General features: G+C 46.6%; 1 protein-coding gene across 1 annotated transcript; it reads left to right on the forward strand.

Annotated features, from left to right (window-relative positions):
- Positions 1-56,961: 56,961 nt before the first annotated feature.
- On the forward strand, positions 56,962-109,602 carry BSG (basigin (Ok blood group)). The gene is made up of 8 exons (XM_073655088.1): positions 56,962-57,184; positions 91,465-91,621; positions 92,196-92,290; positions 98,118-98,257; positions 100,737-101,013; positions 101,260-101,284; positions 106,602-106,663; positions 109,067-109,602. Exons 1-7 carry the CDS (start codon positions 57,115-57,117, stop codon positions 106,654-106,656), a joined length of 819 nt encoding a protein of 272 aa, XP_073511189.1. The 5' UTR covers positions 56,962-57,114; the 3' UTR covers positions 106,657-106,663; positions 109,067-109,602.
- Positions 109,603-144,179: the final 34,577 nt, after the last annotated feature.

Genomic DNA, 144,179 nt, shown 5'->3' on the forward strand with positions numbered 1-144,179 from the left:
AAAATTCTCCTGCACTCAGCGCTTCAGCGTGAGAATTCTCCCACGCTGTCAGTGACGTACAGGAAGTGAGCTGAGTTCATTGGACATGAGCTCACCTCATGCACGTCACTGACAGCGTGCGGAAATTCTCACGCTGAAGCGCTGAGTGCAGGAGAATTTTCCCACGCTGTCAGTGACGTGCATGAGGTGAGGTCATGTCCAATGAACTCGGCTCACCTCATGCACGTCACTGACAGCGTGGGAAAATTCTCCTGCACTCAGCGCTTCAGCGTGAGAATTCTCCCACGCTGTCAGTGACGTGCATGAGGTGAGCCGAGTTCATTGTCGGCTCATCTGGATGCCGTCACAGCGAGACACTGAGGAGCGCAAGCATGCCTGCGCTTCTCAGTGTCTGCGGGATGACAGGCTGGATGGCAGCGTTCTGCTGCGGTCCAGCCTGTCATCTCAATGTAGCAGAGCTGGAGCCGTCGTGGGAACCATGGAAAGGTAAGGATGATGTTGGTTTATTATTTTTCTTTTATTGCAGGAGATTGTTGGTGTAACGGGTCTGGGAGGCGGAACCTCTGAGCTACTATACAAGGGGGCGGTCCTTGTAAGGGAGCGGGTGGCGACCAGGGAAGACGGGCAGGTAGTCACAGCAGGTGACCGGGACAGTCTCTGAGTGAACGGGCTGGAGGTCACGGCAAGTGACCGGGGCAGTCTCTGGATGAACGGGCAGGAGGTCACGGCAAGTGACCGGGGCAGTCTCTGGATGAACGGGCAGGAGGTCACGGCAAGTGACCGGGGCAGTCTCTGGGTAAAGGGTAGGTACGACCTGTGATGGCAGAGCCTCCAGGTAGGCTAGCAGGCAGATGGTAGATGTGTGCTCCCAGGTGAGCAAGCGAGAGTCTCTGGAATGGCAGGTGGTCACAGCACGTGACAGCGGAGCCTCCAGGTAGGCTAGCAGGCAGGTAACAGGTGTGCACTCCCAGGTGAGCGGGCAGGAGTCTCTGGAATGGCAGGTGGTCACAGCACGTGACGGCGGAGCCTCCAGGTAGGCTAGCAGGCAGGTAGCAGATGTGCGCTCCCAGGTGAGCGGGCAAGCTGGTCCATAGACAGACTGACAGGAGTTGGAGGGCAGACCGTCGGACCTCAGGCTAGCAGGCAGGTAGCAGAGGAGCGCTCCCAGGTGAGCGGGCAAGCTGGTCCTTAGACAGACTGACAGGAGTCGGTAGGCAGACCGTCGGACCTCAGGCTAGCAAGCAGGTAGGAGGAATGTCAGGCAGGAATCAGACAGCAAACTGGCAGGTAACTGGCAACGGGACCTGAGGGCTGAAGCAGAGTAGTGAACAGTGCAACAACATTGCTCGGGCACCTCCATTTTGGAGGAGGTGCCTTATATATGGTGAAGTCCTCCGGCCATTGGCCGGGGACTCCTTAGGACGGCGCGCGCGGCCCCTTTAAGAGGGAGGGAGCGCGCGCGCGCCCTAAGCACAGTGGCCGGGAAGGAGCGCGCGCTGCCAGCAGAGCGGGAGGAGGACGCCAGGCTCGGAGCAGAGGGGTGAGGGGAACAGCGTCCCTGCCTAGTAGAGGGCAGGGACTCCGGCGCTACAGTACCCCCCCTTTAGGCCCCCCCTTTTTTAGGCCAGAGAGAAATTTAGCTAGGATGAGAGGGGCATGGATGTTCTCCTGGGGCTCCCACTAGAAAAAAGGTCTTCCCTCTTACCCTTTTGGTGGCCAGAATGTTCTCTACCTCAAACTCGTTTTCAGCGGAAACCGGAGCAGGAGGCGTACCTGTAGACTTGGAAAAAGAGTTAAGTACCACAGGTTTGAGGAGAGATACATGGAAGGAGTTAGGGATCCGCAAGTTGGCCGGGAGTTTCAATTTATAGGCCACCGGGTTGATCTGACTGATGACCTCCAGAGGACCGATGAACCGAGGCCCTAACTTATAGGAAGGAATCTTGAGCCGGACATACTTGGACGAGAGCCAGACCTTATCCCCTGGACTGAATTGAGGAGGATCCAGACGTTTTTTGTCAGCATGTCTTTTCATACGCTCGGATGACAGAAGGAGTGCGGATGGGGTACTCTCCCATATGGAGGAAAATTTGTTAACAAGAGATTCCGCAGCCGGATTGTCCACCGAGGTGGAGACGGGAAATGGGATCCGAGGATGCTGACCGAAGACAACAAAAAACGGGGATTTGGAGGAAGATTCGCTCTCGTGATTGTTGTAAAAAAATTCGGCCCATGGCAGGAGATCCACCCAGTCTGAATGGTGGGCATTAACGAAGTGCCGGAGGTAACTGGTCAGGTTCTGATTGATCCGCTCCACTTGACCATTAGACTGTGGGTGGTAAGTGGAGGAGAAGTCCAGGGTGACATCTAGCAGTTTACAAGTGGCTCTCCAGAAGCGTGAGGTGAACTGTACCCCACGATCCGACACGATGTGGAGGGGCAGGCCATGAAGACGGAAGATGTGGCGGATAAAGTCTTTAGCCAGCTCGGGTGCAGACGGAAGGCCTGGCAGGGGAACGAAATGAGCCATCTTGGAAAAGCGGTCAGCGACCACCCAAATGACCGTACAACCGGCAGAGACGGGGAGATCAGTTATAAAGTCCATTGCTATATGCTGCCAGGGGGCAGCAGGTACTGGGAGCGGAAGGAGGCGACCGGCTGGCAGATGTCTCGGAACCTTGTTGCGGGCGCAGGACACACAGGTAGAAACAAAGTCTATTACGTCCTTGTGCAGGGTAGGCCACCAGTAGTGCCGGGTAATAAGCTGGAGGGTCTTTTTCTGACCGGCGTGGCCAGCTAGTTTAGACGAGTGACCCCAGTGTAGGATCTTCTCCCGATCAGGTACTGATACGAACGTCTTACCGGGAGGGAGACGATTTAGACTCACGGGAGCCACCTGCATTACTCTGGCGGGATCGATGATGTGTTTCGGTTCCTCCTCGAGATCAGACACCAGAAAGGATCGGGACAAGGCGTCCGCCTTGATGTTTTTGTCAGCCGGGCGAAAATGAAGAATAAAATCAAAGCGAGCAAAAAACAAGGACCACCGAGCTTGGCGCGGGTTAAGTCTCTGGGCATGCTGGAGGTAAGCCAAGTTCTTGTGGTCAGTGTAAATTATTACCGGGTGAAGAGCCCCTTCGAGCAGGTAACGCCACTCCTCCAATGCCAGCTTGATGGCCAATAACTCTCGATCTCCTATGGAATAGTTGCGCTCAGAAGAGGAGAAGAGTTTGGAGAAGAAGCCACAAGTTACCATTCTCCCGGAAGATGATTTTTGGGTAAGTACCGCTCCGGCTCCAGAGGAGGAGGCGTCAACCTCCAGGAAGAACTGCTTGTTGCCATCTGGGCGATGCAGCACCGGGGCGGAAGAGAAGGCCTGTTTTAAGGAAAGAAAGGCCTCCTCTGCTTCGGGCGGCCACTCTCTGGGATTAGTGCCCTTACGGGTGAGCGCGGAAATTGGGGCAGTCCGGGAAGAGAAGTGCGGTATGAAGAGGCGGTAGTAGTTGGCGAAGCCCAGGAACCGCTGGATGGCCTTCAACCCCTCCGGTCGGGGCCATTTCTCGATGGCAGACAGCTTCTCTGGATCCATTCGAAGGCCGGTCTGAGAAATAATGTAGCCCAAAAACGGAAGCGAGGTCTGCTCAAAGAGGCACTTCTCATATTTAGCGAAGAGGTGATCCTGCCTGAGCCTGAGCAGGACCTGACGAACGTCTCTCCGGTGAGTCTGGAGATCCGGAGAGAAGACCAAGATGTCGTCCAGGTACACCACTACGCAGGAGTAGAGAAGGTCCCGGAAGATGTCATTGACCAACTCTTGAAAGACGGCAGGAGCGTTACAGAGACCAAAGGGCATTACCAGATATTCATAGTGGCCGTCCCGGGTGTTGAATGCAGTCTTCCATTCATCCCCTTGACGGATACGGACCAGGTTGTACGCCCCACGGAGGTCCAGTTTGGTGAAGATTCTAGCCCCACTCAGACGATCAAATAATTCGGGAATGAGCGGAAGGGGGTACTTATTCTTCACCGTGATCTGGTTAAGGCCTCTATAGTCTATACAGGGACGGAGAGAGCCGTCCTTCTTTTTTACGAAAAAGAAGCCTGCTCCCGCCGGGGAGGTAGATTTCCGGATGAATCCCCTGGCCAAATTCTCCTCAATATATTCGGACATCGACCGGGTCTCAGCAGCGGACAATGGGTAAATACGCCCACAGGGAGGCGTAGTACCGGGTAACAGGTCGATAGGACAGTCGTATGGTCTATGAGGGGGTAATGTCTCTGCCTCCTTTTTATTAAAGACATCAGCAAATGACCAATAGGGAATCGGAAGTCCAGGTAGATTAGTTGGGGTAGGAGAAGGACGGGCGGGATGAACAGGAACCAAACAAGTCTTATGACAGTCCTGTCCCCAGCGAAGGACTTCTCCGGTCTGCCAGTCAAGCACGGGTGCATGTCTCTGGAGCCAAGGTAGACCTAGTAAGAGGGCGTGAGAGAGTCCAGGCAGAACATGAAAAGAGATGCTCTCAGAATGCAGCATTCCCACCTGCAGAGTTACGGATTCGGTGATTAGTTGGATGGGACGTGGTAAGAGGCCCCCATCCACAGCAGCGACAGATAATGGTATAGCCAGAGGTTTGGTGGGAATGCGGTATTTTTCTACCAGGGCCTGTGAAATAAGATTCCCGGCCGCTCCAGAGTCAAGTTGGGCTAGTTCGAAATAACGATTCTCCCCGCAGATAATTGAGACTGACAGCAGCAGAGATGGAGAGGATTTATTCTAGTCTAGGTCGACCTCTCTGAGCGAACCTAGACACAGGCGTTTCCCGACCTCTCCGGGCAGGTACGGATCCGGTGCTCCTTACTGCCACAGTAGAAGCAGCTCCCCTCGGCACGGCGTAAGTCCTGACGGGTTTTGACCATCTTGGTCTGGTCGACCTGCATAGGCTCAGGAGAGTGTACCTGGGGAGAAACGGAGGGAGTGACGGATTTCTGAAAAGTAGGAGCTAGACGTGGAAACCTCCTCTCACGGGTGACTTCTTTGGCACGCTCCTGGAACCGTAGGTCAATCCGGGTGGCAAGAGTTATTAGGTCATCGAGAGTGGTAGGAATGTCTCGACCGGCAAGTTCATCTTTAATACGGCCGGACAGACCCTCCCAGAAGACAGATACCAAAGCGTCGTTATCCCAGGCCAGCTCCGAGGCAAGGGTACGGAACCGTATGGCATATTGGCCCACGGTGAGACTTCCCTGACGGAGGCGTAGCAGAGATGATGCGGATGAGGTCTTCCGTCCAGGTTCGTCGAAGACTTTCCGGAAAGCCGTGAGAAAGGCTGACAGGTCGGACACCAGGGGGTCTCCTCTCTCCCATAGAGGATTTAGCCAGGCCAGGGCCTCCCCGGTGAGATGGGACATAATGAAGGCAATTTTGGCCCGGTCGGAGTTAAACTGGTGGGACAGGAGATCAAAGTGCAGGGTGCACTGATTTATAAAGCCCCGAGCCTGAGCGGAGTCGCCTCCGAAGCGAGGAGGTGCAGAAAGCCGGGGTCCGGGGTAGGATACCATAGTATTGGTGGGCAGTGGAGCTGCCGGATTGCGAGTCATGGCTCTGGCGGTGGTTGCTGGTGGAGCAGTCAGAGTGTCCAGGCGAGTATTGACATTCCGCAGGTGACCCAGGATGGACTCCTATTGGGACCTCTGACGGGACAGTTCATGACACAGGTCCGAGAGTGAGGGAGCTTGGGTGCCACCGGGTTCCATGGCCCGAGCAAACTGTAACGGGTCTGGGAGGCGGAACCTCTGAGCTACTATACAAGGGGGCGGTCCTTGTAAGGGAGCGGGTGGCGACCAGGGAAGACGGGCAGGTAGTCACAGCAGGTGACCGGGGCAGTCTCTGAGTGAACGGGCTGGAGGTCACGGCAAGTGACCGGGGCAGTCTCTGGATGAACGGGCAGGAGGTCACGGCAAGTGACCTGGGCAGTCTCTGGATGAACGGGCAGGAGGTCACGGCAAGTGACCGGGGCAGTCTCTGGATGAACGGGCAGGAGGTCACGGCAAGTGACCGGGGCAATCTCTGGATGAACGGGCAGGAGGTCACGGCAAGTGACCGGGGCAGTCTCTGGGTAAAGGGTAGGCACGACCTGTGATGGCAGAGCCTCCAGGTAGGCTAGCAGGCAGATGGTAGATGTGTGCTCCCAGGTGAGCAAGCGAGAGTCTCTGGAATAGCAGGTGGTCACAGCACGTGACAGCGGAGCCTCCAGGTAGGCTAGCAGGCAGGTAACAGATGTGCGCTCCCAGGTGAGCGGGCAGGAGTCTCTGGAATGGCAGGTGGTCACAGCACGTGACGGCGGAGCCTCCAGGTAGGCTAGCAGGCAGGTAGCAGATGTGCGCTCCCAGGTGAGCGGGCAAGCTGGTCCATAGACAGACTGACAGGAGTTGGAGGGCAGACCGTCGGACCTCAGGCTAGAAGGCAGGTAGCAGAGGAGCGCTCCCAGGTGAGCGGGCAAGCTGGTCCTTAGACAGACTGACAGGAGTCGGTAGGCAGACCGTCGGACCTCAGGCTAGCAAGCAGGTAGGAGGAATGTCAGGCAGGAATCAGACAGCAAACTGGCAGGTAACTGGCAACGGGACCTGAGGGCTGAAGCAGAGTAGTGAACAGTGCAACAACATTGCTCGGGCACCTCCATTTTGGAGGAGGTGCCTTATATATGGTGAAGTCCTCCGGCCATTGGCCGGGGACTCCTTAGGACGGCGCGCGCGGCCCCTTTAAGAGGGAGGGAGCGCGCGCCCTAAGCACAGTGGCCGGGAAGGAGCGCGCGCTGCCAGCAGAGCGGGAGGAGGACGCCGGGCTCGGAGCAGAGGGGTGAGGGGAACAGCGTCCCTGCCTAGCAGAGGGCAGGGACGCCGGCGCTACAGTTGGCTTCAGCTGGAATGGGCGTGATGGTAAGTATGGTTTAATTTAGAACAATAAAGAATTGTGTCTTTATTTCAATTAAAGGACTTTATTCTGGGTGTTTGTGTTTTCTTTTAACTTTGACTATGGGGTTAGTAATGGGGGTGTCTTATAGACGCCTCTCCATTACTAACCTGGGCTTGATGTCAGCTGGCATTATAAGCTGACATCAACCCCAGCCCTATTACCCCACTGCCACCGCTACAGGGCAGTGGGAAGAGCGAGGCTAAGTGCCAGAATTGGCGCATCCTATGGATGCGCCATTTCTGGGGCGGCTGACGGCTGGTGTTTCTAGCCTGGGAGGGGGCCAATATGCATGGCTCCCTTCCTGGGCTATTAATATCAGCCCCCAGCTGTCTGCCTAGCCTTTGCTAGCTATTAAAATAGGGGGGACCCCACGTCATTTTTTTGGGGGGGTCCCCCATTTTAATAGCTAGTAAGGGCTAGGTATTCAGCTGGGGGCTGATATTAGTAGCCTGGGTATTACCCCCTTCCCAGGCTTCAAACATCTGCCCCAGCCGTCTGCTTAACCTCCGCTAGAGACTAAAATTAAGGGGAACCCCACGCCAATTTTTTTTTAAATAAATCCTTTATTTTAACACTAAATGACAAGTACAGTAATCAACACTATCACTGTACTTCTTATAAATGTGACTGACATGTTTCTATCTATCTAATCTATGTGTGATGCTCTATTCTGTCTATTCTAAATTGTCGGGTACAGATGCTGAATTGCCGGCCGGCTTTCTTAAAGAGACGGTGCATGAAAACACTATTATTTTTTTAAATAAATCCTTTAACACTAAATGACAAGTACAGTAATCAACACTATCACTGTACTTCATATATATGTGACTGACATGTTTCTATCTATCTAATCTATGTGTGATGCTCTATTCTGTCTGTTATAAATTGTCGGGTACAGATGCTGAATTGCCGGCCGGCTTTCTTAAAGAGACGGTGCATGAAAACACTATTATTTTTTTAAATAAATCCTTTACACTAAATGACAAGTACAGTAACCAACACTGTCACTGTGCTTCTTATATGTGTGACTGACATGTTTCTATCTATCTAATCTATGTGTGAAGCTCTATTCTGTCTGTTATAAATTGTCAGGTACCGCTGATGAATTGCCGGCCGGCTTTTTTAAAGAGACGGTGCATGAAAACACTATTATTTTTTTAAATAAATCCTTTACACTAAATGACAAGTACAGTAACCAACACTGTCACTGTACTTCATATATATGTGACTGACATGTTTCTATCTATCTAATCTATGTGTGAAGCTCTATTCTTTCTGTTGTAAATTGTCGGGTACCGGTGTATGCGCTGATGAATTGCCGGCTTTTCGCATAATACATTCTACATTATTCTTAGTTGTTTTACTTCATGTAGAATTAACCTACAAGGAAAGAAAGGGTTTATTTTCATTCCGATATTAGTGTCCCATTGACTTGCATTGGTTTCCGGTATCGGAATCGGCGATATCCGATACTTTTTGAGTATCGGTCCGATCCAATCCGATACGATATTTCCTGATATCGGAAGGTATCGCTCAACACTAATATATATATATATGATATTTATGTATTGTATCTATCTATTCTGAGGGTTCTGGTTCTGAATTTACTGTACTTGGATGATGAAATTTCCTGGTTCCCTTAAGATGTGTGCGAGAAAAAAAACGGACGGCTTACGCATAGTTCATGTGCCATCTGTTTTTTTTCTTGCACCCATTGACCTGCAGTGGAGAGTCTCGTCCAATATATGTGGCCATACGCAGCATGCTGCGATTTTTTTCTTCAACCCGATTACAGCTGAGGAAAAACTCGTAGATGAACACTGCCTCATTGAATAACATTGGTGCGATTGCAGTGCGATTTTTTTTATCACATTGCACTCTGCGTATTTATACTCAGATGTGAGCAAACCCTAATAGGCAGTTCTCGCACCCATCCACTATATCAGGGATGTCAAACTCAAATTCAAAGAGTTCCAAAGTTACAAACTTGGACAAAGTTGTGGGCTAATCTGGGTATTTATCAAAAAAAAAGTCTACAATTGAGAAAGTTTTTCCTTATCAAATAGAACGAACCTTTTCACATGGAAACAAACTTAAATGGGTTGTACCTCAAACAAAGTACATTTTAATTAACACATCTTAGAATAAAATAAACACAATCATAAATGGGGCCTACTGGAATAATATAATATGTTATGTAAAAGCATATGACCCAATGGCCTAATTTAAACACGTAATAACAAAGTACTAATAATAATAATCTTTATTTATATAGCGCCAACAGTTAAAGATACTACAATAATTTAAGCAAAAATAACGACAACCCTGCTCGTAAGAGCTTACAATCTACAATGAGCTGGGAATGAAACAAAGTGCAAGTGTTATTTACAAGGATGGTCCAGCCATCTTGAGGGAATGGGGGATAGATAAAAGCTGGATGAGCGCGTCACCAGCCAGTATTTGTAGTGCTTTTGGGTGCAGTGGAGTGTGATGGAGAATTATGTTTGAAGAAATAGTGAATGGGCTATAAATATATAAAAGGACGTCAATTAGGGAATGTGATAGGCCGCCCTAAACAAATGTGTTTTTAGGGAGCGCCTAAAACTGTGTAAGTTGTGATTACTCCTAATTTCTTGGGGAAGAGCATTCCAAAGAATAGGTGCAGCTCGGGAGAAGTCTTGGAGCCGGGAGTGGGAGATATGGATTAGTGCGGATGTTAGTCGAAAATCGCATGAGGAGCGTAGAGAACGGGTAGGTCAATAAACAGAAATGAGGGAGATGTAGGAGGGGGCCGCACTGTGGAGAGCTTTGTGGGTGAAAACAAGCAGTTTAAAGGGAATCTGTCACCACTTTGGAGTTATTATACCTCTACTATGGGCATACAGGGTATAGAAAAGTAAATCTATGCATACATGTATGGTTCATAGTAGAGGTTTGATTGCAGAGAAAAGCGCTTTAATCAATTCTATTTTGTACAGGCTTGGCGTCCGGGAGACACCAAGCAATCCCCGCCTATGTGCTTGTAACGGGTCTGGGAGGCGGAACCTCTGAGCTACTATACAAGGGGGCGGTCCTTGTAAGGGAGCAGGTGGCGACCAGGGTAGACGGGCAGGCAGTCACAGCAGGTGACCGGGACAGTCTCTGAATGAACGGACAGGAGGTCACAGCAAGTGACCGGGGCAGTCTCTGGATGAACGGGCAGGAGGTCACGGCAAGTGACTGGGGCAGTCTCTGGATGAATGGGCAGGAGGTCACGGCAAGTGACCGGGGCAGTCTCTGGATGAGCGGGCAGGAGGTCACGGCAAGTGACCGGGGCAGTCTCTGGGTAAAGGATTGGTACGACCTGTGGCGGCAGATGATAGACTTGAGCTCCCAGGTGAGCAGGCGAGAGTCTCTGGATAAACGGGTGGTCACAGCATGTGACGGCGGAGCCTCCAGGAAGACCAACAGACAGGTAGCAGATGAGTGCTCCCAGGTGAGCGGGCAGGAGTCTCTGGACAGGTGGGTGGTCACAGCACGTGACGGCGGAGCCTCCAGGTAGGCTAGCAGGCAGGTAGCAGATGTGCGCTCCCAGGTGAGCGGGCAAGCTGTTCCTTAGACAGACTGACAGGAGTTGGAAGGCAGACCGTCGGACCTCAGGCAAGCAGGCAGGTAGAAGATGTGCGCTCCCAGGTGAGCGGGCAAGCTGGTCCTTAGACAGACTGACAGGAGTTGGAAGGCAGACCGTCGGACCTCAGGCAAGCAGGCAGGTAGAAGATGTGCGCTCCCAGGTGAGCGGGCAAGCTGGTCCTTAGACAGACTGACAGGAGTTGGAAGGCAGACCGTCGGACCTCAGGCTAGCAGGCAGGTAGCAGGATATCAGGCAGGAATTAGACAGCAGACTGGCAGGTATCTGGCAGGTAACTGGCAACGGGACCTGAGGGCTGAAGCAGAGTAGTGAACAGTGCTACAACATTGCTCGGGCACCTCCATTTTGGAGGAGGTGCCTTTTATATGGGAGGTCCTCCGGCAATTGGCCGGGGACTCCTTAGGACGGCGCGCGTGGTCCCTTTAAGAGAGGGGGAGCGCGCGCGCGCCCTAAGCACACTGCCGGGGAAGGAGCGCGTGCCGGAAGCAGCGGGGAGAGAAGCGCTGGAGGACGCCGCGCCAGGAGCGGGGAGGTGAGAGGGACGGCGTCTCTGCCTAGAACGGGGCAGAGACGCCGATGCTACAGTGCTTATCATTTCCCCAAATCCCCGCCTATATGCTTAATGATCATATCCCCCCTCCCCTGCATGTCACAGGGCACTGTGACGTGCACTGTGCTCCCTGACTTCCCGGGCATGCGCTTTGCTTCATCCCGGCCCGTTTCTCCGTGTACTTGGCCGCAGGGTTCTATTGTGCAGGCGCCGGGGAGTCACTGTCACTTCCCGGCGTCTGCGCAATAGAACCCTGAGGCGCAGTGCAAGGGCAGACGGGGCCGGGATGAAGCGAAGTGCGCTCTATGTTAGCGGCGCTTTGCGCATGCCCGGGAAGTCAGGTAGCACAGTGCACGTCACAGGGCCCAGTGACGTGCAGGGGAGGGGGGGGGGATAAGATAATTAAGCATATAGGTGGGGATTTGGGGGAATAATAAGCACATAGGCGGGGATTGCTAGGTGTCCCCTGGACGCCAAGCCTTTATTACATAGAATTGATTAAAGCGCTTTTCTCTGCAATCAAACCTCTACTATGGGCCATACAATTACGTATAGATTTACTTTTCTATACCCTGTATGGCCATAGTAGAGGTCTGATAACTCCAAAGTGTGACAGATTACCTTTAAATTGGATTCTACAATGTATGGGCACAAAGCGGAAGCGTCTGAGTAACGATTAGCCAGATAGATGACCCTAGCTGCTGCATTAAGGAAGGATGGTCAGGAAGGGGAAAGTCGAGTAAGGGGGAGGCCAATTAATAGAGAGTTACAGTAGTCAAGACGGGAATGGATGAGGGCGACAGTGAGGGTTTTTGTTGTTTCCATGGTGAGAAAGAGGTGGATTCCAGAGATGTTCTTCAGGTGCAAGCAACAAGAGCGGGCAAGAGATTGTATATGAGAGGTGAAGGAAAGATTGGTGTCAAACACAACACCCAGACAGCGAGCCTGCTGGCTAGGTGTTATTGTGGTGCCACACACGGAGAGGGAGATAAAGGATAAAAACCTTAAATAATAAAGATAAAATATGATGCCAACAAAAGTGCCCGCCAAACACAGTAAGATACCCCACACAGTCAATTGTTCCACAGTACCCTCCACACGTATGGTATGATGACCCTACTGTACCACCCCTTAACCGTGCCCCCGGCAAAGTATAATGACTCCATCACGGTATGATTCCTCAACTTTGATCCCAACACAGCATAATGGGCCCACTTAGTCCTCCATACAGTATTATGGCCCCCATTTCCTTCAATACAGTATAATGGGCCCTGTATTGCCTTCCATACAGTATAATGACCCCTCATAGTCCTCTATACAATTTAATTGGCCCTGCATTGCCTTCCATACAATATAATGGGCCCCTGCATTGCTTGCCATACAAGATAATGAGCCCTTCATTGCCTTCCATACAGTATAGTGGTCTCTGCAATGTCTTCCATACAGTATAATGGTCTCTGCAATGCCTTCCATACAGTATAATGGTCCCACGTAGTGCTTCTTTCAGTATAATGGCCCCACATAGTCCTCCATACAGTATATTGGGCCCCACATAGTCCTCCATACAGTATAATGGTCCCACGTAGTGCTTCTTTCAGTATAATGGCCCCACATAGTCCTCCATACAGTATATTGGGCCCCACATAGTCCTCCATACAGGATAATGGGCCCCACATAGTCCTCCATACAGGATAATGGGCCCCACATAGTCCTCCATACAGAATAATGGGCCCCACATAGTCCTCCATACAGAATAATGGGCCCCACATAGTCCTCCATATAGAATAATGGGCCCCACATAGTCCTCCATACAGAATAATGGGCCCAAGTAGTTCTCCATACAGGATAATGGGCCCCACATAGTCCTCCATACAGGATAATGGGCCCCACATAGTCCTCCATACAGAATAATGGGCTCACATTCAAAAAAGTAAATAAATACTAACTTGCTGCTCCAGTCTCGGCAGCGAGCACTCTGAACAAAGCAGTTGTAGTGATGTCATCGTGCCTGCTGCGCTGCGACGTGAGATGCAGAGGGAGAATGATGTCGGAGGAAGCATCAGCTGATGGTTCCCTCTTTCATCATTGTTTTCAACTGTATCAGCGTTCAGGATGCCGATACAATTGAAAGTGCGATTCCGGGAGGGGGGGGCGATGCCGGGCCCGCCAACCCGCCCTTTCTCTGCAGGCCAAATACACTCACCCTGGGGGCCAGATCTGGCCTGAGGGCCAGAGTTTGACGTATGTGCACAACGTGGACAATTACACAGAACCAGTCACATCCATAATTGATGGATATTAGTGGTCTAATAATATAAGTGCTTAGCTGAACAATATATGCTGAAAAATTCATACCTATCATTTAAAAAAAAACTTTTGACAAATATGTCAGCACCCATATCTACCATTTTAATCAGCTGTAGGTCTAGAATATGTAAATTAGTCCTACACATACCACTGATATCACAGCTTCTGCGTAGGGAGGAAGCAAAAGTGAAGTATACAGACATTATAGCAAAGGATCACAGTTGATTCTTTTTGTGAGGTAACACATTTCACTGCCTGTTTTTAAACAATGTTTTAAAAGAATAAGCTGCGATCCCCTGCTATTCTATCTGTATATCCTTTTTTGCGTCCTCACCTGGCCAGGAGCTGAGGTATGTGCAGACCATGTCCCTACACAGTGAGACACAGCCATTACACAGTACACTGCAAGGGCATATTTAGGCTAAGTGCCCACGATGCAGAAATGCTCCGGATTTTTCCTGAGCGTTTCTGCATCTCCCTGGCAGAAAAAACGCATGCGGATTGTACATGTGGATTGTACATGTGGATTGTCCATGCGGATTGTACATGTGGATTGTACATGTGGATTGTACATGTGGATTGTCCATGCGGATTTTACATGCCTTTTTCCTGCCAGGGACAAGAGGAAGTGAAGCGTTTTGCACACATGATTTCGCATGCGGGTTGTCAAGCGCTTTCCAAGCGATTTTAGCATCACTTGGAAAGTGCTTGTCAACTTGGTCACACTAAATAAATCCATGCAACTGGCATGGATTTATAGTAGTGTGACCAAGTTAGTTAAAAAAAATAGAACAAGAATGGTAAAAAATAAAGATTATACTTACCTTCTGATGGCCCCGGTCTCCTTATCCGATGCATCCGGTCTTCCTGGTGTCTCGCGGTTGTGTAAGAGGACCTGCCATGACGTCATTTAGTCATGTGACGGGTCACGCGACCGCCAAGTCAGGGAGGAGTCCTGAGGAGAGAGGGGAGGAGTCCTGAGGAGACAATTTGCATATTCTCACTGCATTTTTGGATAAGTGAAGAGTCTCTGCGACCTCAAAGAACACTGGATTTTGGCCGTTGGAGCTGAAAGGAGGACATCGGTGAACCAGGGGAGGAGTCCTGAGGAGACAATTTGCATATTCTCACTGCATTTTGGGATAAGTGAAGAGTCTCCGCGAGCTCAAAGAACACTGGATTTTGTCCGTTGGAGCGTTTTTCACTGTTTTCATAACATATCAACAATAAGAACATGGAAGAGTCCAGGAGCCATTTGGTGAGCTGCATATCCTGCTACATGTTCACAGACTTGCCAGTGGAAAAGCCAAACTTCACATGCCAGAAATGCAAGCTTGTGTCCCTGTTGGAGGAAAAGTTGAAATCTAGAAGAGAGGTTAACTACCTTGAAAATCATTAAGGAAGGTGAAGAGTTCTTAGACAGAGCAGAATTATCTCTTCATGATACAGAAAGAGAAGAAATTCGAACTGCACCTGACGAAACAGAGGAATGGAAGCATGTGACCCAGAGAGGCAGGAGGATCGAGAGACAGTCAGCACCCATACTGCTCAGGAACCAGTACCAGGCTCTCACGCAGGAGAACCATGAAGAAATACAGCAAGATAAGACTTTGCCCACAATGAATAACCTTGTAAGCCCTCAGAATCCTCCTGGATGGAGAAAAAAAAATGTTGTGAAGAAAAAACTGAGAGTGGTAGTCATGGGGGATTCCTTGTTGAAAGGAACAGAGGCCGCTATCTGCAGGCCAGACATAACCTCAAGAGAAATAGGCTGTCTTCCAGGAGCAAAAATCAAAGATGTGTCTGACAGGTTATCAAGACTCTTCAGACATACAGATCACTACCCATTCCTGCTAATACATGTGGGGACAAATGACCCCGCAAGAAAGAACCTGGAAACCATCTGCAGTGACTTTGAAGACTTAGGCAAGAAAGTGAAAGAATTGGGAGCGCAGGTGGTCTTCTCATCCATACTCCCAGTGGATGGCCATGGAACAATGAGGTGGAATAAGATTCAACAGGTGAACAACTGGCTAAGTCGATGGTGCCATCAACAAGGATTTGGATTTCTGGATCACGGGATGAATTACCTATACGATGGACTACTTGCTAGAGATGGGGTGCACCTTACGAAGACTGGAAAACGTGTATTTGGAAGTCGCCTTGCTACACTCATCAGGAGAGCTTTAAACTAGAACAATGTGGGAAGGGAAGCAAAAGGCCAGAAAAAGCCATACAGCTGACAAATACTATTGAGATCTCTGCTACTGGAGAACAAAGACAAAAAATTTTAATAATAAAAATATGGGAGGAAGAGAAACCAATCACAAACTAAAATGTTTTTATACAAATGCACAAAGCATGGGCAACAAACAAGGAGAGTTGGAACTAACGCAGGAAAAGGAATATGATGTCATTGGAATCACTGAAACTTGGTGGGACGATACACATGATTGGAATAAAAGGCTAAAAGGATACAACTTATTTGCAAGAAACAGACTTGATAAACGAGGAGGAGGTGTCGCATTGTATGTTAGAAAAGCGTATATCTGCACAGAGATTGAAGCTTCAGAGACTGGGAGTTCTGTGGAAACTGTTTGGGTAAGAATACAAGGAGAGAACAACGGAAAGGACACCATTGTAGGCATTTACTACAGACCACCTGGGCAAGCTGAAGATATGGATGAACTCTTTATGTATCAAATGACCAAGTTCTCCAAAAAATATGACGTAGTGGTCATGGGAGATTTCAACTATCCAGACATTTGTTGGGAATCTCTCTCAAGTAAAGCTAACAGGTCAAGCAAATTCTTATCCTCTCTTGCTGACAACTTTATCTTCCAAAAGGTAGGGGAGAAAACAAGGGGATCTGCTACTTTGGATCTAATCCTTATAAACAGGGAGGAAATGGTTGAGGAGGTAAAAGTGGCTGGAACCCTAGGAGGCAGCGATCATGCTATTATAGAATTTTGGATAACTAGAGGAGGAAGACATGTGAAGACTCAAACTTCAAGGTTAGATTTCAAAAAAGGCAGATTTTAAGCGACTCAGAAGGAGAATAGGAGGGATCCAATGGCTGGATGTCCTTAAGGACAAAAATGTCCAGGAAGGATGGGAAATTTTTAAAAATAAGATTCTCAAAGCACAATCGTTAACAATCCCGAAAAGTAGGAAGAATGGGAAGCATTTAAGGAAACCAAGATGGATGAACACAGAACTTAAACACATGCTAAAAAAGAAAGAAAGAAATGTTTATCAAATGGAAAGAGGGAGGCATATCTAAAGAAGATTATAATGCAGTCTGCAGATCCTGCAGGGCACGTATCAGGTTAGCTAAAGCTGACAATGAATTAAGGCTTGCAAGAGTACTGAAGGAGATCGTAGAAGAAATTTTAGAACCACTCTCCATAATCTTTGAAAATTCTTGGAGAACAAGAGAAGACTGGAGAAGAGCAAATGTTGTTCCTATCTTCAAAAAGGGGAAGAAGGTGGACCCAGGGAACTATAGGCCGGTGAGTCTGACTTCTACACCAGGAAAGATCTTTGAACAAATTATTAAACAACATGTATGTAAGTGACTCGCCCCCTGGGCCGTGGGGCACGCGGAACCGGGCGATAGGGAGACGCTGGGAGTAGTAGTGGCGGCCCGGTCCCGCGGCTCAGGGTGGTCAGACCGATGGTAGTCTGCTACGTACTGATGATAATGTCCGACTACGCCACCCGTGGATTGCGGTTATTAGGAATCGCCGCTGAGAGGCAGTCCGCTGGGGCCGATGGTGTATGCAGCTGGGATGGTGTGACTCCCCACGGGAAGAGTGCGGCCCCAGGGCAGTGTAGAGGATGGTGGGAATGATGGTGGTGAGAGTCCCAGTACCGGTAGTGCTGGAGGCGCGAAGGAGCACACAGACAAGTTACAGTCCAGGGTCTTTACTCACGGTTAATATCCAAGTCACTTCAGCTGGCAATGACTGCCCGAGCCATGCTGCGTCCACCAGGTGAGGGGCTCGGTCAACTCCCAGGCAGTTCAGGAATATGGCACAGGACCCCCTTCTGTCCTCTGGCCTGCCTCACCAGTGACCCACTTTTGTCCAGCTGACGCGGACCTGTGCGGTTAAACGTGGGCCCTGTCCTCCGCTGTCCTATATGGTGCCTTCCTAGCAGGTTTGATGAGGTGTCGCACCAATAAATGATCACGACGACCGGTCTTTGGCTGAGGGTAGTTTCTCCTCCACCAACTTGGGATCCGGTACCCTTAATCTGCCTGACCCTTCACCCGTTATTCTCGTGGGTTCTTAGGGTCCCTTCCACCTTCTTGTTCCTGGGCCCTTCTGTTTCTCTCTTCCTTTCTTGTTCCTTCTCCTCCTGTTCCCACTTCTCCTCCTTCCTCGGCCTCTTCTCTAGGCCCACTTCTCCTTCTCCTTTCAGGCTCCGGCCTCTTCTCTAGGCCTGCCTCTGGAGCAGCACTCAGCCTGAGCTGCTGCTCCCTGTCAGCTCTCCTCTCAACTTCTCCTCACAGACTGAACCTAGATCTAAGATGGCTCCTCCCTTTTATACTTCCCTCTAGCCATGAGCCCAGGTGACCAGCAACCAATGAGCTCCTATCTACGCTCAGGAACCAACCCCTATCTGCCCCTACAGCACTGGGTGTTCCACCCCCCTCCCCACTCCAGTCAGGGACATAGTCGGTCGTGCCTGCACTTCTGTCTAGTGGGAGCACCGTTGAGCTGTCCCTCGGAAATGGGGTGTGTGTGTTGTATGCAGCTAACTGAGCCCTGGTCCATACTCCATCCTTACCTGGGAGTGGAATATCACACCTCTGGCAGAGGTGCAATACCCCTGTAGCGGCCGAACCCTCGGGGCGCTACATTAGTACCTGGATGAGAATGAAGTGATTAACCAGAGTCAGCATGGGTTTGTAACTAACAAGTCATGTCAGACTAACTTAATTTCCTTCTATGACAGAATCACTGACTGGGTGGATCAGGGAAATGCTGTAGATATAGTATATCTTGAGTTCAGCATAGCATTTGACAAACTATCTCACACCATCCTTATTGAAAAAATTACTAAGTTTGGAATGGACAAGGCAACTGTTAGGTGGATTCATAACTGGCTTAGTGATCGGACTCAAAGAGTGGTCGTAAATGGCTTCACATCCAGTTGGATGAATGTCTCAAGTGGGGTACCACAGGGCTCAGTCCTGGGACCTGTATTGTTCAACATCTTTATCAATGATTTAGATGAAGGAATTGAGGGTAAACTGATTAAATTTGCTGATGACACAAAGCTAGGAGGGATAGCTAATACTAGAGAAGAGAGAGAGAGGATTCAAAAAGACCTAAATAAACTGGAGCAGTGGGCAGTAACTAACAGAATGGTTTTTAACTGGGAAAAATGCAAAGTACTACATCTGGGCAATAAAAATGAAAAAAGCATATACAAAATGGGAGGAATAGAGCTAAGCAACAGTACATGTGAAAAAAACTTAGGTATACTAATAGATCATAGACTGAACATGAGTCAACAGTGTGATGCAGCAGCAAAAAAGGCAAATACAATTCGTATTAACAGAAGCATACAGTCTAGATCACGTGAAGTCATTATCGCACTTTACTCCTCTTTGGTCAGACCTCATCTGGAATACTGTGTCCAGTTTTGAGCACCACATTTTAAAAAAGACATCGACAAACTGGAGCAATTTCAGAGAAGAGCGACCAGAATGGTGACCGGTCTGCAAACCATGTCCTATGAGGAACGGTTAGGCTGTGTGCCCACGTAGCGTTTTTCAAGCGTTTATGCTGCGGAATTTCCGCAGCGGAAACGCTTGTTAAACGCTAGGTAATCCGCACCCCATGGTCCCCAAGGGGATTCCGCATGTTCTATGGACATGCTGCGGATTTTTCCACAGCGTTTATGCTGCGTACAAAAATCCGCAGCATGTCATTTAATTTTGCGGAAGCGCAGCGGAACTCCCGCCATTGACTTGCATTGAGATGCATAGAAACCGCGACTGTACATTTGTACAAGCGGCTTCTATGCGTCTCTATGTGCAGATGGTACCCAGTTCTGGAGGAGAGGAGACTCTCATCCAGACCTGGGTACCATTGTACCTGTAAAAAAAGAATAAAATAACAAATAAAGTTTATACTCACCTTTCCGGAGGCTTCTCTCTGAATGCCGGCATCGCTTAAGGACCTGCGGTGTCGTCACAGTCATGTGACCGCAGGCCCTTCACCGCTCTGTCTCGCGAGATGCCGGCAGCCGGGAACCAGACAGTAACGAGCGCTGCAGCACACGCCGGGGCCTCGGGGGTGAGTATAGCTTTATTTGTTTTAATTTTTATGGTTCACACTGTATAAATCCATGCTGTTTGCATGGATTTATATAGTGTGACCTAGTTGTCAAGCACTTTCCAAGTGATGCTATCGCCTGGAAAGCGCTTGTCAATCTGCATGCAGAAACGCATGTGAATCCGCATGTGGATCCGCATGTATTCTGCAGGAAAAACGCACGCACAATCTGCATGCGTTTTTTTCTGCCAGGGAGATGCAGAAATGCTGCAGAAATTTTCTGCTTCATTTCTGCATCGTGGGAACATAGCCTTACAGGATTTGGGAATGTTTAGCTTGCAAAAAAGAAGACTTAATAGCTGTCTACAAAAATCTCAAGGGCTGTCACATTGTAGAAGGATCATCTTTATTCTCATTTGCACAAGGAAAGACTAGAAGCAATGGGATGAAACTAAATGGGAGGAGACACAGATTAGATATTAGAAAAAACGTTTTGACAGTTAGGGTGATTAATGAGTGGAACAGGCTGCCACGAGAGGTGGTGAGTTCCCCTTCAATGGACGTCTTCAAACAGAGGCTGGACAGACATCTGTCTGAGATGATTTAGTGAATCCTGCTTTGAGCAGGGGGCTGGACCAGATGACCCAGGAAGTCCCCTCCAACTCTACCATTCTATGATTCTCCAAACCCGGGTACCATCCGAACATTGAATCACTTAATATCCGCATGTGCGTAGTCATGTGGATATTAAGCGATTTAATGCAAGTCAATGGCAGCGAAAACGCCACGATTACGCAAAATAATTGGTAGTGCTGCGGATTTTCACACAATGATAATCCACAGCGGAAATTTCCGCAGCATGTGCACAGCACATACGGATTATCATTGGGGAACATGGCAGACCTTCTACCAAGCGTTTTTTAAGCGTTTCTGCAGCGGAATTGTCACGAAGGTTGCTATCTTCCGTGATGTGAAACCCAGAAGTTTCTCTCCAGTATGTTTTGTGCGTGTTTGGAGGCAAGGAAATCGCCAAACTGGAGCTCCAGTGGGAGCTGAAGTTTGTTGTATCCTGAGCGGGTAAATCCCGCAGGCATATTGACTGTGCTATAACTTATCTTTTGTTTTCCCGTTATGCCAGAAAGGCTGTGTTTATTTTGTTGAATCCTGCACTGGTTTAGGCTGTGTTTAAATAGACCAGCAGAAGAAAAGTTCCTGTGTCTACCTCTGAGAGCAGCCAAGTAAGCCAATCTACCACAGTTCCTGTATGTTGATTGATTTTCTTTCTCTCCATTAAACCCATAAAAAAAATCTAATAAAAACGTAATGCTGAGGCCATGTTCATATGTAGTGTAAATGCTGCTTTTTTTCTGCACGTTTTCTGCAGGTGTCTGCATCACAAGACGCCATAAACAGTCTTCTTTGATTATTGTATTTGCAGCATTTGTTTTATTTGGTTTCCCCCTTATTTGATGAATTTTTGGTGCAGAAGTGAAGCAGTGTTTTTAATGCTTTTTAGTACAGAAAAACTTAAATTCCACACTTAAAATGCAACAGCATTTTTTTTCCATACTTATTTTTTCAGGCTTCACATAGAAGCCTATAGAGAAAAAATGCATCAAAACTGCACAGATTTGGGCACAGTCTCAATTAAATAACATCCACTTGGGCATTTAGGTTGTGTTCACATGTAGCGTAAATGATGCGTTTTTTACTGCGGCCACAGGTACAGTATGTAAGATTATCTTTGTAGAGGCTGTACATTTTGACATTGGTATGACATCACCTGTGAACTAGCTCTTTCCTTATTCATTTATATGCTGCAGGGAATTTGCTAATCTGAAGGAGCACCAAGGCCCAAAGTGCAGTACAGATTCCTGAAGTATGACAATTTTTTACTACAATCACATAATTGTAAAGATATGTGCCTGCAATAGACTTTTCAGCTTTGTTCACAACTTAAAGGGAACTTTCCATATGAAAAAAACGCTATAACCTGCAGCTATGGGGTTAATCTTCAGGTTAATAGCATTTTGAAGCCGTGAGGCCCCCCGCACTGAGAGTCCTGCTGTTGATAGGAAATTAACTTTATTCCTTCAGCTTTCAGTCATAGAGTCGTGGCTTCAGTCACCGCTCAGTACATAGTGAGCGGCGGCTGTAACCAGGTCCTGGCACTGACTGACAGCCGGATCAGCACTGAGTGGTGACTGAAGCCGCGCCTCTATGTCTAAAAGCCCCAGGCTGTGGGGAGGAATAAAGTTCCTCTTCAGAACACTATTAACCTGCAGATTAACCCCATATAAGCAAGTTAATAGGATTTTTTCACATGAGAGATTTCCTTTAAGGACAAATCTGCATTATAAATTTTCCACCAGTGTGAACATATGTTTGAGGTACCCAATCACCACACTTTGTATCTGTCTTTTTCCACACGTTTATTATTTAAGAAAAATTAAAGTATTTGTCCAATACTTTTTTTTTTTTAATCAAACGCATATGCATGGCCAAAAACAATACCTCTCCAGACTGCTCCCAGTCTACCAGCTTTCTCTTCCGATTGGGGGATAATCTGTCACATGTCCGTACAACCAGAATTAGATGTATATATGGGGGTGGGAATCCGCAGGTGAATATGCTTAAAAAAAAAAAACAACAACCCTTTAAAAGGAATCTGTCAGCAGATTTTTGCTACCTCATCTGAGAGCAGCATAATGTAGAGACACTGATTCCAACAATGTGTCACTTACTTTACTGGGTGCAGCAGTTGTGACACAATCAGAGCTTTCTGTGTACATTGTATATTCACAGTAAGCTGCTAATTACTGCTGATGGCAGAGTTGGACCTGGATGTACATGAGCACTAGTGCGGCAGTGATAATCTCCTGCTGATAAAACACTCATTGTATCGAAACAACACACAGCCTAATAAGTGACGCATCCCAGAAATCTGTGTCTCAGCCCCTACATCATGCTGCCCTCAGATTACATAGCTAAAACCTGCTGACATAATCCCTTTAACACATCTTTGGTGTACGGCAGTGCTGGAAGTGTTCGATAAAACACACCTTCATGAAGAACTTTATGATTTTTCTTTTCAGCATACACCATGAGCTCCTGTCACTAAAATTGTGCTTGCAGGAAAGGTGAACAGCAGATTGGCAATTACAATTTTAGCAAATCATTTGGATTCCAGTCAGCACAATGTATAAACCTCCAGGAGGCATAAGCCATTATTCTTTGGAAGCTTGACATCAGGTGGACATGTAACTTCCTGTGCACTGATTAACCAGTGGGGAAGAAATATGTGCTTGGTGTAAGCCAGGGGTCTCAAACTCGGCTGGGTATATGGGCCGCACATGGAAAAAATTTGAATTTGGGGGGCCGCATTCTTTGTTCAATGTGACATTTTTAGTGATACCATTTTTTTTTGTATACACCTTTTGAACATTTTTTCCGTGTTTATTTTTTTATAGCTTGGGTCGTTATGGATGTGGCGATAATAAACATGCACTTTTTTGTGTTTACTTTAGTTTACATATAAAACAGCATTTTTAGTGCCCAATATTTTTTCAGGCTTTATTTTTATTTTTTTGATTTTTACAATTTTGTTTCCCCCAATTGGCCACATACAGTAATATTGTCTTACAATTAGCATCATATAGTAATAATGGCAAACATCTTGTAGTAATATTCCCCATCCTCGTCCCCATCTTGTACTAATGTGCCCCATCCAGGTCCCCATCCTGTGGCTATGTGCCTCATCCAGGTCCCCATCTTGTGGCTATGTGCCCCATCCAGGTCTCCATCTTGTGGCTATGTGCCCCATCCAGATCCCCATCTTGTGGCTATGTGCCCCATCCAGGTCCCCATCTTGTGGCTATGTGCCCCATCCAGGTCCCCATCTTGTGGCTATGTGCCCCATCCAGGTCCCCATCCTGTGGCTATGTGCCCCATCCAGGTCCCCATCTTGTGGCTATGTGCCCCATCCAGGTCCCCATCTTGTGGCTATGTGCCCCATCCAGATCCCCATCTTGTGGCTATGTGCCCCATCCAGGTCCCCATCTTGTGGCTATGTGCCCCATCCAGGTCCCCATCTTGTGGCTATGTGCCCCATCCAGGTCCCCTCTTGTGGCTATGTGCCCCATCCAGGTCCCCATCTTGTGGCTATGTGCCCCATCCAGGTCCCCATCTTGTGGCTATGTGCCCCATCCAGGTCCCCATCTTGTGGCTATGTGCCCCATCCAGGTCCCCATCCTGTGGCTATGTGCCCCATCCAGGTCCCCATCTTGTGGCTATGTGCCCCATCCAGGTCCCCATCTTGTGGCTATGTGCCCCATCCAGATCCCCATCTTGTGGCTATGTGCCCCATCCAGGTCCCCATCTTGTGGCTATGTGCCCCATCCAGGTCCCCATCCTGTGGCTATGTGCCCCATCCAGGTCCCCTCTTGTGGCTATGTGCCCCATCCAGATCCCCATCTTGTGGCTATGTGCCCCATCCAGGTCCCCATCTTGTGGCTATGTGCCCCATCCAGATCCCCATCTTGTGGCTATGTGCCCCATCCAGGTCCCCATCTTGTGGCTATGTGCCCCATCCAGGTCCCCATGCTGTGGCTATGTGCTCCATCCAGGTCCCATCTTGTGGCTATGTGCCCCATCCAGGTCCCATCTTGTGGCTATGTGCCCCATCCAGGTCCCCATCCTGTGGCAATGTTCCCGATCCAGGTCCCCATCTTGTGGCTATGTGCCCCATCCATGTCCCCATCTTGTGGCTATGTGCCCCATCCAGGTCCCCTCTTGTGGCAATGTTCCCGATCCAGGTCCCCATCTTGTGGCTATGTGCCCCATCCATGTCCCCATCTTGTGGCTATGTGCCCCATCCAGGTCCCCTCTTGTGGCTATGTGCCCCCTGTGCTGTTCTTCACACACATAAAAAAAAAAAAAAGATGATTCTCACCTGTCCTCTGTTCCCTCGGCGTCCTTCCTGCAGATGTGGCCCGCAGGCACCACAGAGTCCGACCCCTTGACGATCCCGACCTGGTCCAGGAGGAGCCGCCGACAGCAGCGCTGCATTGCCGCACAGAGACTGTCTCCCAGCACAGCATTTTCAATGTCAGCCGCCGGCCAATCAGAGGCCAGCAGCTGACATCTGCATATGGCAATAACGTCATACTCGCTGCGCCGACACGCAGATATCAGCTGCTGGCCTCTGATTGGCCGGCGGCTGGCATTGGAAATGCAGTGCTGGGAAACAGTCTCTGTGCGGCAATTCAGCGCTGCTGTCGGCGGCTCCTCCTGGACCAGGTCGGGATCATCAAGGGGTCTGTGCCTGCGGGCCGCATAAAGCAGCCTCAGGGGCCGCATGCGGCCCGCGGGCCGCGTGTTTGAGACCCCTGGTGTAAGCCCTTCATGCATACAGATATAGCTCGTTATGCACCAGTGCATTATATTGACCCCCACTGCATTATTGTCAAAACTGACATTTAAAGGTTCTTGTTACTGGTTCTGATGTGTTTGTGAAAAAAATTGCAGCCTGCGCTAGTTTGATCCATTTTTTGGATAATACAAGCCAATATATTTCAAAGGGTGCACAAATAACAGATGTCATGCAGATTCAATGTTATTATTATTATAGAGAATTGTATTTGGCCTTGTATAATTTTGTATTTATTGATGTAGAAAAACAGATGCCACATGGACGTGAAACGCTGGCATACGAGTGACAATACAGGTGAAAAATGATCTCCTATTTTCTGGATGAAAATCAGATTAATTTTTCATACCCTCTAGTGAACCCAGCCTTATTAAGCTGTCAAAATAACAAGTTCAATTTATTCTATCAATCATGACAAATTCATCAATAGCAAATAAGGAGAGTTTTTTCATGGGTTAACAATTTTTTAAATAAAAGTATGTTTTATGAAACAGTAATTTTGTGTATTGCCCCCTATTGAGACCCATAATGTTTTTTCTTGCCAGCTTGTCCGTATGGGTCTTTGTTTTCTTTCTTTGTGAGAAGGTTTGATGTTTCTATTGGAGTTTTTTGGTGTTCAGTGGTAAAAATAAGCAATCAAGATTGGAAAGGCATCAAATATATTATAAATACCTCACCAAAAAGAATTAAATTATATAACAATGAAATAGTATCCAAAATATATCAAAATTGTATTAATAAGCATTAATAGTACAAAAATAAAAAATAACATTAAGGCAAGTACAAATCCATCGGTACATCTGAATAATGAGGGTATAGGGAACTCATTAACAAACAAGAATTATAGAGACTTGTTAAAGCAATGCATAATCAGCCATATCAATGGATAAGTTAAATAAATCTCAAATGAGAAGTAAAACCCTGTAACGAAGCTGCATGCGAAACGTGCGTCGGGGTACTATGTAGTGTTGTTTTTATCTATTATGGCTCATGCTGGGTATAGACTTGGTCTGCATTTAATCTACTTAGTGTGTGTTTTACTGCAGGGGGTCTTTATAAACTCTAGGGCTCTATAAGTCATGTTTGTTAATGTAGAAAAAGGAATCAGAGCTTACCACGCTTTGTGAGTTGGAAATCTATGGGAAGAAAATAGGTGGGAGCCATGGTTCCAGCTGGTGTGGCTCAGCAACAATGGAAAAGTGAAAAGAGCGGCACTTCCACAGGTAACATAAAAGCACTATTTTATATCTTTACACCATAAAACCCGACATACAAAGATAAAAAACTGACCTGTTTCCGGCATCCTACACGCCCCTAAACATAGCATAGTAATGAAATGACAATGGTCCTGTTTTAAGCTAAACATAGCCAATCACAGAGAGGCTGAAAATAACATGTGTAGTTAGCAGGTGTGCATGTTTGTTAATGTAGCTCCCTATGCCCTCATTAGTCTGATGTACTGATTTGTACTTGCCTTAATGTTATTTATTTTTGATCACACTATTTATTCTTTTTATCTGGGTTTTATGGGTTATTTTCTGAATGCCTTTTGTAACGGGTCTGAGAGGCGGAACCTCTGGGCTACTATACAAGGGAGCGGTCCTTGTAAGGGAGCGGGTGGCGACCAGGCAGGCAGTCACAGCAGGTGACCGGGACAGTCTCTGGGTGTACGGGCAGGAGGTCACGGCAAGTGATCAGGGCAGTCTCTGGAAGAACGGGCTGGAGGTCACGGCAAGTGACCGGGGCAGTCTCTGGAAGAACAGGCTGGAGGTCACGGCAAGTGACCGGGGCAGTCTCTAGGTAAAGGGTAGGTACGACCTGTGATGGCTGAACCTCCAGGTAGGCTAGCAAGGCAGATGGAGGATGTGTGCTCCCAGGTGAGCAAGCGAGAGTCTCTGGAATAGCAGGTGGTCACAGCACGTGACGGAGGAGCCTCCAGGTAGGCAAGCAGGCAGGTAGCGGAGAAGCGCTCCCAGGTGAGCGGGCAAGCTGGTCCATAGACAGACTGACCGGAGTTGTAAGGCAGACCGTCGGACCTCAGGCAAGCAGGCAGGTAGCTGATGTGCGCTCCCAGGTGAGCGGGCAAGTTGGTCCTTAGACAGACTGACCGGAGTTGTAAGGCAGACCGTCGGACCTCAGGCAGGCAGGCAGGTAACAAGAAATCAGGCAGGATTAGGACAGCAAGCTGGCAGGAATCTGGCAGGTAACTGGCAGGTAACTGGCAACGGGACCTGAGGGCTGAAGCAGAGTAGAACGGTGCAACAACATTGCTCGGGCACCTCCATTTTGGAGGAGGTGCCTTATATATGGTAAAGTCCTCCGGCCATTGGCCGGGGACTCCTTAGGACGGCGCGCGCGGCCCCTTTAAGAGGGAGGGAGGGCGCGCGCGCGCACCCTAAGCACAGTGGCCGGGAAGGAGCGCGCGCTGCCAGCAGAGCGGGAGAGGGACGCCGGGCACGGAGCAGAGCGGTGAGGGGAACAGCGTCCCTGCCTAGCAGAGGGCAGGGACGCCGGCACTACAGTACCCCCCCCTTTAGGCCCCCCCTTTTTTAGGCCAGATAGAAATTTAGCTAGGATGAGAGGGGCATGGATGTTCTCCCGGGGCTCCCACGTTCTCTCCTCAGGACCAAACCCCTTCCAATCTACCAGAAAAAAGGTCTTTCCTCTTACCCTTTTGGTGGCAAGAATGTTCTCTACCTCAAACTCGTCCTCAGCAGAAACCGGAGCAGGAGGCGTACCTGTAGACTTGGAAAAAGAGTTAAGCACCACGGGTTTGAGGAGAGATACATGGAAGGAGTTAGGGATCCGTAAGTTGGCCGGGAGTCTCAATTTATAGGCCACCGGGTTGATCTGACTGATGACCTCCAGAGGACCGATGAACCGAGGCCCTAACTTGTAAGAAGGTATCTTGAGTCGAACATATTTAGATGAGAGCCAGACTTTATCTCCTGGACGAAATTGTGGAGGATCCAGGCGTTTTTTGTCAGCGTGTCTTTTCATACGCTCGGATGACAGAAGGAGTGCGGACCGGGTACTCTCCCATATGGAGGAAAATTTGCTAACGAGAGATTCCGCAGCCGGGTTGTCCACAGAGGTGGAGACAGGAAAAGGAATCCGAGGATGCTGACCAAAGACTACAAAAAACGGGGATTTGGAGGAGGATTCGCTCTCGTGATTATTATAAGAGAACTCGGCCCATGGTAGGAGATCCACCCAGTCAGAATGGTGGGCATTAACGAAGTGCCGGAGGTAACTGGTCAGGTTCTGATTGATCCGCTCCACTTGACCATTGGACTGTGGGTGGTAAGCGGAAGAGAAGTCCAGGGTGACGTCTAGTAGTTTACAAGTGGCTCTCCAGAAACGTGAGGTGAACTGTACCCCACGATCCGACACGATGTGGAGGGGCAGGCCATGAAGACGGAAGATGTGGCGGATAAAGTCTTTAGCCAGCTCGGGTGCAGACGGAAGGCCTGGCAGGGGAATAAAGTGAGCCATCTTGGAAAAGCGGTCAGCGACCACCCAAATGACCGTACAACCGGCAGAGACGGGGAGATCAGTTATAAAGTCCATTGCTATATGCTGCCAGGGGGCAGCAGGTACAGGAAGCGGAAGGAGGCGTCCGGCTGGCAGATGTCTCGGGACTTTGTTGCGGGCGCAGGACACACAGGCAGAAACAAAGTCTATTATGTCCTTGTGCAGGGTAGGCCACCAATGGTGCCGGGCAATAAGCTGGAGGGTCTTTTTCTGACCGGCGTGGCCAGCTAGTTTAGACGAATGGCCCCAGTGTAGGATCTTCTCCCGATCAGGTACTGAAACAAACGTCTTACCGGGAGGGAGACGATTTAGACTCACGGGAGCCACCTGCATTACTCTGGCGGGATCGATGATATATTTAGGTTCTTCCTCGAGATCGGACACCAGAAAGGATCGGGACAAGGCGTCTGCTTTGACGTTTTTGTCAGCCGGGCGAAAATGAAGAACAAAATCAAAGCGAGCAAAAAACAAGGACCACCGAGCTTGGCGCGGGTTAAGTCTCTGGGCATGCTGGAGGTAAGCCAAGTTCTTGTGGTCAGTGTAAATTATTACCGGATGAAGAGCCCCCTCGAGTAGGTAACGCCACTCCTCCAACGCCAGCTTGATGGCCAATAACTCTCGGTCTCCTATGGAATAGTTGCGCTCAGAAGAGGAGAAGAGTTTGGAGAAGAAGCCACAAGTTACCATTCTCCCGGAAGATGATTTTTGAGTAAGTACCGCTCCGGCTCCAGAGGAGGAGGCGTCAACTTCCAGGAAGAACTGCTTGTTGCCGTCCGGGCGATGCAGCACCGGGGCGGAAGAGAAGGCCTGTTTTAGGGAAAGAAAGGCCTCCTCTGCTTCGGGCGGCCACTCTTTGGGATTAGTACCCTTACGGGTGAGCGCGGAAATTGGGGCAGTCCGGGAAGAGAAGTGCGGGATGAAGAGGCGGTAATAGTTGGCGAAGCCCAGGAACCGTTGAATAGCCTTCAACCCCTCTGGTCGGGGCCATTTCTCAATGGCAGACAGTTTCTCAGGATTCATTTGTAGGCCGGTCTGAGAGATAATGTAGCCCAGAAACGGAAGCGAGGTCTGCTCAAAGAGGCACTTCTCATATTTAGCGTAGAGATGGTTCTGCCTGAGCCTGAGCAGGACCTGACGAACATCCCTCCGGTGAGTCTGGAGATCCGGAGAGAAGACCAAGATGTCGTCCAGGTACACCACTACGCAGGAGTAGAGAAGGTCCCGGAAGATGTCATTGACCAACTCTTGAAAGACGGCAGGAGCGTTACAGAGGCCAAAGGGCATTACCAGATATTCATAGTGGCCGTCCCGGGTATTGAATGCCGTCTTCCATTCATCCGCCTGACGGATACGAACCAGGTTGTACGCCCCACGGAGGTCCAGTTTGGTGAAGATTCTAGCCCCCCTCAGACGATCAAATAACTCCGGAATGAGCGGAAGGGGGTACTTATTCTTCACCGTGATCTGGTTAAGGCCTCTATAGTCTATACAGGGACGGAGAGAGCCGTCCTTCTTTTTGACGAAAAAGAAGCCTGCTCCCGCCGGGGAGGTAGATTTCCGGATGAATCCCCTGGCCAGATTCTCCTCAATATATTCGGACATCGACCGGGTCTCAGCAGCGGATAATGGATAAATACGCCCACGGGGAGGAGAAGTACCAGGTAACAGGTCGATAGGGCAGTCGTATGGTCTATGAGGGGGTAGTGTCTCTGCCTCCTTTTTATTAAAGACATCAGCATAAGACCAATAAGGAATCGGAAGTCCAGGTAGATTAGCTGGGGTAGGAGAAGGACGGACGGGATGAACGGGAACCAGACAGGTCTTATGGCAGCCCTGTCCCCAGCGAAGGACTTCTCCGGTCTGCCAGTCAAGAACGGGTGCATGTTTCTGGAGCCAAGGTAGGCCTAGCAAGAGGGCGTGAGAGAGTACAGGCAGAACATGGAAGGAGATACTTTCAGAATGCAGCATTCCCACCTGCAGAGTAATGGATTCGGTGATGAGTTGGATGGGGCGTGGTAAGAGCCCCCCATCCACGGCAGCAACAGACAAGGGTACAGCCAGAGGTTTGGTGGGGATGCGGTATTTCTCTACCAGGGACTGTGAAATAAGATTCCCGGCTGCTCCAGAGTCCAGTTGGGCTAGTTCGAAATAACGGTTCTCCCCGTAGACGATTGAAACTGACAACAGCAGGGATGGAGAGGATTTATTCTTGTCTAGGTGGACCTCTCTGAGCGAACCTAGACACAGGCGTTTCCTGACCTCTCCGGGCAGGCACGGATCTGGTGCTCCTTACTGCCACAGTAGAAGCAGGTCCCCTCGGCACGGCGTAAGTCCTGACGGGTCTTGACCATCTTGGTCTGGTCGACCTGCATAGGCTCAGGAGGGTGTACCTGGTTAGAGACAGAAGGAGTGACGGGTTTCTGAAAAGTAGGAGCTAGACGTGGTAACCTCCTCTCACGGGTGACCTCTCTGGCACGCTCCTGGAACCGTAGGTCAATCCGGGTGGCAAGAGTTATTAAGTCATCGAGAGTGGTAGGAATGTCCCGACCGGCAAGTTCATCTTTAATACGGCCGGACAGACCCTCCCAGAAGACGGAAACCAGAGCGTCGTTATCCCAGGCCAGCTCCGAGGCAAGAGTACGGAACCGTATGGCATATTGGCCCACGGTGAGACTTTCCTGACGGAGGCGTAGCAACGATGATGCGGATGAGGTCTTCCGTCCGGGTTCGTCGAAGACTTTCCGGAAAGCCGTGAGAAAAGCAGGCAAGTTGGACACCAGGGGGTCTCCTCTCTCCCATAGAGGATTTAGCCAGGCCAGGGCCTCCCCGGTGAGATGGGACATGATGAATGCAATTTTGGCTCGGTCGGAGTTAAACTGGTGGGACAATAGTTCAAAGTGCAGGGTGCACTGATTTATGAAGCCCCGAGCCTGGGCTGAGTCGCCTCCGAAGCGAGGAGGTGCAGAAAGCCGAGGTCCGGGGTAGGATATCATGGTGTTAGTGGACAGCGGAGCTGCCGGATTGTGAGACATGGCACTGGCGGAGGTTGTTGGTGGAGCAGTCAGAGTGTCCAGGCGAGTATTGACATTCCGCAGGTGACCCAGGATGGACTCCTGTTGGGACCTTTGACGGGACAGTTCATGACACAGGTCCGAGAGCGAGGGAGCTTGGGTGCCACCGGGTTCCATGGCCCGAGCAAACTGTAACGGGTCTGGGAGGCGGAACCTCTGGGCTACTATACAAGGGAGCGGTCCTTGTAAGGGAGCGGGTGGCGACCAGGCAGGCAGTCACAGCAGGTGACCGGGACAGTCTCTGGGTGTACGGGCAGGAGGTCACGGCAAGTGATCAGGGCAGTCTCTGGAAGAACGGGCTGGAGGTCACGGCAAGTGACCGGGGCAGTCTCTGGAAGAACAGGCTGGAGGTCACGGCAAGTGACCGGGGCAGTCTCTAGGTAAAGGGTAGGTACGACCTGTGATGGCTGAACCTCCAGGTAGGCTAGCAAGGCAGATGGAGGATGTGTGCTCCCAGGTGAGCAAGCGAGAGTCTCTGGAATAGCAGGTGGTCACAGCACGTGACGGAGGAGCCTCCAGGTAGGCAAGCAGGCAGGTAGCGGAGAAGCGCTCCCAGGTGAGCGGGCAAGCTGGTCCATAGACAGACTGACCGGAGTTGTAAGGCAGACCGTCGGACCTCAGGCAAGCAGGCAGGTAGCTGATGTGCGCTCCCAGGTGAGCGGGCAAGTTGGTCCTTAGACAGACTGACCGGAGTTGTAAGGCAGACCGTCGGACCTCAGGTAGGCAGGCAGGTAACAGGAAATCAGGCAGGATTAGGACAGCAAGCTGGCAGGAATCTGGCAGGTAACTGGCAACGGGACCTGAGGGCTGAAGCAGAGTAGAACGGTGCAACAACATTGCTCGGGCACCTCCATTTTGGAGGAGGTGCCTTATATATGGTAAAGTCCTCCGGCCATTGGCCGGGGACTCCTTAGGACAGCGCGCGCGGCCCCTTTAAGAGGGAGGGAGGGCGCGCGCGCGCGCCCTAAGCACAGTGGCCGGGAAGGAGCGCGCGCTGCCAGCAGAGCGGGAGAGGGACGCCGGGCACGGAGCAGAGCGGTGAGGGGAACAGCGTCCCTGCCTAGCAGAGGGCAGGGACGCCGGCACTACACCTTTTCTTTAGTATTTGTGTACTATTATTGCTAATTAATACAATTTTCACATATTTTGGATACCGTTTCCTTGGTATTTCATTCTTTTTGGTGACATATTTATAGGTTTATGCTATGGTTGTTTGGTACCCCCAAAATTAACCCCTTTACCCCCGAGGGTGGTTTGCACGTTAATGACCAGGCCAATTTTTACAATTCTGACCACTGTCACTTTATGAGGTAATTACTCTAGAACGCTTCAACGGATCCCCCTGATTCTGAGATTGTTTTTTTCGTGACATATTGTACTTCATGATTGTGGTAAAATTTTTCGATATCACTTGCGTTTATTTGTGAAAAAAATGGAAATTTGGCGAAAATGTTGGAAATTTTGCAATTTTCAAAATTTGAATTTTTATGCCCTTAAATCAGAGAGATATGTTACACAAAATAGTTAATAAATAACATTTCCCACATGTCTACTTTACATCAGCACAATTTTGGAACCAAAATTTTTTTTTTATTGGGGAGCTATAAGGGTTAAAAGTTGACCAGCGATTTCTAATTTTTCCCAAAAAAATTACAAAACCATTTTTTTAGAGACCACATCATATTTAAAGTCACTTTGAGGGGTCTTTATGACAGAAAATACCCAAAAGTGACACCATTCTAAAAACTGCACCCCTCAAGGTGCTCAAAACCACATTCAAGAACTTTATTAACCCTTCAGGTGCTTCACAGGAATTTTTGGAATGTGGAAGACAAAAAATTAACATTTAACTTTTTTCACACAAATGTTACTTTAGACCCAATTTTTTTTATTTTCGCAGGGGTAACAGGAAAAAATGGACCCCAAAATTTGTTGTGCAATTTCTCCTGAGTAAGCAGATACCCCAAATGTGGGGGAAAACCACTGTTTGGGCGCACGGCAAGGTTCGGAAGGGAAGGAGCGCCATTTGACTTTTGAATGTAAAATTTGCTTGAATAATTAGCGGACGCCATGTTGCATTTGGAGAGCCCCTGATGTGCCTAAACAGTGGAAACCCCCCACAAGCGACACCATTTTGGAAACTAGACCCCTCAGGGAACTTATCTAGATGTGTGTTAAGCACCTTGAACCCCCAGGTGCTTCACAGAAGTTTATAACATTGAGCTGTAAAAATAAAATTTTCACATTTTTCCCACAAAAATGTTTTTCAGCCCCCACTTTTGCATTTTCATAAGGGTAACAGGAGAAATTGCACCATGCAGTTTGTTGTTCAATTTCTCCTGAGTATGCAGATACCCCATATGTGGGGGAAAACCACTGTTTGGGCGCACGGCAGGGTTTGGAAGGGAAGGAGCGCCATTTGACTTTTTGAATGTAAAATTTGCTTGAATAATTAGCGGACGCCATGTTGCATTTGGGGAGCCCTTGATGTGCCTAAACAGTGGAAACCCCCCACAAGTGACACCATTTTGGAAACTAGACCCCTCAGGGAACTTATCTAGATGTGTGGTGAGCACATTGAACCCCCAGGTGCTTCACAGAAGTTTATAACATTGAGCTGTAAAAATAAAATTTTCACATTTTTCCCACAAAAATGATTTTCAGCCCCCACTTTTGCATTTTCATAAGGGTAACAGGAGAAATTCCACCATGCAGTTTGTTGTGCAATTTCTCCTGAGTAAGCAGATACCCCATATGTGGGGGAAAACCACTGTTTGGGCGCACGGCAGGGTTCGGAAGGGAAGGAGCGCCATTTGACTTTGTGAATGTAAAAATTGCTTGAATAATTAGCGGATGTGCCCCTGATGTGCCTAAACAATGGAAACCCCCCACAAGTGACACCATTTTGGAAACTAGACCCCTCAGGGAACTTATCTAGATGTGTGGTGAGCACCCTGAACCCCCAAGTCCTTTACAGAAGTTTATAACATGGAGCCGTGAAAATAAAAAAAATCAAACTTTTTCCACAACAATGATGTTTTAGCCCCAATTTTTTTATTTTCACAAGGGTAAGAGGAGAAAATTGACCCCAAAGATTTGGGAATTTCTCCTGAGTACGCCAATACCCCATATGTGGGGAAAACACAGTGTTTGGGCGCACGGCAGAGTTCAGAAGGGAAGGAGCACTGTGTGACTTTTTGAACGCAAAATTGGCTGGAATCGAGAGCGGTCACCATGTCACGTTTGAAGAGCCCCTGATGTGCCTAAATAGTTGAAACCCCCCACAAGTGACCCCATTTTGGAAACTACACCCCTCAAGGATTTTATCAAGGGTTATAGTGAACATTTTGAACCCAGAGGTACGACACAGAATTTGATGACATTAGGTCATCATATTGAATAAGTTGTCATTAGTCTTGAGCACAAGTGCTCGCTACTTGAGTTTGCATCGGGTATGCACCATGTATGATGGGTGCTCAAGTGAAATGCTCGAGTCCCCGCCCGCATGTTTCACGGTTATTAGACACCCCCAAAAAAAACATGCGGGGATCGCTCGAGCATGGCAGGCAATCCCGCGAGTTTTTTTTGGCCTCAAAGCATATGGGGTGGAGACTCGAGCACCCGCGATACTCAATGCATACCCGAGCACCCGATGCAAACTCAAGTAGCGAGCACTTTCGTTCAACACTAGTTGCCATATCGTCTTTTTTTTTTTTTTTTTTATAAAAAAAAAACAACCCTAACCCTACCCTAGCCCAACCCTGACCCCAACCCTAACATTAGCACAACCCTAACACCAACCCCAGCCCTAGCGTTTATTTTTTACGCCGTTCCTTGTGCGGTATAAGTGATGAGATTACTTTATTCTTCGGGTCGATGCGACTATAGAGATACCAGAATCATATCGGGTTTTTATGACTGACAGCTGTCACACACTAAAAGAGACATATTTTGTAAAATCTAGTTTTTGCATCGCCATATTTTGAGAGCTATAATTTTTCCATATTTTGGCCGATAGAGTCATGTGACGGCTTGTTTTTTTGCGGGACAAGTTGACGTTTTTATTGGTGCCATTTTCAGGCACGTGACATTTTTTGATCGCTTTCTATTCCAGCTTTTGGGAGGCAGAATAAACAAAAAACAACAATTCAGGAATTGTTTTTTTTTTTTTTTTTTAATTCTACTCCGCGTGTGGTAAAATTGATAAGGTAGCTTTATTCTTCGGGTCAGTACGTTTACAGCGGTACCACATTTATATTGTTTTTCTATGTTTTGGCGCTTTTACACAATAAAAGCCATTTTATAGAAAAAATTATTTTTTTGCATTGCTTTATTCTGAGAGCTATAACTTTTTGATTTTTCGGATGATGGAGCTGTATGGCGGCTTGTTTTTTGCGGGACAAGATGACGTTTTCAGAGGTACCATTTTTATATATTCGTCTTTTTGATCGCGTGTTATTGCATTTTTTGTTTGGCGGAATGATGATAAAGCATTGTTTTTTGCTGCGTTTTTTATTTTATTTTTTTACCGTGTTCACTGACGGGGTTAACTAGTGGGACAGTTTTATACCAAAAAAAATATATCATTCCCAATGGGATTTGAACCAAGCCATTGAAGTTTCAGAGGCTGATGCCTTACCATTCAGCTATCCAGTCAAGAGATACTGACTGGGAGCTTTTCTTGACTTATGAGACCAACCATGAAAATACTCAGGGTGACTAAAAGTCATTGTGATTCTGATGTTGGAATAAAGTCACACATCAGACTCACACATCAAAATCAAACATCATTTGAATTTGGCTTGGGGAAGGTATTTCTGAAAGTCCCAATCAGTTTCAGACAAGGTTTGCACTGAAAATCATATAACCAAATAGAACACTTAGCTTTTCTCATCTGAGTTTATAGCTCAGTGGTTAGTGCACTGGCTTCTAGACGTAGAGTTTTGGGTTCAAGTCCCATCAGCGAACAGTGAATATTTTTTTATTATTATTATTACAGTTGTAAAAGTCACTTGTCAGGATCACATGTCAGGATTAGTGATGAGCAAGCATACTTGCAAGTACTCGGTACTCGCCCGAGCATCTCAGTACTCGAGATACTCGGAGCTCGCCGAGTACTTGCGAGATGCTCGGGCGGATGTTTGGGTCCCCTCCCTGCATGTTTGGCGCTCTTTAGAGCGCCAATCAACATGCAGGGATTGCCTGCCACTCACTGTAATGCCGCAGCCATGTTGGTTGTGGCATTAGAGTGATTGACTGGCCGCACAGCGTCATCAGGTCTATATCAGACCTGGCGCCGCCATGCTCGTCAGTCTACTCCGCAATCAGGCAGTGTAGGGAGAGGTGCTGCTGAGCTAGGGAGAGATTTGGTTGTGTATTAAGTAGTGTAGGGAGAAAACAAGTACATTAGACATATCCATCTCAACAAACAGTCCTTCAGAGGACTAATCCATCTGCAGAGATATCAGGCAGGCATTGTATATAGGCAGGTAGGCAGTGTATATAGCAAACTACAATGCACATAGCACAAGAGACTCCATTCCAGTTCTGCCTTCTGCTGCTGTTAGACATTTCTAGACAAAGGCCCAGGTCTCAGAGAACACAGTTTTTCTGCGCCAGTTGCTTGTTGGCACTGCAGAATACAGCCAGGTCCTTTCCATATTAAAGCGCTAAAAATCCAGCTATTTAAAACTGTGGTTTGTCCGTCGCATGGATCACATATAATTGCGCTGAAAATACTGCCATTTCTGGCCTCCATTCTATTTTTTTTCAGTGTGTCAGCAAAGTTTTTGACACCGGTTTGCTGTTCAAAATAGTTACCTACAGGCCTGGTATTTAAAACTGTGGTTTCTCCGTCACACGGATCACATATACGTGTTTTGAAAATTCTGCCATTTCTGGCCTTCATTCAAATTTTTTTTCGGTGTGTCAGCAAAGTTTTTGACAACGGTTTGCTGTTCAAAATAGTTACCTACAGGCCAGGTATTTAATACTGTGGTTTCTCCGTCACACGGATTACATATAACTTCTCTCCAAATTCATCCATTTGTAGTGAGCGTGGAAGATATTGTCCTCCATTTAAAATGGGCAAGGCGTGTGGCAAGGGACGGGGAACTGGACATGATGGTGATGGTGCATGCAGAGGCCGAGGGCAAGCTGAAATTGTGCCACAACACCCACATCTTCTTGTCCGACCTTCCTGTCCCAATTCCTAGGGGACCGCATCACACCACTATTGAACCCAGAGCAGTGTCAAAGGTTGTTGGTTGGATAGCGGATAATGCTTCCAGTCACTTTACCACAACCCTGTCTTCCACACGGTCAAGTCTCAGTAGCCGTGAGTCTGGACTGCATATTCCTCACCCTGATCCTCCTTCCTCCCACCATGCCGAGTGCCTGGAGACAACTGATCCCTCACTTGGACACTCCGAAGAGCTGTTCACTTTTCCATTTATAGATTTGGGCCTCTCGCCCGGTGCACTTGAAGCGGGGCAAGAGGAAATCGCATCTAGCGATGCCCAAATATTTGAGCAGCCACGGTCACATGAAGGCGACAGTGGGAAAGTGTCACAAGAGGTGGATGATGATGAGACACAATTGCCAGAAAGTCAGGAGGAGGACCAGGGTGCAGAAGTGGAAGACGAGGTGGTGGATGATATAGTAACTGACCCAACCTGGTAGGAGGACATGCAGAGCGAGGACAGCAGCACACAGGGGGGGGCAGAGCACCCCAACAGGCAGGAAGAAGCAGTGTGGTGGCCGCAGACACAAGGCAGGCAACCATTCCCAATACCAACACGAAGGAAGTTGCCAGTACAACTGTTAGGTCTTCCCGAGTCTAGTTGTTTTTTAAAGACACTGCTGATAACCCCAAAATGGCCATTTGCATCTCCTGCCAGGCCAGCATCAGCAGGGGTGGCAAAACTACCAGCAGCCTGACCAACACCAGCATGATTAGGCACATGGCAGCAAAGCACCCGACTTTGTGGGCCGAACCCCAGGGTCCAGGAACAGTGTCTGTGGGTGGCACCTCTGCTTCTTCCGCTGTTGTGCACGCAAGCCAATCCCCTGCTCATGGTGCATGTGAAGATGCCTCCTGCCCTGCACCTGTCGTTGCACACTCTCAAGTAGCAGCATCAGGAAACAGGTCCACGTCCTTGTCCCAACCCAGCGTTCAGTTGTCCATACCCCAGTCCTTGTAATGCAAGTGCAAATACGCAGCCAACGTCCCACAGGCCTCACTACTAAATTCCCACATTTCACGACTGCTTGCGCTTGAAATGTTGCCTTTTTATCTCGTGGAGACAGAAGCATTCCGCAACCTGATGGCGGCGGCCGTCGCTCGGTACTCAGTCGCCATTATTTCTCCTGGTGTGCCGTTCCCGCATTACACAAGCACGTGTCCCAAAACATTAGCCGTGCCCTCAACAACGCAGTTACCAGGAAAGTCCACCTAACCACGGACACATGGACAAGTGCTTGTGGGCAAGGACGGTACATCTCGCTGACGGCACACTGGGTTAACTAAGCCGGACCTTGGGACGCAACACGTCCTCCCGAGGCCAAGGATTGCGGGCCCTAGGTCAATCAGGGTTGCCCCCACAGTCTACAGCTCCTGCAACTCATCCTCCCCTTCAGCCTCCATCTCCGAAATGACCACATCAATCACAAGCAGGAAGCACTGCAGCACTGCCTCGGTCAAGCAGAAACAGACTGTGCTGAAGCTAATATACTTAGGTGACAAACCGCACAATGGTAAAGAGTTGTGGACAGCTCTGAAAGAGCAGGCAGATCTGTGGCTCACACCGCTGAACCTACAGCCAGGAATGGTCGTGTGTGACAATGGCCGGAACCTGGTGGCGGCTCTGAGGCGAGCTCACACACGTACCATGCCTGGCCCATGTGCTTAACCTCATGGTTCAGCGGTTTCTCAAATCCTACCCGGAGCTGCCGGATCTGATTGTTAAAGTACGCTGCCCATTTTAGAAAGTCACCTACAGCTTCCGCCGCCCTTGCCATGTTTCAGCAGCGTTTGCAGCTTCCGGCTCACAGACTGGTGTGTGATGTCCCCACGCTTTGGAACTCTACAGTGCAGATGTTGGGAAGGATTTGTGAGCAGAAGAGGGAAGTTGTTGAGTACCAGCATCAACAAGGCCGTAGGTATTCAGCTCAGACTCCACACATAAGACCTCAGAAGTGGACATGGATGTCAGACATATGTACCATCCTCCAAAACTTTGAGGACTTCAAGATGGTGAGCGGCGATGATGCCATAATTAGCGTCACCATCCCGCTTCTCTGTCTTCTGAAAAGCTCTCTGCTCACAATCAAAGAGGATGCATTGAAGGCGGAGCACAATGAGATGGAGAAAGGAACGATACAGGGTGATTACACACAGCCCAGCCTCATTTCATCCCAACATGGATTGGGTGACAATGAGGAAGAGGAGGAGGAGGAGGGGAGGACAAACAGGAGCTAGTTTCATGCGCTATAGACGGTACTACCTGCACAACTGTCATACCGTCTGTTCAGCGTGGATGGCCTGAGGACAGAGAGGAGGAGGAGAGCATGGTCAGTCGTTCTCTTGGTGAGGACACGGAAGTCTTGCCTGTTAGCAGTCTGGCACGCATGGCTGAGTTTATGTTATGCTGCCTTTCCCATGACCCTCGCGTTCTCAAAATTTTGGGTGACAGTCATTACTGGTTGGTGACACTTCTAGACCCACGCTACATGGAGAACTTTATATCTCTTATTCCTGAGGCAGACAAGTCTACAAAAATGGGGCAGTACCAGAAGGCCCTTGTTGCGCAACTATTAAAAAAATTCCCATCTGAAAATGCTGGCGGCAGAGATCACATTTCATTGGACAACCAAGGAATATAGGCGAGAGAGACACAACTCCAATCCAGCAGAGGCAGGGGAACACTGTCAAAGTTCTGACAGAATTTTCTCAGCCCCTCCCATCGCACAGGCCCTGAGGCGCGGGGTACTCTCGCAAAGTTTTGGAAGTTGCTGAGGGAGTACCTTGCCGGCCGTACCAATATCCTCAGTGATTCCTCTGTGCCTTATAATTATTGGGTATCCAAGCTGGATATGTGGAATGAACTGGCTCTCTATGCCTTGGAGGTCCTGGCCTGCCTTGCCGCTAGCGTTTTATCAGAGAGAGTTTTTAGTGCCGCTGGTGGAACTATAACTGATAAGCGCATCCGCCTGTCAACTGAAAATGCTGACAGGCTGCCTCTTCTAAAAATGAACAAGGGCTGGATTGGGCCAGACTTCTCAACACCACCGAATGATAGCAGCATGACAAACTCAAATCCAGTGTCTTTTTTTGGGAGGTGTATTCCCATGCACCTCTTCACACCCACACATGGGTATAAGCTTCCTGATTTTGGCTATTTGCCCTTGTCTTCTTCCTTCTCCTCATCCTCATCCTCCACCACCATATCACCAGGGTAACCGTGGTCCGTGATGCAACACCCACATAATTTTTTTAAAGGGTGTTTATGATGCCCCTAAAAAAATTTTTTTAGACAGTATGCCCAGGGGTAAATGTTTGTCAGCCCATACACTTAGTGCATGGGCATTACAAGTATAGGAGACCTGCTCCTTTCTAATTGGAACATTTTTTATGAGGCCCTCCTCCGAGTCTATTCCAATAGGCATTGGAGTGCCTCCCAATTTTTGGCAGCCCTTGCATTCACTGCAAAGGCCAACACTATGGGAGACCCACATCCTAATAATGGGAACATTTTTTCATGAGGCCCTCTACGTGTCTTTCAAGGGGCATTGGAGTGCCTCCCAATTTTTGGCAGCCCTTGCATTCACTGCATAGGCCAACACTATGGGAGACCCACTTCCTAATAATGGGAACAATTTTTCATGAGGCCCTCTACGTCTCTTCCAAGGGACATTGGAGTGCCTCCCAATTTTTGGCAACCCTTGCATTCACTGCATAGTAAAACACAATGGGAGACCCACTTCCTAATAATGGGAATATTGTTTTCAGGAGGCCCTCTGACCTCCACGTTGTAGCATCGGCGTCTCTGCCCCCTGCTAGGCAGAGACGCCGTCCCTCTCACCTTCCTGTTCCGGGCGCAACGTCCTCCAGCGCTCCTTCCCTCGCTGCTGCCGGCGAGCGCTCCTTCCCGGGCACTGTGCTTAGGGCGCGCGCGCTCCCCCTTTCTTAAAGGGACCGCGCGCGCCGTTCTAAGGAGTCCCCGGCCAATAGCCGGAGGACCTCCCATATATAAGGCACCTCCTCCAAAATGGAGGTGCCCGAGCAAAGTTGTTGCAAAGCATACTCACCTCTGCTTCAGCCCTCAGGTCCCGTTGCCAGCCTGACTACTAGTCCAGTCTGCCTGCTTGTCTGCTCTTCAGCCCGACAGTCGGTCTCAAGCATCCACCAGTCTGTCTATGGGCAAGTCCACCTACGGACCAGGAAGCACCTGCCAGTTACCTGCCTGCTACCTGCCGTACTTGCTAGCCCGCTCACCTGGGAGCGCTCACCTGCTACCCACCTGCTAGCCTACCTGGAGGCTCTGCTGTCACTTGCCGTGACCACCTGCCTGCCAGCCAAGAGACTCTTACCCGTTCTGCCGTCACTTCCCGTGACCACCTGCCTGCCAGCCAAGAGACTCTTACCTGCTCTGCCGTCACTTGCCGTGACCACCTGCCTGCCAAGAGACTCTTACCTGCTCTGCCGTCACTAGCCGTGACCACCTGCCTGCCTGCCAAGAGACTCTTACCTGCTCTGCCGTCACTTGCCGTGACCACCTGCCTGCCTGCCAAGAGACTCTTATCCGTTCTGCCGCCACTTGCCGTGACCACCCGCCTGCTCACCCAGAGACTGCTACCCTCCTGTTGTGTCCACCCGCTACACTGGTCAGTCCCCGCTATCTGACTCGTGGGAGCCACCTGCTCAATTACAAGGTCGTCCCCAGGCTAACACCTGCCCCTCGGGGTCCCTCCTTGTTCCAAGGCACAGTGGTTCCACCACCCGGCCCCGTTACAGTTTGCTCAGGCCATGTAACCCGGTGGCACCCAAGCTCCCTCGCTCTCTGACCTGCTCCACGAAGTCTCCCGTCAGAGATCCCAACATGAATCCATCCTGAACCACCTGCGTAATGTCAACTCCCGCCTGGACACACTGACTGCTCCACCAGGACCTGCCTCCAGTCGTACGACTCACGCCCCGGCAGCGCCGCTGCCCATCAATACCATGGTACCCGGTTCGGGCCCCCGGATCTCTGCACCGCCTCGTTTTGGTGGAGACCCCGCCTTGGCTCGATGCTTCATTAACCAGTGCACTCTGCACTTTGAACTCTTGGCACATCACTTTACCACCGACCGGGCCAAAGTGGCCTTCATCATGTCCCATCTCACTGGGGAAGCACTGGCTTGGCTAAATCCCCTGTGGGAGAGAGGGGATCCCCTGGTATCCAACTTGTCAGCTTTCCTCACTGCTTTCCGGAAAGTCTTCGATGAACCGGGACGAAAGACCTCGTCAGCCTCCTCTCTGCTACGTCTCCGCCAAGGGAGTCTCACCGTGGGCCAATATGCCACAAGGTTCGGTACCCTCGCTTCTGAGCTTGCCTGGGATAATGAGGCCCTGGTGTCCGTCTTCTGGGAGGGCCTCTCCGGTCGGATTAAAGACGAACTTGCCGGTCGGAACCTTCCAACCACCCTAGATGACTTGGTGACACTAGCTACCCGGATTGACATCCGGTTCCAGGAACGTACCAAAGAGACCACCCGTGAGAGGAGGTTTCCCCGCCTTGCTCCTACTTTCCAGAGACCCGTCTCTTCATCTGTCACTCCCCGGGCGCACTCACCCGAGCCCATGCAGATCGACCAGACCAAGATGGTCAAATCTCGCCAAGAGTCACGCCGAGCCGAGGGGAGCTGTTTCTATTGTGGCAGTAAAAAGCACCTGATCCGTTCCTGCCCGGAGAAGCCGGAAAACTCCAGTGTCTAGGTCCGCTTGGAGAGGTCGTCCTAGACAAAAGTAAGCCCTCTCCACCTCTAACCTTGTCTGTCTCTATCTCCTGGGGAGAGAATCGCCACTTTGAAATCGCCAACCTGGACTCTGGAGCTGCTGGAAACCTCATCTCCCAGTCTTTGGTAGAGAGATACCGTATTCCCACTAAGCCCCTGGCTGAACCATTGTCAGTCGCCTCCGTGGATGGAAGACTTCTCCCGGTGACCATCCTGCTCGTCACTGACCCCATAACCCTGCAGGTAGGAATGCTGCACTCTGAGGAAATCTCATTCCATGTGCTGTCCGGACTCTCTCACTCCCTATTGCTTGGTCAACCCTGGCTACAGATACATGAACCCGTATTGAACTGGCGATCCGGTGAAGTACTCCGGTGGGGACCAGACTGCCATAAGACCTGCCTGGTTCCGGTCCGCCCAGCTCGCCCTCCGCCTACTCCAGCTAATCTACCCGGTCTCCGGACTCCATACTGGCCCTATGCGGACGTCTTCGGTAAAAAGGAAGCAGAGACGTTGCCACCCCATAGGCCATATGATTGCCCGATCGACCTGGTACCTGGTGCCACTCCGCCCCGTGGGCGTATCTACCCATTGTCTGCGGCCGAAACCCGGGCCATGTCTGAATACATTGAAGAGAATCTGGCTAGGTGATTTATTCGAAAATCTACCTCCGAGGCTGGAGCCGGATTCTTCTTTGTCAAAAAGAAAGACGGCTCGCTAAGTCCCTGTATTAACTATAGAGGACTCAATCAAATCACGGTAAAAAACAAATACCCCCTGCCGCTCATCTCCGAGTTGTTTGATCGCCTCAAAGGCACCAGGATCTTCTCCAAGCTGGATCTTCGGGGAGCATATAACCTGGTCCGTATCCGTCAAGGAGACGAGTGGAAGACAGCATTCAATACCCGGGACGGTCACTATGAGTACCGTGTGATGCCCTTCGGACTCTGTAATGCACCCGCTGTCTTTCAAGAACTGGTCAACGACATCTTCCGGGACCTCCTGTACTCCTGCGTGGTGGTGTACCTGGACGATATCTTGGTCTTCTCTCCGGATCTCCCCACACACCGGAGGGATGTTCGTCAGGTCCTGCTTAGGCTTCGGCAGAACCACCTCTATGCCAAATATGAGAAGTGCCTCTTCGACCAGACCTCCCTTCCATTCTTGGGCTATGTTATCTCCCAGACAGGCCTGCAAATGGATCAAGAGAAGCTCTCTGCTGTCCTAAAGTGGCCCCGTCCTGAGGGGTTGAAGGCGATATAGCGATTCCTGGGCTTCGCCAATTACTATCATCTTTTCATCCCACACTTCTCGTCCTGGACTTCTCCCATATCTGCGCTTACCCGTAAGGGGGCAAATCCCAAGGTATGGTCACCCGAAGCCGAGGAGGCTTTCCTTTCCTTAAAGAAAGCCTTCGTCTCTGCTCCCGTCCTGCACCGCCCAGACTGCAATAAACAATTCTACCTGGAGGTTGATGCCTCCTCCTCCGGAGCGGTACTCACCCAAAAATCTTCTACCGGGAGAATGGTAACCTGCGGCTTCTTCTCCAAAATCTTCTCCTCGTCTGAACACAACTACTCTATAGCAGATCGTGAATTGCTAGCTGTCAAATTAGCACTGGAGGAGTGGCGCTATCTGCTTGAAGGGGCTCTATACCCGGTGATCATCTACACGGATCACCAAAATCTGGCATATCTCCAAAATGCCCAGCGACTTAATCCTCGCCAGGCCCGGTGGTCTTTGTTTTTTGCCCGCTTCGACTTCATCCTTCATTTCCGTCCGGCGGATAAGAACGTCAAAGCTGATGCCTTGTCCCGGTCCTTCCTGTCCTCCAATCAAGAGGAGGAGCCTACGCACATCAATGACCCCTCCAAGGTAATGAAGGTGGCCCCCCTGTATCTGACTCGTCTCCCACCCGGTAAGACGTTTGTAGCAGTATCAGATCGGGAGAGGGTTCTTCGTTGGGGCCATTCTTCTAAACTAGCTGGCCAAAAGAAGACCTTCCAGCTCATTACCCAGCATTACTGGTGGCCTACCCTGCATAAGGACCTTGTAGACTTCGTCGCGGCCTGTTCATCTTGTGCCCGTAACAAACTGCCCAGACACCTACCAGCCGGCCATCTCTTGCCCCTTACTGTACCTGCTGCTCCATGGCAGCACATAGCTATGGATTTTATCACCGATCTTCCTGTTTCTGCCGGGTGTACAGTCATTTGGGTGGTCGCTGACCGCTTTTCGAAAATGGCCCACTTCATTCCCCTGCCTGGTCTCCCATCTGCACCCGAACTGGCTAAAGACTTTATCCGCCACATCTTCCCTCTTCATGGCCTACCCCTCCACATCGTGTCGAATCATGGGGTTCAGTTCACCTCATGCTTCTGGAGAGCCACAGGTAAGCTGCTAGACGTCACCCTGGATTTCTCCTCCGCTTACCACCCTCAGTCCAATGGTCAAGTGGAGCGGATCAATCAGATCCTTACCAGTTACCTCCGGCACTTCGTTAATGCCCACCATTCCGATTGGGTGGATCTCCTACCTTGGGCCGAATTCTCTTATAATAACCATGAGAGCGAATCCTCTACCAAATCCCCGTTCTTTATAGTCTGTGGCCAACATCCCCGGATTCCAGTTCCCGTCTCCGCTTCTGTGGACAACCCTGCCGCGGAGTCTCTTGTTAGCGAATTTTCTACCATTTGGGAGAGTACCAGGTCCGCTCTTCTTCTGTCCTCCGAGCGGATGAAGAGATATGCTGATAAGAGACGTCTGTATCTGCCTCAGTTCCGTCCTGGAGACAAGGTTTGGCTCTCCTCCAAACATGTGCGGCTCAAAGTACCCTCCTACAAGTTGGGCCCACGATTCATCGGACCCTTCGAAGTTCTCAGGCAAATTAACCCAGTGGCCTACAAATTAAAACTCCCGGCCACCCTACGCATTCCCAACTCCTTCCACGTATCCCTCCTCAAACTCGTTGCCCTTAACACTTTTTCCGATAATCCAGGTACTCCTCCTGCTCCGGTTTCTGCTGAGGACGTCTTTGAGGTGGAGAGTATCCTGGCCACCAAGAGGGTAAGGGGGAGAACCTTTTTTCTGGTGGATTGGAAGGGGTTTGGTCCTGAGGAAAGAACTTGGGAACCCAGGGAGAACATCAACGCCCCGCTTCTCCTTGAGAAATTTCTCTCTGGCCTAAAAAAGGGGGGGCTTAAAGGGGGGGTATTGTAGCATCGGCGTTCTCTGCCCCCTGCTAGGCAGAGACGCCGTCCCTCTCACCTTCCTGTTCCGGGCGCAGCGTCCTCCAGCGCTCCTTCCCTCGCTGCTGCCGGCGCGCGCTCCTTCCCGGGCACTGTGCTTAGGGCGCGCGCGCTCCCCCTCTCTTAAAGGGACCGCGCGCGCCGTTCTAAGTTGTCCCCGGCCAATAGCCGGAGGACCTCCCATATATAAGGCACCTCCTCCAAAATGGAGGTGCCCGAGCAAAGTTGTTGCAAAGCATACTCACCTCTGCTTCAGCCCTCAGGTCCCGTTGCCAGCCTGACTACTAGTCCAGTCTGCCTGCTTGTCTGCTCTTCAGCCCGACAGTCGGTCTCAAGCATCCACCAGTCTGTCTATGGGCAAGTCCACCTACGGACCAGGAAGCACCTGCCAGTTACCTGCCTGCTACCTGCCGTACTTGCTAGCCCGCTCACCTGGGAGCGCTCACCTGCTACCCGCCTGCTAGCCTACCTGGAGGCTCTGCTGTCACTTGCCGTGACCACCTGCTGGCCAGCCAAGAGACTCTTACCCGTTCTGCCGTCACTTCCCGTGACTACCTGCCTGCCAGCCAAGAGACTCTTACCTGCTCTGCCGTCACTTGCCGTGACCACCTGCCTGCCTGCCAAGAGACTCTTACCTGCTCTGCCGTCACTTGCCGTGACCACCTGCCTGCCTGCCAAGAGACTCTTACCTGCTCTGCCGTCACTTGCCGTGACCACCTGCCTGCCTGCCAAGAGACTCTTATCCGTTCTGCCGCCACTTGCCGTGACCACCCGCCTGCTCACCCAGAGACTGCTACCCTCCTGTTGTGTCCACCCGCTACACCGGTCAGTCCCCGCTATCTGACTCGTGGGAGCCACCTGCTCAATTACAAGGTCGTCCTCAGACTAACACCTGCCCCTCAGGGTCCCTCCTTGTTCCAAGGCACAGTTGTTCCACCACCCGGCCCCGTTACACACGTCTCTTCCAAGGGGCATTGGAGTGCATCCAATTTTTTGGCAACCCTTGCATTCACTGCATAGGCAAACACAATGGGAGACCCACTTCCTAATAAAGGGAACATTGTTTTCAGGAGGCCCTCCTCTAAGTCTCTTCAAAGGGGTATTGGGGTGCATCCAAATTTTCAAAGTGGTATTGGGGTGCGTCCAAATTTTGGCCAGCCCTGCCACTCACTGCATATGCAATAACAGTATAGGAGACCCACTCTTTAGTAATGGGAACAATAAAACATAGCTGGCTGATGGCTCTCTAAGAATAGTGAGGGCCGACTGCTGGCCCTTTAAGAATAGTAAATGCCGCCTGATGGCCCTATAAAAATAGGCTTTGTGACTTTCATAGTCCCTGCTTCATAAATGAAACACGATGTGTCTGATGATGTGTCACACACCACATGGTCAGATAAGGTTGTAAAATGTTAAAATGACATTTCCCCGTGAATGCATTTGTCACGGTTGAAAGCAATGCAAAGGTGCAAAAACGCATCAAAAACGCTACGTGTGAACATAGCCCAAGGTGTGGACGAGCATTTTTGTTTTTGGTTATTTATTTTGCTTTATATACAAGTCATTACCCTGGAAAGGATGTTCCTTAACATATTTCCCAGGAAAATCCATTTTGGTTTCATTTTTGTATGTTTTATTGTGAGTCCGAAAAAGTGGCGTAATTGTCACGGGTGTGTTGCCACGAAGATCGTCACGAGTACACAGCCTGACTTCTCGCAGCTGACTTGTTGGTGCTTTGTGTTTTCTCGGCAGTGAAGGAGTTAATTCTCTCTCTCTCTGGGCTAGCTGAGGTCCAGCCTCGCCCAGCTGCAATCAATGCTTCGTTAGTGAGACTCCTTTATATTCCTGCAGGTCTGTTTGTGAGGTGTCGGTGAAAGCTTTTCATTCAGACTTACAGAGCGGATCGTGGTGTTTGGAGTTGCTGAGATAAGTGTATTTGGAAGTTTTATTTCCCTTTCCTCGCTTTATCATTTATCTCCTTTCCCGTTGGTGTTCCCTCTGTTGTAGTTGTGTTGAAGTTGTATGCAAGGTGGTTTTGGTTTTTCCCTTGTACTGTCTCGTTCGTCTAAATACTGTGTGTGGGCATATTATTGCTGGTTCCCAATTGTTGTGATCGGGGTCCTTCTCAGGACTAGATTACTGTGGTGCAGGGATCCTCAGGAGGTAGGGGTTACGCTGGCGGCCTGGACCTCTGTACCTTTAACAGTACCTCCAGGTTGAGGGATTAGTCAGGGCCCCAGCTTAGGGTCAGCTTAGGCCCCCTACCTCCAGTATTCTGTGACAGTGTGACATTTTCACCGACCCACTTAGTTTTTCTCCAGCTACCATGGATCCAGTAGCCGGTCTAGCTCGGCAGTTGCAGAGTTTGTCCATGGGGCTGGCGGACGTTAGGTCCAAGGTTTTGCATCCTCTGGAGCAAGCCGGACCAGAACCTAAAGTAGCTCTCCCTGACAGGTTCACTGGGGGGCGGGACAAGTTTTTTGTTTTCCGGGAGGCATGCAAATTGTACTTTCGGCTGCGGCCTCGGTCATCGGGCAGTGAAGAACAAAGGGTGGGAATTGTCATCTCGCTCCTACAAGGGGACCCACAATCTTGGGCGTTCTCTCTTCCCCCAAGCTCCCCGGTTCTCCAGTCAGTGGATAGGTTTTTCGCTGCTTTGGGACTCGTATATGATGACCCAGATCGGATCTCCCTTGCTGAGTCTAAGTTACGTAGGATTCAGCAGGGAGATCGTCCGGCGGAGGAATTCTGTTCGGAGTTCCGTAGGTGGGCCACGGACACCCAGTGGAATGACCCGGCTCTTAGGAGCCAGTTTTGTCATGGTTTATCCGACAAATTACAGGATGTGTTGGCACAGTATGACTCTCCCGCGTCACTGGAAGCCGCTATGGCCCTTGCTATTCGCGTTGACAGACGGCTTCGGGAGAGGTGCGGGATAACTCTACCCCCTGTAATGTCTCCACCTCTTACAAGGTCCCCTCATATGGTGGTTCCCCTGGTCAGTCCGGAGGAGCCTATGCAATTAGGAGGGACATCATTTCGGGGAAGGGGACCGGTGGTGCGCCATAAGACAGGAAGGTGTTTCCTCTGCGGGAAAAAGGGACATTTTATTGGGGGGTGTCCATCCCGCCCGTTGCAGAGTAAAGAGTCGTCGAAAAAACTGTTGATCCCAGGTTGTGTGGTGGACGGCAATCTGGGAGTAGGTATTTCGTCCCTAGGTTCGTCTCAGTTTCTCGTACCGGCGGAGGTGGTGGTGGGTACGAGAACTGAGAGGATATCTGTTCTTCTGGATAGTGGGGCCGGGGCTAATCTGGTTGATGCTCGGTTTGCCCGGGTTCAAGGTATGCGATTGAGTGAGTTGGCTAAACCCATCCCCATATTCTCGATCGATGCCAGGCCTCTCGGTCAGGGAAGTTTTTTGCAAGCTGTGCATGGCGTAAAACTTCAAGTGGGGGCAATACATAAAGAACTGTTGTCTTGCTACGTGTTGGAGGGTCTTCCCACTCCTATAGTGTTGGGCCTTCCTTGGTTAGCTAAGCATAACCCTGTTATTAATTGGCAAACCAGAGAGATAAGCCAATGGAGTAAATTCTGTAATAAAAACTGCATGAACACGGTCATCGGTGCGGTTACTCCTTGGGTCTTACCTCCATTTCTGGCAGACTTTGAGGATGTATTCTCGGAGAATGGGTGTCAGGAACTACCTCCTCATCGCGAGTATGACTGTTCTGTAAAACTGCTCCCTGAGGCCAAGTTACCTAAAGCTAGGTTGTATAACCTTTCTGGTCCTGAGAGGCAGGCCATGAAGGATTATATTTCTGAAAGTCTGGCTAAGGGGCATATTAGACCTTCATCTTCACCGGTGGCCGCGGGGTTCTTCTTTGTTAAGAAGAAAGATGGAGGCCTACGCCCTTGCCTGGATTTCCGTGAACTTAATCGGATTACGGTCCGAGATCCGTATCCGCTCCCACTTATTCCTGATCTCTTTAATCAGATCGTGGGCGCCAAATGGTTCTCTAAGTTGGATCTCAGGGGGGCGTACAATCTGATTAGGATGAAGGAGGGGGATGAGTGGAAGACGGCTTTTAACACTCCGGAGGGGCATTATGAGAACCTTGTCATGCCATTCGGTCTGACTAATGCCCCGGCGGTGTTTCAACACTTTGTTAATGATATTTTTCGCCACCTGGTGGGACAGTTTGTTGTCATATATCTGGATGATATCTTAATTTACTCGCCGGATCTGGTGTCTCATCAGGAGCACGTTAGACAGGTGTTACAGATCTTGCGGGATAATAAACTGTATGCCAAGTGGGAAAAGTGTGTGTTCGCCGTACAGGAACTCCAGTTTTTAGGCTTCCTGGTTTCTGCGTCCGGTTTTCGTATGGACCCTGGGAAAGTGCGGGCAGTTCTTGAGTGGGATCGGCCGGAGAATCTTAAGGCACTACAACGTTTCCTGGGGTTTGCTAACTATTACCGGAAGTTCATTCGTAATTTCTCGTCCATGGTTAAGCCTCTCACAGACATGACTAAAAAGGGGACGGATTTTTCTAGGTGGTCTGACAAGGCTTGTCAAGCATTCTCCTCCTTGAAAAAATGTTTTGCCTCAGCACCCATACTCATTCAACCTGATGCGTCTCAGCCATTCTTTGTAGAGGTAGACGCTTCCGAGGTAGGGGTGGGAGCAGTATTGTCACAGGGTTCGTCCCCTGGTAAGTGGCATCCGTGCGCCTTTTTCTCTAAAAAATTGTCGTCCGCTGAGAGGAATTACGATGTCGGCAATAGGGAACTCCTGGCCATTAAGTTAGCTTTTGAGGAGTGGCGCCATTTTTTGGAGGGGGCAGTTCATCCGGTCACCGTCATCACCGATCACAAGAACCTGCTATATCTGGAGTCCGCTAAACGTCTGAATCCCAGACAAGCTAGGTGGTCATTGTTTTTTACCAGGTTTAATTTCGTCGTTACATATCGTCCTGGGTCTAAAAATGTAAAGGCGGATGCCTTATCTCGTAGTTTCCCTGGGGCCGGGAATACAGACGACCCGATTCCTATTCTTCAGGAGGGGGTGGTGGTTTCGGCAGTATGCTCTGAGCTGGAGGAGGAGATATTGGAGGCTCAGGGGGACGCCCCTGTTGGACCTCCGGGGAGACTGTTCGTTCCAGATCAGTTGCGACAAAAGGTGATCGAGGCACACCATAACTCAGTTTTTGCAGGACACCCGGGGAGTAAAGCAACTGTGGATCTCCTCTCGCGTCGGTTTTGGTGGCCTAACTTACATAAAGAGGTGGTAACTTTTGTCGCGTCCTGTGGGGTTTGTGCGCGCTCTAAGACCTCACATACCCGTCCGTCTGGGGCCCTCTTACCTTTGAAGATCCCGGAGCGTCCTTGGACTCATCTGTCTATGGACTTTATTACGGACCTCCCTCCGTCTTCGGGTAAAACGGTCATACTCGTTGTAGTGGACAGGTTCAGCAAGATGGCACATTTTATCGCTCTTCCGGCTCTCCCTAATGCTAAAACTCTTGCGCAGGTGTTCATTGGGGAGATTGTGAGGCTTCACGGGGTACCCTCCGAGGTGGTGTCTGATCGGGGGTCTCAGTTTGTGTCCAAGTTCTGGAAGGCGTTTTGTGCACGGCGGGGAATGCATTTGTCATTCTCGTCGGCTTTTCATCCTCAGACCAATGGTCAGACGGAACGTATGAACCAGAGCTTGGAGACATATCTTCGGTGTTTTGTGTCAGAGAACCAGGAGGACTGGGCTTCTTTCCTACCTCTGGCAGAGTTTGCTCTCAATAATAGGCGAAGCGAGTCCACTGGTAAGTCCCCGTTTTTTGGGGCATATGGTTTTCACCCCCAGTTTTGTACTTTCAGTAGGGGGGGCTCTTCGGGGGTTCCGGAGGAGGAACGATTTTCCTCATCTCTCGCTTCAGTATGGAGAGGGGTGCTGAAGAATCTGAATACTATGGGGAACCGATACAAACGTATGGCTGATAGGAGGAGAGTGTCTGGTCCGGACCTAAGTGTGAACGATCAGGTATGGTTGTCTACCAGGAATATTAAACTTAAGGTTCCCTCCTGGAAACTGGGTCCCAGGTTCATCGGGCCGTACAGAATCAGTTCTGTTATTAATCCGGTGGCATTCCGTCTTGACCTCCCCCCTACGTTTAAAATTCACGTGTTTCACAGATCATTGCTTAAGAGGTATGTGGCGCCGGTGGTACCGTCACCTTTACCTCCCCCTCCTGTGGTTGTCAATGGTAACTTGGAGTTCCAGGTATCGAGGGTCATTGATTCACGCTTTAATCGCCGGTCCCTTCAGTACTTGGTTCATTGGAAGGGGTATGGTCCTGAGGAGAGGATGTGGGTTCCTGCGTCGGATATTAACGCAGACCGATTAGTTCGGGCCTTCCACACGACTCACCCGGATAAACCTGGCCCTGAGGGTCCGGAGGCCCCTCGTAGAAGGGGGGGTACTGTCACGGGTGTGTTGCCACGAAGATCGTCACGAGTACACAGCCTGACTTCTCGCAGCTGACTTGTTGGTGCTTTGTGTTTTCTCGGCAGTGAAGGAGTTAATTCTCTCTCTCTCTGGGCTAGCTGAGGTCCAGCCTCGCCCAGCTGCAATCAATGCTTCGTTAGTGAGACTCCTTTATATTCCTGCAGGTCTGTTTGTGAGGTGTCGGTGAAAGCTTTTCATTCAGACTTACAGAGCGGATCGTGGTGTTTGGAGTTGCTGAGATAAGTGTATTTGGAAGTTTTATTTCCCTTTCCTCGCTTTATCATTTATCTCCTTTCCCGTTGGTGTTCCCTCTGTTGTAGTTGTGTTGAAGTTGTATGCAAGGTGGTTTTGGTTTTTCCCTTGTACTGTCTCGTTCGTCTAAATACTGTGTGTGGGCATATTATTGCTGGTTCCCAATTGTTGTGATCGGGGTCCTTCTCAGGACTAGATTACTGTGGTGCAGGGATCCTCAGGAGGTAGGGGTTACGCTGGCGGCCTGGACCTCTGTACCTTTAACAGTACCTCCAGGTTGAGGGATTAGTCAGGGCCCCAGCTTAGGGTCAGCTTAGGCCCCCTACCTCCAGTATTCTGTGACAGTGTGACAGTAATACCCCTGACAACGTTGTTGACAGCAGTGACCTGGGAGTCAGAAATGCTTCAAAGGGTCTTCCCCATGCTGTTCCCATGTCATTTGAGCACTGTTCCCATCGATTTGGGCAATTTTTAGGCCCTCTGCAGACCACCGGGGGGAGCCGCCTGAAAAATGCTCAAGTTTCCCATAGACTTACATTGGGTTCATTGATCGGATCGAGAGCCCAAGTATTCCAATATGCCTGACCCGAGTAACGAGCACAGGAGCATTTTAGTGCTCGCTCATCACTAGTCAGGATCACTTGTCAGAATCACTTGTCAGACAGGGTATTTAGCCTCAAACTGACATCATTCTGATGTTTGATTTTGATATCTGATCATGTCCTAAAATGAACACTGTACTGGTGCAAGCAATTACCTTCACAAGTCACATGCTTAGTGGAAGGAAGTGCACCTGTGTGCAATCTAAGTGTCACATGGTCTGTCAGTATATATATGCCTCTCCACCGGGCAAGGAGTGCATTAATCAGAGAGGCAGCACAGAGACAAAAGGTAACCCTCAAGGAACTGCAGAGTTCTCAAGCAGAGACTGGAGTATCTGTCCATATGACCACAATCAAGGTGGCTTTTATGGAAGAGTGGGCAGAAAAAAGCTTTTACTTACACACAAAAATTGTAGGGCTCATTTTGAGTTTGCCAAAAGACATATGGGAGACTCCCCAAATGTATGGAAGAAGGTGCTGTGGTGAGATGAGACCAAAATTGAACTTTTTGGCCACCAAGGTAAACGCTATGTCTGGCACCAAACCAACACAGCTCATCACTGGAACAACACTATCCCAACATAGGAACATGGTGGTGGCAGCATCATGCTGTGGGGATGTTTTTCGCCAGCAGGGACAGGGAAAATGGTCCGAGTTGGGGAGAAGGCGCATGGTGCGATATACAGGGATATTCTTGAGTAAAACCTGTTTCAGTCTCAGTGATTTGAGACTGGGATGGAGATTCACCTTCCAACAAGACAATGACCCAACGCATACTGCTAAAGCAACACTTAAGGGGAAACATGTAAATGTTTTGGAAATGCCTAGTCAAAGCCCAGACCTTAATCCAACTGAGAATCTGTGGTCAGGAATGAAGACTGATGTTCACGAGAGGAAACCATATAACTTGAAAGAGCTGGACCAGTTGCTTTGTAGAAAGCTCATAAAGACTTACCCAAAGCGACTTTCAGCTGTAATTGCTGCAAAAGGAGGCTCCACAAAGTACTGACTTTAGGGGGGTGAAGAGTTATACACACTGAAATTTTCAGTTATTTTGTCCTATTTGTTGCTTGCTTCACAATAAAAAGAAAACCACATTTTTAGTTGTAGGTATGTTCTTTACAAGAATTGATGCAAACCCTAAAAAAAACTGAAATTCCAGGTTGTGAGGTAGCAAAACACAACAAATGCCAAGGGGATGAATACTTTTGTTAGCCACTGTGTGTTGTATGAGCCCCCATATAGCCCTTCTATGTACAGTATGAGCCCCCACATAGGCCCTCTATATAGTTTGAGCACTCACATAATCCCTCTATATATAGTACGAGACCCCCCACAAAGTCCTCCATATACAGTATGAGCCCTGGCAGAACCCCTATATACATTATGAGCCTCAAATATCCCTCCTATATACAGTATGAGCCCCTACATAAGCCCCATATACAGAGACACATCCCACACATTTAAAAACCACATAGTCGGCTTACTCCCGTTTTCCCAAAGCTTTGGTCCGGTCTTTGCCCTGTGCACTGACATCGTCATGTCTGCTGTCTCAGATACATATGCTGAATGGTGGAAGGAGCGGTGGCTCCCGCCTTCACCATCATATTCACCGCTACGTGCACACCGAGGATGCAGATAGCAATGAAATCAGGACCTCGGACGGCCTGTGGGCCAGTGTTTTCAGTCCTTTGGCTGTCTTGGTCCATGGGTCAGACTGGAACAGCCAGGAGCCGGATGTGGCTGCACTTTGCCCAGGTCTCGTCTAAGATCATTGCCTGATGCCCAATCACCTTTGTAAAAAGGCAGTGCTTCAGAAGAAGCTGGTAAGGGCCTATTCATAGGGTATGCCATCAATATTAGATCTGCAGGAGTGGGATGATGGGCTGTTTGAAGTGCCCATGGATCGTAGGCCGGATCGTTCTTGCCTGTACCCAAATACAGGGGCAAAGCAAGGCATTAGGAATCAATGGAACAAGCCAGAAATCCCCTGCACTGCTGCGGAGACAGTGGGGTCCTGGGGCTCACAATCCCATCACACTGGTGTCAGGGGATGCTCTGGCGGGCTCAGGTTTAGAGGTATGCCATATATACAGGATTAGCAGACTTTCTGCACATTATCATGGTGCTGTGGAGCCTATGTTGTCGGCCACGCCATGCATTCTCTATGGGGCTGCTAGAAAGAGCCAAGTGCAGCCACTGGGAATGAATTGGCGGCAGTATGGGCACTGCAGCGCCACGGTGGTAACAGTTCCCCATGCTAAAGCTAGGTGCCGGTCCCAGCGATCAGACCCCCACATTCAGTAACTTATCACCTGACAACCCATCTAAACTGAGACTGGGCCTAAATAAACACAAGGTTATGGGGGAAATTGAACATGAGGCACAGACCCCACGCTGTTCTCAGCGCCTAGCACGTCTCCATTACCACACACAGCGCCATCTACCGGAGGCAGCAGCACACTGCTAGTCTGTAGGTGAAGGGCACATCATCTACACACACTGGAGGTCACGTGGCCGACGTGTGTCACGCGCTGAGGACGCTGGATACATGGATACATTACTCCTAACCAGTACGTGAGGACTTCGGCGAAGACCGGAAGTGCGTAGCTCAGCGCTCCGCCCACAGACATAAGGAAGCAGGTGACCTGCTCCTCGTCGTCTCTATTGACTGCTGTTCGGTGAGGAGAGAAGACGCCGGTGACCTGTGTGAGGCCGGTGCGCACCGCAACATGAAGGGGTCCGAGCTGTTAGTCGCTGCTGTGCTGCTCGTCCTGAGCGGGAGAGGGGCGGAGTGCTCAGGTAAATGGCCTCTGTTAGAGGGCAATGAGGTTATGGCCGCCCTGGCTCTCCTAGTGACAGCGCCGCCATTGCTGCTGTGCCCGGGGTAGTGGCGGGGCACGGTGCGGTGACCCCAGTGAGTCGCCGCAGGTACTGAGGTTTGAGCCTATGGAGGTGGTGAGCGGCTGTGCTCGGTGCTCTCTCTGCGTGCTGCCAGTGGCTGGAGGTGGTGAGCGGCTGTGCTCGGTGCTCTCTCTGCGTGCCGCCAGTGGCTGGAGGTGGTGGGCGGCTGTGCTCGGTGCTCTCTCTGCTTGCCGCCAGTGGCTGGAGGTGGTGAGCGGCTGTGCTCGGTGCTCTCTCTGCTTGCCGCCAGTGGCTGGAGGTGGTGGGCGGCTGTGCTCGGTGCTCTCTCTGCTTGCCGCCAGTGGCTGGAGGTGGTGAGCGGCTGTGCTCGGTGCTCTCTCTGCGTGCCGCCAGTGGCTGGAGGTGGTGGGCGGCTGTGCTCGGTGCTCTCTCTGCGTGCCGCCAGTGGCTGGAGGTGGTGAGCGGCTGTGCTCGGTGCTCTCTCTGCGTGCCGCCAGTGGCTGGAGGTGGTGGGCGGCTGTGCTCGGTGCTCTCTCTGCGTGCCGCCAGTGGCTGGAGGTGGTGGGCGGCTGTGCTCGGTGCTCTCTCTGCGTGCCGCCAGTGGCTGGAGGTGGTGGGCGGCTGTGCTCGGTGCTCTCTCTGCGTGCCGCCAGTGGCTGGAGGTGGTGAGCGGCTGTGCTCGGTGCCCTCTCTGCTTGCCGCCAGTGGCTGGAGGTGGTGGGCGGCTGTGCTCGGTGCCCTCTCTGCTTGCCGCCAGTGGCTGGAGGTGGTGGGCGGCTGTGCTCGGTGCCCTCTCTGCTTGCCGCCAGTGGCTGGAGGTGGTGGGCGGCTGTGCTCGGTGCCCTCTGCTTGCCGCCAGTGGCTGGAGGTGGTGGGCGGCTGTGCTCGGTGCCCTCTCTGCTTGCCGCCAGTGGCTGGAGGCCTTTGTTTCTGCGCTGCCCCCTTACCTGCACCAGGCTTGTGTGTGTGAGCGGCAGCTCGGCCGCACGTAGGCGATCAGCCTGCTGGTTGCTGGGACCGGCAGCAGTGGTCACACGGCATGTGAACCGGCAGCCAGAGAAGAATCTTCTCACTGAGAGCAGCTGTCTGATCTTTTACATCGGGATTAAGTATTATCTAGAGAAATGAGTCTATGGGGTCTGACTGCGAGACATGTAGGGACTCTATTTAGGTGGAGTCTAACTCGTTGATAGCTGCACATATAGCTTAGAGTAAGTGATTGGCTAGTTCGTTTTTGTGTGGCAGTCACGTTCCTTCAAGTCTGTCAGCTCGAGGGTTATAGCAGTCTGTACTCTGTAGAGCCACAGGCTCTCACCTGCTAGTCAAAGTGCCTATTCTAATAGAACCACGTGGGTTATTCCATTCTTCAAGAAATGGCACTTTCTAAGACTTGCTGAGGATCCAAACCAATCCTGAGAATAAAGGGGGCTGCTCTCTGTGCCCAGCGCCACCCTACTGTGCAGGCTTCTGCAGCCAGCACAAGTTATTGAATGGACTACAAGTGACCAGACATGTTGCTGCGCAGGGAAAAACCTTCATAAACCTGATCTGTGGCCTCTTCATTCTCAGGGTAAGGTGGAGGGCCTTGAGTTGGACCTCACTGATTGTGGAGTGTCATAATACGCCATAGCAGCAGCTTGGTGTGATCAGTGGTTAGCACTGTTGCTCTGCAGCACTGGAGTCCTGGGTTCAAATCCCACAAGAGACAACATCTTCAAAAGTCTGTATGGTCTCCCCGTGTTTGTGTGGGTTTCTTCCCAGACACCAAATTTACAGATCAGGAGTTTAGATTGAGTCCCAATGGGGACAGCAATGATGTATGTAAAGTGCTGCCGAATATAGTGCTATATAAGCAATGCAAAATAGGTCATTTTATTGTATGACCATATCCTTGTCTAGGAATTGTTATACTTGTGGATCCATATAGTTGCATAAATATTCACCTTTTTGTTTTACTTAATCTGAATGGATTGGTAAAGCTTTATTTACCATATTAACAAAATGATCTCCTGTGTGGCAGCGTTCATGGCTGCAGGGACTGCTTGTAGAGGCATAAACCGTAGACAGTCCCATATCCAAGGTTCTGGTTCTGCCTTTCAGACTGGTCAGTGTGCCCCTATCTCCCTACGTGTGTGTACAGTCCTCTAGCAGTACCTAAATGTTTTTATAGCTGTGAAGGGTTATCTTCTTCTGTATACATTAATCCATTAGGAATTCTACATTTTAGCAGAGGAATATTGTGACATTTTCTTGTTTAGTGGAGCAATCTCCTCCTAATTTGAGTGTACTGGATTTCTATAGTACAGTCAATCTAATTACATGTGAATTTCTCATGAAATGAAATTGAGTACAGTAAACCTATTGGCCTGTTAATAATCCTCTTTAAAATGTTTGGCCGCCCTGGGACATGGCATGTGATTCCAGCTGGCACACTCTTCAATGGCCTGCATTCTTCAGCACAGGCAGTACCATTTATTCACCCTGCTGCTAATTGTTCTCAGTACGTGCCTGCTCCAGACAGTATTTTGTTATACACTGGCCCTTTGTTTTAGGCTCTTTACAAATGAATGTGTTGCCACTACTGCGATGAAGTGTTTTTGGCTCTTTGCATGTTTGAGAGGAATGCATCTGAGGTGCTTAGGTGTTGGCAACTCTGTATGAGACTTGCTGTATAAGGGGGGGTCTAAAGATCTGTGAGGGTGCTCTTGACAGCCCTGTACTATTTATACTGTTGTTCCAGCACATGGAGGTTTTTCCTTAACCGTTTCATGTCTTATTTGGGCTCTTTGATTACACAGTGCTTCACAACATTAGCGTATAATACTATTGCAGTGCCTGTTGATTATTGTGAGGGTCTATGTTGGGGGTGCTTAAACATTCCAGGGTTAGTCAGGGGTGTGTGTGTCTAACTTTTCTATATCGCTCTCCTTGCTCAGTTTTCCTTAGTTACAGTGGCCTTATGTCTTGTAGCGCCAGCCTTGGCATTCTTTGATAATGTTTCTTTGGCTTTCAACGATGTTATAGCGGTGCTAAATCTGTACCCAAGTCCTCATGAACTACATGCACCTTTGCTCTAATTGCACATATAAACTAAGTAATAGCTATAGCTTTGGTAAGTTATATTTGGGGCAGAAAGCACGGTGGCAAAAGTATACATGCATGAAACCTGTGGACAGATATAAATGGGGAGGTCTTCATTCTGTATGCTACAGTTCGAGTTGTATTCGTTTAGACACTTTTTGTAATGAAGGTATATGCCTGCCATACATTATGGTGCTGAGGACACCCAAAAAGATTATGGTAGTGTGAACATGACTGAAATGTATTTCATTGATCTGAGGCATCCTGCTTATCAACACTTTGATTGTACATTCCATCTACTATGAGAGATGCACACAAATATTTGCATCTTTTGATTGTATCTGTGGAGACTCTTCATTGTGTGGAGTTTTTTTGTTTTATTTTGGGGTAGGGAAATGAGTGTTTGCTCACTTAGTCTCCAAAAAAATTGATACACTTGATATATCATATTCAAGCTTGCACTTAATGGAGTGTTCCCATCTCCAAGATCCTTTCCCAGTATGTAGTAGGTGTAAAAAAAAAAAAATTTTGTACTTGCCTTCTGATGGCCCCCGGTGTCTCTGTCCTGGCTTGCCGGCAGATCGGGGTGGACTCAAGGACCTTCTATGACGTTATTTAGTCATGTGACAGGTCACGCCGGTTGCATGGATTTATATAGTGTGACCAAGTTGTCAAGCACTTTCCAAGTGATGGTAAAATCGTTTGGAAGGCGCTTGACAACCCGCATGCGGAAATGCATGTGAAAAACGCTTCACTTCCGCTTGTCTCTGGCATGTACAATCCGCATGCGTTTTTTTCTGCCAGGGAGATGCAGAAACGATCAGGAAAAATCCGGAGCATTTCTGCATCGTGGGCGCATAGCCTAATAAAATACTATGCAGCGAGGTGTCCTGATTTGTAGCTGCTTTTAAGCATATTCACAAGTTGTAAGACTGGCACAAAAATGGGCATCAAAGTAGGTGCTGAAGGCCGTTATTGAAAGGATTTAATGCCTTTGGGCCACTGATCTCACACTACAGACACGTAGATCAGGGTGCCTCATATCAAATATATAATATAATACAATACGGTCACCTGGCCCAAATGAGTTCTGGGCATCAAAGCGGGAAAATGGCCACTTTTCACAGATTTGAATAAGTAACGAAGTGGTGTTTCTCAGGGGTTGAATGATGTTGGGCCACTGATGTAACACCACCGTTGCATACATGGCCCGCATCAAATTCGGGTCACTCTAGCCTGGCCCGAATGGGTTCTGGGCATGAGAATTGCCCACTTTGATGCCATTTCTGATGCCCATAACCCATTGGGGACCTGTATTTTATATGGGTCACCCTGATCTGTGTCTACAGTGTGAGATCAGTAGTCCAAAGTCAACTAACCCTTTCAATAATGCCCTCCAGTACCCACTTTGATGCCTTTTTTTTTTTTTGCCAGTTTTACAACTCTTGTAGCTGCTGTTAAGCATAGTCACATCTGGACACTTCACTGCATTGTAATTTTTTTAGCTTTGTTAAACCTGTAACAGGAAAAAAGAAACTGGCTAATAAACCTACGTCAGCATTGTGTGTTGTCTGCACTCGAGGTCCAGTTTGGGCATCATCGGGACTTCAGCTTAATGGCAGATGTAGTTTGGTGAAGTATTAACTGGATGCTGTTGATGCCAGTGGAAATGAGCTTAAAGGTCATTGCATCTTTAATACATAATACACGTTAAATGGTCTGTCAAATCTTGAGTAGTTAATCAGTAAAATGATTAAAGTGACCTGGGTTAGTGCCACATGTTGTGGGGTGTTTTTTTTGTTTTGCCCCCCCCCCTCCCTCTGGGCAAGATCTCAATTTTGCAGTCTGTAGTGGGTTTTATGGTTTCCTCCTGGCTTGTGTTTTAGCTCATATGCACCGGACTATAAAATGCATTCTTACTAGTCACACTTTCTACATGCAGGGAGAACAATATTTTTTTTTTTTTTGCCCCCTCCATTGTCAAAACTTTAGTTTAAGTGTCTATTGAAGATTATGATACTGCTGTTCACCGGCTGCATCACAAATATTTTGTTTGCTAAGCACTGGCCTGGATGTCTTCATCCTTGCTGATTACTTATGATGATGGAAACTCTCGTTTTACCTTAGACAAGAATATCTGACATTTTATTTCCTGAAAGCATTGGAACACATTCCTTATAGGCTCAACTATATGTAGTATTGACAAAATGCCTGCATATTGGTCTGTTTTTACTAAATCTACAGAAATTGTGACTTTTTTGGTTTGTGCTTAATAAATCCTAAAAGATTAATATTATGCCCTGTCATATTGATGATTTTTAATACTTTGATCTATATTTGAAGCACTAAATTCACTTCTGAGCATAACTGCCTTACTGATGTGGTGTTAAAGGCAGCAATATGCTTTCAGACTTCCTTGCAAGTAAACCGTACAGAATAGCACTTGGTCTTGTATTCATCGTCAATTTTTGCCAGATTTCTGTTGTAAAACTGTTTGTACAACTCATCTGTGCATAAATGTAGTAGAGAAAAATTAAAAATCCATAAAGACCTATCCAGGGAGGGAACAAATCACCCTCACATTGAACATATGAGATTAATTATAACTGGGGAAGTGAAAGCTGACACTTCAACCTCAATTCAAGTAGGGATCTCCTGCAGTAATCAGTTACCAGGACTGGGATTCGTTTATTCAGAAGTGGAAAAGGCAAGTGCTTCCGCTGTTCAAAAGGGCTGGTCTGTGACACTTTGGAGTCAGTAATGAATATTAAGGTTTGCATCGATCTGATATTTATGGGAGATACACTACCGTTCAAAAGTTTCCAGACAATTTTGTGTTTTCCATGAAAACTCATACTTTTATCAAATGAGTTGCAAAATGAATAGAAAATGCAGTCCAGACATTGACAAGGTTAGAAATTATTTTCCCCTTCTCCCATGACAGCACCACCTGAGAGGGTATCCGCCCACCAAGGACAGGAACCTACTGAATAAAAAGGCGGTACCTCTCCTCCGCATCAGTTTTGGTTCCTGTCCCTGATGGGAGCCTCACCAGGTGGTACCTCACGTACCTGGATTATGGACGGTGCGGCCTGGAGGCCGTGGAAGCAGCAGATGGTCCCTGTTCCCAGCCCGTCTGGCTGCTGCCCGGGTCTGCGTGTGGGGAGGAGGTGCTGTTTTTGGATTCCTCCCCGCGTGCGCCGGGGCCTGCGGCCGGGTCTGCGCCTCGCAAAGATGAACTGAGCGCGCCGGCCGGCAGGTCTTCCGGGCTGCGCACGTGGGGGTCGCGTCGCACCCTGTGGCGGAGCGCGCCGGAAGTCCGGGCTGCGCACGCGCGGGGTGCTGACGCGCCCTATCACGGAGTGCGCCGGAAACCGGGTCTGCGCATGCGCGGGTGGGAAGCTGTCATCCCGCTGCAAGCGCGCCGGGTGCCGCTGGGCTGCGCACGCGCAGAGGCAGGTGGATCTGCGGGTAGCGCGCCAGCTGGCTAAAATTAAAAAAAAAAAAAAGAGAGATGAGCACACTGCCGGAAAGGGAGGAGCCTAAAGGAGGTGGAGCCCTACTGCTTTTAAGGATGGGGAGCAATCAGGATGGCGGTGTCTGCATCCCCGCCATGATGGATGAGGAACCGCAGTCACCTGGGCAGCAGCTGTCACCGCCACAGGAAGTACAGCAGCAGCCACAGCCATCAAAGCAGCGCAAGCAGCTCAAACAAATGGAACGGGAATCTTCCCATCGACAAAGTCACAGCAGTGAGGGGCGTACGAGTTCCGACAAGACTGGTCAGAAAAGACTTCGTCAGTCCACCTCCGCCAGATGGGAGCCCTCATGTGAACGGCAACCACCGCCTCTGGTACCCTAGTCTGAACGGCAGTGTGGTGAGTGATCTTCGTGAAAGTCTCACCTTGAATAATGTGCTCTTCTCTCTCTCTCTCTCTCTCTCTCTCTCTTTTCCTCCTTCTTCTCCTTTTATTTCTTGGGGCGGAGGCGAAGAAGTGTAGTGCTAAAAGTAAAAACAGGGAGTGTGCTTTATGCAAAATCGGTCTTCCCACCTCCTATGCCAAAAACCTATGCTCGGACTGTATTCAGAAAACCATTGCAGAGGAGTCCCCCAGGTTTTCTTTAGAATTAAAGGATCTAATCCAGACAGAGGTCAGAGAGTCCTTAAGAGGCTTAACCTCACTCAAAAAGAAGAAGCGAAAACTAGTTTCTTCATAATCAGTGGAGTCCCGTTTTACGAGAGAACTGCCTTCCTCCTCTAATCACTCCTCATCGTCATCTGAGTCTTCGGATGATGATGGGGGGGGCAGACCTTGTTTTTCGGTTGAGAATACTGAGAGACTAGTTAAAGCCGTCAGAGGGACTATGGGTATTACCGATACCAAGGTGCCCAGAACAGTCCAGGATGTTATGTTCAGGGGCTTAGACCAAAGGAGGAGACGCTCATTCCCGGTCAATGACAGGATTAAATCTCTGATAGAAAGGGAATGGAAGAAACCGGAGAGGAAGGGTCAGCTGCCATCATCCTCCAAGCGGAGGTACCCCTTTGAGGATGAGGATGTGGCTAAATGGGACAAAACCCCTAAGATTGACGTGGCCATTTCAAAATCTTCAAAAAAAAAAAAAAAAATCCACTCTACCCTTTGAGGATTTAGGAGCCTTAAAAGACCCGCTGGATAAAAAAGCGGAGTCCTTCCTTAAGCAAACCTGGGAGTCGTCAGCAGGGGCCCTTAAACCGGCAGTAGCCGTGACCTGCACTGCTAGATCTATGATGATCTGGCTTCAACAATTGGAAGACCAGATCAGGGGGAATGTGTCCAGGGAGAAAATTCTATCAGACCTTCCTCTTGTGCAGGGAGCGGCTGCATTCCTGGCAGATGCATCGGCAGATTCAGTTAGGCTGGCTGCCCGGTCTGCAAACCTCTCTAATGCAGCCCGTAGGGCGCTATGGCTCAAGAGCTGGCCAGAAGATGTGCAGTCAAAGTCTAAACTGTGCTCAATCCCTTGTGAGGGGGACTTCTTGTTCGGCAAAGGTCTAGATGACATCCTAGATAAAGCCGCAGGCAAAAAACATGGATTTCCCACGGTGTCTGGTTCCCGATTTTAACAGTTTCTTTCGGAAGAGAAAATACAGCCGCAGTAAAGCTCCCAGAGACCAAGGTAGCTGGAAAGACCGAAAGCCGTATAGCAGAGGCTTCATGTTTGGGGGTCCCTCCTCCGAGAATAAGAAAGCCCCTAAGTGACAGTTCCCCCCGGGTGGGAGGAAGATTGTCCCACTTCCTGCCTGCCTGGAAGGAAATTTCATCCAATTCTTGGATCTTAGGGATAATCAGGAGGGGGCTCACATTAGAGTTCAAAAGCAGGCCCAAGAACACTGTCAAAATATCAGCCCCAGAGGTTTAGCGGAACAGATAGCCTTACAGCAGGAAGTTCTCTCTCTGCTCATGAAAGGAGTTCTGGTGAAAACACCTGCACCCGAGCAAGGAAGAGGATTCTATTCGACTCTCTTCCTAATAAAGAAGCCGGACGGCTCCTTCAGGACCATTGCGAACTTAGAGACTGAACGACCATTTAATCTACAGGCCTTTCAAGATGGAAACAATAAAATCAGCCATAAAGATGTTATTTCCGGACTGTTTTATGTGCGTCCTCGATCTGAAGGACGCCTACTACCACGTCCCGATTTTGCCAGATCATCAACAGTTTCTAAGAGTAGCTGTATAATTCGGCAGGCACGTAAGGCATTTTCAGTTCGCAGCTCTTCCCTTTGGCATTTCCATGGCGCCGAGAGTCTTCACAAAAATCATTCTGGAGGTCACAGCGCACTTGAGGGAAAGAGACATTTTGGTCATCCCTTATCTGGACGACTTCTTAGTAGTGGGCAGATCAAGTCAACTCTGTGCTCTAGCCCTGGCGGACGTCATGGCCAGTCTAAGACACCTAGGTTGGCTGTTAAATCTGGAGAAGTCAAGGCTGGAACCAAAGAGGGTTGTCTTTCCTGGGTCTCATTCTGGACTCAGAAAACCAAACCTGTCTTCTGCCAGAGGAAAAGAAACTGAAGATCAGATCCCTAACATCTCAGGTTGTCAGCAATCCGACCATGACCCTGACGAGTGCAATGTCTCTGTTGGGTACAATGACGTCTTGCATCCCGGCGGTTCAGTGGGCCCAGCACCATTCCAGATGTCTTCAACAGGAGATTCTGGCAGCGGACAGGCGGCTCAAAGGTCGCCTGAATGGGAAAATATCTCTTCCAGATGTTGTGATCAACTCCCTGGACTGGTGGACATCTCCGGTCAACCTATCTTTGGGGGTTCCTTGGACCTTCCAGGTGTCGGATACAATTACAACAGACGCAAGTGCGGAAGGTTGGGGAGCTCACCTAAGGGATCGTTCTGTACAAGGCCTCTGGTCGGACAGCGAGACAAGTCTCTCTTCCAACATGAAAGAGCTGTTGGCAGCCAGAAACGCGCTAAAAGAATTCAGTTCTGTTCTTCAGGGTCCTCACGTCAGGATAATGTCAGACAACAGATCAACAGTCGCCTACATCAATCATCAGGGGGGTACCAGATCTCTCCCTCTGATGTTAATAGCGGATCAGATCTTCAGGTTTGCCGAGAGTCGGCTGGTTACGCTCTCGGCACTGCATATAAAAGGGGAAGAGAACATAAAGGCCGATTTCTTGAGTCGTCACATCTTGAAACAAGGAGAGTGGGAGTTGAATCCAGCCGTTTTTCAGCAGATTGTGGATCGGTGGGGACAGCCCCAGATAGATCTGTTTGCAAACAGACACAATCGGAAGACCGAAACCTTTTGCTCCCTGAATCCAAAAGAGGGGGCGTTTGCGGTGGACGCGCTGCAGATTCAGTGGGATTTCACTCTAGCTTATGCCTTTCCCCCTTTAGTACTGATCCCTACTATCCTGAGGAAGATCCGAGAGGAACGGGCGAGGGTTATATTGATCGCCCCGTTCTGGCCCAAGAGACCATGGTTCACTTGGATGAAGAGAATGTCCCAAGCAGATCCATGGGTTCTTCCGGACATCCCGGATCTCCTCAGGCAGGGCCCAGTCTGTCATCCCCAAAGAGCGGGCCTGCATTTGACGGCTTGGATTTTGAGAGGTCGCTATTGACGCAAAGGGGGGCACTGTATAATTATGACTTGGCAGCAAATAGATGTATCATTAGATTTATTAAAGCCTGTCATAGATCCAGACCTATTCCTGTTCCAAGAATGCCTCCTTGGGACCTTAATTTAGTTCTGGAAGCATTAACCAAACCTCCCTTCGAGCCCTTAGAGAAGGTTTCAGAAAAAATCTTAACTTTAAAGACTGCGCTATTGGTGGTCCTGACATCAGCTCGTAGAGTCAGTGACTTACACGCACTATCCGTTAACCATCCATTCACTCAGGTATGTATGGATAGAGTAATCTTAAGACCAGACCCGGCCTATCTTCCAAAGGTAGCCTCCAAGTTCCATAGGACGCAAGTAATCACTCTCCCTTCTATCCTAATCCTAGGGATTCTGAGGAACATAAGCTTCACACCTTAGATGTTAAGAGGGTGTTAGTCCCGTATTTGGAAGTGACAAAAGCCTGGAGAAAGAGTGACGCTTTATTTATATCCTTTCAGGGGGCTAGGAAAGGACTTAAGGTTACATGGGGGACCATAGCTAGATGGGTCAGGGATACTATTACCTTAGCCTACTCTTCTAAGAAATCTGCCAGTTCCTGAGAACCTGAAGGCCCATTCAACCAGAGCGGTAGCTGCTTCCTGGGCTGAGAAGGCGGATGTGCCCATCGACATTATATGTAAGGCGGCAACTTGGTCATCCCCTGCTACATTTTACAAACATTACCGTCTTGACCTTTCCTCTTCTACTGATCTGTCCTTTGGTAGAAGGGTGTTGCAAGCGGTGATCCCTCCCTCTGGTATTTGATCTCTATAAATCTCTCAGGTGGTGCTGTCATGGGAGAAGGGGAAAAGATCCTAGTTACTTACCGGTAACGGGATTTTACAGAGCCCATGACAGCACCCTATTAATTCCCTCCCCTTTATCACTGTGGTGTGCACTTTTTTTAAGGTGTTTAGTACATATGTTGAGGTGGTGGTTATGTATTAACCTGTCTTCGGAGGCCCTCTCATGCTCTGAAACAAAACTGATGCGGAGGAGAGGTACCGCCTTTTTATTCAGTAGGTTCCTGTCCTTGGTGGGCGGATACCCTCTCTCAGGTGGTGCTGTCATGGGCTCTGTAAAATCCCGTTACCAGTAAGTAACTAGGATCTTTTTATTAGAAAGAATAATTTTCCCCTCCCCCATGACGGCACACCTTGAGAGGATCCGCCCCACCAAGGACAGGAAACCGTCTGAAATAAAAGGGCGGTACCTCTCCCTCGCTTCAGTTGGTTTCCTGTCCTTGATGGGGAACCTGTCTGGAAGAGGTCAGGTCCGACAACCGGACAGCAGTAGCCTATGTGAATCACCAAGGAGGGACAAGGTCACGCCCTCTGATGGTGGTGGCAGACAGGATCCTTGGTCTAGCAGAGCGAAACCTCCTATCCCTCAGCGCCCTTCACATAAAGGGGATAGAAAACGTGAAAGCAGATTTTCTAAGCCGCCATACCCTAAGACAGGGGGAGTGGGGGTTGAACCCAGAGGTCTTCCATCAGATTGTCCAGTTATGGGGGCAGCCAGACATAGACCTGTTCGCCACAAGGGCAAACAGAAAGGTGCAGAAATTTTGCTCCCTAAATCCAGCAGAAAATCCCCATGCCGTAGATGCCCTCCAGATTCCTTGGGGGTTCAGGAAGGCCTATGCCTTTCCGCCATTAGTGATGATTCCAGTAGTGGTGAGGAAGATCCGGGAGGAAGGCGCCAGGGTGATTTTGATAGCCCCTTTTTGGCCCAAGAGGCCTTGGTTCTCTCTGCTTCGGCTAATGTCTGTCAGATCCCTGGATTCTACCAGAGAGGCCGGACCTTCTCATGCAGGGACCAGTATTCCATGCCCAGGCCAGGGGGTTCCATCTTTCGGCATGGAATTTGAGAGGTCGCTATTGAGTAGCAAGGGGTTTTCACCAGGCTTAGTTTCTACTTTATTGGGGAGCAGAAAACCAATTACAACTAAGATTTATAGCAGGGTTTGGGGTAAATTCCTAGAGTTTATAGATATCCCGCTATCGAGCAAACCTCCGATCAGAGGGATCCTGGAATTTCTGCAAAAGGGGCAGGACCTGGGTCTAGCTACAGGGACCTTTAAGGTTCAAGTTTCAGCTTTGGGAGCACTCTACAATTGTAATCTGGCTGGGAATAGGTGGATCTCGAGGTTTATCAAGTCCTGTGCCAGAGCAGGACCGGTTAGATCCTTGGGTGTTCCTCCTTGGGACCTGAACTTAGTCTTGAACGCTCTTACTAGTGAACCATTTGAACCTCTACACAAGGTTTCTCCAAAAATTCTCACCCTTAAGACCATCCTCCTAGTGGCCTTAACGTCAGCCCGTAGGGTGGGTGATCTGCAGGCCCTTTCGGTTAATCCTCCTTACACACAAATCTTTGAGGATAGGGTCACCTTGCGGCCAGATCCAGCATACCTTCCCAAGGTGGTATCTAGATTTCACCGTAGTCAGGAGATTGTGCTACCCTCGTTTTGCAGCAATCCCAAGAACCCAGGGGAAGTCAGGTTCCATAGCCTAGATGTTAGGAGGTCCCTGCTACAGTACATTCACATGACTAGTCTGTGGAGGAAAGACTGTTCTCTGTTCCTGGCCTTTCAAGGGTGTAGGAAAGGTCACGGGGTGTCCAAGGGTACCATCTCTAGGTGGCTCAGGGAGGCCATTTGCTTAGCCTATACGTCCACAGGGGTTCCAGCCCCGGACAATGTGAGGGCTCATTCCACCAGAGCCGTTGCAACCTCCTGGGCAGAGAGAGCAGACGTCTCGATCGAGCAGATATGTAGGGCTGCTACTTGGTCTACACCATCCACCTTCTTTAAGCACTATCGGTTGGATCTATCCTCTTCTGATCTCACCTTTGGGAGAAGGGTACTTCAGGCAGTGGTCCCTCCCTAGGGTGCTCATAAATTCTCTCAAGGTGTGCTGTCATGGGGGAGGGGAAAACACCAAGGTTACTTACCGGTAGGCGGTTTTTCCTGAGCCCATGACAGCACCCGTAGTTTCCCCCCCTTATTTTTTCTGTTTCTCACACCCTGGTGTGCACTGTTTGGGGTGGTGTGTATATGTATATTGTGGTGTTGGTTATGTGCCTAACCTGTTTAGGGAGGTCCTCTCAATGCTCTGTAAACAACTGAAGCGAGGGAGAGGTACCGCCCTTTTATTTCAGACGGTTTCCTGTCCTTGGTGGGGCGGATCCTCTCAAGGTGTGCTGTCATGGGCTCAGGAAAAACCGGCTACCGGTAAGTAACCTTGGTGTTTTCTCCTTCAAACTTTGCTTTTGTCAAAGAATGCTCCCTTTGCAGCAATTACAGCATTGCAGACCTTTGGCATTCTAGCTGTTAATTTGCTGAGGTAATCTTGAGAAATTTCACCCCATGCTTCCTGAAGCCCCTTCCACAAGTTGGATTGGCTTGATGGGCACTTCTTGCGTACCATACGGTCAAGCTGTTTCCACAGCAGCTCAATGGGGTTGAGATCTGGTGACTGCACTGGCCACTCCATTACAGGTAGAATACCAGCTGCCTGCTTCTTCCCTAAATAGTTCATGCATAATTTGGGGGTGTGCTTTGGGTCATTGTCCTGTTGTAGGATGAAATTGGCTCCAATCAAGCGCTGTCCACAGGGTATGGCATGGCGTTGCAAAATGGAGTGATAGCCTTCCTTATTCAAAATCCCATTTACCTTGTAAAAAATATCCCACTTTACCAGCACCAAAGCAACCCCAGATCATCACATTACCTCCACCATGCTTGACAGATGGTGTCAGGCACTCTTCCAGCAACTTTTCAGTTGTTCTGCGTTTCACAAATGTTCTCCTGTGTGATCCGAACACCTCAAACTTAGATTCGTCTGTCCATAAACCTTTTTACAACCTTCCTGTCTAATGTCTGTGTTCTTTTGCCCATATTAATCTTCCTCTTATTAGCCAGTCTCGGATATGGCTTTTACTTTGCCCTGAAGGCCAGCATCCCGGAGTTTCCTCTTCACTGTAGACGTTGACACTGGCGTTTTGCATGTACTACTTAATGAAGCTGCCAGTTGAACTGTGAGGTGTCGATTTCTCAAACTAGAGACTCTAATGTACTTGTCTTATTGCTCAGTTGTGCAGCGGGGCCTCCCACTTCTTTCTACTCTGGTTAGAGCCTGTTTGTGCTCTCCTCTGAAGTGAGTAGTACAGACCATTGTAGGAAATCTTCAGTTTCTTGGCAATTTCTCGCATTGAATAGCCTTTGTTTCGAAGAACAAGAATACTGTAGAGTTTCACATGAAAGCTCTTTTTCTGGCCATTTTGAGTTTCATAGCACAAACAAATGTAATGCTCCAGATTCTCAACTAGCTCAAAGGAAGGTCAATTTATAGCTTCTCAAATCAGCCAAACTGTTTTCAGCTGGGCTAACATACTTGTGAATGGGTTTTCTAAACATCCATTAGTCTTCTTACACAGTTAGCAAACACAATGTGCCATTAAAACACTGGAGTGGTGGTTGTTGGAAATGTAGGTATTGCAATAAAAACAAGACGTTTGCAGCTAGAATAGTCATTTACCACATTAACAATGTATAGTGTATTTCTGATTTAATGTTGGCTTCATTAAATTTTTAATTTCTAAATGACCCCCAAACTTTTGAACAGTAGTGTATATTTTCAGTTCCTTAGCAAAGGGACTATCATAATGCATTCACTCACATCACCGTCGGCCTTTCTAACCCTTCCAATTTAATATCTGCCAGATGAATGATTCCATTCTTACCATGTTTTGTCTCCTATAGAAAGGTAAACTTGCAATGGGAAACAGGACCACAATATCTACCCCCTGGGAACTCCAGGGGCGAAGACATCTTGAAAGTTGTGAATCTCCTAAAATTCTAACAGACCTAGCACATCCCCAGAACTAGCCCCATATGAGCTCACCAAAGGAAGGCATGTCGGCGTTAACATTGATCTAAGTAGAATTTGGGTTTTTGTATCTGGTCAGCCCTGGAAGGTACAGCTTGCTATTCTGTCCATTTTCCTAAGGAGTTTCTCACTCCGCTAAGCTCTGAGCCATTTGTGTGATATCCAGGTTTTTTTTTCTTTTTGTTATCCCTTTTATTCTATTAAATTGTATATACGGAGTTGCTTTATTTCCCACTTTGTATATTATAAACACTTCCCTCCCGAAGTACGTTTCGCGGGGAATAAACCCAGCTTTCTCAAGGGAAGAGGCACTTGCCTTCCTCGCCACCTGTTCGGGCACAACTCCATTGCAGAGGTAAAATCATTTTGCAATGAAAAAAAATCCTTCTCTGGGGCCGCATTGGGATATTTTTCTGGGACACAAAATAGCCACTGTGCAGGAGGTCATTGATTGTGGCTGTGTAACCCCAATTTTTTGTGCTGTATCACTAGGATAAGGGGGCTTTTAGAGCCCCACAGCACTTTTTGACAATTTCCCTTGCGTACAAACCTCTTTGTCATTGTAACACTAATCTATTTTTTTGCCATTTGGGTTCTGGTGTCTTTGTGCCCTTGCTGCTATTCTCCTCCTTTCCATCTTCTTACGCATATCATTTGTTATTTTTATATTTGTAATATTTTATGTTTATATTTTTTATTAATAAATTTGTCATATCTTTATACTAACCTTTAAAACTTCATTTTTTTTTATTTATTTTTTTTTGTTCAGTTCTCATATTATAAACACTGCCTACCTTTCCATATTAAATATATAAAATTTAAGAGCTCTGTTCATCTTGCTCTGTAAACTGAAGGCATACGCTGCGTTGGAATTGGAGGTGTATATACCATACACTCATGGAGCTCCTTTATAACCAACCTAGTGGTGGAAGCAGCCTTGTCCATCACTTGTCATTCAGTTACGTACTTGCCCTGAGGATTGGAGGCAGCAGAGCTGCGTATCCCTGACCAAGTGCATTGTGTTACATTGAGGCCATAATTGTCCTTTCCTTTTAGAAGTTTCTTTAAATTTATAGCGGCCATCATACATCTTTTTTACTCTGCAGCAAACAAAATTAACATGCCGAAGAATCTCCTCATACTGGAACAAATGGTCAGACTGGTTAGAGGATAACTTAAGGGGGTTAAGGACAGAGCCACATTGTAGGTTAATGACCAGGCCAATTTTTACAATTCTGACCACTGTCACTTTTTGAGGTAATACCTCTGGAACGCTTCAACAGATTCCCCTGATTCTGTTTTTTTTTTTTTTTCGTGACATTGTACTTCATGATAGTGGTGAAATTTATTTGATATCACTTGCGTTTATTTTGTAAAATAAACAGAAATTTGTCAAATGTCACATTTTTCAAACTCTGACTTTTCATGCCCTTAAATCAGAGAGATGTCACACAATAGTTAATAAATAACATTGCTCACATGTCTACTTTACATCAGCACAATTTTGGAACCAACTTTTTTTTTTTTTTTTTTTTTGTGGTACCACATTTGAAGTGACTTTGAGGTGTCTATGACAGAAAATACCCAAAAGTGACACTATTTTAAACTGCACCCCTCAATGAGCTCAAAACCACATTCAAGAAGTTTATTAACCTTTCAGGTGCTTCACAGGAACTGGAGCAATGAGGAAGAAAAAAAAAATAACTTTTTTTTTCACAAGGGTAACAGGAGAAAACGGCCCCCAAAAGTTGTTGTAAAATTTCACCTGAGCACGCCGATACCCTATAGGTGGCAGAAAACCACTGTTTGGGTGCAGGACTCGGAAGGGAAGCTTTGACTTTTTGAATTCAAAACTTGCTGGAATCAGCGAACGCCATGTTGCATTTAGAGAGCTCCTGATGTGCCTAAACAGCGGAAACCCCCCCCACAAGTGACCCCATTTTGGAAGCTAGACCCCTCAGGGAACTTATCTAGATGTATGATGACCACTTTGAACCCCCAGGTGCTTCACAGTTTATAACGTAGAGCCGTGAAAATAAATAAAAACACATTTTCTTTTAGCCCCAAATTTTTTATTTTCACAAAGGTAACAGGAGAAAATTGACCTCCCATTTTGTTGTGCAATTTCTCCTGAGCATGCTGATACCCTATATGTAATTGACAATTACTTTTGAGGCATAGTGCAAAGGTCAGAAAGGAAGGGGCACCATATTATAGTACAGATTTTACTGTTAGGCTATGTGCCCACGATGCAGAAATGCTCAGGATTTTTTCCTGAGCGTTTCTGCATCTCCCTTGCAGAAAAAACACATGCGGATTGTACATCGCTTTCCATGCGATTTTAGCATCACTTGGAAAGTGCTTGACAACTTGGTCACACTATATAAATCCATGCAATCGGCATGGATTTATGTAGTGTGACCGTAAAATGTTTAAAAATAAAAAAAATCTATACTTGCCTTCTGATGGCTCCCGCAGTCTTGCTTCACTCCACACCCGGGTACCATCCGCACATTGAAGGCATGTATTCCGCATGTGCTTATCTAATGAAGCGGAATACATGCGTTCTAATGCAAGTCAATGGCAGCGAAAACGCAGCGCTTCTGCAAAATAATTGGTAGTGCTGTGTTTTTTTTCTGCAATGATAATCCGCTGTGGAAATTTCCACAGCATGTGCACAGCACATGCGGATTATCATTAGGGAACATGGCAGGCCTTCTACCAAGCGTTTTTGCCGCTGTGGAAACGCTTAAACGTATCGTGGCACACAGCCTTATGGTTTGAGGGTGCCATGACCCACTGGGAGATCCCCTGAGGTGCTGTAACAGCAGATTCCCCCATAAATGACCCAATTTTACAAACTACACCTCTCAATGAACTCATCTAGGGGTGCAGTGATCATACTGACACCAAGGCTGTGTCACAGAATTGTATTCCATTGGGCAGTGAGGAAAAAATTACATTTTTGCCACAAAAAATTTTGTTTTAGCCCCAGATTTGATACTTTCACACTGGGAAATGGATAAAAATGGCACCAAAATTTGTCCCATAATGTGAGGTATTGCCACATTCAGCAGACATGTGGCTGTACAGTGTTGCTTGGCCACACGCTCGCACTCGGGAGGGACGGAGCGCTATTTGCCTCCTGGAGTGCAGATTTTCCTAGAATAGTTTGCGGACTCCGTATACAGAGCGCCTAAATGCTAGAAGAGCAGAATTCCCCTCCCTCCAGTGGTTTCATTTTGGAAATAATACCCCTGCCAAACATGTGGACACTAAATGTGGTTTAGACACAGTGGTGCTCCGCAGGGAGGGGGGACTTGGGAGTGCAGAATTTGCTGAATTTCTTTTGGGGGGCGAGGAGCCATTTAGTTTTTCCAGAGCCTTTGTACTACCCGTAACGTGGAAGCCCCTATATTTCCATTAACATGACAGACCTGAGTGGGGGCTTTTACTGGGAACCTTTTACATAACATATTTTAGATCCCATTTATCCGGCACTCTACGCTGAGCACTTACTTTGGGGTTTCCGTCTAATTCTCCAAATGACGTGATTCAGATGAAACCCCGGAGGGATCCATTTACTATGAGATGAGGCAGCAGAGTTACTCTGGGCTCCTTATGGCCTCTGTTCAGCGTTGTCCTTTTCAGAGGTGCACAAAACTGGCGGACCACGCTTTTATTTTCGCCTAAAAAAGATGGCCATTGTCGGATCATAGGTCAGACGGCGTCCACAGTGCCTCCATCTGTCTCATTACAGGGAATCTTCCGTCCGGGGTTTCCGTCTGAATCGTGTATTTCAGAGACTTACACAGAAACCCCGGTGTGAGTGCAGAATAAATGTGTGCCTTGCCTTACTGCGATCTTTGGGAGGCAGAATAAACAAATCTGCAGCAGGTGAAGAATTGGATTTATTTATTACGCCATTCCTCGTGCAGTGTAAAAGATTAGGTGACTTTATTCTTCGGGTCGGTGCAATTACAGCGATGCCAGATTAATATCAGGTTTTTATGATCGACAGCTGTCACTCACTAAACTTTTTTTTTTTGCACAAATTAATATTTGCATTGCCATATTTTGATAGCTATAATTTTTCCGTATTTCGGCCGACAGTCATGTGACAGCTCGTTTTTTGCGGGACCAGTTGATGTACCAATAAAAACCATTTTTGGGCAAATTACATTTTTTTTTTGATCGCTTTCTATTCTGATTTTTGGGAGGCAGAATGAACAAACAATTCAGGTTTTTTGTTTTTGTGGTTAAAAGGCAGCTTTATTCTTTGGGTCAGTATGTTTACAGCGGTACTACATTTGTGTTTGTTTTTTGCGCTTGCATTTTTTTCTATAAAAGTTTTATCTTTGTATCGCTTTATCCTGAGCGCTGTAATTTTTTTTACATTTTTTTGGCTTATGGAGCTGTATTGCAGCTTGATTTTTGCGGGAGAAGATGACGTTTTCAGCAGTATCAATTTTATTTACATTTGTTTTTTTTTTTTATTGCGTTTTATTCCACCTTTTTTCCAGCGACATGATGGAAAGTCAGTTTCGTGTGTGTAGTGGTTTTTTTTTTTTTTTTTTTTTTTTTGGGCTTCCAGTTGTACCGATGTGGTTGACCAACATATTACTGTGCTTGTAGTGTTTCCTTATGAGGCTGTTTATACTTTACTGTTAAGTTTTTGCCTCTGGAAGCTGCTTTCCTAAATTTATGACCTCCTCACCATCTGACCTTTTAAAACCTGTTATACAGAAGTGACACAAATCCAGTGACCTGCTGTTCTGCCTCTGGAATATTCTGGGTAAGGCTGCAGTCATTGTAGGCATGTGATCTATCACAGACAACCCTCCCTGTTTAGTAGCGGCTTCATTACTGACGCATGGTGTTCTGTTCCCTGTAACTGCACACTTATTTCATAGCCTTTTGCTGGCTAGTGGTTGCTCAGTGCTGAGTGAAGGTGACTTTGAGATTGTACACTGGTTAGTCACATGACTCGGCATTCCCTTCATGATTGGCTCTGGGGTAGGATCAGCAGTTTCCTACTATGTAAAGGGTACACTGCGAGAATGAGGCACAAAAGGCGTGTGTGTTCCTCTTATTTTATTAGTCTGTCAGCTGTAATTCTTTTTTCTTGCTGTTCTGTTTATGCCGAATTCTTGGTTTACCCCCCTCCCACCTTTTATTCTCTTCGGTCTGTGGCAGCTTCCATGCACATAACTTTACTAAGAATCTGTGTCATGCTGTATTGTGGAGTTTATATTGCTAGGCACTACATGTGAAATCTAGAACCTTTTTATGGTGTGTGGTGTAAAAATTACCATAAAGTAAAATGCTAAACTAAATATAGTACCAGGGTATTTAACATGACTTTGCATGCAGTGGGTACATGTACAAGCCAAATCTGAGTAATATGACAGCACTAATCCTGACCCCCCCCCCCCCCCCCCCCCCTTCCCCCACATAGTGTGCAAACATGCAGCTCCTATGGGTAATACTGGGGAAGCCAGAGCAGGTTTGTGTTAAGGGATGTCAAACTTTTATACACTGAGGGCCAAAATTAAAAACTTGGACAAAGTCACAGGCCAACATTAATATTTATAAAACAAATATCTACAGTTGATGACTGTTTACCTGCCAATGAAATAGAACAATGAACCTTCTCATATGGAACCAAACTTGGGCTTTGCTTGTTCCAGATTCAATGTTTCAACAAAATTTAAGAGTAATCGGTCACCCAAGTTTTTGCTACCCCATCTGAAGTCCTCATAATATAGGGACAGAAGCCCCGATTCCAGCATGTATCATTTACTGGGCTGATTTGATTTAGTTGATGATCTGCATCATGATGGTAGGGAGTGAACAAAAAAGTAAGATCTCAATACATTGGTAAAGGATAACAATGGAGAATGCATAAAATAAATTATGGTGATTAAAAAAAAAAAAAGCCTTAAGTAGCTGAGCCCCACTAGAAACAACCCCTGTAGCAGGTCAATAAAACTTAACTACTTTAATGCATTACAATAAAAGCCATTTATGGGTAATAAATTTAAAATGACAATCCTAATTTGCTATAGAATAGGTCACTCAATAAATGTATAATCTATTTTACAGCAAACTAGGATTGTCATTTTAATTCCTTGCCCCAGAAAAGTTGAAGCTCCCTATATTTCCACTGACAAATGACTGACCTGAGTGAGGACTTGCTTTTTTGCAGATTGAGTTAAAGTTTTTATTGGGAAAATTTTGCATAACTTTTTGGATCACATTTATCCTGTGCTCTACGCTGAGCACTAACGTTGGTGTCTCCATCTAAATTTCCAAATGACTTGATTCAGATGTAACCCCGAGGGAACCATTCACTGTAATGAGGTGATAGTTACTCTGCACTCCATCTGGCCTCTGTTCAGCAGTTAAAACTGTGGCCAGCTGCGCTTTAATGCATGCCTAAAAAGATGGTTTCGTCTTAATCGTGTATCTTAGTGATTTACGCAGAAACCTCGGTGTAGGTGCTCTGCACAGGATAAATGAGAGCTGAGCCTTACTGTGAACTTTGGGAGGTAAAATTAAAAAATCAACACTGGTGAAGAATTGGCTTAATTTATTTTTTTACAGTTTCTCGTGCAGTATAAGTGAATAGACTGCTTTTATTGTTTGTCAGTACAACCTTTTTTTTTTTTTTTTTTTTATTGTACATCAAATATATGTATTGGTATATTTTTAATCTTATTGTATTTAGTCTTTATTTTTTACACTGAGACATCAACTTTCCCTGCCCTGATTGCTGATCTAATGCAATGCTTTTGCATTGCAGACAGATGTGTGCTCCTGCTCTTAGCAGGAACTTGCAGACCACTGTACCTGGGACACTCATGTATGTACGTCGTAAAGAAAGGCATTTCTTCACCAAATATGTCCATTTAATTGGTATTACAGCCATGTATTTATTGTAATCTACAGAATGATGCTGACAAGCTCTTAGCTTTTATAACTGCTTAATAGGGTTAACTATTTAAACTTTGCCAACTGCCCTTATATAGCCAGTAAGCTTTCTTCTGATCATATTTCCAGTTTTGTGCAGTATCCTTGTCTGGTTTTTTTTTTTTTTTTTTTTTTTTTTATGAATTTTCCCTTCAGTTTTAGTAGGGTCAGGGATGTGCCTGACAAAGGTCAGCAGCTGGTTGCTTGTCCACACATTTTGCTTCTAGGCAAAATGTCAGCCAGGCAGTAGTAAAGGGCAGCCTCTGTAGTGATACGGGACCCTGCTGCATCTGTTACATATATATATATATTCTTAGTCCTGCTTATGTTCTAAAGAGACTCGGACAACTTTTGATCCTAAACTATTAGAAGTTAAAGGGGTATTCCTATCTCCAAAATCCTATCCCAATATGTAGTAGGTGTAATATTAGCAAATACACTACATTTCTAATTTGCGGTATCTTTTCTGATTCGTGATCTTTCCTCATGTGCAGGCATCGCAGGACCTTAGGTATCCATGGTTACGTCAACTGATAGCTAGTTGCTAGTGGTCGTAACATGCACATAAGGCTGGGTGCCCATGTAGCGTTTTTCAAGCGTTTATGCTGCGGAATTTCCACAGCGGAAACGCTTGTGAAACGCTAGGTAATCCGCACCCCATGGTCCCCAAGGGGATTCCGCATGTTCTATGCACATGCTGCAGATTTTTCCGCAGCGTTTATGCTGCGTACAAAAATCCGCAGCATGTCATTTAATTTTGCGGAAGCGCAGCGGAACTCCCGCCACTGACTTGCATTGAGACGCATAGAAACCGCGACTGTACGTTTGTACAAGCGGCTTCTATGCGTCTCTATGTGCGGATGGTACCCAGTTCTGGAGGAGAGGAGACTCTCATCCAGACCTGGGTACCATTGTACCTGTAAAAAAAGAATAAAATAACAAAGTTTATACTTACCTTTCCGAAGGCTTGTCTCTGAATGTCGGCATCGCTTGAGGACCTGCGGTGACGTCAGTCATGTGACCGCAGGCCCTTCACCGCTGTGTCTCGCGATATGCCGGCAGCCGGGAACCAGACATGAACGAGCGCTGCAGCCACGCCGGGGCCTCGGGGGTGAGTATAGCTTTATTTGTTTTGTTCACTGTATAAATCCATGCCGGTTGCATGGATTTATATAGTGTGACCTAGTTGTCAAGCACTTTCCAAGTGATGCTATTGACGCGCCCCTGGGCCTGTGTCGCGCTGTGTTGCGCACGCGGAAGCTTACCCGGAGCCGGATCTCTTGAGGGTTGTAGTCTCGTGGCGGTGATCCGGTCCGTGCCCAGGGAGTCAGACTAAGTGGCGCTGTATTAGCGGTAGATGTTGGACGACTACGCCACCCGTTGAGTACAGCTAAGGAGCTGCTGCTGCAGGGCAGACCGCTGAGGCCGGTGGTAGGATTGTGCAGCGTGATAGTATAACCCCCAACGGGAGGGGTATGGCCTCAGGGCAGCCGACGTGGATGATGGGGGTAGCAGGAACCACTCGGAGACGGTGCGGTGTAGTTCAGGGTCTTTACTGGTGACAACGATAGACCCTCCCGGAGTACTGGCTAGCGATTGGGGCCTGGTCAGTCCTTGAGCAGATGGGATCTCCCCTGGCCAGGCGGAGTTGTAGGCCTCCCAAACTAACGATACTCTTCTGGCTACCTTGCTAGAGGCGGGTATAAGTAGCCCACGTCCCTGAGTGTACCGTGTGGTGCTCACCCGTATGGCCGGTGACTCGGGGCCTTCTAGTAGCTTCCGCTCCACGACGGCGGTGCTGGTCCCACACGTGTGACCGTGCCTTCGGGTTTCTGGGCCAGAGGACCTGCAATCCCCTGCCGGTCGGTTTCTGCTGCTGGATAGGAGTTAGTCCCCACAGCCTCGGACTCCGGGTCCGGTGATAACTTCTCAGTCAGGGTGAGCTCTGCAGCTGCCAGCCCCTGACTCCTTGTAGCACTGCTCCCACAGAGCTCCTGATGTTCTTTTCCTATATCTGCTTCTCTGTCTCTACTTCTTCTCTACTCACTAACCCTGCCTCAGCCCTAGGTTTATATAGGGGAAGTTCTTCCCCCTCCCAGGACTGGGCAGGAGGTGTGGCATGCACAGGATCCCTGACCAAGAGACCTCCCACCTGCTCTCAGACATAACATTGCTGTTACTGTGGAAACCAGACCCCTGGGGTGCCACATTCCCCCCCTAGTGAAATTTAGTACTCCGGGACTAAACATATTTTTAGAAAAACATAACAAGGTATCAACAATAATACAATAAGAAAAACACATAAAGATGGTTACGGCGTGTCCGCAACCGGGTGCAGTCTTTGAAGAAAACAAAGGTGTCCATTTCACCAAAACAGGGAGACGTAACCAGGTAGGGGTCTGTCCTGCCCCGAGTCCTTAACAGTCTTTAGTCCATTCCTGGGTTACGCTCCAACCATGTACAAGGATTCCCGGTAAATCCACCAAGGACTCCTAAAAATAACTAGAAACACATAATTATACACAAGCAACAAGAAAAACAGGTAACCACAAATAAAACAATTTATACACTTCAAATCCTCCAACGTGTGGGTAACTGGCCTCTAGTGGCCCTAGTGGACCTACGGAGCTGACTGTCTAGCCCTGAACTACAGGGTGTAGGAGCTGTCAAGGGTAAACTGGGCAGCTGTCCACCGGCTCTTTGGCTCACTAGGGGTACGGCAGGCTCACTATAAGCAGAGGGTTGATCCTCCTGTTCTGCTTGTGTGGAGTCTTCTGCCTCCTGGACCGGCTGCTCTTCCAGCTCTACCTGTTGCTCCGTAGGCACTTGGGATGCTGGTTGGAGGAACGTGAGGACGGGTACCACAACTGCACCATTGACTTGAGTCCAGGACCGAGGGAAGTCTCAGAGCACAGTACTAACCATATCTTCCCTTTCCTCTACGGGTCGATGGTCTTCTTGTTCCTCTTCAGGGTTCCGTAGCTGTTCAGGACACTTCTTCAGGTGATCCCGGGATACAATGGCTATGGTCTCCCCTCCGTCTTTACTGATGGTACAGACTTTCGGGTTCTCGTGGCTTGAGGGCAGTACGGTGTACGGGTCCTTCTCCCACTGGTCGTCCAACTTGTGGAGCCGTCTTTTCCTCTTCAAGACCTGCTCTCCGGGTACCAGGGGAACAGCGGGAGCATACTGGTTGTAAGTTTTCTCTTGTCTTTCCCTAGCCTGACAGAGACTTCGCTCCACGCTCTCCTGTACTTTCCGGTACTGCTGCTGCCTCTGTGTCCCAGTCTGCTTCTGGTGAAGTGTCCTCGGGTGTCAGGACTCCCATTTCCAGGTCAACAGGTAACTTACCAGGTCTCGCCCTCATTAGGTAAGCCGGGTACAGTTGGTGGAACCTACCGGGATGTGGTTGTATAGGTCCACCAGATCGGGCAGCTTCTCAGGCCACAGACTGCGTTCTTCCAGGGGCAACGTTTTCAGGAGATCCATTACCACCTGGTTCATTTTCTCACAAAGTCCATTAGTTTGCGGATGATAGGGTGTTGTCCTTATCTTCCGGCAGCCATACAGATTGCAGAATTCCTGGAAGACCTCCGCTTCAAAGGCAGGTCCCTGGTCCGTCAGCACTTGGTCCGGGTACCCGTGTGGACGGCAGAAGTGCTGCTGGAAGGCTCTAGCTGCTGTTTGAGCTGTTAAGTCCTTAACGGGGACGACAACCAAGAGCCGGGAGTAATGATCCACAATGGTTAACGCGTAGACGTAGCCACTTCTGCTTGGGGTCAGTTTTACATGATCCAAGGCTACCAGTTCCAACGGCTGCCGGGTGACGATGGACTGCAGGGGAGTCTTCTGGCTGGCACGGTCCTTCCTTCTTAGGTTGCACGGGCCACAGTCTCTGCACCACCTCTCGATGGTTCCCCTCATGCCTACCCAGTGGAACCGCCCACGCAGCAGGAACTCCAGCTTCTTCCATCCGAAGTGTCCAGCCCCGTCGTGGTATGCCTCCATCACCATGGCTGCGTCTCTCCGTGGCACCACTACTTGCCAGATTAGTTCATGCGTCCGGGAGTTAACCATTCTGCGGCACAACTTCCCCTTGTAAAGGAACAGTCGACTCTTCTCAGCCCACAGTTGTTTGGCTTCCTCCGGAGCGTCTGGGTCAAGGCGAGCCTCTGGCCGAGTCAGCATCTCCTTCACCAGCCGGACGGCAGGGTCACTGTCTTGCGTTTCCTCCCAGTTGTAGTGAGGCAAGGGGTTAAATGTAGCGGCTTGCTTACTCCTTACCCGATGGGAATACTGGATAGTCCCATGACGGTGGAACGCGGGGAGTTCGACTTCTTCCAGTCCCTCTGGATCTTCTCCTACGTCCGGTAGGTTTGGCATCCTGGACAGGGCGTCTGCGTTGGTATTGGAGCGTCCTGCCCGGTATTTGATTGTGAACTCGTAGTTGGACAGACGGGCCATCCATCTCTGCTCTAGGGCACCGAGTCTTGCCGTGTCCAGGTGTGTCAACGGGTTGTTATCCGTGTACACGGTGAACCGGGAAGAAGCGAGGTAGTGCTTAAAGCGTTCGGTGACTGCCCACACCACTGCCAGGAACTCAAGCTTAAATGAGCTGTAATTCTCAGGGTTTCTTTCGGTGGGTCGCAGTTTTCGACTGGCGTAAGCGATTACTCGTTCTTTCCCCTGCTGGATCTGGGACAGCACGGCTCCTAGCCCGATGTTACTTGCGTCGGTGTAGAGGATAAAGGGCTGGCTGTAATCAGGGTACGCCAGGATTTCATCCCCCGTGAGGGCCATCTTCAGCTGGCGGAAGGACTCTTCTTCTAACTTCTCCCATCTGAAGGGCGGCTTCTGGTTCTTGGCCTTCCGGGACTGGCCTATCAGGAGGTCCTGCATAGGAGCTGCCTTTTTGGTGAAACCAGGGATGAATCTGCGGTAATAGCCTACCAACCCGAGGAACTGCCGCACTTCCTTTACACTGGAGGGACTTGGCCATTCCTTAATTGCGGTGATCTTATCAGGGTCGGGAGCCACTCCGTCAGCGCTCACAACGTGTCCCAGGTACTGCACCTTTGGTTTTAGGAGGTGACACTTGGAGGGTTTTACCTTTAGGCCGTAGTTTGCCAGAGCTTCGAACACTTCCACCAGGTGTTTCAGGTGGTCCTCATACGTCTTGGAATATACGATGACATCGTCCAGGTACAACAGGACCGTCTCGAAGTTTCTGTGGCCCAGACAGCACTCCATTAATCGTTGGAAGGTTCCTGGTGCATTGCAGAGTTCCGAACGGCATGCAGGTAAACTCGCTAAGTCCCATCGGGGTGGTGAATGCGGTCTTCTCCCGGTCCGCCTCTGCTACAGGAACCTGCCAGTACCCACTAGTGAGATCCAAGGTAGAGAAGAAGTTAGCAGATCTTAAAGCAGCCAAAGACTCCTCTATCCTTGGTAAGGGGTACGCATCCTTGTGTGTGATACGGTTGATTTTCCGGTAATCTACACACATCCTCATGGTGTTGTCTTTCTTTTTGACTAAGACTAGTGGAGCTGCCCAGGGGCTACAGCTATCCCTGATCACCCCAGCCTCCTTCATGTCTCTAAGCATCCCCTTGGCGTGTTGGTAGTGTGCAGGGGGTACGGGTCGATACCTCTCTTTTATGGGAGGATGGTCTCCCGTGGGGATGTGGTGTTCTACCCCCTTGACTCGCCCGAAGTCTAACGGGTGTTTACTAAACACTCTCTCGTACTCTTGAACCACCCAATAGACTCCCTGTTTCTGGTGTGAGGGAGTGGAGTCAGTACCCAAATGTAGTTGCTGACACCAGTCCTCCATTGTTTTCTGAGAGCCGTTACCTTCCTCTGGGGAAGATGGAGGCAAGGGATCTACGGACTGTATGGAATCTTGATTGATGGTATACAATTTGGCTAGCGTGGCATACCGGGGCAGGTACACTTCCCTCTTCCCGATATTTATTATGCGAACGGGCACCCTCCCATGGCGTACATTAACCACCCCCCGTGCTGTCAAAATGGTGGGCCTACTGTCTGAGTAAACTGGTTCTACCATTGCCTGGTAATCTCTACCTCTCAGACCAATAGCTGCCCGGCACCAAATCATCATTTCACTTTTCGGGGGCATGGCAATAGGGAAAGGGTCACACATTCGCACGCTACCAATCTCACCACCGGAGAGTTCTAGCTGTTGCCGTCGCATCAGTGCCCGGATCTTTCTGGAGCACTCGCTGCTGGCCGGAGCTGGCGTTCTTGGCAACCTGCTGTAAAAGGAAAATCACCTCTGCAAGACAATTTTCAATTACATTAGTTCCTAGAGTTATCTTTGGGTGACTCTCGTGTTTGTCAATGTCTACAATGATCAGTCCCTGTGCTGCCAGTTCTACTCTACCGATTTTAATGGTCACCTCTTTAAATCCAATCTGTGGCACGGGCTGACCATTGCTGGCGATGATACTCAAGTCGTCGTCAGGGTAGCGGGTGATATCCAAGTCATTCCAGTACTGCTTGAAGAGCACGTACGGGATGGTGGTGACCTGTGACCCGGTGTCCAGTAGGGCACTCATAGGAATGCCATCCAGTACCACGGGTAAGACTGGACGTCCTCCCACATATTTGTCGCGCCAGTTCGATGGGCCTGGTGATCTTTTTCCTGGGGGTTTGCCCTCTACCCCAGGTTGTGCCAGTTTAAAGGACAGTACCTTGCCATATGTCCGGGTTGATTGCGGCGGCAGATGGGTTGTATCGGTCGCTGGGTCTTCCTCTGGCCGGTGGGGTCCTCCTTGGTCGACGCCACGGGATGTCCTCCGGTCCGGATGCCAGCTGGATCTTCCCTGGAGTGGAAACCTGTAAAGACTGCACAGTTCGGGTTAGCGCAGCAACGCTTTTAGCTAGCTCTTGGACCTGATGGTGCAGGTCTGGAGCCGGGTCATTGTTCAAAGCCTGCGCATCAGCTCCCACAGGCCCTGCTGACAAGGGCGCCGCCTCCTGGTGGTAAGTGGTAGTGGGGCGTCTGGGGGTCACAACGCCACCTGGTGCCGGTTCTCGAAGCACCCGGATGGCTCTGTCCTTGAACTGTGCAAATCCCAGATGAGGGTCCTGTAAGGCCATTGCCCGTAACTGGGTTCGGTGGGCATTGCAATATAAACCCTCTATAAATTGTTCAGTCAACAGCCTGTCCTCGTCTCCCACGCCGTCAGGGTCGGTCTGCTTAATGGCTCTCAGGGCCTCTTGTAGGTTCAGGGCATAGTCCCTTATACTCTCATGTGCCCGCTGTTTGCACCCGTAGAATCTAAGCTTGATCTCGGCTGAGGTGCGGGTATCAAAGGTGTCCCTCAGCCGGGTTAGTATCCCTGCGACAGTCCTCCCCCCAGGTGGCCAGGACTTTACCTCCCTTTGGGCTGCCCCGGTTAATTGGGCCACCAGGATGCTCACTTTTTGCTCCTCTGAGGGGGTACACCAGGAAGAGGCTATCCAGCTTTTCTCTAAAGTCATGCAGGGTATGTGACTCCCCTGAGTACTGGGGTAACCAGGCTGCCCCCGGGATATAGGGCATGGTGAAAGGCATGACCGCAACAGCGGTGGCGCTGGCGGGGGTTGAAGCGGTGAAGCTCTCCTCCGTATCCGGCATCCTTCTCCCCCCTAGTGGACCGTGGCCTACCTTGCGATGATCCTCTTCCGTAGGCCGCGGCTCCGCAGTGGATCGTCAGGGTTGAGGACCTTCCGTCGCGCTCCTGTGACGTCTGCGTCTGCTGGGCTCCTTCCAGGACCTTACGCAACGTCCGGACGTGAGGCGGGGCTTCAGTTCTCGCGCGCTTTCGGAGTCCACGCCCCTCTTCCCGCGCGGCGTCCTCAAGATGGCGTCCAATGGCGGGAAAACTCCACGTATGGCGGGAAGAAGGCTGAAGATGGCGCCGGATGGCGGGAAAACTCCACCGATGGCGGGAAGGAAGCGGAAGATGGCGCCGGATGGCGGGAATTTTCACCACAGGTAAGTTTGAACAGTCTTTTTCAGGCACGCAGTACCCGGTGGTTGCGGGCACGAGATCCTGCCGACTACGCCAAAAGTTGACGCGCCCCTGGGCCTGTGTCGCGCTGTGTTGCGCACGCGGAAGCTTACCCGGAGCCGGATCTCTTGAGGGTTGTAGTCTCGTGGTGGTGATCCGGTCCGTGCCCAGGGAGTCAGACTAAGTGGCGCTGTATTAGCGGTAGATGTTGGACGACTACGCCACCCGTTGAGTACAGCTAAGGAGCTGCTGCTGCAGGGCAGACCGCTGAGGCCGGTGGTAGGATTGTGCAGCGTGATAGTATAACCCCCAACGGGAGGGGTATGGCCTCAGGGCAGCCGACGTGGATGATGGGGGTAGCAGGAACCACTCGGAGACGGTGCGGTGTAGTTCAGGGTCTTTACTGGTGACAACGATAGACCCTCCCGGAGTACTGGCTAGCGATTGGGGCCTGGTCAGTCCTTGAGCAGATGGGATCTCCCCTGGCCAGGCGGAGTTGTAGGCCTCCCAAACTAACGATACTCTTCTGGCTACCTTGCTAGAGGCGGGTATAAGTAGCCCACGTCCCTGAGTGTACCGTGTGGTGCTCACCCGTATGGCCGGTGACTCGGGGCCTTCTAGTAGCTTCCGCTCCACGACGGCGGTGCTGGTCCCACACGTGTGACCGTGCCTTCGGGTTTCTGGGCCAGAGGACCTGCAATCCCCTGCCGGTCGGTTTCTGCTGCTGGATAGGAGTTAGTCCCCACAGCCTCGGACTCCGGGTCCGGTGATAACTTCTCAGTCAGGGCGAGCTCTGCAGCTCCCAGCCCCTGACTCCTTGTAGCACTGCTCCCACAGAGCTCCTGATGTTCTTTTCCTATATCTGCTTCTCTTCTGTCTCTACTTCTTCTCTACTCACTAACCCTGCCTCAGCCCCAGGTTTATATAGGGGAAGTTCTTCCCCTCCCAGGACTGGGCAGGAGGTGTGGCATGCACAGGATCCCTGACCAAGAGACCTCCCACCTGCTCTCAGACATAACATTGCTGTTACTGTGGAAACCAGACCCCTGGGGTGCCACACTATCACCCGGAAAGCGCTTGTCAATCTGCATGTGGATCCGCATGTATTCTGCAGGAAAAAAACGCATGTACAATCCGCATGCGTTTTCTGCCAGGGAGATGCAGAAATGCTGCAGAAATTTTCTGCATCGTGGGCACATAGCCTAAGAGATAGCGAATCAAAAATACTATACTACATTTCTATGTGGAGGTATTTGCTAATACTACACCTACTACATATTGGGATAGGATCTTGGAGATGGGAATACCCCTTTAAGCTTTTGTAAAATCTTATTTGATATCGATTACTCATGCCTTATTCATTGTGGGATCATCCTATCCATTTATCTGTATATAAACTGCTGTCTGAGTAGTACATCCACAGGACTTGTTCACAGAACATGTTCATTAGGTCTGTATGAAATGTGTTACTGTCATAATGGAAATGAGAAAAGCTTATTAAAGGGATTCTGTCGGCAGGTTTTTGCCATGTAACCTGGGGACTGGCAGAAACAGATTTCAGTAATGTGTCATTATTAGGCTGTGTGCAGTTTCATACAACAAATGTTTCATCACCAGGAGATTATCACTGTCAGGACTATAGCTCACATGACTGCTAGACTGACAACGCCTCCACCTCTGATTAGCTACTCGCTGTCAATAGACCATGTACACAGAAAGCTGTGTGTTAGCTGGGCTCAAATTGGAAGACTCTGCTTTGCTGGTGCATTATCAACATAAAGGGTCTTGCTTTAAAGCTTTACATAAGGATTAAGCTGGAAGCCGGCAGAAAAGCAGGCTGGGAGAAGTTATATCTTGCTAGGAGCTGATACTTGTGATCGGTGATGATGGATATGTGCCTTAAATGGTGCTGATGGGTTCCCTTTAATATATCATTTACTGGGTCTGTTACATTAGTGAAAACAAAATTGCCCATTATTTGCTGGAAATGCTGTGATGGAGAACAAATTTGCATCTGTATTTCTGGGTGAATATACACGTTTAGATAAATGTTGGCATGCATGGTAGTTCATCTAAATTGTATGAAGGTGTCTTTACCCCCACCAGCCCCAATTACCGATGTCCAAGGAAGTAGTCTGGCATGTTGGATTTCAAATATATATAGATAGTGCGTGTATTATAATAAAACAATAAATAAAAAAATTTTTTCGGGTGTCTAGCAGCTACTAAAAGCCCATTTAGACAGACCAATAATCAGGAATGAGTCTTCCTTGGAATCCTCATTTCCCAATTATCCGATTATCTGCTTCGATTGTTAATGATTGAACACCGTTCTGTGCTTATGATCTGCTTGATATTATGATATTGCCATTAAACTGCCAATCGGTCATTTAACTGCTGCTTTTGACCTGTCAGAATGCAGTCTGCTTCCTCTTGTACATGCTCTGCCAGACCTGCAGTTATGCTGGATGGAGAGGGATAATTGTCTGCTGAGTGAGCGTTCACCTGCTGGCAGTCTTGTGTATAGTTACCTTGGTCTGTATATACATGTATTTTGGTGAACAGAAATGTCAGAAGCGTGGACTTATTTCCATAAAATCTCTTTTGGTCTCATTATCTAATCTGGTAATTATGACTTGTCCTATTTAGCATTATGTAGCCTAATTAGCTAATGAGAATGTGTTCACAAACTACTTGGTCTGTGAAAATGTGTCCTGAAAGAATCCTTCCTTTTTTTTCTGGTATGCATGGGCCAATATGGTGGGGGTTGTATTGCATACTGTATTGATATTTTGAGCATCTTCTACTTTTGTTTTGCACATGTAGTGTGTTCTTTTGGTTAACCTTTTTTCACTCATGCCCCACAGCCGGGTTCATTAAGTCTCCACTCTCAGAATTCAGACTGACGGGAGAATCAGTAGAGCTCCACTGTGAGGCCGTTGGCCGTCCAATGCCAGAGATACAGTGGTGGTTTGAGGCAGACGCTAGCAATGAAAGCTTCTCTCAGCTGTGGGATGGCGCACGAGAAGATCGTGTACAGATGAATGCGACATATGTCTTCCATGCAGCAAGTACACTCCATCTCTTCAACCTCAATCCAGAAGATTCTGGGACTTATGAATGTCGTGCCAGCAATGACCCAGATCGTAACCACTTGACAAAGAGTCCTCGTATCAAGTGGATTCGTTCACAGGCCAATGTTATTGTCTTAGACCGTGAGTGAGAAACCAGACTGAAGAATCCTTGTGATGTGCTGAGGACCCACTCCCTCGTAGCCTGATACCTTCACTTAGTTTTGTAGTCCTGATTTAGCTAACTCCTTGAATGTTTTGTTTCCCTCATGTTGGCTTTGATCCTCGGCTTCAAGGCACCACTTGCACAATGTGATGTCCTTCCCATCCTATTCCTCTCATAACAGGATTGGTACTGCTCAGTTGGAATCCCCTTGCAGGACCTCACTCCTTCCCCTTGCACCTTATTTGTTTGATCTTCCCAGATAACATGTTATTTGTACCATTGAGATACAATTACAGCCAGACTGGCAGATAAGCTGGCTTAAGACATTGATCCGGAACATAATTTAGTCTACCTTTAAAAGCCTTGTGTGACTAAACTGCTTACTGCCGGTTTCCCAATCTCTGGATACAACCTACATCTTTCGGTGTATCCCTTGTTTTGTGGATGATCCTAGCTGCTATCCCGCATTGAAACCACATCGGGTCATAGTGCTATATCAGACCTTCAGTGCTGCCAACCTTTCTCCCTTCTGCAGTAGCTAGAAGAATGCTCAATGTCTCTTATCCTTTTCCTGATTTTGTTTTGGCCCTATAAAACAACTTTATCCTGCTTCCTTCTATTCTCTCCAGCTCCTGACATACTGGGGATCTCTGCAGGGGGCTGTTATTTAATTGTTCTGGTTTACATGCTTATGTCCAGCAGAATGTTTCCTAATATATCCTACTTGCTAATTGTTGGTATTGGTGAACAAACTAGGAAAAAAACTGCCCAAGTAGTGTAATTGTGTAGATGAGTCTCATGTGAAGCTGTCACACATCTTAATTTTTTCCATTCCCCCTCACAGATCCAGAGATCATTACAGAGTCCCCAGATGCACTTGGTGGAGAGTTACTAATGTGCAACTTGACAGATTCTACTCTTCAAATTTCTGGTCACCAGTGGTTCAAGGGGCATAAGCTTGTCCATGAAGACAAAGATGGCTCTCAGATTACAACATATAAGTAAGTATCAGAGTATAAATGCTGCATTCACTTTTTTTCTTATAACCAAATTCAACGTTGAGGTATGAATGAGGCATACATGTAGTCTGCCACCCCTGAAAACTTAGATTTATCAGATGGTCATATAGGGGACTTGATTTTCTTAGCTTTGATCCAAAAAATGAGCTTTAACCCATGTGCAAATGTGGATCCTCATGTGCACCCTTGGTGTGGCCAAAACTCAATGCGCATGCACCTGTTCTACTTCAGTTATGTTTATCTAGTATACCTGAAGAGGGGAGGGGGGGTGGTCTTAATGTTATGCTGGTGTACCTAATTGTAAATCAAATTAGGAAGACACTGGTATTTGTGCAGTCAGTGACTCCCTGCATTAGCGTCCATGTCAGGTTAAGGTGGTGGCACTTTACCCTCTCTGGAGCAGACGTGCCTCTCTTGAGGGATTAACTGCATTAGAATTCTTTTCTGTGCTCACGCAGGGCAGACAGGAATTCAGGTCAGAGTAAAACAATCTGCTTGTTTTCTGCCCCATGCACTCTGCTTTATTAAATGATGGCATATATTTTATTCTTTTCAGCATTACCAAGGTGAACGCAGAGAGTTCTGGACAATATACTTGCAAGTTCTTGACTGTTTCTGAGCTTACTGTTACTGGGGAGGTCAATGTGACAGGTATGTAACTTTTTTTTTGGTGTAAGTACGTTTTATAAAATTCCTACAAAATATGGTAATTCCTTTTTAAATGACTTTTAGTCGTCTTATATCAGACGTCTTATTTAAAAAAAAAAAAAAAAATCCCAAAATGCCACTTCTAATGACTTCATCAGTCTCCCAGAATTATTCACCCCTTCGTGACCATAATCTTTCATAGTTGCAGGGATGGCTCATGTTCAACCCTTTCGCAACCTTGGGAATTTTCGTTTTTGCATTTTCGTTTTTTGTTCCCAGAGCCATAGCGTTTTTATTTTTTGGTCAATATGGCCATATGAGGGCTTATTTTTTTGTGGGACGAGTTGTACTTTTCAACGCCTTTACTAGTTTTACCATATCATGTACGGGAAAAGAATTCAAAGTGCGGTGAAATTGCAAAAAAAAGTGCAATACCAGTTTTTTTATTTATTTTTTTACCACGTTCACTGAATGCTAACTGACCTGCCATTCTTATTCTCCAGGTCATTACGAGTTCGTAGACACCAAACATGTATAGATTCTTTTTTAAGTGGTGAAAAAAAAATCCGAAATTTGGTTAAAAAAAAAGAAAAATGGCACCATTTTCTAAGACCTGTAGCGTCTCCATTTTTCGGGATCTGGGGCTGGGTGAGGGCTTATTTTTTGCGTGCCGGGCTGACTTTTTTATTAACATTTTGGGGTAGATCCAATGTTTTGATCACCCGTTATTTCATTTTATTGCAATTTTGCAGCGACCAAAAAAATTTAATTCTGGCGTTTAGAATTTTTTTTTTCTCGTTATGCTGTTTACCGATCGGATTAATTATTTTTTTATGTATTGATCGGGCGATTCTGAATGCGGCGATACCAAATATGTCTATGTAGGTTTTTTTTATTTTATTTTGAATGGGGCAAAAGGGGGGTGATTTAAACTTTTATATTTAATTTTTTTTATATTTTTAAAAACTTTTTTTTTTTTTCACACTTTGCATGCTTCTATAGTCTCCATGGGAGACCAGAAGCACCAACTGTCCGATCGCCTCTGCTACATACAGGGGATCAGCAGATCCCCTGTATGCAGCAGAAATGGTCCTGTGCTATGAGCGCCGACCACTAGGTGGCACTCATAGCGACCAGTTCATGACAACCGCAGGCGTCTGCTGCCCACCCATCGGTGACCCGCGATGACGTGACGGGGTCGCCGATGGGCGGGGCTTAGGGCGTGCTTCCCGGACGCGCGCGTTGAATGCCGCTGTCGGAGATTGACAGCTGCATTTAACATGTTAACAGCTGCGGGTTCCACCCGCAGCTGTTGCAGGTACATGTCAGCTGTAAGAATCAGCTGACATGTGCTCGGTTCAGTGCGGGCTCACAGTCAGAGCCCTCACTGAACCGGGGGATTACAGCCTGTGCGTGCTAATACGCCATTTGGTGGGACATTGCTTAAGCCCTTGGATTACCATAAGAACTGGGGTGAGTATATTGGTTCATTTAAATGATTAAAGAATGGGTCTGTTTGACTTCAAAAAAAAGTGTTTACATGTATCAAACTTTGTTTGGTGATGAAAAGGTCTGACACATTGACATCACCAAACAAAAGAGCTGGGTGTCAGCTAGTCCCATTTACCCAATCTTCATTAGCATTTCTATTGATGTAGTTTTATCTGACTGCTGTGACCTGCTAATTTTAGCCTAGGAAGGTGCCATTAGGCAAACCTTTTCCCTGGCCATAATTAACATCTCGTAACTGGTTCCTTAGCCACTACATCCTCCAATCATCACTCAGCAGCGCTTTCGACACAACGTATTTATGTTGCATCCAAAATGCGGTGTTCGCATACCGCACTTTTGTTGTCGGAACATGTGAATCTACCACATATGATACTTCAATCGGTCAAAATCTGCAGCGGAGACTAGCATGTCCGCTACAGAAATTGGTACGCTGCGGGTGAGTTTGGGTACGTGGCCACTATCAGGAGCTGCTGCGTGTTTACAGCTTCAATCCCACAGCATCCAGATGTTACAGCATAGTGGATGGAGTCTCTAGAAATCCCATGTCCACTGTGCGTGCATCAGAGGCTGCGAATCACCTGTGGACACTGACGTGTAGCGTGTCTTTCAGGACCGCAGAATGTCAAGTTTTCTTGTGTAGTTGCAAGTCTCCAACAGAAATTTGACCACCAGAATGTATTGAATGCAGTAAATGCGCATGGTTCAGTGAACACAGGTATTCTATTGAACACAGGTAAATCCACAACGTTTTGGACGCCGCAAAAATTTGCATCCAAAGCGTTGCTACGTCTGAATTATGGGCACAGAGCCTAAAATTTAAAAAAAAAAAAAACATGGGCTCCCGCGTCCTTTTTATAACCAGCAGAGGGAAAGCTGACCACTGTGGGCTGATATTAGTACCCGGGGAAGGGGCCATTAGCCAACAATGTTCCCTGGCTATTAATATCAGCCCACATCTGTTTGTTTAGCCTTTACTGGATTACACAGCTCCATGAAGCCCTCTATCTCCTTGAAGAAAAAGAAAAAGAAAAAAAAAAACACAACAATATTCCTCACCTGTCTGCCGTCAGCAATGTCGTCCACAATCGGCGGCAAGTGTCCCACGACAATCTGTCACTTCTACAGCAGTGACATCAGCCATCACTGTCACTGCTGTAGAATACAGGGGTGTAAAATCATACATGCTGTACCAGAAGAAAAGGAACCTGAAGGAGGTTTTCCTTCATTGGACTTTTCAATGGAAACCAAAGCATACCTCAGTCAACCAACACTTGGTTTTAGGCTGGGGTCACATGGCCGTCTATTCTCTCATTAAAGAGAATCTGGGATGATTATGCAAACACTCTCTGATCAAACAGTTAGTGTTAGTGCTTTGATTTGTCACTGTGCCCGTACATCGAACTGACATCTGAGTGCAGTCCAATATTTCATACACACCCATAGACTTGTATGGGTGTGAGTGAGTCTAGTCTCACAGCCACTCTACATGCTGTGATTATTTTCTTGTGCCGAATCAGCATGCGCAAATAAAGTTGCATATCTGAGCTGGTACAAGTGCTATGCGATAAAACATTGGATAGCCGTGTGAGCGAGCCCTTAGAAGTAGTCTTGGAACATTCTGAAGTTAGTCATTCTCCTGACGCTGAACCCCATCAGATGTATTTAATGCGATTGAAGGTGGCTGTTGCAGAATGCAAATACACAACTTGGTGAACTTGATGCCATTGCTTATGAGGAATGTGCAATGATTCCTAAGGAAAGCTGTTATCTGGGTGTTATGACCTCTGCTAGACTCTAGACATGGGGTGTTCGAAAGATGCTTGCCTTGAAATGGTTGAATTGACACTGCTGTAGTCATTTAGAAGTGGCCTTTTGTGCTGGATTTGAAGAGACAAAAAAAATTTGAGGCATTTCAATTTTTGGGTTTTATTTGAGGTAATATTGTGATGGCTTATGATTATAGCAGAACTTTCAGTAAGTCATAACAATGGAGCACTGCTTAAACTGCAGTGTGTTGCATATTACTTGTGAAACACCACACCAATATGGGTGTAGAGGATCAGATGAAGAGAACCAATTCCAAACCAACATGTAAAAACAGGTGCAAGTGGAGTATGAAGGCTTAAAGTATTTATAAAAAAAAAAAAAAAACACTTTTTTTTTTTAACAAATTACATGTGAATGGTGTATAACAAATGTGTTAAGACAAGCAAACAATCACGAGTGAGTCAACACCACCAATGTGGAATGTATCCGGAGGCAAGAGGCACAAACTGACCCAAATAAAACATGTAACAAGCCACAGTGGACATCAGACAAGCCCTTCACTATCTGTTTCCTCTGACAACCTGAGTTCTGTCTTCACCCTGGTAAGATGTACCATCCCTGACCCTATATCTCTGTCCACTGGTACTTGTTACACGTTTTATTTGGGTCGGTTTTGTTTCTCTTGCCTCCGGATACATTCCACATTGGTGTTGACTCACTCATGGTTGTCGTTTGTTTGCTTGTCTTTACACATTTGTTATACACTGCTCAAAAAAATGTAACACTCAAATAACACATCCTAGATGTGAATGAATGAAATATTCTCATTGAATACTTTGTTCTGTACAAAGCTGAATGTGCTGACAAAAAAATCACACAAAAATCATCAATGGAAATCAAATTTATTAACCAATGGAGGCCTGGATTTGGAGTCACCCCCAAATTTAAAGTTTGAAAAACACACTACAGGGTGATCCAACTTTGATGTAATGTCCTTAAAACAAGTCAAAATGAGGCCCAGTATTGTGTGTGGCCTCCACGTGCCTGTATGACTTTCCTACAACGCCTGGGCATGCTCCTGATGAGGTTGCGGATGGTCTCCTGTGGAATCTCCTTCCAGACCTGGACTAAAGCATCCGCCAACTCCTGGATAGTCTGTGGTGCAACGTGACGTTGGTGGATGGAGCGAGACATGATGTCCCAGATTGTGCTCAATCGAATTCAGGTCTGGGGAACGGGCGGGCCAGTCCATAGCTTCAATGCCTTCATCTTGCAGGAACTGCTGACACACTCCAGCCACATGAGGTCTGGCATTGTCCTGCATTAGGAGGAACCCAGGGCCAACCACACCAGCATATGATCTCACAAGGGGTCTGAGGATTTCACCTCGGTACCTAATGGCAGTCAGGCTACCTCTGGCGAGCACATGGAGGGCTGTGCGGCCCTTCAAAGAAATGCCATCCCACACTATTACTGACCCACTGCCAAACCGGTCATGCTGAAGGATGTTGCAGGCAGCAAATCGTTCTCCACGGCATCTCCAGACTCTGTCACGTCTGTCACATGTGCTCAGTGTGAACCTGCTTTCATCAGTGAAGAGCACAGGGCACCAGTGGCGATTTTGCCAATCCTGGTGTTCTGTGGCAAATGCCAAGCGTCCTGCACGGTGTTGTGCAGTGAGCACAACCCCAATCTATGGTCGTTGGGCCCTCATACCACCCTCATGGAGTCTGTTTCTAACCGTTTGTGCAGACACATGCACATTTGTGGCCTGCTGGAGGTCATTTAGCAGGGCTCTGGCAGTGCTCCTCTTGTTCCTCCTTGCACAAAGGCAGAGGTAGCGGTCCTGCTGCTGGGTTGTTGCCCTCCTACGGCCCCCTCCGTGTCTTCTGGTGTACTGGCCTGTCTCCTGGTTGCGCCTCCAGCCTCTGGACACTGTGCTGACAGACACAGCAAACCTTCTTGCCACAGCTCGCATTATTGTGCCATCCTAGATGAGCTGCACTACCTGAGCAACTTCTGTGGGCTGTAGAGTCCGTCTCATGCTACCACAAGTGTGGAAGAACTACCAACATTCAAAAGTGACCAAAACATCAGCCAGAAAGCATTGGTACTGAGATGTGGTCTGTGGTCCCCACCTGCAGAACCACTCCTTTATTGAGGGTGTCTTGATAATTGCCAATAATTTCCATCTATTGTCTATTCCATTTGCACAACAGCATGTGAAATTGATTGTCAATCAGTGTTGCTTCCTAAGTGGACAGTTTGATTTCACAGAAGTTTGATTTACTTGGAGTTATATTCTGTTTAAGTGTCCCCCTTATTTTTTTGAGCAGTATACTATTTACCTGTAACTTATTGTTCATGATAAAGCATCTTTTTAAACCTTTTTATACTCCGCTTGCTCCTGTTTTTACAAGTTTGTTCCAAGAAGTGTGTTGATCTTAATATCCTCCCACACTCGCTAGATAAGCTGCGTAATACTTTAAGGTCTGTATCTAATTTTGTATGTGTAACTTTTTTTTTTTTTTTTCTCTCCTCCCATTTTTAGTTCCACCTCATGTTGCAGCTTATAAGAAAACTGAACACAGCAATGAAGGAGACACAGGCGTTATGACTTGTAAGAGCAACTCGTACCCTCTTGTGCAGCACTGGATGTGGTACAAGGCATCTGAAGATGGCGGGGTCCAGGTCTGGGAATAGTTTTTTACTCTAAAATGCTAAATGTGGATTTTATTACATGAATGTTAAAGCCATTTACTTCTAAACCCACCCACTATTCAATTTTAAATGGGTTGCTCAGTGTGGATTACCTTGGGCAGAGAACATGTCCACAATCTGCTAGGGCCACTTGTGATGGATGTGGGCAGGTGGAGAATTACATGGCACTTGTTGAAATAAATTATGGTCTGTACAATGCATTGGAAAGGAGCTTTGTAAGAGACGGCTCAAAGTGGGCACCTCCCTAGTGGGGCTTATGGAATTAGACACCCCCCCCCCGCCTTAAGATGGCAATATATTGTCTATCCTGATGGTGATGAATGAATTCCCTCAACTGGCCTTAAGGCAGTGTTTTTATTAAAATGTCAAGCACTGAGGACTGTACTAACAGATGGTCTTCAGAATCTGCAGCCATTCTCTTTAGTTTGCAGCATATTACTGGTTTGCTGATTTGATGTTTTCTACTAAACTTTAAGGCTGCATGCCCACTATGCGTTTTTCGAGCGTTTTTACCGCGGAATTTCCACAGCGAAAACGCTTGGTAATATGTGCCCCATGGTCCCTAATGATCCGCATGTGCTGTGCACATGTTGCGAAAATTTCCGCTGCGGATTTTCATTGCAGAAAAATACGCAGCATGTCCATTAATGTTGCAGGCACACAGCGTAATCGCCGCCATGGACTTGCATTGTACCGCATATTATCCGTGTGAGCACATGTGCCCATGTGGATATCATACGGTTCAATGTGCAGATGGTACCCAGGTTTGGAGAAGAGGAGACTCTCCTCCGGACCCAGGTACCATAGAACCTGTTAAAAAAAAGAATAAAAAAAAAAAAAAAATTATACTTGCCTTCCGATGGCCCCCGGTCTTCTCAGTGATGCATCCAGTCTGTTGTATCGGTCGTGGTGGTGTGAAAGGACCTGCCATGATGTCATTTAGTCATGTGACAGGTCACATGACTAAATGATGTCACCGCAGGTCCTTAAATACCACCGCGACTGATACAACAGACCGGGGGCCATCAGAAGGCAAGTGTAATCTTTTATTTTTTTACCATTCTTCATTATTATTTTTTTTTTTTTTTTACTATAAGGCTGTGAGCCCACGATGCGTTTTTGCAGCTGCGGAAACGCATGGTAGAAGGTCTGCCATTTTCCTCAATGATAATCTGCATGTGCTGTGCACATGCTGCGGAAATTTCCACTGCAGATTATCATTGCGGAAAAAAACGCAGCACTTATTTTGCGGAAATGCTGCGTTTTCGCCGCCATTGACTTGCATTAGAATGCGCCAATTCCGCAAGACTCCATCTGTAATTGTGTAATTGGCGCTTTCTAATGTGCGGATGGTACCCGGGTGTAGAAGAGTCTCACCCACACCCAGGTACCATTAAAAAAATCTGTTAAAAAAAAAAAAATGTATATTTACCTTCCGGCGGCCCGTGCTGTGCTCCTAACTTGCTTCCTGGCACTTTGCAGTGGATTGAAGGACCTGCCCTGACGTCTGAGTCATGTGACGGGTCACGCGACGCTGACGTCTGCAGGTCTTTCAATCCACTGCTGCCGGCACCGAGCGAAGCAAGCCAGCGCTGGCAATCAGAGGGTAAGTATAGATTTATTTTTAACCACTCTCTCGTGTCACACTATATAAATCCATGCCAGTTGCATGGATTTATATAGTGTGACCTAGTTGTCACAAGCACTTTCCAAGTGATGCTAATAGCTTGTAAAGCGCTTGTCAATCCGCATGCGAAAATGTCAGTGATAACGCTCCATTTCCGCATGTCCCTGGCAGGAAAACGCATGTACAATCCGCATGCGTTTTTCCTGCCAGGGAGAAGCGGAAAAAATATGCTGCATTTCTGCATCGTGGGCACATAGCCTAACGCTCTGCACCGATGATGGCTGTGCTCAGTTTGACCCAGGTTGCTGTGGGTTTTTGTTTTGTTTTTTTTAGGGTATGTTTTTGGTGGCTAGGAAGCTACTGTTAATCTCATGTGTCTGTTTATTATTCTCCAGTTACATTCCTATGGACCACTAACAAAAATAAATAAATTTCTAACTTTGGGTCATAGACCTAGTATTAATCATGCTGTTATTGGAAATGTCCCCACCTAGAAACCCCACGGACAGGATGGAGCAGAGGAAAGTGGGTCCACCCTTCTGTTCTTTTTTTGCTGGACAAGTTGCTGGCAGCCATCCTACACATCAGAACTTTCTTTAGATGCCAGTTAACACAATTACTTTTACTGGCAACAAAGTCTCAAAGTAGAAAATGTACAACATGATGTAACAATATTTTTTGTTCTTAAACTTGGCTCCACATGGTCATGGGCTGAGTTTATAGTGATTTAGTTTACTGAGACCCAGAATCGAATGGACTGTTTAACATTCCTGTATGTCTCAATTTACCTTTTTATATTAATCTTGTAATATTTTTCTCCAGGCTATAGTGAATGGAACAGATGAACGCTATTTTATCAAGTCCATTGGCAATAAGACAGAACTTCGCATTCACCAACTAGACATTGAGAAAGATCAGGGTGAATATATCTGCAATGGAACCAATTTTCTGGGAACCACAGGAGACACCATTACCCTGCGTGTGCGCAGCCGTCTTGCTGCACTCTGGCCTTTCCTTGGTATTGTAGCAGAGGTTCTGATTCTAGTCACTGTTATCTTTATCTATGAGAAGAGGAGAAAGCCTGATGAGGCTCCTGAAGGTAAGGCTGTATGCACTACTCAATTTTTTTTTAGCTAATATGCAACATATCTTTGCATTAGTATGTGTTAGTGATGGAGAGATAATCGGGAAGGGGGACATCCTTTGTTCAGCATCAGATTATAATTTCTACTTTCACTTTTTTTTGTATTTGGCACAATACTGAATGTGGCTTGCTTGTAGGCAACTCCGATTTTGCAGTAACATGATTTCTTTTTTTTTTTTTTTTCTCCCATTCTTCCCACAGATGAAGATGGTGGATCTGCACCTCTGTAAGTAAAGCTATTCATATAAAAGCATGTTAAAAAACTTAACAAAAGTGGGGGTATGAAAAGCCATTTAATATGAAGCTAATCCAGTTTAAATAAAATTTTACTTAAAGGGGTGGTCCTGACGCCAAATTAATTTTCATTCTAAGTTCCGATCTATTAAGTGCCATCATCTAAACATACTTGCATTAAAAATTCCCTATCCTTCCCTAACTAAGCTGTTTTTCTATTCCCCCCTCTTACTTTTTGAGGCTTTGTTTAAGGATCCCAGTGCATACTGGGATACTCAAAGCGTCATAAGGGGGCAGAAGCTGCAGTCATCACTGCAGCCCCTGCCCTGTTACTGAAACAAAGCTTAAAGGGAATGTCACCCCCTGGGAGATATCAGACCGCTAATATGGGCATACAGGTTATAGAAATGTAAATCTATACTTGCCTGTATGGCCCATATTAGAGGTCTGCTTGCAAAGAAATGTAGTTTTATAATCTGTTTTCATCTGCATGGTGTCCAGGGGGATGCTGTAGCGCGCACTGCAGGTAGAAATGGGGCCGGGAGCAAAAAACACTCCTGATGTTAGCGGCGCTTTACCCATGCATGGGGAGTCAATGAGAAGAGTGCACATCATAGGGCCCTGTGATATGCAAGGGAGGGGAGGAAAATGCAAAATAAGCTGATAGGCTTGGATTTCTTGGCATCCCCGGGTGCCAAGCAGATGAGAGAAGATTTTATAAAACTACATTTCTCTCCAAGCAAACCGCTACTATGGGTCATACAGGTAAGTATAGATTTACTTTTCTATCACCTGTATGCCCATATTAGTGGTCTGATATCTCCCAGGGGGTGACGGATTCCCTTTAACCCCTTCAGGACCCAGCCTATTTTGACCCTAAAGACCTTGGCATTTTTGTCAATTCTGACCAGTGTCCCTTTATGAAGTAAAAACTCTGGAACACTTCAACGGATCCTAGCGATTCTGAGATTGTTTTTTCGTGACATATTGGGCTTCGTGTTAGTATTAAATTTAGGTCGATAATATTTGCGTTTATTTGTGAAAAAATCAAAAATATGGGAAAAATTTTGAAAATTTTGCAATTTTCAAATTTTGAATTTTTATTCTGCTAAACTAGAGAGTGATGTGACACAAAATAGTTAATAAATAACATTTCCCACATGTCTACTTTTACATCAGCACAATTTTGGAAAAAAAAAAAATTTTTGGTAGGAAGTTAGAAGGGTTCAAAGTTCATCAGCAAATTTTCTTTTTTCCAGCAAAATTTGCAAAGCCATTTTTTTTTTTTAGTGACCACATCACATTTGAAGTCCCTTTGAGGGGTGTACATGACAGAAAACACCCAAAAGTGACACCATTCCAAAAACTGCACCCCTCAAGCTACTCAAAACTACATTCAAGAAGATTATTAACCCTTCAGGTGCATCACAGGAACTAAAGCCACATGGAAGAAAAAAATGAACATTTTTATTTTTCTAACAAATTTTCTTTTAGCCTAAATTTTTTAATTTTCACATGGGTAACAGGATAAAATGCATCCTAAAATTTGTTGGCCAATTTCTCCTGAGTACACTGATACCTCATATGTGGTCATAAACCACCGTTTGGGCACACGGCAGGGCTCAGAAGGGAAGGAGCGCCATTTTACTTTTTGAATGGAAAATTAGCTCCAAAAGTCAAATTGCGCTCCTTCTCTTCTGAGCCCTGCCATGCGCCCAAACAGTGGTTTATGACCACATATGAGGTATCCGTGTACTCAGGAGAAATTGACCAACACATTTTAGGATGCATTTTATCCTGTTACCCATGTGAAAATTTAAAAAATTTAGGCTAAAAGAAAATTTTTGTGGAAAAAAAAAGTACTTTTTTGTTTTCACAGATCATTTTGTGAAGCACCTGGGGGTTCCAAGTGCTCACTATGCATCTAGATAGGTGCCTTGGGGGGTCTAGTTTCCAAAATGGGGTCACTTGTGGGGGAGCTCCACTTTTTAGGCACATTAGGGGCTCTCCAAACGCAACATGGTGTCCGCTAACAATTTGAGCCGATTTTCCATTCAATTTGTTTGCGGACACCATGTTGCTTTTGGAGAGCCGCTGTGTGCCCAAACATTGGAGCTCACCTACAAGTGACCCCATTTTGGAAACTATACCCCCCAAGGCACCTATCTAGATGCATAGTGAGCACTTGGAACCCCCAGATCCTTCACAAATTAATCCGTAAAAATCAAAGTGTTTTTTTTCCACTTTTTCATTTTTATGAATCAATTTGTGAAGCACCTGGGGGTTTCAAGTGCTCACTATGCATCTAGCTAGGTGCCTTGGGGGGTCTAGTTTCCAAAATGGGGTCACTTGTGGGGGAGCTCCAATGTTTGGGCACACAGCGGCTCTCCAAAAGCAACATGGTGTCCGCTAACAAATTGTCGACTCAAATTGTTAGAAGACACCATGTTGCGTTTGGAGAGCCGCTGTGTGCCCAAACATTGGAGCTCCCCCACAAGTGACCCCATTTTGGAAACTAGACCCCCCAAGGCACTTAACTAGATGCATAGTGAGCACTTGGGACCCCCAGGTCCTTAGGAAATTAATCCGTAAAAATAGTGTTTTTTTTTTTTTTCACTTTTTCATTTTTATGAATCAATTTGTGAAGCACCTGGGGGTTCCAAGTGCTCACTATGCATCTATATAGGTGCCTTGGGGGGTCTAGTTTCCAAAATGGGGTCACTTGTTGGTGAGCTCCAATGTTTGGGCACACAGGGACTCTCCAAACGCAAAGGGTTCCAATTTGTTAGCGGACACCATTGTGTAGTGCATGTCAGGTTGGTGTGCGGTGTGGTATATTGTAGTACACACACACACACACACACACACACACACACACACACACACACACACACACACACACCTGACATAGCCTCCTCAGCTGAGTACGCCCTAGACTGGGATGAGCGGGACGGGCGGGACATTTTGTGTGCTTTGTGCGTGTGTAAAAAAAAAAAAAAAAAAAAAAAAAAAAAAAAACACTTTATTATAGTGTGAGTGTACGTGTGTGTGCTTGGTGTAACCTTCGGCGGTCAGGCGTAGGGGGCGGTCAGACGTAGGAGGGGGCTGAGGAGATGGAGGAGCTAGAAGCAGCAGCAAGGGGGGTGATCACTGGGGCAGGAGCCGGCAGCAGAAAGGGGGGGTAGGAGACCGGCAGCATCGGGGGGTGATTACTGGGGCAGAAAGGGGAGCAGGAGCTGGCAGGAGCAGGGGGCTGATTACTGGGTTTTCGGGGGGGGGGGGGGTGATCACTGGGAACAAGGGGGTGAACACTGGGGGAGGGGGTGATTATTGGGAGGTGGGGGGTGATATCACTGGGACTGGGGGATGGTGGGTTTGATCACAGGAACAGGGCATTTACACTGAGCCTGCTGCTGCTGTGATCACAGTCCACCGGCTGTCAGGAGAGCAGCAGCCGGTGGATGAAGACGTGGGAGAGGGAGCGGAGGTCGGGGTGCAGGTATGGAGGGGGGGTCGAGGGGAGTGGCGGCAATACTTACCGCTGATCAGCGGCGGCGGCAGATGCGATCCACAGGGTCCGCAGCAGGGGGTCCACAGCAGACGATCTAGGGTTGGGAAGGTGCTGGGAGGTTTCAGCCATCCCTCCATATCTGATTGGGGCTAGTATCCATGTGACGCTAGCCCCCCAATCAGATCTGGGGGGAGGGGGGGAACAGAGGTGACACTCCCCCCAGCCAATGGCTGATGCTGTAAGCATCAGGCAATGCCCAGATTTACACCATATTTCATTGGTGAACTATTTAATTCATACCGATTGGCAGTTTCACTAAAAGTGAAAATGAAACAGCCAATCGGAGGGGTCCCAGGCACAGGGGGGTTGCAGTAGCAACTGTGACACCTGAGCGACCCCGCTCGCAGGGGCTCTTTCCCTCCATGTCACAGACGCTGTGACATGGGTCGGGAACGAACTGTTTTCCATGTCACAAACGGTGTGACACGGGTCGGGAAGGGGTTAATCAGTGATGCTAGTTTCATGGGCTGGGCTAGTCACAGCACAATGACAGTGCACTCTGCCAGCTCTGCAGTAACTAGTTAACCGAGTGGTGTCCCAATACCAGTGAAGTCACTTATGGGGGGTGGTGCTGGTCTCTGCATGCCAGGTATTCTGACACTGCTCTGTGGGCCCCTTACTGCAGATCTGAGCCAGCAACAGTGGGCGTGCGGTCATCTCAGTGGGCAGGGACTACCCCCACATCCTGAAACTAATGTGGCTGAGTCTTCATTTCAGGGAGGGGGCAGAAACTGGCAGTGACCACAGCCTCTGCCACCTGCTGACTCTTCCTTTTGAGTATCCCAGCATGCACTAGCATTCTCGTTACGAAGCTTCATCAAAAACGGGAAAAAAAAGGCAGTGTAGTTGGGGAAAGAGGGGATTTTTAATGTAAGTATATTAAATAGTTAAGATTTATGGCACAGAATTAGAGATTTAGAATAAAAATTACTTTGACTTCAGACTACCCCTTTTAAAACAACAAAACGCAAAGCTAAATTCGGATGTCAGAAGGTACTAAAAGCTGAGTCAGGTTCAGAATCCTGTTACAAAATGGAAATATTAGCCAATTTTATTATAGTCCTGTGGAAACTTACTAAATCAATTGGTATATGCAACTAATCAAGGCATCATCTCCTTGACCGCTCTGCTTGCAGTCTGTCCCTGTGATGAGGCTTGAACATAGGACAGAAGGCATCGTCATGGGGGCTTGGAGAGATCTGACTTGTAAACTCAAGGACAGATGCAGATTTTTAAAACTTAAAGGGGCTTAAAGCCACAAACAAAAGTTCATTGACTGTCTGACCGTGCAGGAACATGCTCTGATCATACCACATCTCCTGGCCAGAGGAGGAAGAGTATACAGACATTACTGCAGGGATCACAGCGGATTCATTTTCTGAAGTAAAATATTATTTAAAAACAGGCAGCGAAATGTTTTACCTCACAGAAATTACAGCAGGGGATCGCAGCTGATTCTGTTAGGATACACTTTTGCACCCTGCCCTGGAGCTGTGGTATGTTCCATACATGGTGAGACACGGCTATTGATTAAAATGAATTTTAGTTTGTGGGAAAAACCCCTTTAAAAACTTCTTTATGCTGAGTTCTACTTGTGACTTTATATAGGCAGACTTCCACTGTATGTGTTAATGGCGATGTAGCAATGTGCCTCCCAACCATGTAATGTTGGTTGCCTAACCTGCAAGTAGAAAAGTGTGTTCTTTATTAGAATGATCTCTGCTTTTACTCTCTCTAGGAAAAGCAATGCTGGCGCAAATCACGAGAATGTGCGGCAGAGAAATTCAAGCTGAGTCCTAGGTAAGACACACATGGTGAATTCAGACAACTTCCAGCTGCTTTCTGATATGCCTGAGTATTCTGTTATAAAGATGGTGGATGGGGTAGGCACTTCCTAAAACAATAAAGCTAAAAGTCCTCAGTGTGCTGTGTTAACTGAGAAACTGTCACCAGGTCGAGTTTCTAGTTTCTGCTCATTTTATTTCTAATATCTGTATTTTATTTTTCTGTACATTTGCCACACCAACTCAAGTAACCCTTTCAACTTAATGTGCTTAATATGCTAATTTTGATGTCTTGACCAAGGGAGTGTTGTTCACAGGTTTTGCTTGTGCTTCTTTAGGTTGTTCTCCATAATTGCCCTGAGCAATGCCCACTTGATAAAAACAATAAAATGAGCATATTAAAAGCCTTTTATTTAGTGCTCCTATCTCTGGTGGCAGACTTCAAAGAAAAAGTAAATAATGCAGTATTAAAAGGAGCAGAAGTCCAATGTTAAACCTGGCCACTTTTGACCTGATGACAGGTTTTTAAACTTGTTCCTGATTCATCAAGCCACAAATCTGGCCTAAACGGTAAAAAGTTGTTACGTTTTTGCACAACTGATGGCTGTGAAAAACTGACTTGGGCATTTTCAGTCAGCTTTGCCAAAATGAGAGTAAGACTAGACGTGGTGGCATTAGCTCATCTAGTTTGATGAGCTGTGGCATACCTTATGCCCGATATCTTGCTGCAGGTCCCTGGCTGGAGTAAGATTTGTGGTGAGATACTGGCCACTCTTCAGACATGTCTGATTTCATTAAGAGGTGTTTGTTGGGAAACCCCCTTTAAGGGGGAAAGTGTGTTTTTAATTGATCTTGGAATAAATGGCTGCCTGACCATGCAGGAGCATGGTCTGATCACACCATATCTCCTGGGCAGGGGGAAAGCTGTGATCATACCCAGTAGATATGGTATGATCAGACAATGTTCCTGTACAGTGAGACATGGTCATTACACTGTACATAGCAGGGGCACATTTATAAGACTAAGGCTGTGTGCCCACGTAGCGTTTTTCAAGCGTTTTTGATGCGGAGTTTCCGCAGCGGAAACGCTTGTAAAACGCTTGGTAATCCGCACCCCATGGTCCCCAATGGGATTCCGCAAGTTCTATGCACATGCTGCGGATTTTTCCGCAGCGTTTATGCTGCGTTCAAAAATCCGCAGCATGTCATTTAATTTTGCTTTTCCGCAAGCGGAATTGCCTTTGTCCAATGCATAAAAAACGCAAGGCAATTCCTCATGTGGAAAACGCGTGATAAACGTGTGAAAAATGCGCGATAAACGCGTGCGGAATTCCGCATGTGTTTTTCCGGGAGAGGACTTGCAGAAATGAAGCAGAAATTTTCTGCTTCATAAATGCAACGTGGGCACATAGCCTAACACATCCAATTGTGGAACTTTATTATTCAAAGTGTCACAAACCCCACCCATCAACACACCTGTCACATGATTGCAGGGCGCTGATGGGTTGACGTGACAACTGGGGGTCTGCAGAAGACCCTTGTGCTTGTTGACCTCCTATGAACGCAGGCCTGTAGCTGGTGTTCAGAGACTATTTTTGCTACACATAGCAAGCCCTGCTATCAGATTGTAGCTTCCAGTATCCTAAGGGGGAATATTGAAGCAAGTAAAAGTTAAAATGTTTTGTTAAAATGTTTTGTTAAAATATGAAGTTCAAATCGCCCCCCCCCCCCCCTTTTTTTGGCCCCATTCACAAAAATACACTTGGAACATTTCTGAATGCAGTGATGATATCAAAATATTAACTAAATGAATCCGATGAGTAAATGGCGTAACAAGGATCAAAACGCCAGAATTGTTGTTTTTTTTTTTGGTCACTGCAGCATTGCAATTACAGGTGATCAAAACATCATATCTACCTTCAAAATGGTATCAAGATACTGATCCAGAAATAATGACTTTACGGGTTTCGGAAAGTGGCATTTTTTTATTTACCAAATTTCTAAACAAAAAAAAAACTTTGTAGAGTTGCACTTTTTTTTTTTTTTTTTTTTTTTTCCTTCCCAATTTCACTATACTTGGAATTTTCTTCCAGTTTACCCTATATGGTAAAGATCAGTGGTGTCCTGCTAAAAAAAAAAAAAAAACTCACATGGCCATATTGAAGAAAAAATAAGTTATGGCTCTGAAGGGAAACAAAAACTGAATCCCAAGTTTGTGAAAGGGTTAATGAATCAGGAGTGTCTGACAGGTGGTGTGCCTCACCACAAATCTTACTCTAACTAGTGACTGCAGTAAGCTATCTGACTTAAAATATACCACAGCTAGTCATGAATTATCAATTGTCCAAGAGTGCTCATTTATTGTTCCTGAATGTCAGTGACTTAAGTTCACGTGTGTATTTTGTTCTGTTCCTTGCAGATGAATGGAAGACTACGTTATTGAACAAGTTCCAGTGTTTTGCACTCAGAGTTCGGCTTCCTTGTCCCCTTGATACTCTACACGACAACCAATCCTATTGGTTTTTAACTTCTTTTATATAAAATGTAGTTTTGTTTTTTTTTCTGGATGTACATGTGGTTCCAGTTCTGCTGACAGGGGCTACTTTAGATGTATGCAGCTGCCAATGTGTATTATTGGCAGCTGATATTTAAGAATCGGTAATATCAGCCTTATGAATTCCAGTTGTGAGGTTTTTTTTTTTTTGTCCCCCTTCCTTCCTTTCTTTAATCCAAAGCTATGGCTCCTGTGCTTTATAAATCTTTCTTTTTTTTGTATGTGTAGTAGGCACACCATGTACATGCAAGACTATTGTTTTATTTACATGGGGTGGGAAAATGCAGAACTTCTTATCCCTGTGCTCCACAACCTGATGTACCTGTTTTTCAAAGTTTGACACTGGATTGTAAATTTGTCTCAAACCCCACACCAATAAAAAAACAAACAAACAAAAAAAACTTATTTTGTTCTCATTAAATTTTAAATTGCCCACATGTGTCGTGGCCATAGGTTAGCCTTGCTCATCTGTGGCCATTTCTATGTAATGCTTTTTCTGTAACTGCTACATGTGAATGTGTGTGGAAATGGTGCATCACAGGTCGCTTGATTGGTTGATGCGGTCCTGACCACCTCTGGCTGTAGCTTTAAACGGCCAAGGTGGGAATATCTTACTGCAGACACTCTTTTAACTCCATAACGACCACTGATGCATGTTAAAACAGCGGTCACTAATGCGCCTTATTCTCTCATTGGCATTTTAAAACTGCAATCAGGAGTAGGCCTAGAGCGCCCCCCAGAGTCCAAAAATTTTCAGTGTCTGCTACCATGGGTAGCTGAGACCCTGGAGAACACTATCTGAGCCGGATTTTCATGTGATTGCCGTTAAATGATTCATGGCAGTCACGTAAAAAAAAGTACCTGCTATTAAAGTGCCTTTATTCTAACGTGATATACATGTCATAAAAGAGAGAGAAATGATCTGTCATCCACTGAGCCCTCCTGCTCAGTCCCCTGACCCTCCTTCTGTTCCCGAAGTAAAATGGCAAGTGCATGCGAAGTTTGCCCACTGAAATCTTCCGGCCAACAGGGTTTTTTTTTTTTTTTTTTTTTTCACTGTGATAGACCCTACTGCAGTGATCAAAAGCCAAAACTCCGCATGTCATCACCTTAAATACATTTTTTTTTTTTTTCATACTGTAAGTAAGTAAAAAGTTATGACTAGTGTCAAGCGTAAGTGAGTGTTTGCTACTAGAGTTTGCATCAGCTGCTCGGGTATGCAGAGTATCATGGGTGTTCGAGTGGCCTTTCCATGTACAGTACAGACCAAAAGTTTGGACACACCTCATTTAAAGATTTTTCTGTATTTTCATGACAATGAAAATTGTACATTCACTCTGAAGGCATCAAAACTATGAATTAACACATGTGGAATTATATACTTAACAAAAATGTGAAACAACTGGAAATATGTCTTATATTCTAGGTTCTTCAAAGTAGCCACCTTTTGCTTTGATGACTGCTTTGTACACTCTTGGCATTCTCTTGATGAGCTTCAAGAGGTAGTCACCAGAAATGGTTTTCACTTCACAGGTGTGCCCTGTCAGGTTTAATAAGTGGGGTTGGGACCATCAGTTGTGTTGTGCAGAAGTCTGGTGGATACACAGCTGATAATCCTACTGAATGGACTGTTAGCTGCTTTTTTCTTGCCATAATACAAATTCTAAGTAAAGAAAAACGAGTGGCCATCATTACTTTAAGAAATGAAGGTCAGTCTGAAAAATTGGCAAACTTTGAAAGTGTCTCTAAGTGCAGTTGCAAAAACCATCAAGCGCTACAAAGAAACTGGCTCACATGAGGACCGCCCCAGGAAAGGAAGACCAAGAGTCACCTCTGCTTCTGAGGATAAGTTTATCCGAGTCACCAGCCTCAGAAATTGCAGGTTAACAGCAGCTCAGATTAGAGACCAGGTCAATGCCACACAGAGTTCTAGCAGCAGACACATCTCTACAACAACTGTTAAGAGGAGACTTTGTGCAGCAGGCCTTCATGGTAAAATAGCTGCTAGGAAACCACTGTTAAGGACAGGCAACAAGCAGAAGAGACTTGTTTGGGCTAAAGAACACAAGGAATGGACATTAGACCAGTGGAAATCTGTGCTTTGGTCTGATGAGTCCAAATTTGAGATCTTTGGTTCCAACCACCGTGTCTTTGTGCGATGCAGAAAAGGTGAATGGATGGACTCTACATGCCTGGTTCCCACCGTGAAGCATGGAGGAGGAGGTGTGATGGTGTGGGGGTGCTTTGCTGGTGACACTGTTGGGGATTTATTCAAAATTGAAGGCATACTGAACCAGCATGGCTACCACAGCATCTTGCAGCGGCATGCTATTCCATCCGGTTTGCGTTTAGTTGGACCATCATTTATTTTTCAACAGGACAATGACCCCAAACACACCTCCAGGCTGTGTAAGGGCTATTTGACCAAGAAGGAGAGTGATGGGGTGCTACGCCAGGTGACCTGGCCTCCACAGTCACCAGACCTGAACCCAATCGAGATGGTTTGGGGTGAGCTGGACCGCAGAGTGAAGGCAAAGGGGCCAACAAGTGCTAAGCATCTCTGGGAACTCCTTCAAGATTGTTGGAAGACCATTTCCGGTGACTACCTCTTGAAGCTCATCAAGAGAATGCCAAGAGTGTGCAAAGCAGTCAAAGCAAAAGGTGGCTACTGTGAAGAACCTAGAATATAAGACATATTTTCAGTTGTTTCACACTTTTTTGTTAAGTATATAATTCCACATGTGTTAATTCATAGTTTTGATGCCTTCAGTGTGAATGTACATTTTTCATAGTCATGAAAATACAGAAATTTCTTTAAATGAGAAGGTGTGTCCAAACTTTTGGTCTGTACTGTATGTAGTCTGATCTCTCTAAACATAATTAGTCAGTGATTCTATTCATGCCAGGAATTTTTGCCACAGAATATATACAATAATTTTGTCATAAATTTCTGGCATGCACAGAATTGCTCACTAATTTTTTTTTTTATTTGATAGTTTAGACTTCTGCTTTCATGGAAAAGGCCACTTTTAAGGCCAATTCTTCAAAATGGTGCATGTGGTTCATGAAAAATAGACTTTCTAAGAATTATGAATGGGAAAAACACCAAAAACGAAACAATCGTGCAATAACGAATTGGGTGCTTCATAATTTTCTGATTCTCTTCCTTTTAAGAAAATTGTTAGGGGTAGCTGATGGGCCTCGCTGGACTCTGGAGAACATAGGACTGGAAAAACCAGGCCTTATCACGTGGTCAGCATTATTTTACTTTTGTTTTTTTTTAATTGGTTAAAAAAAAAAAAAAACTTTCCTGACATGATCCAACATGGCAGAGGAGAGAGAAATTATGTCCCAAGGCCCGCCGCCTCCCACCCACCCTAAATGATCAAAGGCCCAATATTTGTCAGATTTTTTTTTTTTTCCTTCTAGACATTCATATAAAATATAACTGCCCACAGAGTGTGAACCACGGAGCAGGCCTACACCCTGCTTTCCTCTGACTGTTCCGGTAGTGAAACCGAATTTGCTTCTGTAGCATAACAGTTTTCAGTTAGTGACAACTCCTCTTCCTCCACAGTATCCCACAGCCTGATGGTATCAGATTCAGTTGTCACTGCTGAAGCTTCAGAGGCAAGACCAAGTTCTGTCGTTGTCCCGTCTACCACCCCCTCCCCCACCCTCTCCACACCCCTCCATTGTTATATCCCAACAATGCATTTTTCCCTCACATTGCCCTGTTTTCAGCAGCCCCTGGAATAAATTTACATGTCACCAATTGTACCCACTTTGAATCTTTCAAAATTTGATACCCCAGAAATCCTACAAGCAATTTCCCACCAAACCAATTTATATGCCCAACAATATATTCCCCAAAAACCCACATCCTTTCATTCCAGTTCATGGAACCCCACAAATGTCCTTGAAATAGGTGGGCAGATTGTCTACTGGGCCCCTGTATTTGTAGCGGTCATCTCCTGAGCCTATCAAGTCCTAATGAGATTCCTTTTAGTGATAATTCCCAAGCCCATACCCCCTCCCCAACTATCGCCTGAATAAATTAAAACTCCTAATTTCCTTCTAAAAAGATTTAATTTCTAAATTCCTATACCCCAGAGCAAAATGTTAGCCCTCCAAGCATGCCAAATACAGTGTAAAATTGTACTAAATATGTAAGCGCAACAGGGGACACATGCACCTCTCTAATATACAAAGGTAGGGATCGCCAAATAAACCCACCAAACTAGCCCCCTGACAATTGGCATCCCGGGTAAAATTGTCTGGCAACTATGCCATTTCTTCAAGGGTACTATGTGTACACCGACAAATATTACAAAAACGAGTCCAATAAAATCTGAGGTGTGCATCAGAACTTACAAAAGATTTGACAGTGAAGAAAAAAAATGCAATACAAGTTTGAAAAATTACAATTTGCATCAGCTGCATAAAAAATGGTATCCAACAACTACTCACTACCTTCCTAGGTAAACTCATTAAAGGGTTTCATTTAAAAGACATTTTATGGAGGATTTCTGTTGCACTTGAACCGCAAAGGCTCTGCAAATATGACAATTTATTCCAAAATAGAGACAAATGTGTTCCAAAATTCAAATTGTGCCTTTTCTATTCTGAGCCCGGCTGTTTGTCCAAATAGAACTTTCTGACTACATGTGGGGTATTGTTGTGCCTGTAAGAACGTGAGTAATGGAAACTGGGGTCCACTCTTTGGTTTACCGCTTGCAAAAGTGAGAAATTTTGGACCAAAACCAGATTTTTGCGAAATTTTTTTTTTTTTTTACTGCATAATGTAATCACATTCTGTGTAGTACCTGTGGGATCAAAATGCTCACTATTCCACTGGATAAAATCCCTGAGGGATGTAGTTTACAAAATGGGGTCACTCGTGGGGGGGGGGGGGGGGTGTTCCACTGTTTAAGCACATTAGGGGCTCTCCAGACACGACATGGTGTCCCCTCTAGATTCAAGCCAATATTGCGTTCAAAAAATCAAATGGTGCTACTTTCCTTCCGAGCCCTGCCGTGCACCCAAACAGTAGTTTTCCACCACATATGGGGTATCGGCGTGCTCCCAGAGAAATTGCACAACATATTTTGTAGTCCACTTTCTCTTTTTACCCTTGTGAAACTTTTTTTTTTTTTTTTTAAAGTTGAATCCTCTTTTTCCTGAAAAGCACCTGAAGGGTTAATAAACTTCAGCACCATGGAGAGAGGGGATTTGCCCTTCAAGGACAGGAAACTTGGGCTGTGTGCCCACGATGCGTTTCCGCAGCGGCAAACTCTTAACACACATGGTAGAAGGCCTGCCATGTTCCCCAATGATCCGCATGTGCTGTGCACATGCTGCGGAAATTTCCGCTGGGATTATCATTGCGGAAAACACAGCACTACCAATTATTTTGCGGAAGTGCTGTTTTTTGCTGTCATTGACTTGCATTGGAACGCATGGATTACGCATCACTGTATATGTAGATGCGCATTCCATGCATTCTAATGTGCGGATGGTACCCAGGTCTAGAGGACAGGAGACTCTCCTCCGGACATGGGTATCATAGAACCTGTAAAAAACAGAATAAAAAAATTTAAAAATAAATATATACTTACCTTCTGGTGGCCCCTGATGCACTCCTTCTCGGATGCCGGCAGTTCACTATGTACTGAAGGACCTGCGCTGATGTCAGTCAAATGACGGGTCACGCAACGCTGACGTCAGCAGGTCCTTCAGTGCACTGCAGCCGGGACGGTGAAGCAAGACACCGGGGGCCATCAGAGGGCAAGTATAGATTTATTTTTTGACATCCTCTCGGGTCACACTATATAAATCCATGCTGCTTGCATGGATTTATATAGTGTGACCAAGGTGACAAGCACTTTCCAAGTGATGCTAAAATCTCTTGGAAAGCGCTTGTCAACCCGCATGCGGAAATGCAAGTGAAGAGCGCTTCACATCCACATGTCCCTGGCAGGAAAACGCATGCATTTTTTCTTCTGCCAGGGAGATGCAGAAACACTGAGGAAAAAAATCCTGAGCATTTCTGCATTGTGGGCACATAGCCTTAGAGTTGGTTTCCTGTCCTTGACAGGGAGCCTTCAGTTTTGACAGTACCTGAAGAAAGAATAACAAGAAGATTCCACGCCTGGCCAGTTGGTTTCCCATTTCAGGCAGCAGGGGTTCGCTGCCTTGGCTGGTGCAGTGCTCTGAAGCACAATCGCTTGGTCCAGATGTTGGCCTGTTGACCTTCAAACTAAATCTAAATTGTGCTCCATTCCCTGCGATGGTGAATTTTTGTTTGGGCCAACCTTAGATATACTTGATAAGGCGGATGATAAACTTTTCCCCATCCTCTCTCCCTTCATATGAAGCACTTTCAAAGTAAGAAGTTTATCTGGCGAAGGCACCCCAGAGACTATGATAAGTGGGAAGATAAAAAAGAGAAACAGAGTATGTGTGCAGTGACCCCTCCCATGACAATAGAAGGCCTTCCCAAGTAAGGTTTTCCCTGGGTGTGGGGGTGGGACTATCCCTCTGTCCCCAGGCCTGGGAAAAAAATCTCCAGCAGCGCCTGGATACTGGGCCTAATAAAATTTAGGCCTAAAGTTAGTTCCTCTCAGTCCCCAAGCCAAACTTAGTAATGACTCCCCTGCGGCCCTCAATCGAAAATCAGATCGTCCTGGAACAAGAGGTTTTAGGCCAAGTAAAGAAGGCTGTCCTACAAAAGGTTCCCTTCCAATTTAAGATTGTGCTGAAGGATCCATCTGGTTTCTTTACCAGAAACCATGGGGAATAAACTAATCAATGCATTAAAGATACAAACCTTCAAGATGGAGACAATAAACTGTAAAAATTCTGTTTATGGTTTATTTTATGACCGTGCTGGACTTGAGGGACTTGTATTACCATGTTCCAATTCACAAAGACTATCAATTTCTTCAGAGTAGTGGTCTCAATAGAGGGAAAAAAAATCAAGACCCTTTCAATACCCAGCCCTCCCATATGGTTTAGCTGTTGCTCCTTGGGTGTTTACCAAGTTGATTGCAGAAGCAATGGCATGCCTGAAGGAGCAAGACATCCTGATTATTCCATACCTGGAGGACTTCTTAGTAGTGAGCAACTCCATCCAACACTGCAAAAGTCAGCTGGAGAAAGTCATGAATTCCTTGATAAATCTAGGTTTGCTTTTAAACCTAAAAAAAAAATCAAAAATCGAGCCAAAAAGGTGCAGGAGTTTCTAGGGCTTATACTAGACTCAGAAAAACAGTGTCTCCTCCCAGAGGAGAAAAGACAAACTATTATTGGTCAGATGTCTGAAATGGTGGATCACCCCTCTGGCTCTGAGGAAGGCTGTCCCTTCTAGGCTCCATGACCTTCTGTATTCTGGCAGTTCAGTGGACCCAAATTCACACCAGAGATCTGCAGTGAGAAACTTTAGGAGCTAAAAATTTCTTTAGAAGGTCAGTTAACGCTCTCCAAAGGCTATTCTTTCCCTGGGATGGTGGATGAAGGTATATTAACTAACCAGAGGTGTTCCGTGGGTGAGCAGGATTATTCCGGTACTGACCACAGATGTAAGGGTTGGGGGGGCACATCTGAAAGACAAAGTAGCTCAGGGAGTCTGGACAGAGGAACTAAAGTTGGTGTCCTCAAATATGAAGGAGCTATTAAGCCCCCGTCACACTAAGCGAGATCGCTGCTGAGTCACAAGTTTTGTGACGCAACAGCGACCTCCGTAGCGATCTCGCTATGTTTGACACGTAGCAGCGACCAGGCCCCTGCTGTGAGATCGCTGGTCGTGTCGGAATGGTCTGGACATTTCTTTGATCGTTGAGGTCCCGCTGGGTAGCATGCATCGGTGTGTTTTACACCAACGACCTTATTGACGACTCAGACACAAACACATACGCGTGCATCGTTATACAGGTCGCTACGGATCGCTGCTGCGTCGTTGGGAAGATCTGACTGACATCTCACCAGCGACCACATAGCGACGCAGCAACGATCCCTGACAGGTCGTATCGTTGTCGGGATCGCTGTAGCGTCGCTTAGTGTGACGGGGCCATTGGTAAAATTTGCCCTGAAATTTCTTATCTCTTCAGGGTCATCATGTTGAGCGTATTTTGGGACAGTCAAGTGGTAGTGGCATATTTGAATTACCAGGGAGGGACCCATTCCCATCCTTTGATGGAGGTAGCAGACCTAATTTTCCAGAAATCAGTCTGTCTTTCAGCACGCTACAGAAAATCTCACAAAGCAGACTTCTTGAGCAGGACCATATTCCACCAGATAACAGAAATGTGGGGACTTCCTGTCAGATCTTTTTGCCAACAGCCGGAACAAGACGATAGACACATTCTGCTTGATGGCCCCCGAGAGGAACCCTTTTTGCTTTAGATGCCTTCATGATTCCTTTTGTATCAGTCTGGCCTATGCCTTTCCCCAGTTATTTTAATACCTGTGGTTCTAAGAGCAGGGAAGACTGAGCAAAAGTAAACCTAATCGCCCCCTTTTGGCCAAAAAGAACTTGGTTTTCCTGGGGCTGAGGGTGATGTCCATCACCGACTCTCTCCTCCCCCAACCCAGGTGCTACTGGATGTCCCAGATCTTCTCTCCCAGGGGCAGGTGTGTCATCCTCGGGTAGGTAATATAACCACATATGGCAGACTGGAATTTGAGGGGGCACTCCTGAGGGATGGGTTTTTCTCTAAATTTAATTTCCCCACTTCTCAGGATCAGGAAACCTGTCACTACCAAAATTTACGGGAAAACTTGGAAAAAGTTGTTCCACTTTAGGGTCCAATTTAAAGTAAGGCTTTCCTATTGCAGCCATCCTGTAATTTCTGCAGAAGGGGTTAGAGCAAGGTTTGGCTACTAGCACTCTGAAGGTCCAAATTGCAGCATTGGGGACCCTATGCAATTTTGATTTGGCAGGGAATCGCTGGGTGTCTAGGTTTATTAAAGACTATGCTAGATCTAGGCCCATCGCTAGTCAAAGATTGCTACCTTGGGATTTAAAATTTGTTCTTGTAGCCTTGACTAACCCTCCATTTGAACCCTTAGACTGCACATCTCTAAAGGTTTTCTCAAAACAACGTTTTCGGTGGCATTAACATCAGCCCGCAGGGTTAGTGTTATCCAGGCCCTTTTACACATCCTGGAAGATAGGTCATTTTCAAACCAGACCCAGCCTCTTTGCCAGAGGTGGCATCATGGTTTCACAGATCCCAGGAAGTCATCCTTCCATCCTTTTGCTCTAATCCCAAAAACAAGGGGGGGGGGGGGGGGGGGGGATCTCCATGCTTAAGCTGTAAGGAGGTGTCTGGTCCAGTCCTGGCAGCCACAGAAGAGTGTAGGAAGGATAGGTCTCTCCTTGTATGTTTTCAGGGACCTCGAAACTGGCTAAAAGCCTCCAAAACACATGTTTTAGCAAGATGGATAAGGGATGCCATTACTCTAGCATACTCATCAAGTGGGAAAGCCGCTCTGGAGGGATTGAGAGCTCACTCTAGAGCCGTGGCAACCTCCTGGTGTTTCCATATAACAGACATGTAAGTCTGCGACATGGTTAATCTCCCTCCCTCTAACTTTTACAAACCTTATTGGCTGGACCTAGCCTCTTCCTTTGATCTCCCCTTTGGGAGAAGGGTTCTGTAAGCTGTGGTCCCGCCATAAAATATACCGTATTTTTCGGACTATAAGACGCACCGGACCATAAGACACACCTAGGTTTTAGTGGAGGAAAAAAATAGAAAAAAACGTAAGCAAAAGTGTTCACGATTCACTTTTAAGGGGGAGGTGGGTCTTCTGCTGACACTGGTGTAGGGTTAATGTCCCCCATCCTGGTATATGACACACACACACTCACACCCTCCCTTCCTTCCTATACGTGGCCTTATCCTGGTATGCATGGAACCCCTCCATCCTTGTCCTGGTATGAATGGTCCCCCTAATCCCCATCATGCTGCACATAAGAAAGGTGAGTAGGAGTGTTTATTTTTTTCTCTCCTCCAGCGCTGCGTCCTGTCTGCCTGCACTGCTCTCCATGTGAGCCGCGCATGGCATCACTACCAATCTGTAGTGATGTCCTTTTAATCTGTAGGTTTCCTATCCTTGAGGGGCAGATCCCCCTCTCTCCATGGTGCTGTCATGGGGGACGGAGAAATCCTGTTACCAGTAAGTAAATATGTCCTTCCCCACCCCATCCCCCAACAAACAAGTCATATTGAAGAAATTTTACCACCATCATGAAGTACAATGTGTCACGAAAAAACAGTCTCAGAATCAGGGGGATCCGCTGAAGCGTTCCAGAGTAATTACCTCATAGTGACAGTGGTCAGAATTCTAAAATTTGGCTTTGTCATTACAATCAAAATTGGCTCAATCACTAAGGGGTTTAAGTAGTTGCTAATTAATATTTTAGATGTGGTGGATTTTTTTGTGCCAAGCTATTTGTCAATGAGGTAAAAAAACATTAAAAATTGATTTATGCTGTGCTTTTAAAAGCTGCACAGGAAGAAAAAAAATGTAGTGTTTAATAAGAATGTTATAACTTTTTAACTTTTTTTTCTTGTCCTCTCCTCCATATACTGTAAGGCCCTGCTTACACAGCGGTTCTGTAGTGTCTGTGGAATTCATCTGAATCCACCTTAAATATGGGATTCAGACAATTGCTGAAAGGTCAATAGACTACAAGAACAGTTTAAATAAACCATTTTTTTTCCTCCCTCTTCTGTTAATGTGTCTGTTTAGATGGCCACAGAAATGTAGCTGTGCCTGTCTGAACAAATGGACAATATCTGAGGAAAACAAAAACACAAATGGAGTTCATTTGAACACGGTCTTTGCAGGCTATGGCACAGTGGGCTGAATCCCTGGATGCTCTGCAGAAACACTGTGAACAAGGCCCAATGGGGAACTTGTTTTACCTAGATTAGGTTCTGAATAGCCTAAGGAAGATGAATGAACTTCATCTTTTAACTTTAGCTAAGATATTTTCTTCAAGGATTCGGTCAAGATAAATTACTATTTTTTTTTTTTTCTAGATTCCGGGTTGAAGTATATTTTTATATTGGTTAAAGGGACTCTTCTCACCACCTATAGGCTGTCTAACCGATTAACATGGGCATATAGGTTATAGACTGCTGAGGAGGGTCCTACCTGTATGCCTCATATCAGATGCCTTGTGCAGAAATCATTTATCACTTTCTGTAAATGACCTCTTCCAGGCTGTGAGGCAGACGCTGCCCGGAAGGATATTTAAAGGGGTATTTCCATCTCCAAGATCCTATCCCATATATGTAGTAGGAGTAATAATAGTAATATTAGCAAATGTCTCCAATTAGAAATGTAGTGTATATTTTCTGATTTGCTATCTTTCCCCATGTGCAGGCATCGCAGGACCTTGGGTATCCATGGTTACGACCACTAGCAACTAGCTAACTGTGACTATCAGTGGACGTAACCATAGATACCCAAGGTCCTGCGATGCCTGCACATGAGGTGAGAGAGAGTGAATCAAAAATACTATACTACATTTTTAATTGGAGATATTTTCTAATATTACACCTACAATATATTAGGATAGGATCTTGGAGATGGGAATTCCCCTTTAAGTGTGGAGGCAGTTACCCATCGTTCTCCTCCCACATCACTTTCTCCCTGTGACGTCAGGTGTGCGACCGGAAATCCTGCGCATTCTAACTGCCATCGTGCCTCTTCACTGCTCTGCCCTTCTATGGGCATTGGCTTCTCCAGTGCGCAGAAAAAAAATGCACTCCCGACTTCCTCCCTCCCTGTAGTGTCATTTCCAATACCCCAGTTTAATAAAATCACTGAGTGGAAGTATCAGTGACCCACCTGTGCAGAAGCTATGTGAAGCCAATGCCCATAGTAGGGTGGAACACTGAAGAGGAGCAACCACAGTCAGAATGCGCAGGTGTGATTTCTGACCGTGCACCTGACATCACAGGGACAGTGATGTGGGAGGCAATACATAGGATAACGCTGCCTCTTTTTTTTTTGTTCTTCTGGCCTCGTCCTCTCCATAACCTTGTCATGCAGCGGCTGCAAAATCCAACAAGACTTTAGGGTGTACAGAAACAGAAAATCCTGTAATTCCAATGTAATATCCCTGTATAAGGCTGAATCAATATGGGATCCAGTTTTGGGTGCACAAAGGACTGGCACATGATTTATTCTTTCCAAGGACCATACAAAGGAGCAGGGGACATTCATTACGTGTGGACGAAAGGTGATTCCAGCAGCTAAATAGTAATGTCTTCTTATCACTATCAGCATTTAAAAAACTGCTAGATACTGTTCGCACAACAAATTGCATGGTGGGTTATAAATCTAGTGATAGTAGAGAATGGTTGAACTTGAGAAATATATATTTACATAGGTTGAGAAAAAAAAAAAAAACCCATAGGTTCATCGGTCACACTGCGTTCTACACAATCTTGTACATAATGCTAGAATTTAGACACCTTTTTCTTGCTTATGCAGCGTTTAATCCATAATTTTAAGTCTACTATGGACCATTAACCCCTTTTAAGACTGCCGATACACATTAAAACTGCAGCCGCTAAGGGGCCTTATTCCCAATTTGCAGTTTTAAAAATGGCAATAAGGGAATAATTGCATAGCGCCCCTTCACCCCAGATTCTGAAATTCTCCGGGGTTTCAGCTACTGGGTTAGCTGAGACCCTGGAGAACATGATCAGGTCTGTTTTCTCCTGTCCATGGTCATGTGATCGCCGTTATTCAATGAATAATGGTGATCAAGTAAAGTGTGTCGCTGTTACAATGTCCAAAAAAATTTCTCTCCTCTGACATGATATACATGTCAGAGGAGAGAGAAATGATGCCCCACGGTACCTTCGCCAAGCCCTCCTGCTCTGTCCCTTGGCCCTTCGCATCATCTTAAGAAATAGCAGGCGCATGCGCAGTGCGCCCGCCGAAATCTGCCGGCTGGTCCCGGCAACAGCAGTTCACTTTGTTTTTTTTCCTTATTGGTTCCTTTTGATCACTGTGATTAAAGTCTATCACAGTGATCAAAAGCCAATAATTAATCAAATACCCCTTTTGTTATATAAATGTATATGTATGTGTGTGTATATATATATATATATATATATATATATATATATATATATATATATATATATATGTAGGGTTTCGATTGGGGTAGGATTTGTTATTTGGATTTTTTTTTTTTTTCAAGAGTTTAAAAAAAAAAATACTATGACTAGTGTTGAACGCAAGTGCTCGCTACTTGAGTTTGCATCAGGTGCATGTATGGAAGGCAATCCCTGCATGTTTTTTTTTTTGCCTATTTGCCAGCTGCGAAACATGTGGGGCGGAGACATGAGTCAGGCACCCGCGATACTCTGTGCATACCCAAGCACCCAATGCAAACTCGAGCAGTGAGCACTTGCGCTCAACACTAATGACGTATCAAATATGACGACCTAATCTTATCAAATGTGTAGTACCTTTTGGGATCTAACTCATACTCCTGGATGAAATCCTTGAGGGGTGTAGTTTCCAAATTGGGGTCAGTTGTGGGGGATTTCTGTTCAGCCACTTTAGGGGCCCTGCAAATGATGAGACTTGGTGCCCGTCGTCTCAGCCAAATTTGTGATTCTAATATTGCACCTTCCCTTCCAAGCCCTGCCGTTTGTTCTAACAGACTTTTTGACTACATGTGTGGTATCGCCACACTCATAAAGTGGGTATCAACCTATGGGGTCCACTTTTCGCTGTTACCTCTTGCAAACGTGAGATTTGGGGCTAAAGCAAGATTTTTGTGGGAAAAAAAAAAATGAACTTTTACAATATGACAACCTAATGTTATCAATTCTGTGTTGAATCTGAGGGTTCAAAATGCTCACTTTACCTTTTGGATAAAATCCTTGAGGGACGTTGTCTCCAAAATGGGGTCACTAGTAGGGGGTTTCCACTGTTTAGCCACAGCAGGGCTCTCCAAACGTGACATGGCGTCCACTTTTGATTCCAGACAATTATTGCTCATTCCCATCCAAATACTGCTTTGCACCCAAACAGTGGTTTTCTCCCACATATTGGGTATGTGTGTGCTAAGGTGAAATTGCACAACACATTATGGGCTCCAAAGTAAAATTGTGAAAAAAGTTATATATTCATCTATATATTCTTTTTTTTTTTTTTTTTTTTTCCCCTTCCACATTGCTTCAGTTCATGTGAAGGTTCTTGAATGTGGTTTGAGCACCCTGAGGTGTGCACTTTTTAGAATGGTGATGTGGTCCCTTTTTTTTTTTTTTTTTAAATGGTTTTGTAAATTTTGTTGGAAAAATTAGATCATCTTTTAACCCTTAAGTTCCTAACCACAACAAAGTGTTCCAAAAGTTGTGCTGCTGTGAAGTAGACATGTGGGAAATGTTTTTTATTAACTATTTTGTGTGACCTAACATTTGATTTAAGGGCATAACAATTAAAAGTTTGTAAACTGCAACATTTTTGCAACTTTTGACACACTTTCCTTTTTTTTTTTTTTTCACACAAACGCAAGTCATAGCGAGCAAATTTTACCACTATCATGAAGTACAATATGGCACAAAAAACAATGTCAGAATCAGGGGGATCCGTTGAAGCGTTCGAGTTCTCATAGTTACACTGGTCAGAATTGTAAAATTTAGCCTGGTCATTAAAGGGGTATTCCCATCTCCAAGATTCTATCCCAATATTTAGTAGGTGTAATATTAGCAAATACCTCCAACTAAAAATGTAATCGTTTTTTCTGATTCGCTATTTCTCTTTCCTCATGTGCAGGCATTGCAAGACCTTGGGTATCCATAGTTATGACCAATGATATAGTGACAGTTAGCTACAGTTATATGAAAAAGTTTGGGCCCCCCTATTAATCTTAAGCTTAATGTTTTATAAAAATTGGTGTTTTTGCAACAGCTATTTCAGTTTGATATATGTAATAACTGTTGGACACAGTAATGTTTCTGCCTTGAAATGAGGTTTATTGTACTAACAGAAAATGTGCAATATGCATTCAAACAAAATTTGACAGGTGCATAAGTATGGGCACCTCACCAGAAAAGTGACATTAATATTTAGTAGATCCTCCTTTTGCAAAAATAACAGCCTCTAGTCGCTTCGTGTAGCTTTTAATGAGTTCCTGGATCCTGGATGAAGGTATTTTTGACCATTGCTCTTTACAAAACAATTCCAGTTCAGTTAAGTTTGATGGTCGCCGAGCATGGACAGCCCTCTTCAAATGATCCCACAGATGTTCAATGATATTCAGGTCTGGGGACTGGGATGGCCATTCCAGAACATTGTAATTGTTCCTCTGCATGAATGCCTGAGTAGATTTGGAGCGGTGTTTAGGATCATTGAATTGCTGAAATATCCATCCCCTGCGTAACTTCAACTTTGTCACTGATTCTTGAACATTATTGTCAAGAATCTGCTGATACTGAGTGGAATCCATGCGTCCCTCAACTTTACCAAGATTCCCGGTGCCGGCATTGGCCACACAGCCCCAAAGCATGATGGAACCTCCACCAAATTTTACTGTGGGTAGCAAGTGTTTTTCTTGGAATGCTGTGTTTTTTGCCGCCATGCATAACGCCTTTTTGTATGACCAAACAACTCAATCTTGGTTTCATCAGTCCACAGGACCTTCTTCCAAAAAGAAATTGGCTTCTCCAAATGTGCTTTTGCATACCTCAGCTGACTCTGTTTGTGGCGTGCTTGCAGAAACGGCTTCTTTCGCATCACTCTCCCATACAGTTTCTCCTTGTGCAAAGTGCGTTGTATAGTTGACCGATGCACAGTGACACCATCTGCAGCAAGTTGATGCTGCAGCTCTCTGGAGGTGGTCTGAGGATTGTCCTCGACTGATCTCACCATTCTTCTTCTCTGCCTTTCTGATGTTTTTCTTGGCCTGCCACTTCTCACCTTAACAAGAACTGCCCCTGTGTTCTTCCATTTCCTTACTATGTTCCTCACAGTGGAAACTGACAGGTTAAATCTCTGAGACAGCTTTTTGTATCCTTCCCCTGAACAACTATGTTGAATAATCTTTGTTTTCAGATCATTTGACAGTTGTTTTGAGGAGCCCATGATGCCATTCTTCAGTGGAGATTCAAACAGGAGAACAACTTGCAAGTGGCCACTTTAAGTAGCTTTTCTTATGATTGCATACACCTGGCTATGAAGTTCAAAGCTCAATGAGGTTATAAAACCAAAAAAAGTGCTTTAGTAAGTCAGTAAAAAGTAGGTAGGAGTATTTAAATCAAGAAAATAAGGGTGCCCATACTTATGCACCTGTCAAATTTTGTTTGAATGCAGATTGCACATTTTCTGTTAGTACAATAAACCTCATTTCAAGGCAGAAACATTACTGTGTTCAACAGTTATTACATATATCAAACTGAAATAGCTGTTGCAAAAACACCAATTTTTATAAAACATTTAGCTTAAGATTAATAGGGGTGCCCAAACTTTTTCATATAACTGTAGTTGCTAGTGGTCGTAACCATGGATACCCAAGGTCCTGCAATGTCTGCACATGAGGAAAGAAACTACATTTCTAATTGGAGGCATTTGCTAATATTATTACACCTACTACATATTGTTATAGGATCTTGGAGATGGGAATACCCCTTTTAAGGTCAAAATTGTCTGTCACTAAGAGGGTAGCCCATGACTTTTATACTGAAGAGCTATCCTTTAGAATAGGTCATCAGTATCAGATAACTGCAGGTCTGACATCAGGCAACCCAACAGATCAGCTGTTAGCAGGTCCCAAAGTAGCTGGAAGTAAGTGTACAGAGTTGAAACACTACAGTGCCTGTACACTTAGCAGTGGCTTCTCAGATACTGCAGCTAAACTGCTGGTTACATCTAGTTTTTATTTTTCATGGTTAGGGAACACCAGAGATCATGCAGATCCCACCTCTGCCACCAATTATCTGTAAAATTACGCAATTGACTGACTAGAGAATGGGGCTGTGGCTGTTTCCACTTCTAAGTGTTGTATTGGGGAACTCAACAGTGAGCATATGCTATATACACCTCTAATTCCAGTGCATGGTGAAATTGAGATACGTGTTACAGGCCAATTAAGCACCTGTTACAGGTAGTGTATGGCTTCAGGGGTACAGTTTACATAGCAAAAGGAATGACGCTATTAAATGTTAGATATTTCATCTGGAGATCGCTTAATATAAAAGGCATAACGAAAAAGTTCTAAACCTGTGTCACGGAAATGGTTCAGAGCGTAGCAGAGTGAAGTACTCCTAGGAAAAAAAGACAGACACCTCCGGATTCCAACGCTGGAATATTGTATACGCCCCAGTACGGTCACTGCCAGCTTCACGATAACCCACTTATTATCATTCGCTGCCACCACCGACCAACTTTGAGCTATAATACAGGCCTGGTCGGACGCCTGCTGTCTGGTAGTGTATGGCTTCCGAAGAGGGAACGATTACAGAACAAAAGAAACAGGACTATTACATTTTATATTTAATCCAAAAGGGATTCAGTGTCTATGAAAAATATACAAAAGGTTTTACAAAAGGAGACACTTACAGTACAGAATATACAGTTACACAAATAAAATGGGGTTAAAGAAGGGCTTACTAAAGAGATCGCAGAGACGATTCAGTTTAGCTGGAGGGGAGGCGCTCCAATGTCTGTTCAGTGAATGTGACCCCATTGCTTATAGAATCTATACCTCTTGGCAACGAGTACTGACCCACCTTCGGATGGGTTTTTATGTTGAAGGGGGAACCTGCCCACACACCCCCTTGTGCTGACATCACGTGGGCTGGGCTCCAGCCTTCATATTTTTATTAGTCTCCAACTTCTGGGATAACATTGCTGGTTGATCGCAGAAGCTTGCAAGTGACACCATATTCTTTATTATGAATTTACCTTTCCTTCGGGACTACACATGGCACAGCTGCGGTCTGTTATTCTGGTACTTTTGCGCCACAGCTCACTGGAGGGGCTCACATCTACGGAAAAATAAGCATATTGTTCCTTAGCTGACCTGCCGCTAAAAATGTGTCCCATTATTATCGGAGTTATGGAACTTCCAATATTTAATATTTCTCTAATCCCCTCCACGACAGCACCAACGGGAGGTTGACTCGTTATCCTAATTAGGGACAGGAAACAAGAGCTTAAATAGCCCTCCTCTTCCCTCCATCCTCAGTGTTTTACTGTCCCAAATGGGATGAAGAGGTTTCCTTCTTAGGGCTATGGCCGGCGAGCAGTTCCCCCAGCTCACATACCTTAGCCGGGCAGCCGTGGAGCGATCACCCCGGGTCTTCCTCCACGCTGCTGCTCCCGCTTCCTAGTGGGACCGCACCATCCTCCAGCACTTCGGCAACGCTGGATGGTGAGGTGAGATGGCTGGGGGCATCCCGTAGCTCCCCAGCCAGTTACAAAGCTCTTCCCTCCCTGCCCCCCCCCCCCCTCCTGCTGCCGCTCTCCTCTGAAGTCTCGCCGGCAGCATAGAGCGCACACAGGAAGTGATGCGTGCCAGCATTGCAATGGGTGCGACGTCACTTCCGGTTGTGTTCCACGGTGGAATGCACCGCCATTTTGGCGGGAAATTTGAAAATAAAAAAAAAAAGATTGGCTGGACCTGATGCCTGGAGAGGGAGAGTCTCATCCTAATGGATGGGAAAAGGCGCTGGATCTCAGTTTCCTGTACAAATAGGACCCAGATGGAAGACTCCATAAGGTAGGACTGAGGTTCTAATGATGGATGTGTCTGCCCCTAAAGCCTCTGCAGAGCCCAGCGCTAACCCTGGCCCAGTGAGTATATCTGGTAAAGGGTAGGTCTGTCTTGGTGCAGGATCCATCCTTATGTCTTCCCCTTGTCTTTTAGGGTGACAGATCCTGCACCAAAACCAAAAGAAAATCCTGCAAGTTGCAAATGTGCCATTTGTAGTAAGAAGCTCCCATCCGCTCACAAAAAAGGCTGTCAGTCGTGTGCGGATAAAATCATCCGTGAGGAGCAACCCTCCCTAATGGATGAAGTCAGAGGAATGGTAAGCCAAGAGATCCAATCGTCCTTGGCCACCTTTTCACAATCCTTTTCTGGGGGTCCCTCAGTATCCAGGAAGAGGAAGTACACCCCAGAAGATACCTGAGACTCAGAGGCAGAAAATTCAGCCCCTGTAGAATGGTTAGAGGAAGGTGAAGTCACTCCAGGCCATAATACTGATCAGGATGATAGGAAGTTCTTTTCTTCTCCTCGGATGACCTTGAAGAACTTCTACTCGCTGTCAGAAATACAATGGGAGTAGAAGAGGAGAAAGCATCTCGCATGGTCCCGGATGAGATGTTTGGGGGATTGAGATCAAGGAAGAAAATGGTGTTCCCTATTCATGACAACATCCAGAATTTTAATTCTGGATGAATGGGAATTTCCAGAAAGGAAGCTGAACATTCCATCTGACCTAAAGGATCGCTTTCCCTTAGATGAGGACGTCTCTAAATGCTGGACAGAGATACCTAAAGTCGACATCCAGTTGGCCAGAGTGGGGGAAAAAAACTACCTTACCCTTTGAAGACTCTTCTCGGCTTAAAGATCCACTTGACCGCAAGATGGATAGTCTACTTAGGAAGTCATGGGAGACGTCAGCTGCCGCCCTGAAGACAAACGTCGCTTCCACCTGCGTCACAAGAACCCTATTCCGCTGGTTATATCAGCTGGAGGATCATATCCAGAGTGGTACCTTGAGAGAAGATCTTCTGGCCTCCCTGGCCCTCTTACAAAAGGCAGCAGGATTCCTGGCGGACGCCTCCGCTTAATTTGTCCAGATTGCAGCAAGAACTTCGGTTCTCTCCAATACTGTAAGTAGGGCACTGTGGTTAAACATGTGGAGCTGTGACATCCTATCTAAAACCAAATTATGCTCCTTACCCTTCAAGGGAGAATACGTCTTTTGGTCCGGCACTGGATGATTTATTGGAGAAGGTATCGGATAAAAAGAAGTCTCTCCCAGAACCAAAAATGCCCAGAAAGAGGTTATTTCGTCGTCCTCAGACTCAAAATCCCTCATACTGAGGAAAGGGTAAATCAGGTTACTGGAGCTACCCCAAAGGAGGAAGAAGTAGAAGCATTTTTCAATCCCAACGTTCTGACAGGCAACGACGCCGGACAGGTGGGAGGCAGAATTTCAGAATTCTTCAGGCAATGGCGGAAAATAATATCAAACCGCAAGATCCTAGACTGGGTCAGATCAGGAACAAAAATAGAATTTTCCTCCTTTCCCACTCAGACTGGAAGTAACATCTCTCCCATCAGCAAAACTCCAGAAGGTTCTAACATCAGAACTCCAGCAGATGCTATCTTCGGCAGTAATTGTCCCTGTGCCAGAAGCAGAACAGGGCAAGGGCCATTATTCAAGATTATTCCTGGTAAAAAAAAACGAACGGATCCCATCGGGTTATCAACCTGAAGCGGCTAAATCAATACATTCTTTACCAAAGATTCAAAATTCAGAGTCCTTCCCTTTGGCATCTCCTCAGTGCCCTGGAGCTTTACAAAAATGATGGCGGAAGTAGTCTCCTACATCAGGGGAAAAAATATCTGCATCGTACCTTACCTAGACGACTTCCTCATCACGGCTCATTCTACTCCTGTCGTCAAAGAGCAACTTCAATTAGTCTAACAGATCCTGGGGTCCTTGGGCTGGATCATAAATTGGGAAAAATCAGACCTTACCCCATCAACACAAAAGGTCTTCTTAGGAATCTTCTTAGATTCTCAAGGTCAGAGGTCCTTGCTGCCAACATCCAACATCCAGACAATTAAATGCGAGCTGAAGGGTCCAGATACTAAAGAACCAAAAGACGGTATCCATAAGGTTCACCATGTCGGTTCAAGGATCAATGACAGCATGTATCCAGGCGGTCCCCTGGGCCCAGGCTCGTACAAGAATCCTTCAGAACTTCATCCTCTCTCGTTGGGACAAATCTCCAGAGATGATCAACTCAAAAATATCTCTTCCCCAGCATGTGAAAGTATCTCTCAACTGGTGGCTCAACCCGTAAAATTTGACCAAGGGTATTTTGTGGATTCAGCACCCAACCTCTTCTCTTTAACAGACACCAGCAAAAGAGGTTGGGGAGTCGTATCACGGAAGATCTTCCAGGGCATCTGGCCCAGAGAGATGGATGACCAATCCTGAAATTTCAGAGACCTGAGAGTGGTAGACGAGGCCCAGAAGGCAGCAGGTCCCATTCTCCAGGGAACTCACGTCATGATTTATTCTGACAACATGACGACAGTGGCCCATCTTCGTCATCAGGGCAGTACAAGCTTCAGAAGCCTACAAGAAGTCTCGGCAAGAATTTTCTTCTGGGCAGAACATCATCTCCTGTCTCTATCAGCCCTTCATCTGTGAGGAGCCGACAATATTCAGGCAGTCTTCCTAAGTAGGACGCAAATAAATCTGGGAGAATGGAGCCTCAGTTCAAAGATGTTTCAGCTAATAACCAGGAAATGGGGTCACCCAGATGTAGACCTGTTTGCAAGTCGACAGAATGCAAAGGTGAATCAATATTTTTCCATAGACCCTAGAGAGACCCATTCAAGGATAGATGCTTTCTCTCACCCATGGAACTTCGGGTTGGCCTACGCATTCCCTCCAATTCCATTGCTACCAAGGACCTTACAAAAAATCAGAGTGGACAGTCAGGACCATTCTGATCGCCCCTCTATGGCCAAAGAGAAGTTGGTTTGGGGCTCTGAGCCTCCTAAACCCAGAGGGCCTTCTTATCCTGCCTCTGGACCGTGATCTACTCCGTCAAGGTCCAATATTTCATCCAGCTCCCCACAGCTTATGCTTGGCAGCCTTGATTCTGAGGCCTTAATCCTAAAGGCCAAAGGTTTCTCGGATGTTATAATAGACACCCTACAAAAAACAGGAAGCCAGTCACTAATGCTATTTATTTTAAAAATATGGAAGACCTTCTCCACATGGTATAGCTCTTCTCCCATCGACCCCCTTCATCCTGATATAGCCAGGATATTGGACTTTTTACAGGACGGTCTATCTAAAGGACTAAAACCCAGTACCCTGAAAGTCCAGGTCTCTGCTCTAAGCTCATTCTTTGACCAAAACCTGGCTGACCACCGGTGGATAAAGAGGTTCATGACAGCAGCCTCTAGAATATGTCCAAGAAGGCCTATCATGGTTCCAACCTGGGACCTGAATATAGTCCTAAAGGGTCTAACTATCCCGCCCTTCAAACCTATGTCTCAAACTCAGATGGACATATTATCTTGGAAGGCAGCTCTATTAGCCATCAAAACGGCAAGAAGAGTCGGCGAGATCCAGGCCCTTTCCATCAGGGATCCTTATCTAAGAATCCTGGATGACAGAATAATCCTCCGCCTAGACCCTTCTTTTCTTCCAAAGGCATCTTCTCATTTCCACATGTCCCAGGAGATAATTCTCCCATTGTTTTGTCAGAATCCAAAAGATAACAGAATCTGAATTCCATTCTCTTGATGTCTGAAGAATCATCCTTTACTACCTACAACAGACGGAGCCTTGGAGAAAGATAAGAACCTTTTTGTCCAGTACTGGGGACCAAACAAAGGGAAGAAAGCCTCAAAGAGTTCTCTAGCTAACTGGATCAAAAAAGCAATCAGAGGCATATATAATTCAAGACTTGCCTTCTCCTGTGTCGCTAAAAGCTCATTCCACCAGAGCCATGTCATCCTCATGGGCCGAAAGGGTCAGCGCTTCCATCGAGCAGATCTGCAAAGCTGCCACCCGGTCCTCGGTCCATACCTTTACCAAGCATTACAGATTAGATTTGATGTCTGTAACAGTTTTAGCCTTTGGCAGAAAAGTTCTGCAGGCTATAGTCCCTCCCTAACGATATTCTTTGGCATTATTCCTGTTGGTGCTGTCGTGGAGGGGATTAGAGAAAATAGAATTAGACTTACCGGTAATTCGGCTTCTAAGACCCTCCACGACAGCACGGGTAATTTCCTGCCCATGAATCTTTATGTTCATTTAAAATTCCTTGGTGTTAATAAATAATTCAAGCATTCCTACTGTGTGGTCCTTGGAAAACACGGAGGATGGAGGGAAGGGGAGGGCTATTTAATCTCGTGTATCCTGTCCCTAATTAGGATGGGGAGGCAACCTCCTGTTGGTGCTGTCGTGGAGGGTCTTAGAAACCAAATTACCAGTAAGTCTAGTTCTATTTTCTTGTCGGTGCCTGCCAGACTGAATATTGCTGTTCAGCAAAAGGGGGAGACCGGGGGGGGGGGGGGAGAATTATTTTGAAGCCCGGAAGTACATGCTTCTCACCTAGGTGTAAATTTATCAAGCCTGTGCAACTGGAGAACACACTCGCATGTTGTGTTAGTCGCTCCATTTGTGCTAGCATTTGCCTACAAGCCACTTCTCCTATGTGTGCTAATTTGCATATAGACAGCTCTTTAGATTGTCAGCTTTTCTCTTCTGACAAATGATATAGGGGAGGAGGGAAGAGGGGTTTGGGAGAGAGAAGAGATTTTCAATCTTTCTATGACAGGGACTATTTAAATACAGTAAAACATGGATAACGTTTTTAAAAATATGAAGAAAAAAAAAAACAAGAAGTTCAAATCACTCCTTTTTGTCCCATTTAAAAGTAAAGCAATAAAAAAAAACACATTTGGTATCGCTGCATTTGTAAAAGTCTGATATATCAAAATATAAAAGTAATCTGATCAATAAATGGCGTAATGAGAAAAAAAGTCAAAACCGTGCAATAAGAGATCAAACCATTGTGTATACCCCAAAATGGTATGGGAGACGTCAGCTCTAGGTGCAAAACATAATCACACAGCCCCATTTCCCAAAAAATTAAAACAATACTGACTTCAGGAACTCGGAAATGTCCCCAAAAATTTTTCACCACTTAAATACAAAACATGTTTGTGTTTTGTGTTTTTTTTTTTTTATCTGCGACCTTGTACTGACTTGGAGAATCATTGCCAGGCCCGTTTTACTGTATAGTGAACATTGTGAAAACAAGTTAATTATGGTTTTACTGCACTGTTTGGTTGCGTCATAAAATGGATTTGACACAATGGTCATGGCTTTGTTACAAGTGGACACTATTCACATTTGCTCAGTAATATGTTGTGCATACACTCTCTTATTTGGACACATCTCTCAGCATAATTCTAAGGCTATGTGCCCATGTAGCTGGTTTGATGCAGTGCGTTTTTTTTGCCAGAGAAGCGTTTTTTTCAGCGTTTTTACATGCATTTTTTACAAGCGATTTTGAGCATCACTTGGAAAAGTGCTTGACCAGTTGGTCACACAATATAAATTCATGCAGCTGGCATGGATTTATAGTGTGTGACCAACTTATGCAGCTTTAAATGCAGCATCTATAGTAAAAAAAAAAAGAATTAAAACGTTAAATAAGAAAAACCTGTATACTCACCTCTTCGGTCTCCTCCCGGCTGCGTCCTCTCTCCTTGGCATCCCGCGGTGTACTGGCAGGACCTGTGGTGATGTCATTTAGTCAGCTGATGGTGGCGTGACCATCACCTAACCGCTGACGTTACCGCTGGACGCCAAGGAGAGAGGACGTGGCCGGGAGGAGACCGGAGAGGTGAGTATACAGGTTTTTATTAACTTTTTTATTTCTTTTTTTCACTGCATGGTAGCCGGGATGAAGAGGAGTTGTAGTCTCCTCTTCATCCCGGGTACCACAAGCACTGCGATTACACAGCAAATTCGCGGCCATTGAATTTAATTGAAACACAGCAAATCCACATATACCTGCTGGTTTGCTACGTTTCAGTGTTCCTCAATGGCAGCGAATTTGCAGCGTAATCGCGGTAGAAATGGTCATGCTGCGTTTTGCAGCGCAATGCGAATTTGGCGCGCAAATTAGCGTATCATGTGCACAGCACATCCGAATTCACATTGCTTTGCATGCCAGACGGCTTTACAAGAGTTTTGTGGCCGCAAAAACGCTACACGAACGCTACGTGGGCACATGGCCTAAAGGTACAAATTAAGACTTGTGCAACAAATGGCTCACTTTAAGAGCAAACTCTGCATCTCTGTATATACCAGCTTAAAGTATAGATTTACTGTTTGGCACATGCTTTTTATGTATGCCAATAGTTAATACTACCTAGGGATTGCAGTAAAATAATTAGGTAGGTAGAGTTCATAGCCTTTAAAGTTGAAGGTTAACCTTTAGTTTAATTTCACAGCTACTTTGTTGTGAAGGTCTCTTGAAGAGCAGGCAGAGGTCCACAGTGGAGGTGATGAGCCAATGAATAATGTTTTTCTTTTACTATACTTGGCCAACATCAACCTGTTTTTTTTTTTTTTTGTATTTTGGTTAAATAATGAAGATGGCTTTTAATTGCATGAGTGCCTGGAATGCTTATAGGAAGTGACTGCGCCAATGCTCTGTGTTGTGATCTTAACTGTAGGGCTTTCCTTTCATGTACAGTGGGGGGTTTGAGTTTAGTAACTAATTTGCATGGGTTTATTAAATGACAATGTTGGTATACAACAAAGACAGTGAATACATGCTGTTCAGCCATGGCTTCACACATGAATGTAAAGGCCCCACTGGCAGATCATTTATAGCCCTCTTTTATAACACTTGTATCTGTAGAATGCAGTGGAGCCAGAATATGGTTGATGCCTTAGTGACTAGAACAGGTGGGCTTCACCCTCCTCAGTTACTACATCCCTACACATCTTTACGTCTTATGAACTTTATTAAAATACTTTTTGCAGATGTCATTCTCAAGAATTCTGCATTAAGCAGCTCTGTTTCATACATTTTACCAAGTTCTTTCAGTCTTCCCCATTGTTACAGGGAAACAGTTGCAGCCTGTTCAGCTACAGCAGGCCCAGTGAGCAAAAGGGGGAAAAAGAATCACTTTTAAAGGGAATGTGCCATTGAAGAATGTTTGGTGTTTTTTTTTTCCCCAACAATTGAAAAAATGAAAATATTAATGTTTTAATTTAAAAAAACAAATATTTTATGGTATAAAATATGAAAAATAACTTTAAAACGTTTGATACTTTCCACTTTTAAACACTAGGGGGAGCAGCTGTTGAAATTTGCCATGAAAACCTAGTGTACATTACGACTACAGTAAAGGTGGGCATGGTCTGCTCACGTGACATCACTCTCCCCCCCCCCCCCTCCTTTTGGGAGTTTGCAAAAAGATAAGGGAGGATGAAGTTTAGGTTCACAGTGCAGGGACATTACTAATGACTGTGGAGTGATACTGACCTGACGTGAACAGTGTCACAGAGGACAGCTGACAGCACCGATTCTGATAGTTGGTGTTGCTCACTGTATCATAAACTGGAGTTATATTCGCGGACAGTGTGATACGCTGGGATTAGATACAGGGCTCAGCGGAGTGGATTACACAGGATGGGCTTGAATATGCAGAGTGTATGACGCACTTGGATTGGATACGCAAAATGTAAAGTGCTGGGGTTAGATACCCAGCTCTTCAGGCTGTATCACATGATGGGCATTAGATACATGAATCTGCGGACTGTATTACGATGCACAAAAGATAAACAGCACTGTGTGCTGTATCACACATGATGGGCTTAGTTGGCACTGCAGGCTGTATCACACATGATGGGCTTAGTTGGCACTGCAGGCTGTATCACACATGATGGGCTTAGTTGGCACTGCAGGCTGAATCACACATGATGGGCTTAGTTGGCACTGCAGGCTGTATCACAAGATGGGCTTAGTTGGCACTGCAGGCTGTATCACACATGATGGGCTTAGTTGGCACTGCAGGCTGTATCACAAGATGGGCATTAGATATGCAGCTCTGCAGGGAGATAGATAAATTGTAGCTCGCAGCGCAGCTGTTGGCTACAATAAAATGGCACCCGGCTACACCCACAGCTGTGATCTGTACAGCTAAGGTGGTATGCCCAGGTCACAGCTGGAGGCAGCCACAATGCAGGAGATGCGGTCAGACACTGACCATAGTCTCCTATGTACAGGGGCTGTCGTATTTGCAATGTGTAAGTGTCCTGCTAAGACACTTTCACGCCAGCAAATGAAAATGGCGGCCTCCACTAGCTGCAGAGCAAATTAATACATCTAAAACTGTTGAAACGTGACATTTCATTTTATATTAAAATAATTGAACATTCGATCGATAATTAATATAAAAATCACGGCACCTTCCCTTAAGGCTGACTTAAGTCATCTATGTATTGCAGTCTGAATATGAACCACAATTTCAGGACTGAGTGCAGGTCTCCTGAACCAAAGATATTATGCATATTACACTGCTCAAAAAAAAATAAAGGGAACACTTAAACAACACTATGTAACGCCAAGTCAATAACACTTCTGTGAAATCTACCAGTCCAGTTATGAAGCAACACTGATTGAGAATCAATTTCTCCTGCTGATGTGCAAATGCAACAGACAGCTGGTAGAAATGATAGGCAATTAGCAAGATACCCCCTATAAAGGAGTGGTTCTGCAGGTGGTGACCACAGACCATTTCTCTGTTCTCATCCTTTTTGGCTGTTTTGGTCCCTTTTTCATTTTGCCGTTGCTCTCACCTCTAGAGGTACAGTAGCATGAGGCGGTATCTACAGTAAAACCCACAGAAGTTGCTCAGGTAGTGCAGTTCATCCAGGATGGCACATCAGTGCAAGCTGTGGCAAGAAGGGTAGCTGTGTCTGTCAGCACAGTGTCCAGAGCATGGAGCAGATACCAGGCGATGTGGAGGGGGCCGTAGGAGGGCAACAACCCAGCAGCAGGACCGTTACCTCTACCTTTGTGCAAGGAGGAACAGGAGGAGCACTGCCAGAGCCCTGCAAAATGACCTCCAGCAGGCCACAAATGTGCATGTGTCTGCACAAATGGTTAGAAACTGACTCCATGAGGGCGGTATGAGGGCCCGACATCCACAGATAGGGGTTGTGCTCACAGCCCAACACCGTGCAGGACGCTTGGTATTTGCCACAGAACACCGGGATTGGCAAATTCGCCACTGGCGCCCTGTGCTCTTCACAGATGAAAGCAGGTTCACACTGAGCACATGTGACAGACGTGACAGAGTCTGGAGATGCCGTGGAGAGTGATCTGCTGCCTGCAACATCCTTCAGCATGACCGGTTTGGCAGTGGGTCAGTAATGGTGTGGGGTGGCATTTCTTTGGAGGGCTGCACAGCCCTCCATGTGCTCGCCAGAGGTAGCCTGACTGCCATTAGGAACCGAGATGAGATCATCAGACCCCTTGTGAGACCATATGCTGGTGCGGTTGGTTCCTCCTAATGCAGGACAATGCCAGACCTCATGTGGCTGGAGTGTGTCAGCAGTTCCTCCAAGATGAAGGCATTGAAGCTATGGACTGGCCCGTCCGTTCCCTAGACCTGAATCCGATTGAGCACAATCTGGGACATCATGTCTCGCTCCATCCACCAACGTCACGTTGCACCACAGACTGTCCAGGAGTTGGCGGATGCTTTAGTCCAGGTCTGGGAGGAGATCTCACAGGAGACCATCCGCAACCTCATCCGGAGCATGCCCAGGCGTTGTAGGGAGGTCATACAGGCACGTGGAGGCCACACACAATACTGAGCCTCATTCTGACTTGTTTTAAGGACATTACATCAAAGTTGGACCAGCCTGTAGTGTTTTTTTCCACTTTAATTTTGGGGGTGACTCAAAATCCCGGCCTCCATTGGTTAATAAATTTGATTTCCATTGATGATTTTTGTGTGATTTTGTTGTCAGCACATTCAACTTTGTACAGAACAAAGTATTCAATGAGAATATTTCATTCATTCAGATCCAGGATGGGTTATTTGAGTGTTCCCTTTATTTTTTTGAGCAGTGTATATTCGTCTGAGGAGATCTTCAGTCAGTCTGTATTGCTCAGATGCCTCAATTTGGCTTAATGTGTACAAATTGCAGGGAAAAAAATGCATTCTGTACATCTCAAAAAGAGTCTGTCAACCCCAAAATCAATATTAAACAATCTATACAGTGATTTAGAGGACTTCTAAAAAAATCATACTAGCACTGTGTGTACCTGTTAGTAGTACAGTGCCTGAGAAAAATTCTTTTAATTTGCATACAAAGGAAGGGGCTTTGGTACACCCTTGACGAGGCTAAGAGTTCAATTCACCATTACACCCACTCACTTTGCATGTTGAGGGTCTTCTCCTAATTGAAAGTGCTCTCTTCCAAGCCCACATTCATTTGCATGCACACGGACATTGCTGCCAGGCTGGCAGCACACAGTGTCAGTGATGGCACGCACATATTGTGGGCAGGTACAGTCTCCTCCTTGGCTCTTCCTTGTGATTATTGCTCCCTCATTGAGACAACAAATAGTGTAGTTGGCTGCATCAGCAGAGAGGAGCCAAGGCGAGAAGGCACTCTCCAACACTGTGTGTGGCTGGGTTCAGGCAGTGTTGGTGTGCATGCGCACACATGTGAGCACTGTCAATCAGAAGTAGGGTAATGCCCTCAACGTGCAAAATGAGGGGGCGTAATACACCAAACTCTTGGCTTTGCCAATGGTGCACTGAAGCTCCCTCATTTGCATGTGAATTAAATTTAATTTTCTCAGGCACTGTACCACTAAAACAGGCACATTGTTGGCATGTTTTTTTTTTTTTTTTTTTATAGAGGCCAACTCTCGTATATCACTGTATTGATTGTTTAATATTGATTTTGAAAGGCACTTTAATGAGGGTGTTTCTGTAGCATGTACATACATATCTGCTAGTCCAATTCAGATGTATAGGACACTCACAGAAATGTCTGCAACCAAATTTACATTTAGTAAATTGAACATTCCAGTCACTTAATTTAATTTAAACTAATTGGTCCAAGGTGGCGATTATTATCAGAATATATCTTTATAGGATCTATGCTAAGTCATCCTGAAGCTATCACTGGGAGAAAAAGGGAGAGGGCCCCCTTCATGTGGAATCCCAGTTGCACCCAGGCCCTGGAGCCTAGAGGGGAGCGAAAAGTACATTTGGCCCATTGACAAAAAACAATATTTTTAAAGAGCCATGATAATTGGGGGCTATGTTGGAGATTTTGCATTGTTGCCCATAAGCTTCAAGTTCTGTAATTGCCCACTGAACAGACAAGGTTGTAAGGAACATTTCTTCTGCTGGCTATGTCAGATCCTGACTCATGATACTCATACTATGATACATTGTCCTAAACTGCTGTGAACAGCATAGTATAAATTCTGATTATTAAAAGTGATGAAGAAGATTTAGATACTTGTGGAAACAAATTCTGACATTGAGAACTTTAGTTGTCTCACAAATTAACGCTTACATCCTTACATCCTGGTAGCATCCTTAGGGGTTGGGCTTAAATGACCTGATTTTAGCAATCGGAATATTGGTAAGTATGTTATATAACGAAGAAAGAAATGAATCAGTCCATTTCACTGAGGGACAACCACACGCCTTCATTAAAAATTCTGTATTTACTGCCAGCAACCCAAATACAGATCTGTATATCTCCATAGTAAGAGATGGCAATCAAACCCTCTGTAGTCAGATACTGCACTCATGTTGCCTTAGTTCACTTAGTGTGATGACGTCCGTTTGGTATCTTTAACCTGCTGACCAGTTCCCTATAAGATAAAAAAGTAGCTATGCATAACATGAGACCCCTGAAAATGTGGCTTCACAAACAATACTGGAGAGTTGCCCTTCTGTTATTTCATGTTTATTTTAATTCTCATTTGTTTTTATGTATTTACAGCATGCGAAAAATTATACGACTAAATTAGGATTATTTCTCCTAACTTCCCACTGTTTTCTGCCAAATGCTAAAGCTTTCCACAACTAGGTCAACCTTTTAGGTCTTGGCGCAAAGTCAAACTAATGTCCATTCAATACTGAGTTTACTAGTGGCAGCCAGAAGAGGGCAGCAGAAGTCTTTTGTACAGCACCAGCAGGAAGGAGAAAGTAGAGAGGGAAGTAGGTGCCCTATAATGGCGGGCTATAAAACTGTAGGCTCCAAATGGGCACTGTAATATACTATTTAGCTGGCCACTCTCTAGCTCTGTTTTGCTCTATGTAATCAAAGTATGGCATTCTCTGCCATGGGAGGGACAAGGCATAGTAAGCAGCCACCTAGATCCTCATGGTCAAGGGCAGAATTAATTAAGAAGGAACCCTATTAAATATTGAATGGAACCTAGAGAAGAGCAGAAGCCAGTAATAATATATACAGGTAAAGGCAGAATTAATGGATTAGAGAACTACCCTAAATCAGTTGTAGAATTGAGCTTGAAGAGAAGCAGAAGCCAGTGGTGGATGTCCAGCCAAGCCTGAATATCTATAGAGTACAAACAATAAGAATTTTAGGAACTGGTGGAGAAGGTGCAGCGGCAACAAGAGTTCATTTAAATTAATGATTGTCCATTTTCCTTAACCTTAGATATGTGGGGTTCTATCTAAATCCCATGTCTTGGCCACCAAGAGCTTGTCCAATCCTTGTTCTTTAGACATTGAGGCCGATTCATTCAAGTGTTTTCTTCAGTTTTCTAGCATAATTTGAAAAGTTGCAACATTTTTGCACAACTCGAAGTTGCACAAAAATGTTGGGACTTTTGGTGTTTTCACGCAAGTCCCATCCAGCTCTGCCAAAGTAGGCAGCACAGGCAATAGGCGGCACGTGGCTGCTGAAATTCACATCATTGCCTACACCAGAAACGTTACTCCACTACCTAACTGGAATAGCATATTTAGAGAGGTGAATGGAAACACAATCCACTGAAAAGATGCTCCAAATTCATTAAGTGGTGTGCGCATCCTACTTCTTTATGCCCCTTCATTAAAACTGATGTGTACAACACAAGTCTTAGTGAATTGGCCCATATGTGTCTCTATGTAGTAGCCGGATGGCACTATGGACACTGTTTGTTTGATTCTAGGGTTGTAACTCTGCAGGCACCATTTTGCTGTGTGTGGGCACGGGATAGTTTGCTTTTGAGTATGTCCTGGTACCTTACTTGTCTTTTGTATTTCCCCTTCCATTCAGATATTTTATGTGATTGCTGCTGTCAGTCACTGGCCTCAGCAGTGACCAACGTACATTCTGTCTTTAGGACAAGCGACCACTACAACCAATCACTGGCTGCAGCAGCAAAGTGTTACCACTGTAGACTGTGATTGACTGCAGCAATCTCACACCCATGTGGCTAGAAGTATGGAGACCAGTAGTTGACCGAGGCAGTGCTCGAAGAGGAGTGGGGAGTGTCTCCAGACTAGTCGGTCCATTTGGCATGTTATCACGTCCTTATGGGCGTGATAACATGACTTACAAGCGCCGGTGTCATCGCCAGAACTATACAAACCTCACGCATGTGCTCGGCTTCTTTCCCTCACTGCATTGATTCTCTGAAGCTGAGTGTACGCGCCCCAGCTTCAGAGAGATGCACTGCGCATGATCAGATGTCTTCACTTCCAATCATGCACAGTGCGCCTTTCTGAAGCCGTCACGCGTACACCCGGCGTCAGAGGTTCAATGCCGTGAGGGTAAGAAGTTGCGCGCAAGCGTGAGGTATGTGTGGCGATAGTGGCATCAGTCTACTCGGCCCGCTTAACATGACATACATGCACCAACACCCCATCGACTAGTCAAAGCCCTCATTTACATATCACAAACTGACTTTAGAAATACTTTTTTCTAATCTGTTTGTGTAATGTAATACAGGGACTGTTAGGCAGGGTATTTACATATGCAGACAACTGCTGGTGCTTCTGGGGGCACGGGGGAACTGACAGGTTCCCTTTAAGTCATAAGTCACATATTAGCGTTTGTGTATAAGTATGAATGTATAAACACAGGAGTCAAAACAGGTTGTATTTTTTTAATTGTACCCTTTGAACTACTTATGTACTGAAATATGCAAAAATAATATTTGTGGGGGCAATTGGAAAATTCACAACAATTCCACTATTGATTTTACAGCGATCATACTGTGGTACATAAAATTACAGAATTTTTTAATGGTTTTACTACATATAAAGAAAAATTGTTGCTAAATTCCATAGTACCATTACGGGATGGCTTTGATTGCTTTTTATTCAACTTTTTGGAGAGACGAGGTGACCGAAAAAAAACAGATGCACGCGGATGGTCCGCAAGGAAAAAAAAATTGACATGCACTATTATGGTCAGTTTTACAGATGCGGACGAGCACAAAAAGCTGCAGACGAAGCTAATCACATTGTGAATGTGGCTGGCCCAACTAGTCCTTCTGAACCCAGCCCAACTCTGCTCATACAGTTCCGGTCTATATAGCAAAGCTGGCACATAAGCTGCAGATAACAGGAATGTCAGCCTTCTATGATTGATCTGGTAGCCAATGAAAAAAACTAAAATATTTTAATTTTTATAAAGATGGTAACATTAAGAAAAATATTTGAAAAAAAAATGCATCAGTAGAAAACTACATTTAAATCAGGTCATTGTTTTTACCCTATAATTTTTTTTTTTTTAAAACATTAGTTCCTCTACTTCATTTCAGTAGTTAACGTCAGTAATGTGGTTACAGCTAATACAGCCACTTTAATAGGGAAAGTCTGGCAAACCTATGCTACAAATCCCTCTGCCATGCCATGCTTACCCTTGCCATCCATGATATTCAGGCCCAATTTTGAACTTTCATTTTTTTTTTCTCCTTCTTTTACAAAACTGGAGGTATTTCAGAATAGCTCATATCTGCACCCTGATCCTACACCTTTTTTTGCAACCAAGCAGGCAAAATCCCTTTTGTAAATCTAATGCTAGACATTCCAGGCTTGTCAGTTATGGATTGGAAGAAGAAATCCTATTTTACTTTTGAGGTAAGTGCAGGAGACATCATAATTTAAATTTAATTCTTTCATCGGTGGTAACTACTCACAAATATATGTGTGCATATATACAGTGCTGTGGAAAACATGCTGCAAAGTAACAATGCTTTAAAAAATAGAAGTGTTAATAGTTTATTTTTTATAAATTAATATAGTGGAAAGTGAATGAACAAAAGAAAAATCTAAATCAAGTCAAGATTTTTTGTGTCCACCCTTTTCCTTTCAAAAACTGTGCCCAAGTGTACAAATTGATGCAGTTTTAAAGAACTCTGCAGAAAGGCTGTTCCAAACATCTTGGAGAAGTAACTGCAGATCTCATATGGATGTGGGCTTGTGCAAATACCTCTTCACGTAATTAAACACTGACTCGATGTTGAGATCAGGGCTCTTAGAGGACCTTGTCATAATTTCGACTTTCTTTCTTTATACTGAAGACCGTTCTTTTCACAGGCAGGTGTAAAACAGTCAGGTTTAGGTCCTACTTTACCCTCCTCCATTTTGAGTCCTGCTGGCACATAGCGAGGTGAGATATTAGCGATAGGGACCTTCCTGATTGTGAACACATGTGGCAGTGGGATTGATTTTTACACTTTTTTGATCAAAAAGTCAACCAAGTACCTTATGTTTATACAGTACAGACCAAAAGTTTGGACACACCTTCTCATTTAAAGATTTTTCTGTATTTTCATGACTATGAAAATTGTACATTCACACTGAAGGCATCAAAACTATGAATTAACACATGTGGAATTATTTAACAAAAAAGTGTGAAACAACTGAAAATATGTCTTATATTCTAGGTTCTTCTTTGATGACTGCTTTGCACACTCTTGGCATTCTCTTGATGAGCTTCAAGAGGTAATCACCGGAAATGGTTTTCACTTCACAGGTGTGCCCTGTCAGGTTTAATAAGTGGGATTTCTTGCCTTATAAATGGGATTGGGACCATCAGTTGTGTTGTGCAGAAGTCTGGTGGATACACAGCTGATAGTCCTACTGAATAGACTGTTAGAATTTGTATTATGGCAAGAAAAAAGCAGCTAAGTAAAGAAAAACGTGTGG

Source organism: Phyllobates terribilis, unplaced genomic scaffold, assembly GCF_046119375.1.
Source record: "Phyllobates terribilis strain yellow unplaced genomic scaffold, ASM4611937v1 Scaffold_1__5_contigs__length_1240528914, whole genome shotgun sequence".
NCBI classification, from domain to species: Eukaryota; Metazoa; Chordata; class Amphibia; order Anura; family Dendrobatidae; genus Phyllobates; species Phyllobates terribilis.

Bases quoted from the DNA above. Each gene is read 5' to 3' on its own strand.
- BSG (XM_073655088.1), top strand. From the start codon at position 57,115: ATGAAGGGGTCCGAGCTGTTAGTCGCTGCTGTGCTGCTCGTCCTGAGC. The intron at 92,291-98,117 runs GTATGTAACTTT...TCCCATTTTTAG, and splicing joins TGGGGAGGTCAATGTGACAG to TTCCACCTCATGTTGCAGCT. The intron at 98,258-100,736 runs GTCTGGGAATAG...ATTTTTCTCCAG, and splicing joins CTGAAGATGGCGGGGTCCAG to GCTATAGTGAATGGAACAGA.